Source organism: Macaca thibetana, chromosome Y (genome assembly GCF_024542745.1).
Source record: "Macaca thibetana thibetana isolate TM-01 chromosome Y, ASM2454274v1, whole genome shotgun sequence".
NCBI classification, from domain to species: Eukaryota; Metazoa; Chordata; class Mammalia; order Primates; family Cercopithecidae; genus Macaca; species Macaca thibetana.
The window spans coordinates 4,443,846-4,588,024 of record NC_065599.1 but is presented as its reverse complement, the minus strand read 5'-3'; the positions used below and the strand labels follow the sequence as shown (position 1 = coordinate 4,588,024).

The 144,179-nt window shown below is 42.1% G+C and overlaps 1 pseudogene; it reads left to right on the top strand.

Moving 5' to 3' along the window:
* Positions 1-59,614: 59,614 nt before the first annotated feature.
* Positions 59,615-132,531, top strand: LOC126947218 (polypeptide N-acetylgalactosaminyltransferase 15-like; annotated as a pseudogene).
* The last annotated feature ends 11,648 nt before the right edge of the window (positions 132,532-144,179 follow it).

The window sequence follows — 144,179 nt, the reverse complement described above, 5'->3', positions numbered from 1 at the left end:
TAATTTATAAAGAAAAAGATATTTAATGGACTCACAGTTCGACTTGACTGAGGAAGCCTCACAACCATGGCAGAAGGTAAAGGAAGAGCAAAGTCACATCTTACACGGTTGCAGGCAAGAAAGAGAACGTGTGCAGGGGAACTCCCCTTTATAAAACTATCAGATCCTGTGAGACTTACTCACTATCATGAGAACAGCTTGGAAAAGGCTCACTCCCATCACTTAACTTACCTCACACTGGGTCTCTCCCATGACACATGGGAATTATAGGAGCTACAATTCAAGATTTGGGTGGGGACACAGCCAAACAATATCACATGACAACATAAACTCACTTATTCAGCAAGATCTGTGAATGCGAGGCAATTTCAAAGAATAGGATGGGGCTAGTTATGTACCTCAATCACACTGAGTTTCTGGAACTGCAAATCAAGGACCAGATATTGGGTTACACATCTCTACCTAAGCATTGACAACTGGGAAGACAGCCTGAAAGCTACCATGCTTTCTTGTAGTAGACTGCTACTTTGGTGACCTCCAATGAACCACATCTCTTGGTAATTACAGCCTATATAGTCACCTCCCACACTGACTCTGTACTTGACCATGGGACTTGTTTAAGCTAATGAGACATTAGCCAATGATGCCAGTGGAGACTTGGTATAGAACTGTACACTGGGGACTGCTCTCCTGAGATACTTCTTCTTTGAAGCCACTGCTATGCTCTAAAAAAGCTTAACGTAAACTCCTGAGGTCCTGGAGGATGAGAGACTTTCTGAATGTCTCAGACCCAGCTAAGCTCCCAGCTGAATGTAGCTCATGAGTGGCCTCAGCTATGCTATGCGGAACAGAAGAATGAATCAGCTGATACTAGAAAGTTCACAGACTCATGAGAGTCTCAATACATTGCTACTGTTTTAAGTCACTACATTTTGGGGGTGGTTTAGAAGACCATGATAGATACTGAAACACTTCCCCTGTCTAAAATGTCCATGGTGCCAAAACCTATCTGGAAATACAGATGTCTGCCCCAGAATCCTTGGAGAAAATTTTTAGGCACTAAGAATGTATCCAAAGGACTCTAGAAATGGAATCTGGAAAGGTCTTTCTCTCCTTTTCTGGAAATTAAAATTATTTTCACAAATGCTGAAAATAAAAAGGAATCCTGGCTGGGCACACTGGCTCATGCCTGTAATCCCAGCACTTTGGGAGGCCAACGTGGGCAGATCACAAGATCAGGAGATCAAGACCATCCTGGCTAACATGGTGAAACCGCATCTCTACTAAAAATGCTAAAAAAAAAAAAAAAAAAAAAAAAAAAAAAAAATTAACCAGACATAAAAAATTAACCAGACTTGTAGTCCCAGCTACTTGGGAGGCTGAGGCAGGAGAGTGGTATGAACCTGGGAGACACAGCTTGCAGTGAGCCGAGATCACACCACTGCACTCCAGTCTGGGTGACAGAGCGAGACTCTGTCTCAAAAAAAAAAAAAAAAATCATAAATAAATAAAAATATATAAAATAATAATCAAAAAATCATGAACCATAAGAATACTTTATTATCTAGACAGATAAGGCCAGTCTTTCACACAGAACCCCACATTCTTCTATTCCTTACCTTGTCTCTTTCTCAATAAAATATATCAACATCAAGGGATAGCCATAGATTCTTCTGGTCCTCCTTAAACACCAAGAGAGAAAACTCTCTTTCAGTACTTCCTGTTCCATTGCCCAATCTTTTGTGAGGTGGTCCAATGTGTGAAGAGTTATATGTCTTTAAAGACCAAAGGGAAAATGTTTCTGGTGAATGCCTGAGGTTACTCTGAGAAGTAAAAATTACCATGTCCTAAGATCATGAAAGATCATCAGCATTTATAATCTGTTCCCTTTCAGCATATGTCACTGAGAGAACACTAAACTTTGCAAAACAAGTTTTCATTCATGCATTCAACAAATATTTTATGGAATGGCTACCTTGACTGGGTATCCAGCAGGGTATTTTATATAGAAAGTGGCCTGGTTTATAGGGGCTATCTAACATTCATTCCTACTAATCACCTCCTAACCCCACCGACCAGCTGCTCTCCTTTGAAAAGTGAACTAAGCAACTTTTTTTTTTTTTTTTTTAGAGTGAGTCTTACTTCTGTTCTTCTGTATCCGTTTTAATGAGGCTTCTCTATCTTCTTAAACCAAGACTGCTCGCTGTGATCCTAGCCAGTCTAGTTTAATGTTCTCACTGTGGATTTTCAATCACAACAGATTGATAAAGACTGTGAAAACAAGCTGCTATTTGGGGATTCCCATGCCCAATGAGATGGCTTTTCACTAGAACATTTTCTGTTATTTTAGCTTCCTGGATTTTAGAGTTTCCTTGTTCCTGACTGTTACCAAGCACTTTTCTCTGGCCTAACTGTAAACTCCAAATGTTCTTCCAATGAAGTCCTTTTTTATTAGATTACCCAGACAGAATGCTGTTGCTGGCATCCAAAACACCCAAAATAATACAAGAGACAAATGAAACAGACATGATTCCAGCTTTCAGAGCCTATCAATTTGGTTAGGTAGACAAACACAAAGAAAGTAAAACTATGTAATTACAAATTGTTGTAAAATAAATGAACAGAGTACTATGAAAGAGAATAATAGAATAATCTAATTGAGATTATGGGGCCACTGGACACTTGAACTGAGTTCTGAAGAATAAGCAGACAAAGAGTGGAGAAAAAGAGCCTTTCTGGCAGAGGGCAGAGAACAAACAAAAGCCCTAAGGGAGGGAGGAGATTTTTGCATTCCAGGAATTAGTAGAGGTTGGAGTCCTTGGGAGGAGTGGCATGATTTGAGGCAGGAGGGGTTGGTTTCTTGTTCCCTTGAACCTGGGCTCTCTAAGACTATCCAAGAAGCTCATTTGCATCCTGTTCCATCTCTTATCCTGTGGCTTATGTAACCATGTGCAGCCTTTGGCTGGCAAATGCTGAAGGCAATATGACTCCTGGGACTCCTAAAGGATCATATTGCTATCAGCCAGGGACAAAGCCAAAATATTTCTGAGATGTCATGCCCAGTGCTATTTGGCCACATCATACATTCCTATCACCTTTTATCTCACTCTGAGTGGATCTCTTTGTACATCCTTTCAATCGTTTCTGTCATCTTCCCTGAAATGCCTACTCCTTTCTGGATAAGTGTCTGGACTCGTACCATCAGTATCACTTGGAAACTTGTTTGAAATATAAAGTTTCAGGCCTCACCCCAGACCTACTGAAACAAAATCATGGGGCGTCCCTGCCATTTGTGCTTATTAAACCTGACAGATGATTTCGATGCAGACAAAAGTTTGGCAAACACCAGCTTAAATATTTCCAGAAACAACTTCTCAAGAAGCAGACAGCTGGGCTCAGTTGAAGATGTGTTTTTATATGAACCCATGTTAGGGATGGAAATCTCTGATGAGTCTTACCCAAATTCTGGGTCCACATGGCTGAAAGATAGTGACAGCTCAAAGCTAAAGAATCTCATGAAGCTCCGCAGGGTCTTTGCAGGACCATTCTCTGCTGATCTTTAAGCCACTGCTTGTGTGGACTGAATCAGATCTTTAAGGAGGAAACCTGGAAGAAGGTACTAAAGGGGAGTCGTCTAGCCCTTCTTGCTTTGCCCTTTGCATTTATGTCCATTGCCCATCAAACATGAGAACTGTCTAGAGCTAGGTTGGCTCAGGTTAACTGATCCCTTCTTGGAAACAGGGATCGGTCAGATTGGTAAATGATTTCAGGTAGCCCTGATAAGTACCATAGTGTGGGTGCATATAAATTTGCTTTACTGCCATAAGAAAATAACATAGACTGACTGACTTAAACAACAAAAATTTATATTCTCACCATTCTGGAGCCCAGAAGTCCAAAATCAAGGTGTAGAAAGGGTTAGTTTCTCCTGAAGCCCTTCTCCTTGGCTTGTGAATGGCCACTTTCTGTCTGTGTCCTCTTCACATGATCTTTTCACTGCGTGTATATACCCCTGGTGTCTTTTTTTGTGACACCTCTCCTAATCTCCTCTGCTTGTAAGGACACCAGGCACATCGAATTAGGGCCCCCATATATGACCTCATTTAACTTTAATCACCTTTTTAAAGGTCCACAAGTATAGTCATATTTTATAAGAGTTTATTTATTTATTTATTTATTTATTTATTTATTTGGAGACAGGGTCTTGCCCTGTCACCAAGGTTAGAATGCAGTTCTGTAATCACGGCTTATTGTAGCTTTGACCTGCCAGGCTCAAGAGATCCTACTGTCTCAGCCTCTTGAGTAGCTGGAACCACAGGTGTTGCACCACCACACACACCATGCTAGTTTTTTTTTTTTTTTTTTTTAATTTTTAGTAAAGATGAGGTCTCACTATGTTGCCAAGGGTGGTCTTGAAATTCTGGGCTCAAGAGATCTTCCCACCTTGGCCTCCAAAAGGGCTGGGATTACAGGCGTGAGCCACCATGTCCAGCCTCTAAGTTTATAATCTGTGTGTTATAATCTGTGTGAGATATGTATGTGTATATACATATGTGTGTGGTGTGTGTATACATATACACACATATATGTACATATATACCTCACATAGATTATAATCTTACATCCTAAAACAACTCATTCTGGCAGATTTCATACACACACACACACACACACACACACACACACACAGAGACGGAGAGAGAGAGAGAGAGAGAGAGAGAGACTGAGAGAAAGCCTCCCTCTGTTGCTCAGACTGGAGTCCAGTGGCATGATCTCAGCTCACTGCAACCTCCATCACCCAGGTTTTAGGCAATCCTCCTGCCTCAGTCTCCAGAGTACCTAGGATTACAGGCCCACACCGCCATGACCGGATCATTTTTGTATTTTTTAGTAGAGATGGGTTTTTCCCCATGTTGGCAAGCCTGGTCGTGAATTCCTGAGCTCCACTGGCCTTGGCCTCCCAAAGTACTGGAATTACAGGCACGAGCCACCGTGCCTGGCCAGATGAAATGTTATTTTATTTTACAAAAGAGACATGTGCTTTGGAAATAATAAGGGACTGCTGAGATCACCCCACTAACTGGTGACAGAGCTTGGATTCAGACTCCATCTGGCTGACCCAGAGCTGAGCTTCTAGCCCTGTACCCTCTGATCACCTCCCATCAGCACTGACACAAGAAGGGAGAGCACTGTGTGCCTGACTTCAGCTGGTAATGTGGGCACTGAGTGACTCTAATGTCTTAGTTCCATGCGTATGTCCAGGAATGACCACAAAAATACTGAAAATAGGCCACGTGTGGTGGCTCACACCTGTAATCCCAGCACTTTGGGAGGCTGAGGCAGGTGGATCATGTCAGGAGATGGAGACTGTCCTGGCTAACACAGTGAAATCCCTTTTCTAAGAAAAATGTAAAAAACATTAGCTGGGCATGGTGTCGGGCACTGTGGTCCCAGCTAATTGGGAGGCTGAGGCAGGAGAATGGCGTGAACCCAGGAGGCGGAGCTTTCAGTGAGCCTAGATTTCACCCCTGCACTCCAGTCTGGGCTACAGAGCAAGACGCACTCTCAAAAAAAAAAAAAAAAGAAAAATGCTGAAATACTGATTTGGGGGTTAAAAATAAATATTGGGGAGTAGGTGAATTTGCAAATACAGAACCTGTGAATAATTAAGGTCAGTTGTACATTTTTCCTATTCTCCATGAGAACATAGCCTCCCCTTCTTTACATCCTTGCCCTTTTCTCTCCACAATTTATGTTATCCGGGCTCTGAATTTTTCCAGAGTCACTAATTAAAAAGCCTCTCCAAAAACATCATCAAAATAGACATCTATGCAGGCTAATGGCAGGCATAAAAAGCCAGATGGACATTAGTGTGTGGACATATGGAACCACATTTGATCTTCGTGTGCCCAGCCAGCACCATTCCTTAAGACTCTGTAAAGACCTCGAAGACAAGGCAGATCACAGGAATGTCTCTGATAGGAAAAATTACATACCAATTTATGGCAAGGAATTAGGTCACATGGAAGATGAGTAAAGGTGATAGGCTCAAAATGGAGGAAATTCTGCTAGGGAAGAATAATTATTGTGGAATTTGGAGAAATAAAAACATGTGCAAATATTTTTATCTTGAAAATTTATATCATAATTCTTATACCGTTATCTCATATCCTGCTCTTTCAATCCCAATCTCTTTCACAATAGAATATTATTTTTTTTCTGATTTTATGGGGATTAAAATGTCTTCTTTCCATGTCTTTTTTGACCTAGACTCAGACCGTCAATTTTCCAATATTATTGATTATACATATTGGGCCTACTCAGTGTGGGAGGGGACCACACCTAGCATGAAAGCTAGGATGAGAGAATCACGGGGGGACATCCTGGAGGCATGACTGCCATGTTTAGTTACTCCCATGCTCAGTAACTGTCACTAGTTCCTTATTGGCTGGCTCTAAGGTACAAATTCATAACTCAAAATGATCCTCTTTTATTAGCTCCACTTCTCTAAGCCCCACTTCTCTGTCTTTTGAGGTTTGTAGGCTGCTGATGCCCACACAGTATGTCTCTGCCCACTTTGGCTATGCCACTATGCCGGAGCTCAAAACATTCTTCCTACTCATTTCATCATGCCAAGATCATCTTTCTCTGGATAGCATTCTGGACAGGTGTAGGAATATCTGGAAGCCTTCCAAGACAAAATAATCTAATGAAAAAGGAAGTCAGACTCCCAGATGTCTTCCAGTGATTATTCTCAGAGGTCTAAGAAAAGAGACAACCCAGAGACCCCCTGTAGGGGATGGGGGAAGGAGGCTTCTGTCACTCAGGTTTGTACACAGCTAAGTCCCTTATGGTTTTATATTGGAGTCCTGGAGGAGAATGAGAAGCTGGGAGGAAGAAAGTATTCCAAAAGCTTCTCTCCCACTTTTACTGTGAGCCATAAACCTAAAAACCACATAGGGTTGGCCCTCACGTGACAAAGAGTGATGAAAACAGTGAGAAAAGGTGATAGAGATTCTCAGGGCATCAGAGGCACCAGCAAGGAGAGCCCAGCCCAGTGCAGACCCCTGGAAAAACTCTCACAGACATCATGGACATCAACAATAGGAGTCAGTGCAGGATTGGGAAACATAGTGACTGCCACAGATGGCCAAGAGAACTTTTCGAAGAGCACATCTGAACCACTTACTGTGCACTCCCAGTGATTGCCTTGCAGGAGGCTGGGGGTCCTGCAAAAGCAAGCCTGGGTGAGAGTAAAACAAAAATGGGTCTTTGTTGCTTATGTGACTCCACTCTACTCCCCAGAGCAGCCCACTTTTCTCCATCATTTCTCCTGTGGAGCTGAGAGTGAGTGCAATTCCTCTCCTTGGTAGAGTTTCCAAATGCTTCAGAAAAACATGTGAATTGTGAGTTAAGTCCTTGCCCGTTTAGAAATTCATACCCCACAACCCCTACTAACAAAACCCCTTAGTGTGGATCCCTGTGTTGAAGACTAGAAGGAAGAAATGTTTGCATTGTAAAAGGAATCCTTTCTCAACGGCAGGGGTAAAAATGGGAGGAAGTGCTAACTGTACCTTTACCTCTGTAAGCAAAGGTAGAAATCAAGGTGTGTGGCATTTCTTTGTATGACTTAAAATCAGCATCTTAATTTATTATCATAACCATTGACAAGACTGGGATAACACTGAGTCCTTGGCTTCTAAGAGATTTTAATATGGTGGGAGAATTCTTAAAGCAGCATTAGCTGAGTGAGAGCCAAAGTGGGGTCAGGAAAGAGGATGGGGAAGGAAATGCTGAGGCCTCAGACAACAAAGATGTCAGAGTTCCCAAGACAGCCCATCCCTGAGGGCCAGATTCAAGTGATCTTGGGGGAAGGGTCACCGGGGCTGCATCTTAGGGGGCAGGTTTGGCAAGTGGGGTTTAATGGGAGGGAGAGGAAGCCAGGGAAGGGCATTCTGGACTTCATGGGTCAAGTTATGAAAGTTTCCTTCATATGTCTGCTGGTGTCTGTGACATGTTCAGCCAACACTTTTCTTTTGCTGTGAGGGTGCAAATACCAGGTCCAGCCAAGAGTGAAAACAACTGTGTGTCTCTCATGTGCCCCCTACCCTCTTCGTTTCCATTAGCTCATCTGTACATGGTTCAATGACAGTTATGCTTTCTGGCTACTCACCTATTCAAATCCTCAGACTATAATGGCAAATACAATAAGTCTCCACAGTGGCAACTAAATATTGATTTTTGTTCTCCAGAAATCATGACACTTTGAGTCATGATGCTGAGGATGTGAGGTTTGCTTGGGTAGATCTCCTAGTGTGGCCCAGGAATGGGTTAGAAACCTGCCCTAGAAGGAACATGTTCTTCAGATGTTACAGGGCAGTGTAGTGACCAGTAGAAACTCCAGACATGTTAAGTGGAAAATGGGACACCTGCAGTAGGTGGAGTCTTGGGAAGACAGCAAGGACCAGGCACAAGGAAATGATGTCACCTTTACCAGTTCCTGATTTTCCAGTGGCACTTCCAAGTCTAGAGGTGAAGTCACTGCCCCTGTTAACCAGCCCCAGGGTCCTTCATTATGCCTGTGTTTCCCCCTGTACATTAAAAAACAGTGCCTGCATTAACTCTCCTCATATTAAAGGAAAAAAAAAAATAGCCAGGTTTTTGGAACACTCTGGATGAGCAGTAGAAAACTGCCTTCTAATGGTAGTCAAAGAAAGAATGGTTGATCCTCAGTCTGGATTCTTTCCTCTGAGGGCAAAGATGGCTTTAGTTTTCTCTTTGTAAAATCAAAGGCTAACCACCAACCCAGCCAGTCAACTCACCGAATACTCTATTTAGTATTCAAACTCTGGCTGCAAATTCATAAATACCTAGCCCAAGGGAAAGGCAAAGGGAAAAAAATGTTTGTTCAGGTTCAGCGGTTGATAGGTAGAACATGCTGTGTGCTCTGGGAGAGCTGAAGGCCTTGTGACTGAGGACACATGATACTAAGGTTTGCTTTGTTACTCCAACCTTTTAAACATCTTGTGAATTATAAAAGAATGATTCCTATCATGTCCCACTGGCCTTGCTGGTTGTCCATGGTTCCTTCTTTCTGCCTGGGGTCTTTACCTGTTCTCCCTCCACTTAGAATGCTTTTCTCTTGTTCTTCAGTTTTATAGCACCTGCTTAGCTTTCGAGTCTCAGGCAAATGTTACTTCTTCACTGAGTCCTATTGGACTGATCAATTGGGAATGTGTTTGATTACAAGTGAGAGAGAACTCAGCTTCTCAAACTTAAACAAGTATGGTTTATTTTCATAACTTCAGAGGCTGACAGACGTATGGAGTGCAGGCTGATGCCACAGCTTGATGATGTTGCCAAGAACCAGGCTCTTCCTGTCTTTCCATCACTTTTTCCTTACAGTCCTTGGCATGCTGCCTCAAGGTTGCAAGATAGTTGCCAGGCATCCAAACGTCACCTCTACACTTCAGTCTGGAAGAAGAGGAAAGGACAAAGAAGAAAGGATAAAGAACAAAGACCATTAAAGCTAGGACTATTATATATATATATACACACACACACACACATATACACATGGACACACACACATATATATATACACACACACACACACTTTACAGCTATATATATACACATTACGGCTAGGACTATTTTGTGTGTGTGTGTGTGTGTGTGTGTGTATACTTTAAGTTCTAGGGTACATGTGCACAACGTGCAGGTTTGCTACATAGACATATATGTGCCATGTTTGTTTGCTGCACCCATCAACTCATCATTTACATTAGGTATTTCTCCTAATGCTATCCCTTGCCCCAGCCCCCCAACCCCTGACTGGCCCCATTGTGTGATATTCCCCGCCCTGTGTCCATGTGTTCTCATTGTTCAACTCCCATTTATGAGTGAGAACATGTGGAGTTTGGTTTTCTGTCTTTGTGATAGTTTGCTTAGAATGATGGTTTCCAGCTTCATCCATGTCCTGCAAAGGACATGAATTCATCCTTTTTATGACTGCATTGTATTCTGTGGTATATATGTGCCACATTTTCTTAATCCAACCTATCATGCATGAACATTTGGGTTGGTTCCAAGTATTTGCTATTGTGAATAGTACCACAATAAACATACATGTGCATGTGTCTTTATCACAGATTGATTTATAATCCTTTGGGTATATATGCTGGGTCAAATGGTATTTCTAGTTCTAGATCCTTGAGGAATCACCACATTGTCTTCCACAATGATTGAACTAATTTACACTCCCACCAACAGTGTAAAAGCATCCTCTCCAGCATCTGTTGCATCCTGTTTAATGATTGCCATTCTAACTGACATGAGATGTTATCTCATTGTGGTTTTGATTTGTATTTCTCTGATGACCAGTGATGATGAGCATTTTTGCATATGTCTGTTGGCTTCATAAATGTCTTCTTTTGAGAAATGTCTGTTCATATCCCTTGCCCACTTTTTGATGGTTTTTTTTTTTTTTTAAATGTGTTTAAGTTATTTGTAGATTCTGGATATTAGCCCTTTGTCAGATGGGTAGATTGCAAAAATTTTCTCTCATTCTGTAGGTTGCCTGATCAGTCTGATGATAGTTTCTTTTGCTGTGCAGAAGCTCTTTAGTTTAATTAGATCCCATTTGTCAATTTTGGCTTTTGTTGCCATTGTTTTTGGTGTTTCAGTCATGAAGTCTTTGCCCATGCCTATGTCCTAAATGGTATCACCTAGATTTTCTTCTAGGGTTTTTACGGTGTTAGGTCTTATATTTAAGTCTTTAATCCATCCTGAGTTTAATTTTTGTATACAGTGTAAGGAAAAGATCCAGTTTCAGTTGTTTACATATGGCTATCCAGTTTTCCCAGCACCATTTATTAAATAGGGAACACTTCTCTCTTGGTTGTTTTTGTCAAGTTTTTCAAAGATCAGATGGTTGTAGATGTGTGGTGTTATTTCTGAGACCTCTGTTCTGTTCCATTGGTCTATATATCTATTTCAATACAAATACTATGCTGTTTTGCCTACTGTAGCCCTGTAGTATAGTTTAGAGTCAGGTAGCGTGATGCCTCCAAATTTGTTCTTTTTGCTTAGATTTCTCTTGGCAATGTGGGATCTTTTTTGGTTCCATATGAACTTAAGTAGTTTTTTCCAATTCTGTGAAGAAAGTCAGTGATAGCTTGAGGAGGATAGCATTGAATCTATAAATTACTTTGGGCAGTTTGGCCATTTTCACGATATTGATTCTTCCCATCCATGAACATGGAATGTCCTTCCATTTGTTTATGTCCTGTTTTATTTAGTTGAGAAGTGGTTTTAGTTCTCTTTGAAGAGATCCCTCACATCCCCTGTAAGTTGGATTCTTAGGTATTTCATTATCTTTTTCGTATAGTGAATGAGATTCATTCATGGTTTGGCTGTTTGTTTATTATTAGTGTATAGAAATGCTTGTGGTTTTTGAACATTGATTTTTTTTTTATCCTGAGACTTTGCTGAAGTTGCTTATCAGCTTATGGAGATATTAGGCTGAGATGATGGGGTTCTTTAAATACACAATCACGTCATTTGCACACAGAGACAATTTGACTTTCTTTTTTCCTAACGGAATACATTTTATTTCTTTCTCTTGCCTGATTGTCCTAGCCAGAACTTCCAACACTATATTGAATAGGAGTGGTGGGAGAGGGCATCCTTGTCTTGCGCCAGTTTTCAAAGGGAATGCTTCCAATTTTTGCCCATTCAATATGATATTAGCTGTGGGTTTGTCATAAATAGCTGTTATTATTTTGATATACTATTGTCGAAGGTGTTTTCTGCATCTATTCAGAAAATCATGTGGTTTTTGTCATTGGTTCTGTTTATGTGATGGATTACAATTTTTGATTTGCCTATGTTGAACCAGCCTTGCATCCCAGGGATGAAACTGACTTGATCATGGTGGATAAGTTTCTTGATGTGCTGCTGGATTCAGTTTGCCAGTATTTTATTGAGGATTTTTGCATTGATATTCATCAGGGATAGTGGCCTAAGTTTATCTTATTTTGTTGTGTCTCTACCAGTTTTTTTTTTTAATCAGAATGATGCTAGCTTCATAAAATGAGTTATGGAGGATTTCCTATTTTTCTATTGATTCAAATAGTTTCACAAGGCATGGTACCAGTTCCTCCTTGTACCTCTGGTAGAATTTGGCTGTGAATCCATCTGGTCCTGGACTTTTTTTCATTGGTAGGCTATTAATTATTGCCTCAATTTCAGAGCCTGTTATTGGTCTATTCAGATATTCAGCTTCCCCTGATTTGGTCTTAGGAGGGTGTATGTGCCCAGGAACTTGTCCATTTCTTCTAGATTTTCTAGTTTATTTGTATAGAGGTGTTTATAGTCTTCTCTGATGCTAGTTTGTAATTCTGTGGCATCAGTGGTGTTATTCCCTTTATCATTTTTTTATTGCATCCATTTGATTCTTCTCTCTTTTCTTCCTTATTAGTCTGTGAGCAGTCTATTTTGTTGATCTTTCCAAAAAACAAGCTCCTGGATTCATTGATTTTTTGAAGGGCTTTTTGTGTCTCTATCTGCTTCAGTTGTGCTCTGATCTTAGTTATTTCTTGCCTTCTGCTAGCTCTTGAACTGGTTTGCTCTTACTTCTCTAGTTTTTTTAATTGTGATGTCAGGGTGTTGATTTTAGATCCTTCCTCCTTTCTCTTGTGGGCATTTAGCGCTATAAATTTCCCTCTACACACTGCTTTAAATGTGTCCCAGAGATTCTGGCATGCTGTGTCTTTGTTCTTACTGGTTTCAAAGAACATCTTTATCTCTGCCTTCATTTTGCTATTTACTCAGTAGTCATTCAGGAGTAGGTTGTTCAGTTTCCATGTAGTTATTTGGTTTTCAGTGAGTTTATTAATCCTGAGTTCTAATTTGATTCACTGTGGTCTAAGAGATAATTTGTTGTGATTTTTGTTCTTTTACATTTGCTGAGGAGTGCTTTACTACCAGTTACGTGGTCAGTTTTAGAATAAGTGTGATGTTGTGCTGAGAAGAATGCATAGTCTGTTGATTTGGGGTGGAGAGTTCTGCAGATGCCTATTAGGTCTGCTTGGTCCAGAGCTCAGTTCAGGTCCTGGAGAACTTAATATTTTATCTTGTTGATCTGTCTAATATTGACAGGGTGTGTTAAAGTCTCCCATTATTATTGTGTGGGATCCTAAGTCTCTTCGTAGGTCTCCAAGGGCTTGCTTTATGAATCTGGGTGCTCATGTATTGGGTGCATGTATATTTAGTATGGTTAGCTTTTCTTGTTGAATTGATCCCTTTACTACTATGTAGTGGCCTTCTTTGTCTCTTTTGATTTTTGTTGCTTTGAAGTCTGTTTTATCAGAGACTAAGATTGCAGCCCGTGCTATTTTGCTTTCCATTTGCTTGGTAGATTTTCGTCCATCCCTTTATTTTGAGCCTATATGCATCTTTGCACATGAGATGTGTCTCCTGAATACAGCACACAGATGAGTCTTGACTCCTTCTCCAATTTGCCAGTCTATGTCTTTTAATTGGGGCCTTTAGCCAATTTACATTTAAGGTTAAGATTGTTATGTTTGAATTTAATCCTGTCATTATAATGTTAGCTGGTTATTTTTTCCTGTTAATTGATGCAGTTTCTTCATAATATCAATGGTCTTTACCATTTGGCATGTTTTTGCAGTGGCTATACTAGTTGTTCCTTTACATGTTTAGTGCTTCCTTCAAGAGCTCTTGTAAGGCAGGCCTGGTGGTGATAAAAATCTCTCAGCATTTGCTTCTCTATAAAGAATTTTATTTCTCCTTCACATATGAAGTTAGTTTGGCTGGATATGAGATTCTGGTTTGAAAATTCTTCTCTTTAGGGATCCTGAGTATTTGCCCCACTCTCTTCTTGTTTGTTGGATTTCTGCTGAAAGATCCGCTGTTTGTCTGATGAACTTCCCTTTGTGGGTAACTCAAGCTTTCTCTTTGGCTGTCCTTAACATTTTTTCCTTCATTTCATCCTTGGTGAATCTGACAATTATATGTCTTGAGGTTGCTCTTCTTGAGGTGTTCTCTGTGTTTTCTGAATTTAAACGTTGGCCTGCCTTCTAGGTTGGGGAAGTTCTCTTGGATAATATCCTGAAGAATGTTTTCTAACTTGGTTCCATTCTCCCTATCACTTTCTGGTACAAAAATCAAACATATATTTGGTCTTTTCACATAGTGCTATTTTTTCTTGGAGGCTTTGTTCATTTCTTTTCACTCCTTTTTCTCTAATCTTGTCTTCTCACTTTATTTCATTAACTTTATCTTCAATCATCGATACCCCTTCTTCCACTTGATCGAATCAGCTACTGCAGCTTGTGCATGTGTCATGAAGTTCATGTGCCATGATTTTCAGCTCCATCAGGTCATTTAAGGCTTTCTCTACACTGTTTATTATAGTCCGTCATTCATCTAGGTTTTTAGCTTCCTTGGGATGGGTTAGAACATGTTCCTTTAACTCAGAGAAGTTTGTTGCTATTGACATTCTGAAGCCTACTTCTGTGAACTCGTCAAATTCATTCTCTATCCATTCTTGTTTCCATGCTAGTGAGGACCTGTGGTCCTTTGGAAGAGAAGAGATGCTCTGTTTTTTGGAATTTTCAGCTTTTCTGCTCTGATTTCTCCCCATCTTTGTAGTATTATCTACTTTGGTCTTTGATGTTGGTGACCTAGAGATGGGGTTTTGGTGTAGATGACCTTTATGTTGATGTTGATGTTAATACCTTTCTGTTTGTTAGTTTTCCTTCTAACAGTCAGGTTCCTCGGCTGTAGGTTGGTTGGAGTTCACTGGAGTTCCACTCCAGATTCTGTTTGCCTGGGTGTCACCAGCAGAGGCGGCAGAACAGCAAATATTGCAGAATAGCAAATATTGCTGCTTGATGCTTCCTCTGGAAGCCTTGTCCCAAAGGTGCAGCTGCCTATATGAGGTGTCTCTTCGCCCCTACTGGTAGGTGTTTTGCAGTCAGGATACATAGGGGTCAGAGACCCAGTTAAGGAGGAATTCTTTCCATTCTCAGAGCTCAAACATAATGCTGAGAGAACCACTGCTGTCTTCAGAGCTATCAGGCAGGGATGGTTAAGTCTGCAGAAGCTGTATGCTAACTTTTGTTCTACTATGCTCTGACTCCAGAGGTGGAGTTTATAGAGGTGTAGGCCTTGCTGAGCTGCAGTCGGCTCCATACATTTCAGGCTTCCAGGCCTGATTGTTTACACTGTGGGCTACTCAAGCCTCATCAATGGTATAAAACACTCCCCATGTCCAGCTGCAGCATTGCAGGTCAAACTCAGATTGCTGGTCTAGCAGTAAGCGAGGCTCTGTGGCCATGAGACCCATCGAACCAGCCATGGGAGAGTATCTCCTGGTCTGCCAGTTGCTAAGACTGTGGGGATCATGAAGTATTTTGTCAGGAGTGTACCATTTCTCCAGATACAGTGTGTCACAGCTTCCCTTGGCTAGGAAAGAGAAATCCCCTGATCCCTTGCACCTCCCATGTGAGGCAATGTCCCGCCCTGCTTCAGCTAACCATCCATGGACTGTACCCACTGTCTAACCACTCCCAATGAGATGAATCAGGTACCTCAGTTGGAAATGCAGAAATCACCAGTTATCTGCATCAATCTCACTGGGAGTGGTAGACTGGAGCTGTTCTTATTTGGTCATCTTGGAAGCCTTTCCCCCAACCAGGTGTATTTTTTTTTAAATCAGAAAAGCAAAATATTTTAGGAAAGCCTAATTAACAGATGTCCTCTTTCCTTTTATTGGCCAGAAATACATTACCTCCACAACCAATCACTAGTCAAAGGAAATGAGAATTCAAAGACTGCTTAGAACAACTTCAAATCATTCCTTGAAGTGGGTAAAGGCCTGTACTCTCCAAGATAAAATAATCCTTAGGTACCTGAAATAATCAGGGCTGTGTTAGCAATAACTGTTGTCTGTTACATCCTCCATGGCTATCCAATGAAAGGTGCCCTTTATACTCTCAGGGGGCCCTTGCTGCAATTTGCCATTTTGTGTTCATTTATGCATTTACTTGTATAATGCCTAAATATAGCACTAGACTTAAAGCTGCAGGAAGGAAGATACTATAAATACTTTGTTCCCTGTTCAACACCTAGCATAGCACTGAGCACATGGTAGGCTCTACAGGCACCTTTATTGAACCAATAAAAGAAATAGGTTACGTGTGATGGCTCACACCTGTAATGTTAGCACTTTGGGAGACCAAAGTAGGAGGCTTGTTTGAGGCTAGGGTTTAGAGACCGGCTTGGGCAACATAACGAGATTCCAACTCTAAAAAAATACAAAAACTGGCTAGGCATGTTGATATACACCTGTAATCGTAGCTACTTGGGAGGTTGAGGCAGGAGGATGACTTGTATGCAGGAGTTGAAGCTGTGGTGAGCCATGATTACACCACCACATTCCAGCTTGGGCAACAGAGTGAGACTCTATTTCAAAAAGGAAAAAAAAAAAAAGTCCTTGCTAAAGAGATCATCCAGTAAGCACAGAAATAGTTAAAACAGTTCCTGTGACAGGGACCTCTTTCTCTCCTTTGGCAGCACTTGATGTTTCTGGTTAGATAACTCTTCCTAATGTTGATCTGACTCCCTGTGATTTCCACCCTTATCATGGGCTGAATTGTGTCCCCTCAAAATTCGTATTTTGAAGTCCTAAATCCCAGCACTTTAACTTCAGCAGATGTCTACATTTGGAGATGGGGTTTTTAAAGAAGTAATTAAGGTTAAACGAGGTCACTGGGGTGGACTTCACTCCAATTTGACTGATGCCAAAGAGGAGATGAAAACAGAGACAGGTCAAGAGGGAAGACCAGATGAAGACACATACAGAAGACACTCATGGCAAACCAGAGAGAAGGCTCAGAAGCAACAAGCTCTGCTGAGACCTTCATCTAAGATTTCTAGCATCCAGAAAAGTGAGACAATAAATATCTGTTTTTGAAGTCACCCAGTATGGAATACATTGTTGTGGTAACCCTAGAAGAAAAGTACAGCCCCTCTCAAATGCAAACCATCACATACTTCAAGACACCTATCATATCAGCTCTGCAAAGTCTGTTTTTGTAAGTACTTTTTTTGTAGCAGGCACCAAGTCCCCTCCCCTGTAACTCCAAAACTTGTGTCCTTTTTGTTTATCAAAACAGCAGAATGGAAGATAGACAGGGGATTTAATTTGCTTGTGTTCAATTTCCTTCTCTGAGGCAATAGTGACACTTTGCATTCTTGATCTTTCCTTGCATTGATGATAGCAGAACAGTTCTCACTTGGGTTTTCTTCCAGAGCATTCATGTGTTAACACTCTTTCTCCAATTCTTATAAGCAAATAGTAGTCAAATGTAATTCATTCTTGCCTAAAACTGCTGATCCTTGGAATGGATTTACGTAAGTGTCTCTCAATACAACAAATTTTCCTTTGTTAGTAATTTGTGGTAGCTAAGTTGTAATAGTGATCTCACTTCAGCAAGATATTGGCTCTACCCTCATGAGTGGTATATTAGTTAGCAACCACTACAATATACTGTGGCAAACTACTTAAGTCTTATTTTAATGCCTATAGATTGACCAAAGCAGCTCTGCTTCAAGGTGAGGCTCAAGCTCATGTTTGCTCTGAATCTGTCTTTCTTGACCCAAGATCTGGGACAGTGGTGACCTGGAGCATAATCGTCTAATGATGGATGTTAGAGTTTCTCAGAGGAAGAGGCACAAATATGATGGTCCTGAAAAATGTAGGCTTGAATTGAGTATATTTTCACTTCCACTCACATATCACTGGCTAAGTGGTCACAAGAACAAGCCCAGCATGAATGCGTCTGGGGGTATCCCTCCTTCAGTGAGTAAGGATAAAAGGAGTGAATATTTGTTCAACAGTTATCTACCACAGGTAGTCAGGGGAGTCCTGGGGTAGATAGCCTGGAAAGACCCTGGAAAGTAGGCTTCCATCAAGTACTGGGGTGACCCTAGGGAAGCTGGGAATGGATAGATCTAAAGAATGAGGCAACTTTTGGCCTTGGGAGGGTACAGAGTTAGAGCCCTATTATTCAGAACTGTGATGAAGTCCAAAAAGCCAATGGTCTATCCAAGAGCAGGAGCCTGTGGTGAAGTCCAAAAGGCTAATTGTTTATCCAAGAGCAGAAACCTGAGGGAAGACAGGAATGGATTCAGGGTTGTAGTCTGGGGATTCTGCAGCATTTTGGAAGGTACATTCTAGTGTGAGGATCCATATACCTGTTGGAAAATCCCAGGTCAGGAGGCTACAAAAACTACTCTCCAGATGCTTCCCTACTTCTCTCCATATATGGGCCTCTTCACATTTACCCTCCTCTTTGGGACCAAATTTTTCTCCCTCTTGCTCAACCCTGCTTTCTTACTATATCCCTTCTTCACTCATCCATGTCTGTTCCTGCAAAGATGTCCACAAGGCCCTCCATGCTGACACTCAGGCATCCACTGGAGAAACTGATCAAGTTGCATTTTGCATGAATAAAACTGCATATATGGCTGATTTGTAACTCTGTCCTGACTTGGAAGCTGAGGATGCAGAGACCCTTAGAGTAATTAGCTTGTAGAGGGTCTCTGAGGTTCTAATATCAGTTAGAGCAAGGCTGGGACCACCACTGTGGTTTGGGGGTTTATCAATTCTACTACTGATGGCATATCATTTTAAAACTCACTGGCTTGAAACAACTACGTATTATTTCTTAGGAGTATGTGGGTCAGCTTGGGGTCAGGGACTATAGGTTGGGCTCAGCTGTGTTGTTCAGCTAGTCTCTGTTGGGCTCACTCATGCATGACCAGCTGAGGCTAGTCAGATCCAGAATGGATCTGGAAAGTGGCCCTGTTCCACACATCTCTCTTTCCCTTACTGGACTGGTGGGATAGCCCAAGTGTGCCTTTCTCAAAATAATCACAGAAATGTAAGAGAACAAACAGAGGTGCTTTCAAGGCCTCTTGAAGCCTAGACTCAGAATTGGCATACTATCTGTTGTTCACAGGTCCCCAAGACCACCTGTAAGTCCACTGATTCACTGGAAGGACTCACAGAACACAGCAAAGCTGTTATACTCATGGCTACAATTGACTATAGGAAAAGGATACAGATTAAATGAGCCATGGAAAAAACGGTTCATAGGAGACACCAGGTGCAAACTTCCAGCTGTCCTCTCCCAGTGGAGTTTCAGAGACAGGGCTTAATTCTCCCAGCAATGATGTATGGCAACATACACGAAACATTGCTACCTAGGGAAGCTCACTTCAACCTTAGTGTCCAGTGTTCTTGTTGAGGTCTGGTCACATAGGCATGCCTGACCACCCATGTGGTGGGCCTTAGTTTCCAGCTTCTCCAGAGGCCACATGAGTACCATGTGACTCATAGTCCCCACCATCAATGTTGTTTAGTGTAAACTATGTGACATGACCCACGTGCTCCAGGTAAACAATGACATTCTTATCAGGTTGCCACAGACCTGGAATGGGCAGGTTTGGAACACCCAGGTGTACTGAGTTAATCCTTTATTGCCCAGCATCCTTCTGCGTCCATCTGTTGATTAAAACACAGCTGACACAGCTGAATGCAGGCAGCTTGGGAAGGCACTACAATCATATAGCAAAGGGCATAGATTCAGAGATAGGTGATGATCTGGGGCCATTAATGCAATTCACCATGGAGGCCCCACCTGGGGTGGGGTGGGGGCTAACACATGGGCAACCACTGGTGGCTTACCCTAGTCTTATCATTGCTGGCACATAATTCATACTCACATCTCTGTGCTGTGCTATTCTCCACCTTCTCACAACCTCTTGTCTATCCAGAAAGTTCCAACTGAAATTTCAAGACATTCTTCCCTCATGAAGAGCTCCCTGACCACCCCAGCAAAGACAGGGGCCCCCTTGTGAATAGATGATGATGAAACTAATGATCATGGTTTTACATTGTCTAATGCTTTGAGATAGAGACAGTTCCTTTGTCATTCTTTCTGCTTATTTGTCTGTCCCCTTCTCCTTGCCATCCTCAAACTCAATTTCACCCAGGATAATCATTTACTCAGTTCCAAGCTTGCTTCAGAGACTCCCAGGCCCAGACATCTGTTTGTATTCCTGGCTGAGGCCTATTCTCTGCCAGGAGTGGAAAGTGCAGATCCTTTCTTCTGACTGCGGTTTCCAGTCCTCAGTTGGTGTATTCCCCACTTGATTCTTCTCCTCTTCCATGTGGAGGCTATTTCCACTGCAGCACTAAAGTAGCCTGAACCCATTACAATCAAAGCTACACCTCCCTGGCTTACAAAATGCTTTATCAGCAAAGATATTGCCTTCTCCTTGGGACCCAGAGTGTGGAGATGGGGGAACAATTCGTATGATCTGAATTACAGCAACTCCTCAGCCTGTCTCAAAGAAAAATTAAGTTACCTTTTTATTTTATCTGACCCTGAAGATGCCCACTGCCTCTTCCCAAATGTTACTCCTCCGTGAAACCTACGTTAATCCCTTAGTGGGAAGGATTTTTCCCCAGTCTCAAACATTATGTCTCCAAACACATTCTCACTAGTATTAATTCCTTTTCCATAAGCCCCCCATCTCCTCCACCATGTTGTAGGGAATCTAAGGCCAGGAAGCATATCTGTTCCCTCCATAAGACTCGAGGCTTAGGGCACAGTGGGTCCCCTGTAAATGTTTCCTCAATAACTGTTCAGTGATAGGCCTCAAACAGCTTCAGTTCCTAAAAGTCAAACTGGGAAGAGAAAAAAGAGGTCAGATGACCTCTATGTCCAACCCATCCCTGAAGGTCCAGAGATGAGAAGCAGGTGAGGTCACTTGATGGGGATGCTGAGGCTGAGAGGGGGAGTCACAATGCCAGGTGAGTGACCAGTTGGGAAATAGGAAACTCAACTTGCTGAGAGTGGTGATTTATTTTAGTCACATTTATATCTCAGACCTTAGTAAAAGGACAACCACCAAGATATACCAAGACTAAACAAAGCTGTGAGTGAGGAGCAGGCAGCAAGTTGGAAGCCAGAGGAGCAGGTAAAATCAGGCACTAAAATACCTGAAGCAAGTGATTGATTTATCTTTTTTAATTTTTCATTATTTTAGGGGCATAACACTGTATATATTTATAGGGTACATGCAATGTTTTGAAACAGACATGCAATGTGAAATGTTATCACATCAGGGTAATTGGGGGTATGCATAAAAGGATCTTGAAAGGCTGCACTTGGGAGTAGGATAGTGCATCCAGAATGAATCTGGTGGGCTACATTTTTTTCCTTCTCCCTCCAGGGTCAGGGGTGACTCTTAAGCAGCAGACCACCCACCATCACCACCAGATGGTACCTATGTCAAAGACTTCAACAGCATTTAGGAAGGATGCTCTGGCTTGCCCCATCGATACTCAGGCATCGACTCATCCATGCTGGTACCATGTTTACAGGCCCACCAGTGGCTGGGGATGTCTTAGGAAGACCAGTCTAGTGGAAGCCCCAGTTAAAGGTAAGAGAAGTTCCTGGGTGCTCTATAGAAGTGCTTCTTAAATCTGAATGTGACCACAAGCCAATTGTGGATTTTGCTAAAATGCTGAGTCTGGTTTGGTAGGACCAAAGTCTGGAGCAGGACCCGAGATTCTACCTTTCTCACAAAGTACCTGTGTGTTGCTGGCACTGCTTGTTCTAGGACTTTGAGTAGTGAAAGGCCAGACTAGCAGCAGATCTTAATGCTGGCTGCGAACAAGCACCTGGTGGAGTTTTAAAAATATCAATACCTATTGCCAATGGTGGGATGACCTGCCATTTTGTGGGTGGTTTTCACAGTGTCATCCCTGGAACCACTGCATCAGCATCATCTGCAAACTGCTGAGAAATACAAATCTCAGGCCTCACCTCACACCTTCCAAATCAAAAACTGTTGGGTAGGGACCAGCAACATGGGTCATAACCGGCCTTCTAATTGCAAGCTGCAGTTTGTGAACCTCTGCATTTTTTTGCATCCTTATCTAATGCAATGGGAGGTATACAACATCCCACAAAATCATTTATGTGAGGCTGTTACTCCGCATATTTGGTTGAATGTAGTCATGAGGAAATTGTGAGTTTCTCAGGCTTAATAGTGCTGTGTGGTTCTGTAGCAGAAGGTGCATATTGTTATGGGAGGTGTGTTGCAACATTTAGGGGTGAATTGTCTATTTTTTGCAGCCAACTTTTCAATGCAAAAATTTCACTTTGCTGATTCAAATGTATACTCAATGTGGAGGCCTTGATTCTATGATAGCTTTCTTAAACATTGGTAATAAAACTAGCTGCATCAGAACCTCTAGGGTACTGGTTTTAAATGTAAGTGCTGAATCTCATTTATACATAGAAATCAGGATCTCTGGGGTAGGGCCTCAGGTAGGCACCACAGAGGGTTTGGAGCTAATATTTGAGAGTCATTGTTTGAAACTCTTTGTCAGAGAGTATTAAGTCACCAATAAAGAATGCTCTAGGGTCCGGGAGGTAAACTGAACAAATGAAGCAGCTGGTGTAAGGCAGTTGTGGCTTACTGCCACAACTGTGGCTTACTGCAGTCTGTGGGGACGGCAGCAAATGACAGAATGTATACCCAATTTAAAGCTCCAGATTCCTGCTGACTGAGACAAGAATGTCTTGCCAGTGCTGCTCAATGTTGCTACATCTTTATCTGTTTTTTCTCAAGACACATCAGAAATCTGGAGTTTTTAATGTGAAACTCCACAATTGTAAAATGTTGGTGACTTACTTAAAAAGTATTGAAACACTATTGAAGTAAAACAAAACATCTCTGAAGATAGTATTCAATCTACTGACAACTTGTTTGCAATCTTTGGCATGGACTTAGTTAAGCAAGCAGAGTACTCTAAGGGCCATGGTCCAGGGGTTCTCTAGATCATCAGAGAAGAATTCCACAGCTTGTACTCTGATCATGTTTCCATGTCTGTGAACAATAACTTCCTCTGCAGAAATCTTCCCAAAGTTCCCCTAGTGTACATTAATGGCGTAATGTGTCCAGAGTTTCCCTTCTAAGGAGTTAGTTGGCAGAGAGAGGACTGTTTAGTAGCTGAAGCTTGGTGGCACAGCATACCAAATGTTCCTTGGCCTCCAGCCCAGAAGGCCCTGGCGCTCCAGGACATTTCCCTGGACCACAGTGTGTCTTGCTAGCTGAAACACTTATAGAACAAACAGCTGGGAAGTTGTTTGCTGTGCCCAACCTGGGGTTGGACAGCAAGAGAACGTGTGTGGACAGCCCTTTCATTCCAAAGTGTTTGTCTTCCTATACTGGGCACTTCCTACAGCTCCCAATCCAATAACCATGTCAACTGTTCACAGATCCCAGGATATCAAGGCTCTGGTCCTGTCAGTTCCACTAACCTATTGTAAGAACTTGAAACATTCATACCCTCTCTGCACTATCAGTTCCTCTCCTGTGGAAGGAGACTGTTGTCAGTAATTTTTCAGCAGCAGAACTCTTTTTTAAAAAAAACTCTACTGAAATTTTACAGCAAAAACCCAAAATAAAATAAATGCAATAAAGGCTTTCCTCAGGAAGTTTAATTCTTCCGAGGTTTACTGGTATATATCAATGTTTGCCAAAACTCTCATGCATCTATAAGGTTCTAGGAGCAGAATTTGAAAATTATGGGTATTGCTCAAGGGTTTTCTTTGTTGTTGTTGTTGTTAAATTTGGAAATTCCATGTCTAAGATGTTTTGAGCAGTTTCCTCTAGGTCTCCCATTAGTTCACACATTAACTGCAACTGCAAGGAAGTCCAGCTCTCTGAGGCATTTATTGAAGCCTCTTGGTTGCACAGAACAGTACTAGATGCTGCAAAGTGAAGTAACCATGGCCTCCAATTTCCATGACTTCCAATTTAGGGTTAAGGTTCACCTGCAGTATCAAAGAGGAAAAGAACCTTGGGCATATTCTAATCCTATATTTATAACCTATTCTAATTTTTGACCTCTTTCTGATAAATATAAAAATCCCACAGGTTCAGATCTTTTGATGTAATCCCCACCAATGCTTTGAGAGAGCTTTTGTACTTCTTTGTCATCTGTAAATTATATTAGGAAAACAACAGGTATTTTTATTATGTTCTAAACAAAAATTATATGGGTGTATTATTGACCTTGCATTTTCCAAAACATGTACATGCCACCCCAAAGAACGTGTTACACTTCTTTCACTCCCAGCTTCCCACCTCTACCCTACCCTCATCTCTTGAGAATAGCTGATTCAGTTCATTCTTTCTCATTTATATTTGTTCCTTGATTTCCTCAACTATAAAATGTGAGAACATACTATGGAGAGTGGGGGCACAGGATTGGTGAGGATACAGGTGAAATAAGGTTGGCCTTGTGTAGATGACTGTTGAAACTGGGTGGTGAGCATATAGAGATTCATTAACTCTTCCTTCAAATTTTATGTTATGAAATTTCCTATAATAAAAAGGTTAACATGAAGGTAACTACCATAATAAAAACATTAAAATGAATATAATGTTACCTATTTGTGGGTTGATATTGAGTATTTTATCCAGTCGCAAGTCAAGAAGCACTTTGAAGAGCATCTTCATTTGCTGCAGCCACATGAGACCTTGGTTTCAATACCAAGTTGCCACTTCCTGACTGTAACCATTTGCAACTATATCAGAATCTCACAATGTGACACCTGAGAAAAAAACAAGGAAATGCAGCAGGTAAAGCCCCCAACTGGAGGACACTCCCAGCTCTGGGGACTTATTCCTTCACTCATCTCCTGCCAGCAGCAGAAGGAGCCAGTCTGGGCCATGGAAAGACCCTGAGCACAGAGCGGTAACACACTGCCCCTGGAATGGCTGGTCTTTCCCTAGGTTGGTGCTGGTTTCAGGCCCAGGCCTGCCTGATGATTCCTGGGGTGTAGGTAAAAATGACCATGAGTATGTGACTCCTGAGTGTGTGGTAATGAGCTCAAACACCAAAAACTGGGAAATGGTTATACTTCTCTATCCAGGTTGAAACAGCTCACCTGTATCCTGAGTGGTGACAAAAGGGCTTTGGGAACACTGGATGCCTCAGAGGATGGGCAGTGTAGCCTCCAAGAAAAAAAAAAATCAGAGGCTGGTACTAACTAAAGAATATGTGAGGCCAGGTGTGGTGGCTCACACCTGTAATCCCAGCACTTTGGGAGGCTGACGTGGGTGGATCACCTGATGTCAGGAGTTTAAGACCAGCCTGGCCAACATGGTGAAACCTCGTCTCTAATAAAAACGCAAAATAAATTAGCTGGTGATGGTGGCGAGCACCTGTAATCCCAGCTACTCAGAAGGCTGAGGCAGAATTGCTTGAACCCGGGAGGCAGAGTTTGCCGGGAGCCAAGATCGCACCATTGCACTCCAGCCTGGACAACTGAGTGAATCTGTCAAAAAAAAAAAAAAAAAAAAAGGAAGAGGAGGAAGAAAAAAGAAGGAGGAGGAGGAGGAGGAGGAGGAGGAGGAGAACGAGAAGGAGGAGGAGGAGGGGAAGAAGAGAACCTGTGAGGCTCAAACAGGGGAGGGGGAGGGGGTGAGAAGAGGGCACCAAAAGGACGGACATCTAAACTATGCATCTGTGACAAAATGGCTTCCAAATAATTAAACATAGAAAAATCTCTCTTAGGGAAGATAATCCTATTGGATCTACTTGCAAGATTTTTCCAGCCAGCTGCTGACTCTTGCAGTTTCGATTAAAAGCTGTTTAGCAGATGCAAATTCTGAGTCAAAAAATTAGACTCTTTGGCAACCATATGTGATTTTACTTTCCCAGGGGATCCTGGCCACATATGGCCCTGGAAGAGGTGAGAGTTCTTTCTTGGCACACAGCAGAGAGTTTCTCTTCCAGCTTAACACACAGATGATAGGCATTTTAACATAATTATCAAGGGTGTTGAGCAAGAGGTGTTTTCAGTTAATTCAGAAATATGGGGACCCTGAAAATCATAATATATCAGGGAACTCAAACAGCATCTAATACAACTGCTTCTTCTTGCAGAATGGGACACCAAGCCTTAGAAGAAGTTATGCAATTTATCTAAAGTTGCCCAGCAAGGGAGAAGCAGAGTTAGGATTTGGTTTGTGTTTATTTATCACAGAAGCACTTCTCTATTAACTTGGAGGACTGCATTCAATGCCTGTCCCTTTCCTTATAATCATGAGGCTCCTGAAGAGATATTTTACCAATGACTTGACAAATTCACCTGGAGATGGCCTTGAAAGGGTCATTCATCCACATGTCTACCCGCTCTTTATTGCAGGACAAAACCAAGACGCTCTGAAATAGAACTTTCTCACTCTTCTATTCAAACCTTTCTACTACAGTTGAAGTCGCAGTTCCCCTTGGGTGCTGTCAAAGAGAAACAGAACAGACACTAAATTAAAGGTCAGGGAGACAGGTTTTATTCAGTAAAATTACAGTAGAGGAAGGAACTTAGTATTACCTGAGCTCAGCTCTATCAAAACAAAAGGTGGGAAACTTTATAAATATTGAGGTGTGTTAAAGAAATAGTGCTGAGGGATATTAAGGGTGATGTTCATGTGATTGAATACCTACGTTTGCTAAGTAATGCTGATTGAAGGCAGACTCCTAGTCTCCCACAAAGACTGGGAAACAAGAAGACAATAGATTTATCTTTCTCTTATTTTTATTTTTAATTTTATTAGAGACAGGGTCTTCCTCTGTTCCCTGGGCTGGAGTGCAGTGACCTCACTGTAACCTTGAACTCCTGAGCTCAAGTGATCTTCCTGCCTCAGCCTCCTGAGTGGCTAGGACTACAGTCACATGCCACCATGGCTGGTTAATTTTTTAATTCTTTTTATAGAGACAGATGTCACTATGTTGCCCAGACAGATCTCGAACACCTGGCTTCAAGGGATCCTCCATTCTTGGCCTCCCAAAACACTGGGATTATAGGTGTGAGACACTGCCCCTGGTCATCTATCTTTATTGATGGTTACATTCTACAGTGATGGCTCCGAGGTCTTTGCAAAAGACATGGGTTGTAAGAGATACACCACAAAAGGACAGAAGCAGGATTTAAAACTGCAAGTTTTTCAAAGTAAATGTTTTAAGAAAAAAAGGTCCAGAGTCTATAGTCAGCTGTTGGAACAAATAGTAAAGTCTTTTGGCAGCATCAAGCTTTCTCAGGCAGGAACTTAAGAATGCTGGGGTTCTCATCCAAGGGACGTGGCCTATAACTGTTGGAAACTATGTCAGTGTTAGTTTGTGCTGAGAATCTGCAGTTATCATAGTCAAGATTGAGTCCTAGCAGAAAGGAAGGCTAAGCAGAGCCAGATTCAAGTTTGTTCAAGGATAGAGTCATTATCAGTGCTGATGACACTTCCACTGCTCTGTTAAGAAGTTGATTAAAATATTTTTCCAAATTTCTCACTAAAGTTTAAGCCTATTTCTGTCCATTCCTTACTGTGACTGGAAGTTGGTTCATGTTCTATTTGTTACGACTCTTTGTCTATTTACACTCAGCTTTCTCAAACTGGATTTTAAGTTGTTTGAAGGCAGGGCCCACCCATGTGTTACATCTTTTGAAAATCTTCCATTGTACTAGCAAGTAGCTGACTTGATAATCATTAATTGACCAAAATTGAAGATTATATTCCACTTTCAATCATTCTACCCAACATTCTACAGCAAGCAGGTAGCCTATTTCTGTAACAATCTCTGTGACTGTTTTCCCCTGAACCCTCTTTAATATGAGGGCCAAAATAAGGTTTACTCACACATTTCTGTATATTACATAAGTACACTGTCTTCACAAAGATCCCCAGTAATTCAATTCATCGAAGTTTTACTTAACAACATCTATAGGTCCCAGGTGCTGAGGCAAAACCAATCAATAGGTCAAATATTCTACTCTCAAATAGACTAGATGGAGAGACTGACAAGTAAATAAATGATTCCAGTATTTAGTCAGAAGCTCTGTGACAGAATTGTGGGCACACAAGAAGGACTCCAATTTAGTTTGGGTAGCAAATGGTTAAAGAAAGTCTTCCAGAAAAGACAATATCAGCCTGGGATGGGTTCCCTGGAAGCAGAGCCTAAGAATGGAACTCTTGTATAAGTAATTTATCAGGGGAGAACTCTTAGAAGAAACCTGTACATAAATGAGGGAAGCCAGAAAGAGATGGGGGCAAAGACAGGCAAAGATGTGGCTTCTGTTAAAGTCTAGATGCAGTCTGACTCAAGGGAAGACATGGAGTGCGGGCTGCACCACAGAGCTGTCCCACCTTGAGTCAAAAAGGCCAGACTTGACTATTCCTCATCAGTCACTCACTGGCTGCAGGTTGCTCCTGGGGGAGAGTACCTAATCTCCTCATTCTGGGAGAGGAGACTCATGTTGACAAAGGGTGAGTATCTGGAGAAGGATGTCACTTGGAGCTGTTAGAAGCCAACACTCACAGATAGCTGGAAGGATAAGTTTGCCTGCCTAGACAGTTAACTATATGGGATATCTGGGAGCGAGTATGGTAGGGCATTCCAGGGCAGAGTTACAGAGGGAAGAGAGAACATGATACATTTTGAAAGATCAAGTGGCTTGAGGTAGATGGGGTAGATTGAATACAGTTTTTTTTTAAAGGCTATGTGTGTATGGCAGCAGTGAGTATCAGTGGGGAAAGACCCCGTGCACCATCTTAAGTAAGTGATGTCTACCCTTTCCCCACCTTGCAGGAGATAGAACTATAGTCATTGGAGGAACTGAAGTGAGGATGGATGACAGCTCCATCCAGGACACAAAAAGATGACCAGCTGAGGTTAAGTGACATGGAGTGACTCCACCTCACAAGGTTGTATTAATTTCTCCTCTAGTAGTAGGAGATATTTATCAAATCTTCTCAGACCCATTTCTTTAAAGAGGAACTTGATTTGTTCACCTGCAGTCAAATGCTCCAGGAAGCCAACAGTCATCTGCTACTCTTGATTATTTCCACATCCTTTGACTCTCACCAGAGGTCATTAGCTAGTTCTGGCCAGGAATCCATCTTCTTCTAGCCAGACTGGTTGTGTAGGATCTCGAGCTCTGCCTGGTATTTACAAATGGATAAATTGGTATTTTGTTCTGTTTTTCTCTTTTCTTGAGAAGTTGCTTTCTTTTGAAAAGATGGAGGCTGTTGTAACCTCTCCCACCTCCAACCTCTGTGTAACCTCGGTCTTCCACATGTTCTCAAAAATAATAGCTAAGTGTTTTGCAACAGCACTTATAAACTCTTTAAGTCTCCCACTTTGCTGGTTTGAATCTACACATCTTCAAACAATTTTTCTTCTATAGAGTGCAATTTGACACATACTTTTCCACCTATTGAAGGTGATACTTGTCTTCGTCTGTGATTGTGGTTGTTTTATAAATGTAAGTTAATAAAGTTGCATGAAGTAAGAATCTACTCTGAAACTAACACTTAAAGGTGCCAAAATATTATAAAAGGCTTTTGTTGCAATAGTGTGTTAGTGTAGATTCAAATGTGATTAGATGTGACCAAACTAATATTGATACATGGTTCAAAGGTATAAACTAGGTTGACAAATACAAAATTAAAATCAGCTTCTAAACTCCACAGATGTCGTGATGACAGTGTATCCTTCAACCAGAATAGTTTTTCATATCCTCAAGAACATTTTGGCTTTCCTTTTTGCCTCCTTGGTATTCCCATGTACTTTTTAGGCTATTGTATGCGTTCATTCACTTATTCTTTTATTCCATAATTATATTTTGCAACTCCTCTTGTGTAACAAACATGATCAGGTGCTGGACATAAAACAGTGGACAAGGCATTCAGAGTCCCAGCTTTCATGGATCTTACAATTCAGAAGGAGAAACAGACATTGAGCATATCATTTTCATAATAATTACATAATCACAGTTGGACCAGTTTTAAGAAATAAAAATGCAGTAGTTCTCTGATGATCTATTACTGCATAACAAACCATACCCAAATTTAATCTTACAACAATGACAATAGATTGCACAGTATTGAGCATTCAACAGGGACAGCTTATTTCTGCTCTACTTGGCATTAGCTAGCATGGCTCCAAAGCAGGGTAATGGCATCATTTGAAGGAAAACACACTCACCTGTCTGGCAGTTAATGACGGCTGTCAACTGGGACCTCAGCTGGAACTGTGTGGTCTCTCCATGTGGCCTGGGCTTCCCCACAATATGGTGGTTGAATTCCCAGGTTGTGTATCCTGAGAAGGATCATGACATAAATCGTATACTTTTATGACCTAGACTCAAAGTCACACCGTTCCTGCTGCCCCATTCTAGTCAATATTGCAAATACAATGTAATGCACCATTTCAAAGGAAGGGAAAATAGACACCACCTGTTGATAAGAGAATGACAAAATTTTGGAATAGCATATAGGGTCAAAAGTATGGCTATGGTGATTTTTTGAAAATACAATTCCTCTCGAGTGTCTGTGAGAAAGCTAAGAAGCTATCAGGAGGAATCAAGAAGGGGTTTTTAAGATGGACCTGGAGAGTGAGTAAGAGGAAGACAGATAAAAAGGGAAGGGGTCATGCAAAGGAGAGAAATGTTCTAGACAGTGAATCCTGGCTCAGAATGAGCTTGGCTATAGGAAGAACTGAAAGGAAGTCAGTGTGGTTGCAACATTCATAATAAAACAAATGAGAAAAGGTTCATAATAAAACAGTTGCAGCAATTTGAAAGTGATTTGTAGGGACCCTCCAGGTACCATCAGGTAATGTCATGCATAACCAACATACACCTAGTCTCTTGGCTACCTCTGCTTGCATAACAAACTATTTCAAACTTACTGGCATACAAGAGCAACATCATTTATTATTATTTTATTTCACAGATCTTGAGGTTGTCTGGGCTCAGCCAGACAGCTTTCACTTGGGTCCTCTCACATTGCTGTAGTCAGCTGGTGGCTGGGGCTGGGGTGACCACAAAGCCTTCCTCACTCACATGTTTGGTAGCTGGACTGTGAACACTCAAATAGCTGGAGCTAGACCAGCTGTTGCTGTGAATGCATCTCTTACTCCCACTCTGTCACTCTCTGGTCTTTCCATGTGGTACCTCCAGCACAGCAGCTCCAGAGCAGTCAACGTTCTTAGAGAGTGACTGATGACTCCCAGTACAATTGTCCCAGGAAAACTCAGGAGAAGTTGCATGACCTTTTCTGAACTAGACTTGGAAATCAAGCAGTGGATCACTTCCGTCACATACTATTCACTCAGGTGTTCACAAAAGCCTTGTCAAGGGGAAAGGACATAGTTTTTTTTTTTTTTTTTTTTTTTTTTTTTTTTTTTTTTTGCTTTTGAGATGAAGTTTTGTTCTTTTTGCCCACGTTGGAGTGCAATAGCACTATCTCTGCTAATGGCAACCTCTGCCTCCCAGGTTCAAGTGATTCTCCTGCCTCAGCTTATTCAGTAGCTGGGATTACAGGTGCTTGCCACCATGCCCAGCTAATTTTTTGTTTTAGTAGAGGTGAGGTTTCATCATGTTGACCAGGCTGGTAACAAACTCCTGGCATGAGGTGATCCATTTGTTTTGGCCTCCCAAAGTGCTGGGATTACAGGCATGAGCCACCATGACTACCTGGGACATAGACGTTTTGATGATAGGAGCGTCAAAGAATTTGCAGACATGTTTTAAAACTACCACACTTAGGGTGACCATATAACTCACTGTCCAAAGCAAGATACTTTTGAGAGTTAAGGTGGGCATTTTTCAGGCATGAGCTAGGACTGTCCAAGACATTGTGGTCACCCCGCTTTCATGTCCACACAACAGACAGCATAAGCTCTCTTACATTCTTTTGTCTTTCTGACATTCATTATGTCATTTTAAAATATATCCTTTACTCATTGAAACTGGTTTTAAATTTCATTTTCTGTTTCTTGATTATTGCTTTTACATGATTGCTGTTATGATGTCACCTTTTCATAATGAATCTTAACTTGAGAGATACAAATCTTGCCCTACAATATCTTTCATGCAAGCTGGGACAGCTGCTGGCACTGTGGATATAAGTACTTGGGATGCCTTCTCACTTAGAGGAGAGAACCCCAAGCAATGGGAGAATTTGCTTCAAGAAATGCTTTTCAAATTCTTGCTTTTTGGTGAAGTGGTATAAATACACACACACACACACACACACACACATATGCAGTGATGACTTATCAGTTGAAATCAAATCCTTCATCCCACAAAAAAAGTGTTTTTATAAGAAGTGGGAGTTTTTTTCTTTCCCAAAAGGTAGACTGCAAAATATTTGGTGCTTCTCTTTTCTGAATAAAGTATTCAATTTCAGTGGAAATTGACAGTTTCAGCCTGGAGCCAATGACATTTTATTTTCAGAGCTGTGCTAGGTACCCCCATTATCCAAGGTATTGATTTTGCCAACAACCCTAAGGGGAGTTCAGCCATCAGACCATTTCACACCAACACAATCCTCCTCTTCCTCACTTCTGTTTGACCAGCTATTAACCTTCTGTAGACCTTGGAGCAGAATGAATGCTAAGAGAGAGCATTTTGAGACACTATCCAGTTGTAAAAAAGCGTGGCAAATTTATTGTTTTTCAAGAGCCCCACACAGTCAATCCATATCTCCTGACCCAGGTGCTCCACTCAGATGTCTATTATTTTCACACTCTCCTCCAGAAAACATTCTTTCTGTTGCGTCTTTCCTAAGACTCTATAACACTGAGAGAAAGCAATGTGATTCATTTCTGATCCATGAAAGCAAACATCCCATTCCATTCCATTTGTATTCTTAGAAGCATTCACAAGTGTCTCCTTGCTAGAAAACAAAAACACAAAACTTGTACTCATTTCTGTTCCAGACTGAAATATGTAGGAAACGTTTATAGGTCTTGGACTATAGTCTGGCTTTTGTGAATGAAGAAGATTTTTAAGAGAGATACAACAAGAGAGTTAAAACTAGGAAAACAGTTTTAAAAATGTGGGTTGAAAACAGTAGCATCCAACAGCCACTCAGATCAAGAGTGGAACTGGACTTAGTGTGACCAACTGCTATGGACTGAACTAAACTACATATCTTGAAGCCCTAACCCCTGATGTAATGGTATTATGATACAGGGCCTTTGTAAGATGATGAGGTTTAGATGAGGTCATAAGAATGAGGCCCTCATGATGAAATTAGTGCCCTTGTAAGAAGAGGCACTATATACCAGATCTCTCTCTCTCTCTCCCCACATACTGCACTGTCCAGCACGTAGGGACACAACAAAAAGGCATCTGTTTACAAGCCAGAAGGAGAAACCTCACAAGAACTCAATTATGATGGCACCTTGATCTTGGACCTCCAGTGTCAAAAGCCGTGAGAAAATAAGTATCTGCTGTTTATGCCACACAGTTTATGGTATTATGTTGTGGCATCCTGAGCTGGCTGAGACATCAATGGTCCCAGTTTTCCTGGAACTGAGTGGGGATCCTGGGATGTGAAACTTCCAGTTTTGTAATCTACAAAGTGCTTGGGGCACTGGGGCAAGTTGGATCGTAAAGTCTATCCCTGCTGCCTTGCCTCAAAGAGCCAAGGTCTACCCTGGAACAGGAAGAGGGTAAAGATGCCTCAGCCAGGTCTGGAGGTGAAAGCACAAAGCCAGAGGGTCTGCTAGGAATTTAGACTTCTAGGTTCAGAGTTGCTAAGGAGGATGTGGGACAAAAGGCTCACAGTGATTAAGGCGGACATTATTGTTAACAGTACAAAAATATTAAGGCAAAACCCCAATCTACAATAAAGTAACCATTTAACTTTGTAAAACAAACAAATTCCACCTGCACTTCTGAAGTCTCTTTCAGGTCCTTCCCAGTGAGATTCCTTGGGAGTTATGGGTGGTCTGGGCTTCTAGTTAAATCCTGGGCTTCATTCCTGTTCCTCTCACAGGCTCTATACTTCTCTCTCCATCCATCTCAGTGATAGGTCATTAATTGTTCAAGCTTCCTTTTTATCCTCCCTGACCCTCCGGAACCCCACATGGCTTCACACCAAAAGAACAAGTTCCTTGTGCTGCCTTGCACTGAAACACTTGGCAGGTAGTGGGGGTGGGAAATGGGGGATGGGCAGTTAATAGCCTCATGGAGTCTCCTCTCCAGGTCTGTCTTCAAGAAAGAAAAAAAATATACAGGAGTTGGGATAAAGGCAAAAAGATGCATGACTTTCACTGTCAAACCTGCGTACGTGTCATTCGACTTTCTAGTAGAATTATTATTTATTCTTGAGTCATGGTTTTACAGCTCTCAAGGGTTAGCTTCGAGATCTTATTCTACATTTTTTTCTTTTACTAACCACGTGTACATCTGTTTTTGTTATATACTTTGTTCTCCCATTAATGAGTTAAAATAAAACTTTGACATGGACTCATTATGTATTTGTATAAGAATCATACTTTTTAAAAAAATATTTTGGAAATTTGATGTTTTGGAGTTCCTCCAACTTCACATGCATTTTTCTTTAGCTTTGAACCCACAATGATGCAGTTCTAAGTCACAAGTCCTCTTCATCCTTGTGCCCCATAAACAGAAAGAACCTAGCCCTCCATCAGGGCTGTGCAGAGTGTTGAGTGCTGAAAGGCACCTTTGGGTAAACATTCCTTTAAAAGAGGAGTTACAGGCCAGGTGCAGTGGCTCACACCTGTAATCCCAGCACTTTGGGATGCTGAGGAGGGTGGATCATTTGAGGCCAGGAGTTTGAGACCAGCCTGGCCAACATGGTGAAACCCTGTCTCTACTAAAAATATAAAAATTAGCTGGGCATAATAGTGAAGGCCTGTAATCTCAGCTACTCAGGAAATGGAGGCAGGAGAATCACTTGAGCCTGGGAGGTGGAGATTGTAGTGAGCAGAGATTGCACCATTGCACTCCAGCCTAGGCGAAACAGTGTGAATCCCTCTCAAAAAAAAAACAAACAAAAAAGGAATTACTCATTGGCAGAGTTATACATAATAGCAAAATTTGAACAATAAAATGTACAGAAATAGAAAAGAGAAAATTATGGTACATCAGCAGTTAATATTACACAGCGATAAGCATAATTTCATGAAGACTATTGCAGCAACATGGCAAATATTCAAGCTAACCTGTCATGAAAAAAGCAGTATGTAAAATAAGAACTGGAAGGAAAACAAACATGAAAATATCTGTTATGAAACTTTATTGGTTTTTATCCAAGTTATATTTAACATGGTTTTGTACTTTCAAAGAACAAAAAAGTAAAAGAGAAAGTTTAAAACAGAGGAAACAGAAAATTCATGTGATATGGATATTCCATGAATAGTTATGACTGACATGGTCATGAAATTCTAGTTGAAAATTTTGTCAGTAACTGTCCTGAAATCTCCCAAAACTCCCCCATTCTATCACTCCTAACCTCTGAAAACTTAGGAGCTCTGAGACCACTAACAACTCTGTCATCCTATATCACCACCATAAGGAAAGATCAAGTCCTGTGACAATGGATGGAGCTTGACAGGATAGGACTTGAGGGGTAGGCTTTCACCCTTCCAGTGTGAGGACATGCAAAACCCTAACTCTCAGACCCATGGACAGGGATATGAGCAGCTCCGTCACCGAACCCTGGGAGGGCTCTCACAGCTTTCAAGTTCTAGCTACGCATCCCTGCCTTCATAGCCCTGCCCCTGGTACCAAACATTCTACCTGCTTTACCCAAATTCACCCGTGGGCCAGGCAAACTGAATATTCAGCCACCAGACCCCAAACTGGGACCTCATGGCCCTTACCCTTTGTCCACCCTGCTTTCCCTCTACTCAGGGCATCCAAGCCTGACCATAGAGTCCCCTTCCTGACCATGGCCTAGTTGTCCTTTTAAGCACAGACCTTTCCCTTCCTGCCCTCTTGGAGAAAACCACAAAGACAAATCAGGAGTCAGCTTTGTTCCCAGGGGAATGTTTTCATCCTGCTCCCACTTCTTGAAGCTCTTTGGCCCCAAGTACAGGTAATGAAGCATTTATGAGGTTTTCCAGAAGTATACAGGCACCAGGACCAAGTACCTACCAGCTCCAGCCTCAGTTGGAGTTGCTTTTGTTTCTCTGACAGCTGGTGTTCATTAACTGGCTCATCTAAGTGTGTGTATTTACAAACAGATTTACTGATATTCCTTAAAAAACTGTTTCCTTCTGAGTACCAGACTGAGACTCTGTTCAGTGAGTCAGAGTCATATGTTGCTTTATACATTGGTATATTCTTTGTTATGTTCTAAGCACAGATCCTAAGCATAAGCTTCTGATGGGCAGGGAAGTGGGTGACATTTCTTTATAGACCAGCAGCTAACATAGTGCCCTGTATAGAATAAGTACCTGTTGGCAAAGTGGAAATGACCCATATGTTCATCAATAGAAGAATGGATAGAAAAATTGTGGTTTGTTTGTACAATGGGATACTCAGTAATAAAAAAGAATGGACCACTGATATGCAAGAACATGAATGAATCTCAAAAAGATTTCATTGAACAAAAGAAGCCAGACATAAAAGGGTGCATATTACGTAATTTTGTTTGTATGAAGCCCTAGAACCGCCAATAGTCATCTATATGATAGAGGTATATTATAGGCTGAAAGTTGGTGTGTCCCTCCCCAAATTCCTATGTTGAAGCCCTAACCCCTGTGTAGAAGTTTATTTGGAAATGGGGCCTCCAAGGAAGGAATTAAGGTTAAATGAGGCCCTGATATGATTAGCATGCTTATAAAAAGAGACACCTGGCTGAGTGCAGTGGCGAACACCTGTAATCCCATCACTTTGGCAGGCTGAGGTGGGCAGATCACAAGGTCAAGAGATTGAGACCATCGTGGCCAATATGGTGAAACCCTGTCTCTACTAATAATACAAAAATTAGCTGAGTGTGGCAGTGTGCATCTGTAATCCCAGGTACTTGGCATGCTTAGGCAGGAGAGTTGCTTGAACACGTGAGGTGGAGATTACAGCTGGCTGAGATCGTGCCACTATACTCCAGCCTGGGAAAGAGAGCAGGACTCCATTTCCAAAGAAAAAGAAAAAAAAAATACACAAAGACACCTGAGAGCTGACTCTTTCTCTTTCTACTAACATGTACTAAGGAGAGTAATGAGAAGACAAAGGGCGAAGGTAGCCATCTACCTGCCAGAAGAGAGGCCTCACCAGAAACTGGATGGGCCAGAACCTTGATCTTGGACTTCTAGCATTCAGAACCATGAAAACTAAATTTCTGTTGGTAAAAACCACCTAGTCTATGGTATTTTATTATGGCAACATGAGGAGACTACGATCAGAATCAGAATAGTGGTGTCTTAGTTCAGGCTCCTATAGTAAAAATACCACAGACTGAGTGGCTTTAAAAATGAACATTTATTTCTCACAGTTCTGGAGGCTGAGAAGATAAGATAAGTTCAAGATAAAGGCACTAGCAGACCCAGTACCTGAGTGGGGGGGTTCTCTCCTTCTGGTTTGCAGATGGCAATTTTCCTGTTTAATCCTCACACAACAGAGAGAGATGGAGAGAGAGAGAGAATGTAAGCATGAGCCCATGTGGTCTGGTTTTGTTTCTCTTCCTTGAAGGGCACTAATTCCATCCTGGGACATTCCATCTTCATGACCTCATCTAAATTTAATCACCTCACAAAGGCCACTTTTCCAAATACCATCACACTGGGGATGAGGTTTCAAAATACAAATTGTGGAGGCATACAAATAGTCCATAGCAAGTGGTTACACTAAGGGAAATGTTAATGATTGGAAAGGGAAATTTCTAGGAGGAAAGAAATATTCTGCAACTTGATAGGATGGTGGTCACATGGATATTTACACACACACACACACACACACACACACACATGTGTGTGTCTGGTTTGCCACCCGCAAACTCAGTGTATATGTTGAGCTGTACACCTAAGATGTGTGCCTTTTACTATATATGAATTACACCTCAGTAAAGAACTGAAAAACTTTTGTTGGCAAGAATTTTTTCTCCATTGTGACTCATACCTCCCTAACTGATCAATTTGGGATAAAGATTTAGGAAGCACCCACTGTGTACAGATTCTAGCAGTAATCACAGGTATAGAAAGTGGGGAGAAAACAGCAGCAGCCTTGGTCCCTAGTTCTCAAGGAGCTCCACAGATGACAATATCTCAACTTTCTTAAGTCATAGCTGCTGAGTCAGATGCTAACAGCTCATTAAGAGATTTCTTGATACTTGAGAAGCCCCATTAACCCTGTCATGCTTCCACTGAGGCAGCTATTGCCTGGTTCTTTTGAGAACCAGTCAGACCCTGGGTGGGTTCAGTTGCTGGAAAACACCACCAGGAAAAACAAAAAGGACATGGAAAAGCCAGTGTGGAAAGTATTAATGACATTTTAAATTATGCAGTTCTGACCTTGAGTACTCTCTACATCCAAGCAGAAGAAGGTGAAAAACAATTTATTCCCACATTTCAGCAGTTGACTCTTCTGCATTGTGCAGTGTTCATGGACTTGTTAAAACCTTGGGACAAAAATGAAAAATTTTCTTCAAAAAATTGGCTCCCAATTCCTTCTTTCCAAGACTTAGGCAATGCCAATGTGATGTGGTCAGACACCACCTCGGAAGCATTGTAAATTTGGGATAAGATCTACAAGTTTCTTCCCAGGGAGAAACGTGTCATTTCCTTTGGCGATACCAGCCTCTTTGCAATTAAAACAAAAAACAAACAAACTCAGAAATTTGCTTTTTAAAAATTACTATATTCTGGAAAAGGCAAACATGCAGCATGTATGCCATTATCTATTCTCTTGGGTCCTTAGCAGACATTGTTAATTGATCACAGCATTGTTAATCACTGAGCCCAGTTTCAGAATCAGTGATGTGTTGATCTGACTGTTACTAGCTTTTGAGAGTCAGTCGTTAAATTTTATTACTAGCCAATTGTTAAACATGCCCATTATTAAAAATTAAATTATATGAACTTATAATGAATTACACTGAAAGCAAAGGTAATGGATACTCACAATTCATCATTTCCTAATTATTTTATCACATTTTACTATTACCTATGGTCCTGAGGTTATTTACATCTATAGAATCTGGAAATACTATATAGTGATGCCCTACTCTACATCTCTTCCCAAGTCTATTTAGTGATATGGTCCTGGCAGCTTGAAATAGGCTGCAATGACACACTGTTTTACATCACAGAAATTGGTAAATGCTACAAGTCAAAGTATCACTTTACCTGTACTGAGAACCAGTTGTTAAACATTTACCAGCACACTACTGTGTCAGATGACAAGAGACCCTGAAGAAAGGAAAGCATGCCAACCCAAACCATGCTGCCTGAGATGGGGGAAGGAGTATTGATCATTATGCCTTTCCAAACATGACTGGGCATGGAAAAGTGTGCTGCTGAGCACTAAATCCAGCAATGCCTGAAGCCAAACTGCTGTACATTTTACCACTGTGAGACTTATCTACAGGTACTGTTTCTAACATTCACAAAGACACCAAAAGGACTAGAATCTTGGCACTGGAGGGGACAGGTAATTGTCTTCTCTGGAGTCTTCTGGAAGGGTGCCTGGAGAAGGAGTCAGCCAATAACAACCAGCCAAGGTCAGTCACAATCAGAAGCAAACATGGGGCATTGAAGATGGAGGGTCTGGACAGAGGGGTGCAGCAGAGTGGCCACCAGACCTGAGCTGGAGGGGGGCAGGCAGTGGGTGAGACTCCAGAGGTGATCTGGAGGTTCTCCCCAGGGAACTTGGCCTGGCTGCTTGGAGTGGCAGAGGCTAAAAGATAGACAGACAGCAGGACCAGGGTCCAAAGACCATGCTCCCAGAAATGGTAATGGAGATCCTTTTCTCTCAATTTCAGGCAGTGAAACACATGAAGGGGAAAGTCCCCACTATCTGGGCCAAACTGGGGAATTGTAGGCAGAAACTTGCGGCCTGAAGCTCTCCCTCCAGGATCAGAAACTCCAAGTTTTTCCCTTCTCAGTTTCTTCTTCTCTCTCTCTCTCATTTTTAAACTTAAAATCCACCACTACTGTAAACTATTCAAGCCTAATCTTCACCATGTTCCTCTATGAATTTTGCCTAAAATGCATATTTGGTGGCTACACCTTTTGGAAATGTGATCAAGAGGTTTGGGAGCTAGGAACACACATTGGCCAGGCTTGTGAGCCCCTGAGATACAATCTCTTCATTTTAATGTTGGTTTTTCTTCAATGGCACCCCTGGTAAGGGCAGCAGAAGCCAATTTATTGAGATTGAATGGAGGTGGACTGGTAGCTTTGGGGCTGTGGTAGCAGGCAGCACAGGCTGCACAATTTGCAGGGCTCAGTGTCAAATGAAAATGTGGGCCCATTATTCAAAAATTACTAAGGACTTCAAGGCAGTGACTGCAGAGCATTAAACCAAGCAGGGACCCTTCTGAGCTCAGATTCTGTATGTGACTGTACAGGTCACACACCCATGAGACTGGTCCTGGTAGCCAGTCACCAGCTGTCTGTAGGGATCTTGCATTATTGGACTATTTATAAATCAAGGGCTGCCCACCTGATTTTCATGGACCAAGGCTGCAGGGAAAGGCAGGGAGTCTTACTGGCCCTGTCCTGACTTGGAAGGAGAGTCACAGTTCTGGGGGACCTGATATAGCAGATCTTCAGGGGTTAGGGAAACTTCACTTTCTCCCAGGGCCCAGAGGCTCCAGAGCTTTGGCTGGATCCCTGTTTGGATCTGGAATGGATACAGAAATGGCTCAGTGAGGTAGGAACAGAAGTGAAGGAAGACGACTCCAAATTTGGTAACTCAGCTACATGGGAGACCACAAGCTGACCAGGTCAACCTCCACAGAGATCACAATCCCACGCTGCCTCCGAAACTGCCCTGAGTGTCTCAGGCATGACTCTTTCTCATTAGTCAAGTCACCCCTTTTCGCTCTGATCTTGTCCTGAAAAAACAAACAAACAAACAAAACAACAATTAAACAAAAGTAATAGCATGACCAACTCATCACAGTTTACCTGGGAGTTTCCTGGTTTTAGCGTCAAAACCCCTATGATCTGGCAAGCCTGGCAAGCCTGGCAAACAAGGATGGCCGGTCACTCTAGAAACCAGTCACTGCAAATGTCCACAGGAGGCCTCCTTCTGAAAAGGCTGGAGTCATTCCTGTGGCCAGGCATCTCCCAAGGTTAATTGGCCAAGATCCAACAATTGGATGCAGAGGTGTAGCTCCATCAGCATCTCTAGGTACATTTTTCTCGGCACATCCGTCACCATCATGTATAGCAAAGGCATCTTACTAACTGTGACTGTAGCTAGTGATTGGTAACAGCTGCTTTGGGTTTTTCCCACCTGAAAAACCCATCCGTGCCCTGGGCAGTGGTTCTCATTTCTGGCTGCGCATTAGAATCCCATAGGAGGCCAGGCTTTGTTGTTCAAAACTCCTATATTATTCTGACAAACACTCAGAGGTAAAGATCCACTACCCTAGGGTTTAGAAAAGTGGACATTTACTGCCTTTTTACCCAAAACAGCATTGTCAGTTCATTCAGGCCCTGCCCAGGGTCTCCTTCATCTCCTTCAGCCCACCTCAGTGTAAGTGCAGTGTGGGCTTGAATGCAGGCATAAATCCTAGGTTAAGCAAGTTTGCTTTTCTTTCTTTTTCCTTTTTTTTTTTTTTTTTTTTTTTTTTTTTTAAGAGACAGGATCTCATTATGTTGCCCAGAGTCGTCTGGAATTCCCGGACCCAACTGAGTCTGCTATCTTGGCCTCTCAAGTAGTTGAAATTATAGACATGCACCATGGCAGCTGGCTAAAGTAAGGTTTTTAAACCCTAAAAGAATATCAGCCCTGTTCTATTTTCTTGATTATCAAACATTTGGCACTGTTTTTGAAGATTAAATTAGATATTTTCTCTCCAGATTCTTGACATTTAAAGACTAAATGTCTAAATGTCTTTAGTTTAAAGACGAAAACTCTGAAGGTTCCTGGTTTCAGAGACAATAGCCATAAGTCTCTACTGACTGTCCAGTTGGAATGTTCTTGCTCTGCGGATACTGTTAGTCTGATGACTAACCCATGTTCCTTCCTTTGCACTGGCTGCTAGGAAGCTCAGGGTCAATTTGTAGCTCACTTCCTGGAATTGTACGGACTTTACAACGTATACGTACTTTGCTAACTTTACTTCTGTTTTATCTTACTTCTGAGCCTACTTTTCCTTCAACCTCGTGTACTTAGCTCTTTATTTAGTCTCATTGATTTGAATGTATACACCAGCTGCCACAAATCCTTTTTGAAGTGAAGGGAATAATAAATAAACAAATAAAATGCAAATGGTATCACTATTATTAGGAAGAGGCAGAGCTTCTGGTTTTTGATGCAAAGCTACCTCTTCAGGATGCAATGCTTTTCTCCTTGACTCATGCAGAAAAAGCACTAATGCCCACCTAGGAAGCGACTTTCAGCCTTGTCTCTGACACTGTCTTCTGGCCTCTTTACACAGTTGTGGTAGACTTTTGCCTTCAACAGCTATTATCCTCCCCGATCAAGGCTGCACTTTTCTCTTCTGGTTTACAAACTTAACTCCATACTCTAGGAGAATGATTTCACTGCTGGGGTGGAGTGCTGCTACAGTTGTTCCAATTAATTTATTTGATTTATTTGCAGGGTTATGAGAACGGCTTTTAAAATCAATATGCACATATAATTTAAAGCTTAAATCAATATTCTGAACCAGGAGCATGGGCATTTTTAACTGGAATGCAAGATAGTCTTAAATGCCTGAAATTATGGCTCTTTGTGATTGTAACTTGGTTCTCCATGGGTTTTATTTGCAGATGCCAGGAACTTGGTTATTCCAAGATCTCTCTTGTGAAGAAAGCAAGGAAGCTGTGTAGGTTTTTGAGATGTCTTCACTTTCTTCCAGCTGCATGACTATTCAGAAATTCTGTACAAATGGCTAAGGGAAACTCTACATAGTATAAGCAACATTTACAATTCAATCCATGGACTGAATGCCCACTTTCCATCACAGAATTCTAGTGCTAAAAATTATCTAGGGGAATATCTAATGCAGCCTTTTCCTTTTATAAATAAATAAGCTTAAGGGACTTGTCCAGGATCCTCACAAGGAATGAGTGGCAGAGTTTGGACTGGGACCCAATCCCTCTCACAACTCTGACCAACCCAGAATCAGGTGCATAAACTTCAATTCTAGCCTCCTAAGACAAACTTACCAGGAGTTTCCTCCAGTCCCACTCTATTTCCAATCTACTTCATATATTCAAGGTACCCTCATGATCCCTTCTATGCTCCAAATGATTTGAATATACAGCTTTCATCTTTCTAAAACTATAATTGAATATGAGGCCTAACTGAAGACTCCTGTGGGCATCAAGAGCTCTGTATAGGGTAACCCAGCCCTTCCTCCTCTCTCAAGTCAGGGAACACCTATATTCTGGTCAGCCAGACATCTCACTTATTAGCAAACCACTGTTGTCAGGAGTTGTCCCTAGCCTTGCACATTATCTCTTTCAGCGACCATCTCACATTTCCAAGGAGATTACACATGGTTTTCAAAAGTATCCTTTAGAGACAGTCCTACCCTTGCAAAGTGGGACACAGTACAAAGAACATTCAGGGAGTAAAACCCAGCCCAGGGAGTTTGGGGACTGTTGTCCTCCTTGTATTCCTGAGACTGGAATTTTCTACAACATCTCATCCCTCCCCTTCAAAGTACTCCACGAGTTTAGGGAGAGGTGTTTGGTAAGTTGACAGCATCTTGATCATACCAGAGACTTAAATGTCAGACTAAAGGTATTTTATAGTCTTTCTCAGAAGAGTAAGATTTGAGTGCTCATCAATTCATCTCCTTCCTAACTACTTGGATTTTACACTATAAATGTTCACAGATTAGCTGTTTCTAATACCTTCCCATCTCAAATGGTAGATAAAAGTGGCAGCACTCAGGCCCCATCAAGCTGCCAAGAAGTCATGAGCTATAGACATGTGACGCATTGTTTGGGTGTTCAAGATTATAGTAATGCTGGCTTGAGTTTGTTTGACACATCCACCCTGCTGTCTCTGGCTCTGATCCAGCCTACAGAAGGGAAGCAGATTTTTTAAATGATGGTAAACAATGAGGTTACAGCCCAGAAGAGCCAAGCCCACCTGGCCCCCGCTAAGAAAACACATTCTTAATGGTTACAGGAGCCCTATGGTGTTCTCTGACTTAAGAAATCATGACTGGTAGGACCAACCAGCCTGAGACTAACAAATTAGGAGACCCATTAAGACCCAGTTGCATGGAAGTGAAGAATTCTCATGAGTCCCTGGATCAGTACCCTAGGCTCTAATCTCTAACCCCTAATGCAGTACCTAGCACATAGCAGGTGACCAGTAACCCCAGTTGTCTGCCTCCCTGGGCTGTAATTCCAGAACCCAACACAGCACCTGCAACGTAACTGGTAGTCAATAAATGTTGGGTGAATTATTCATTCATATATTTGTAACTGGATGGATAGATGCATGGAAGGATAAATGGATGATTTGATGAATGTTGTTAAACCTGTACTTAATCAAGTCAAAAAACTGGACTCGGCTCCTTGAAAAGCAATTCCTTCATGGGTTGAAATCTTACTCTTATTGGCATAAAATTCTCCCACTGATTGAACCAAAAATCTACCATATAGTATCTTGCCATGGGCAGTTCTAGTTTTCTCCTCTCTTTCTGCTCTTTCTGGAGAGAGCTTTCAAAGACAAGACAGACCCTTTCTGCATTCTTATTCTCTTCATTATCATTGGAAACTAGTAAGAAACACCAAATTATTTTCAGTTGCAGAATCACAGTGGTAAACGTTAAGAAATCAAGAAGCCTTTATTTCCTCTAAGTCTCCACCTGCTCTGGTTTTCCCATTCATAGGTGGAATGATTTTTTTGAAGAATCATAGGTCTGGGATCCTTGTTCCCTGTGATATAGAGCAGGCATCTCTATATCAGGATGGAAGCCACAGAACACCGAACCCCCTGGACACTTCAGTAACTTGGTAGTTTGTCAACTAACTAGGCCAAACTACATTTTCAAGGATTCTCTTTCTTATATGATTTTAGTTCGAGTGGGTGCATTTTCCACAGTTTAGATATTTGAAGGGATCCCTTAAATTCTACAGGATGAACTCACATAAGGCTTTTATTTTAAGGCAACATGGAATGAAAGAGAATGCAGGGAAGTAGTGTAGGTCTGTGAGGCATTCTGCAGCATAAGGTTTGTGCAAAAGGACCCTATCTTTGTGCACACAGACCATCCTGAATCTCTGGATTGAACTGCCAAGATCTGCGCTAGGAATCTTGGCTTCAGGAGAACCCACTGCAAAGAGCTCTGTGGCTCTGTAAATAGGCAAGTCAGGCTGCTCAAACTAGTAAGGCAAACTAGTTATCAATAAAGAAGATAAAACCAGAGATGTCCTGGCGAGTGTTGGAACTTAAATTAGTACATCCCATGTACCACTGCCCTTGTCTTGGTCAGAAGCAAAAAATCCAACATTGAAGTATCCCCAGAAATAAAAATAGAGCTTTGCCAGTGATATGGTTTGGCTCTGTGACTCCACCCAAATCTCATGTTGAATTGTAATTGCCAGTGTTGGAGTTAGGGCCAGGTGGGATGTAACTGGATCATGGGGTGGTTTCTAATGGTTTACCACCACCCCCACTAGTGCTGTCTTATGGTACAGATCTCATGAGATCTAGTTGTTTGAAAGTCTCTCTCTCTTTCTCTCTCTCTCTCCTCCTCTCTTTCTCTCCCTGCCTCCCTCCCTTCCCCTCCCGTCCCTTCCCCTCTTCTTCTCCTCCTCTCCTCTCCTCTTCTGTCTCTGTCTCTGTCCCTCTCTCTCCCTCTCGTGTTTTGCCTTCTGCCATGAATATAAGTATCCTGAGGCCTCCCCAGAAACAGAAACCTGTGCAACCCACAGAACTATGAGATGATTAAACCTCTTTTCTTTTATAAATTAACCAGCATCAGGTTTGTCTTTACAGCAGTGTGAGAATGAACCAATACAGCCAGTATCTCTATGGAGAGACACAAGATTTGAAAGGCAGAGGGAAGCAAGAGTTGTTCTGCAGCTCACACATATTTCTGATCTGCTGACTCGCCTTATTGGCAGGAAGCCGTTGCTGGGTCTGCAACTGCTGTATCTTCTTCTGGATCCTCCTTCAGTTTCCAGTCTCTGGGTCAGGCATCTATGTTTAGCTCCATGACAGAAGGCCCCAGGTTCTCCAAGCACCCAAACCACCTAAATCAGAGGCAACATGAAAAGGTTTTAATTCATCTTTGTGGAACTTCACCTTGTACCTATGGGTTCTAGCTTGTTCTTGATCTCCCCACTCTGTGTCTGTCTTTCCTTCCCAATTGCATGCCCTGTGGACTTAAAGCTATAACATCACATGTGAAGACAATAACCTTCCAGAAGCTACTTAATCATTTCCTATAGTGATGTAACACCATAGCTCTGTAACGAATCTTTAATATGTATGTATGTATATGTGTGTGTGTATGTATGTATGTATGTATGTATGTATGTATGTATGTATCTATCTATCTATCTATCTATCTATCTATCTATCTATCTAATCTATCTATCTATCATCATCTATCTATATAATCATCTCCCAGTAGCTCTGCTTCTCTAGTTGAATCCTGACCCCTGGCTGATACAGGTACTCTGCCACCTTCTGGGAGCCTAGCCATTGGCATTGTCTTCCTTCTTTGTTGCAGAAGATGCCAGATGGTGTCCAATTCCCTAGGCTCTGCCTCTACAAACACTGCCATTTGAATTGTAAGTACCTACTGACAATCTCTATTCTATGTGCAGGTGGACGGCTGAGCAGGCAGCCCTGTTCTTTACTATGGAATGGGTTGCATAGACTAGCAGATGCCAGATAGACAGCCCAATAAATTCAGCTAATGTCTCACATGAGAGAAAATGCCAAAACAGTGACAGGAAACAACTGAAGAAGTCCACCAGCCATGAAAAATAGTGATTCTTACATATCTAATAAACCTTCAGATAAGAGAGGAAGGTAAGATTACTAGATAGAGACGGGGCTACCTTTCCATATGGATGTCAGGGCCAAATTTCAAGGCATCCTTTGGCACTCAGAGAATGCTTCAGTGTCGACTTTCTCTGGCAGCCAGTCCTACTCTGGTTGTTCCCCAAAAGGCCATAGGTGCACCTTCTCGGTTTCCTGGCTTTCTTTCCCTTAACTGGAATAACTCTGAGGCATATGTGGTACCCTGACTTTCAGAGTTCCCCAATGCTATTAAGTTCTAGATACCCACAGTGGTAGTTGACTTGATAAAATGTCCTTTAAAGGCTGCCTTATCCTCCCTATCTCTCCTCCATTCTCTTTTACCAGTATTTTTTTTTTTTTGCCACCAGAATAAACTACTTATATATTTTATTATATAGTAATAAGAATTCATGGTAGATATGTTCTGTAAAGTTGCATGAACACTGAATTAGCAAACACTGAACAATTGCTCCTAGGGAAATACAGGGTTAGATTCCTGTGAGCCTCTTGGACAACAGTTTTGTCAGCTAATCAATAGATAACCTTATTTTAGGCATGTCTATGTTTAAAGACACCTAAATTAAAATATATTATTAATTCATTTGCATTGAACTCATGGCCAACAGCACTATGACTTATGCCTAAATTAAGCTCACCTAACACATATATTATCTGTATAATGCACATTGCAGCTTTCTTTTGCTCAGGAGCATTAGAGAGCTTTCAGCACTACATGTGGGGACCATTTCAAACATCAAAATCATCAATAAAATGCTCAAAAATTGGAAAGATATGGTGCTATACAAAGCATGAAAAGGACATTTGTTTACCATATGAAAGGTGAAATGTGAATGCAGAGTATCACTTTGTTTGGCCTTAGCCAAGAACAAGCACATTGGGTAACTCAAACTTTTTGCTGCTCTGTGCATATCCATAATCAACAGTGGAAGTGCCAAGAATATTGATTTTAGAACTTACAAATTAATATTAGTGAGTAGGCAAATGTAAATATGAAACCTGTGAACAATGAGGATCAACTGTACTGCAGAGACTGCTTCTAGGGGACCTCCAATGAGGACATCATTAGAAGTGCTTTCTCTTCAAATACTTCAGTATTTGTAACTCAGAAATATATAAAACTGGGAAGAAATATAACACAGTAGTTTTCAGGGTTTACCCTATAGGTAGCAGAGATAATGGATCTCTGAGAGAGAGAAAACAAATGAAGCGAGTCCTGTGATTTACCCATTGTATTGCTGGAGGCTGTTACAAGACTATAGTGCAGGAAGAAGGAAATCAGGTAGAACTAAGTGATCCCCTTAGCTGAAGAGACAGAGCTGAAAGTCTGGGGAGGCCAAGGAAGTTACAGTTTGCAGGACAGAGTTCTGAAGAGTAGACAGCTACACTCAGGGAGACCTCCAGTGATTTGCAGAGTCTTCATATGAGTTCTGATCAGAGCAAGCATGTGAAGTAACAACTCAATGTGTGTTCTGGGGAATGACCCATGTGAAAGGAGCAGAGGGAATCATCCTAAGAGCTCACAGATAATAAGGAATAGTTAGTGTTTCCACCAGTCAAAGTAGAGAACCCTGTACTTCATAGGGCATCAGATGGAGTACTCAGAATTGTCTTACTTCAGTGTTGGTGAAAAAATTGACCCTCAACTGAAGACTGCTAAAAAAACAAACTATTTTACAGTAAGTTAACTATATTCTAGAATGAAACTCAACAATATTTATAGGAAAACAAAAATGTCCAACAATTACCAAGGTGAAATTTATGAGGTCTGACATCAAATTAAAAATTTAAGGCATGCTAGAAGTGGAAAAGATGACCCATAATGAGGAGAACAATTACTAGAAGCAGACCAAGAAATGATGCAGATGATGCAATTGGTAAACAAGGACATTTTGACTATTATTATATTCTCCACATGTTGGAAAAAGTAGAGACATTAAGCATGTTAAATAGAGACATGGAAAATATATAAGAAATTCAAATAGAACATCTAGAGATAAAGTTAGAATGTCTGAGATGAAAAATACACTGGATGACATTAATAGCAAATTAGATACTACAGAAGAAGAGATTAGTTAAATTGAAGACATACAATAAAAACTTGAAGATGAATTCAAAGAAGAAAAAAGTAAGATAAGTCAGGACTTTAGAGTGTGGTTTCTCATGGCACATCATTTGGGTATGTCACTGGAAATTTACTGATAATTTCTAGAATTTGTGGACTGTGGGAGAAGACAGAAGAGAAAGCTCCACAAAGGGCTAAGTTTTCTAGATACAGTGTGAAGCAGAAGAATAAGGCTCCTGCCCACTCTCTGGCTCCAGATGTCTCCAAACACACTCTAACTTTCCTCTTTCAGGCCTTAGAGAGTTGGTGGGTAACTGCTTCTCCCTGTTATATTTTAATAATATATATTTAATTGACAAATAAGAATTGTATGTATACAATGTGATAATTTGATGTACATACACATTGTCTAAAAATTACCACAATCAAATTAATTAAAATGTCCATCACCATTCATAATTATTTGTATGGTGTATGTGTCTGTGTGTGTGTGACACTTAAAACTTGATCTTTACTACAATTTCAAGTAAACAATACAGTATTACTAACTATAGACATCATGCCATACATTCAATCCCCAGAACATGTTCATCTTAAAACTGAAAGTTAGAATCCTTGATCAACATCTCCCCATTTCGCCCCACCTGATGCCCCTGGCAACGATTATTCTACCCTCTGCTTCTATGAGTTTGATTTTTTAAGATGAGACCACACACTTTTGAAGGATCTTATTCTGAGGAAATAGGAAAGGATGGCTATGAAGTTTCCTGTCTCCTCAGTTCTTTGCCTAATTTTTGTCCTCCTATAAATATAGTTTCTTTCTGTTTTAAGACTTGCTACTCTTAAAACAGAATAACAAAATAAAAAAGAAATAAATGTTTTAAATGTTACACTAAATTTTTATAGCTCTCGTGTCTTTGAAAAACAATTAGAGAAGGGGTCTTGCTATGTTGCCCAAGCTGCTCTCAAACTTGTGTCCTCAAGAAATTCTTCTGCCTCAGTCTCCCAAAGTGGTGGGTTTATGGGCACAAGCCACCAGACCTGTCTTATAGCTTCTCTTTCTATTGGATGATAAAATATTAAATCAAGTATTGGTTTGCCTTTCTCAGCAGCTTTTGTGAGCTTTTGTCTTAGTCTGATTTTAGTGCTATCACTGAATGCCACATGCTGGATAATTTATAAAGAACAGAAATTTATTTGCTCACAGATCTGGAGGCTAGAAAGTCCAGTATCAAGGGGCTGGCATGGCAAGGACCCACTTTATGCATCAATAAATGGCATCAGGCATCACACAGCAAAGGGCAAAGGGAGACAAAGAGCAAGAATGGATGTACCTACTCCCACAATAGGGAACCCACTGCAATGATAAAAGGTCTGGTTCACTGATGAGGGTGGAGACCACATGATCTCAACACCTCTTATCTCATCATTTCTTACCTTGAGGTTATATCTTCCAATTCTGTCACAATTCTGTCACAAATTTAATTCTGGCAATTAAATTTCAATATGAATTTTGTAGGAGACAAACATTCAGACTATCTGAGCCCCTTATCAGATAATACTGGATACATTCTGAATAAATGCTGGGGCCATGCACAAAAGAATATTAAAAGCTCAATAACACACCACTAACTTTGTTTTAACTTTAAACTATCTCAAAAATACTGAAAACTATATGGTAGACACTCAAATATACACCCAAGATATTCCAAGTTTTTAAAAAGTTGGTAATTTGTCATACTTGCATCAGAACTTTTAATTAATATTTTGAAGTTACAGATACAACAAAAGCCTCCTTTCCCCCTTTCTAGTCTTTCTCACCATTCTCAGAATTAATCATCCCCTGAAGATGTTTTTCTTTTAAATAATTTTACATAATATCATATGTGTTTAATATGGAGTATCATTTTAATTATAACATTTACATAAATAATATTACACAGTCCTTTCAGAACTTAATTTTTCCACTCAATATTATGTTTTAGAAATATATTTCTATTGATTCATGTAAATTTAGTTCATTCATTCTATCTGCTTCATTTTATGATGTTACATAACATTTAGTAATTTCCTGTGTTTTTGCTATTACAGTAGGGTTTCACAGTGCTTTTCCAAAGGAATATTCATAGGTACTTAAATCCTAATTTATTGATAACATAACTCATAATCTATCCCAAGCTCCATGTTAATTTTTTTTTTCAGGTATAGTACCAAAAGTTCGGTGGCATCTTCAATCCCTTCCATCCTCCTTGTAGCCAGTGTAATTATTGGCAAATTCTATTTCAAATGTGTGCTACAAATGCACGTGAGCTCTCACAAACATCATAAACACACATGCACACATGCACACACACACACACACACACACACACACAAGCTACACATTTTCTAATCTGAGTATAGAGGATGATGCACTCACCCTGCCTTCGACACCAGGAGTAGACTTTTATTCTCAGAATTAGAGGGATAATGGAGTTCAGAGATGCATGTTTCTCCTAAACATTTCAGACTTCCAAAGACACCTGGACCTCAAACGAGGGGATATGATTTTTGAGGTACTTATATATTTTGTTATCATAATTTCTTCTGCACCCTAGCATTTTCCTCATTCTGATAACTGGCATTAACTGGTTTTCATTTCTTTCAGGAAAGAATGGCATTGCAAAATGCTGATAGCAAGGGAATTGAATGCTTGGCTTTTGAGGTTCAGAACACTAGATCAGGTGTATGGAGCGCCACATCTCCTGAGATTATTTGTACGAATTGGAGCAATGTTGGCCTATACACCTCTAGTTGAGAAGAGCCTTGCTTTATTATTGAATTATCTTCATGACTTTCTGAAGTACCTGGCAGAGAATCCTGCAACTTTGTTTAGTGCCAGAGATTATGAAGTGGTTCCTCCTGAGAACCATTGGAAAGCTGTGTGAGAGATGCTCCCACTCACTTATGTTTGGATCTCCAGAAACACATTTTTGTTCTTAGTCTATCTCTTGTACAAACGATGTGCTTTGAAGATGTTAGTGTGTAACAATTGATGTTTGTTTTCTGTTTTATAAACAAAGAAAATAAAAGGAGTAATAGCTCCTTTAAAAAAAAAAAAAAGAATAAGAAGAATTGGTATGAATACCTGAAGAGCAACAACAGAGACTCTCTGTTCTGTACAAGAGCCAGAGTTTTCCTGAGCAGAATCTGTTGACAGTGAGACTATGACATCAACAGTGTCTCATGCCATGCAGTGAGGGCTCACGTGACCTATCTTAGGTTGGTTACAATAAGAATGTTTGTTTGTAGTTCAACAGAACAAGATAATCATTGGTGGCTGAAAAGATGGAAGGAATAAGGGGAGAATTCCTCCTGGAGTATCTGCTACATGAAACTGAAAGGCATACCGCCTAATTTTTTGGTAGTCATTCTTCTATTACATTTGCCACTGGGAGCTGGCAGGAGATCTCTGAAATGTTGTTTCTAGGCTCAGGAAGATGTTGATTTGGGTCATGGCCATTGTCCATATGTAATTTGCTCCAGAAGGCACTGTTTAGGGGTTATCTTCCCTCCCCATCCCCCAACAGGCTGGATCCACATGGGGTGAGTGTAGGTCATTACCTCCCATCCAGTGTGACACTCACTTGGCATTAGTGAGCAGTCTACTGAGCAAAAGAGGTAGTTTCCTGAAAACTTGTCCTTAGAAGAAAAAGTAGGATTCGGTGATTAGAATCAATCATGGAATACTGCTACAGTTACTGGTATTAACTGAACTCTTAGAACAGGTTGACTTTATAACATCAGGCATAGCTTTGATTTACCCTTTAGCATATTGTTCTAGGCATAATACAGAATATACTGAAGAACAGGTGTCTTCAGTTAGGACTTTAAATCTAAGAGAGTACTAATTACATAATGACATACTTCACTGTACAGAGTACAGATCAGAAAACTGGTCATAGTCTGGTTTACATTAAAAAAAAGAAATAATCTTGCTGAATACCATAGGAAGTTATTCATTTCACCAATTAATTTACAAGTACAAATAAAAAAGAAGAAATAAATTATTTAGGTTGGTTGGTACATGTGTCTTAGTTTGGGTTCCCCTGAAAGCAATCTCTGAGATAAGAGCTTGGAGTTAGATAGTTTATTTAGAAGAGAACCCAAGAAATGTAAACATGGAGGTGGGGACAGTAAGACAAAGAGTGAGTAAAGGATGCAAGGATGAGCAGGTTACCACTGTGGACAACCGGGTCCTTGGTCCTGCCAGGAACTCTAGAAATCCTAGAACTCTAGGAATTCTGGAGAATTATGTAAAATCTATCTCAGTAAAGTCCCACTAAGCCTATTTTCACTATTACCCACTGAAATATTTATCCACCAGTTTCCTTTGGTTATGGATTCAAATTGTCCCTGAAGTTAAATCCCTAGCACTTTTGGCCTGCTCTGCATGCTGAGGAAGCCCTCAGACAGAGAGATGAAGACCCTGGAGGTGGGAAGCTGTCTATACACAGAGTTACTGTCCATCTGCAGCTTCACATAAACTCAAAGCTGAGGTAGAGGGAATAGAGAAAAATGCATCTGCCATGGCTGCTTCAATCTCTTTAATTAGAAAATTTCTAAATATGTGTATATATCTTTTAGACCCCTTATGGCAGGAGAGGAATTGTTGAAGGGAAAGAAAAGAGACTTTAGATTCTCTTGGGTCCTTGGAAAGTATCCTAAACTCCTCCCCTAAGCCAAGTCCTAGGACAGAAATGATACAGGGAAGTAAATGACAGAAAGCTGCAATAGTGTCCCCATCCTTTACAGCACAGGTAAGTGAGAAGATCCCAGAATCTCCTTCAAACAGCATGGTGAGGAAGCAGAAGAAGCGTCTTGGTTGTTTAGGCTGGCAGGTGTGAGGCAGCCTCATAGAGTTCCTCATTTCTCAGAGAAGAGGGATGTGGGCATGTCACAGAAAGCCTGTGACCCACAAAGGCCTTGAGTATGGAAAGCAGGTGTGGGTAGCAAAACCTCTCCAGAGAAGTGTTTGGAGACCAGATGGGACGCAGCCCTTTAGAGGACTTTGATGTAGATGACAAGGATAAGGACGGATGCTTGGGCCACATGAGACCCCTACAAACTAGACTTTGCCCCGGGGAGAAAGTGAATGGAGAAACCTGGAACCTCCTGAGATTGGTTTTACTACCAAGGAGAAGGGATTCATGAATTTACTCATAGTAAAAAAAAAAAAAAAACCTTCATTAGGCCTTGCACATCTGAGTCTATGTCCTCCATACACATGGAACAAAACTCCTTTGTTTCCCTCTCATACCCAAGCAGAACATATCCTGGGACCAAGGACAACTTGAGTATGGACCCCTTTCTTGCCATGTAAGGGAGATATATTCTTTAAACTAGTGCTCTAAGACTTTAGCATACACTAGGAGCATTCAGAGGGCTTGTTAAAACACAGAAGCCTAGGCCCACCCCTAAATACTGGCTCAATAAGTCTGAGAAAGGCCTAAGACGGACCTTTGTTTTTGGTTAGCTTTTGACATGGTTTGGCTGGGTCCCCACCCAAATCTCATCTTGATTTGTAACTCCCACAATTCCCATGTGTTCTTGGAGGTCCCAGAGTGATTGAATTATGGGGGTGGGTCTTTCCTGCACTGTTCTCATGATAGTGAATGAGTCACATGAGATCTCATGGTTTTAAAAATGGGAGTCTCCCCACACAAGCTCTTTCTTTTGCCTGCCACCACCCATGTAAGATGTGACTTGCTTCTCCTTACCTTCCACCATGATTGTGAGGCCTTTCCAGCTATGTGGAACTATAAGTACATTTCTTCCCAGCCTCAAGTGTGTCTCTATTACCAGTATGAAAATATACTAATACAGCTTTGCATTCAGGGATCACCCTGCTTGTCATGGCTGTGTACACAGAAGGCACTTCAGACACTGTGAACACCAGGCAATGCTCCATATTAGTCCTGTGTAAAAGTCATTTCCTGCCCATTCTTGCTCATGTGCCATTTAGAACACAGTAATATCCTACTCTGCAGCACTGTTCCTTTCCAATAAAATCTACAGTCAGCTCATGAAAGAGGAAAGAGAGAGTGAGGAGTGAGGATATGGGCTGAGCCACTTAGGGCAGTCTGAGGGAAGAGGGGAGTTGGGGTTAGTCATTTGGATAAGTAGTTGCATGCCATCCACTTCCCTTCTTCCCTTTCTAAGGTCCCGGAGTGTTACCTTGTTGTTAATAATTTATTTATTGCATAATGTATAGTGTATATCATATCACTAATCTCTGAGAGTTATTTATTGGACAATCATGTATTGCTGGGCCAGGCACTGTGCTGAGTGTGAGAGAGACAAAGATGGAGCAACCACTAGATGGGGTGACCAAAAAGCAAACAGCCATCACTGTGTGTTATAGCTGTCTCAGTCCATTTGTGTTGCTATACAGGAATACTTGAAGCTGGGTAATTTATAAAGAAGAGTTGGCTCACATTTCTGTAGACTATACAAGAAGCAGGTACCAATATCTGTTTCTGATGAGGACCTCAAGCTGCTTCCATTCACGATGGAAGGCAAAGGGGAGCTTGCATGGTCAGGGGTTACATGGCAAGAAAGGAAGTAGGCATGAAATAGGGGTGATGCCTTTTTTATGGGCTGTTTCCATCACAGTAATGCCAAGCTCAAGCCCCTGGACAGAGGAGGTCAGTGTGATGCCTAACCTCAGTAGAATTTAAGGAAAGAGATGAAATGGTAGAGAATGGAAATGACAGGGTGAGAGCAAGAGTTGAGAGAAGGGAGGGCAGGGTGGGAGGCTGGGGAAAGCAAGAGGAACTGTATCCGTTTCCTGTGGCTGCCATAACAAAGTCCCACAAGTGGGTAGCTTAAATAACAGAAATGTGTTAACTCACAGTTCTAGTGACTAGAAGCCCATCATCAAGGTGTTGGCTGGGCTGGTTCTTTCTTAGAACTGTGAAGCACAGTCTGTTTCAGGTCCCTCCTAGCTACCAGTGGTTTCCTGGCCATCTTTGGTGTTCCTTGGTTTTTAGGTGCACCATCCAGCCTCTGTTGTCTTCTTCACTGATGATCTCTGTGTATGCCTGCATCTGCCCAATTGCCCCCTTTTTATAAGAACAAAGTCATAGTAGATTAGGGCCCACCCTAATGACCTCCTTTTAACTTGATAATCTGCAAAGATCCTATTTCCTGTCAAGGCCCCTTTCAAAAGTTCCCAAGGTGAGGTAGGGCTTCATTATAAATTTGGAGAACATGATTCAACCCATGATAGGAGGAAGGGTGAGAAAGAGAGGAGGAGGGAGCAAGGTCTGGACCTCATGTGCCAGGTGATGGTGGGCGATGGGAGGAACTGGCAGCAAAACTGGCAAGGATAGCAACAAAGGCCTGGGGAATAGAACAATGTTCTTTGTGTGCTCTGGAAAAATAGCAGTGAACAATCATACAAAAGCCCTGCCCTTTCAGAGCTTATATTTTATGTGAGTAGGTGGAGAAACAAACAACAACACCTTAGTGTTTTAATTTGCCAGGTGTTGAGAAGAGCCACAGAGATTCTCAAAGAAAGTCCGATGTTGATGAGGGCTTTTCAATGTAGAATGGGGGGTCCAGGAAGCCTTCACTAAATAGGTGACATTGAAATAAACACAAAAATAAAGAAATGAGTTATATGGATGAATTCCAGGAAGACTTCACTAAATATGTGATAATGGAATAAACACAAAAATGAAGAAATGAGCCATACGGAGGAATTTCTGGGGAAAGAGTGCTCAAGAAGTGGGTTGGCCAGGGTGACAGCCTTGGGGTGGATTGTTCTTGGCAAGTTCAAGGTCAGTGTTGCTAGAGATGAGTGGAAGATGATAACTGAACACTCAGTTTTCTGAAGGCCTCCTAGATTTGAAATCTTCTAATCTTTCATTTTCCTTAACTTCAAAATGTCCCCAGAAATTCTGAACTACATCTCTCAGGTGTCTGCCTTTTGAATTTGGAAATGACACAGCCTCCCCATCTGACAATGCAGGCTGATTTGAGATTTGGAAGACACTGTTCAATCCAGAAATTGCTAAGTACTGTCCACTGGTGCATTATGATGGGTTCCCAGGAGAACAACCACCCATAACCCACTATTTCTCCTCTGCTTTTATGAAAACACAAGTGTATACATGCTTAGTGTGCACGTGTGTGTGCACAGACACATCACACATACTGGAAGAACAACTGAGTCAAAAGGTAAACCATTTTTCCTTGAAATTTTTAAGCTGACATTCTAAGACCAAAACAGAGACAAAAAACAATGAACAAGTTCACTACAGGAGTTCCCCAGTGGAGGTTTCCCCTACTCCACCCTTGAATGCAGACAGCACATCTACTTTACAGTTACCAGAAGTAACACAGCTCATGGTGATGGCCAGCTATCCTTCAACCCGCTCAAGCCAGAAACTTGAAAACTCTGAGCATGGTGGATTCTTTTCTCCCTCCTACCTACCTCACTCCCTCAGTGATCTCGGTTCACGTAGCTTCAAATGCCATCTGAGTGCTGCTGGAAGTTCAGCTTTGTGTCTGCAGGCCAGACCTCTCCTTGACTATTGGTCATCCTACATCCTGCTGCCTTCACTTCATCCCCTCTTATCTATCTAAAGGACATCTCAAAGGTCACATGTTCCAAAATGAGCCACTGATATTCATTTCCTTCCATCTCCTATTCTTCTCTATCTTAGTTAATGGCAACTCTGTTGTTCCAACTACTCACACCAAAACTTTGAACTCATTCTTGACTCTTCTCTTCCTCTCACAGTAGTCATTAATACATCAGCAAATTCTATAAAAATATATATCCAGAAGCTGAGCCCGGCCACCACTGATGCCACTTTTGTGCAAGCCAAGAACCTCTTGGTTGGTCCCTCTGCTCCTGCTCTTTACACCTCACTGACTAATCTCAACCCAATAGCCAGAATGATTCAGTTAAAACCCAAGTGAGATTGTATCTCTCCTCTAAGGGCTCCCCACTCACTGAGAGGAAAAGCCATAGTTTCTTCAATGCAATTGGGTGTGTCCTTCATGGTCCTCCTGCACCTCACTTTGCCTCTCTTATTCCGCTTCCCATCAGGCTGCACCCTGCTCACTTTGCTTGGACTGCATTGGCCTTTTGCTTTTCCTGACATGCTGGCACACTCTTGCCTTAGAACCTTCACATTTGTCATTTTCTCTGGCATGAACACTCAACCTCAGATACCTGTGCAGCCCTCTTATTTACACAAATGCTAACTCTTCCATGAAACCTTTCTCCACCACTCAATGTCTATCTGAGTGCTGCTGGGAGTTCAGCTTTGTATCTGCAGGCCAAACCTCTGCTTGACTCCCAGCAGCACTCAGTGTCCATTTCCAAGCCCAGCCTATGCTCCCTAGCCCCAACCCTGCTCTGCTTTATTGCCTTCGTCCTCATCACCATCTGACCTAGTGGATAATTTTAACTGTATCTCTCAAGCTCCATGAGACACACATTTTGTGTTATTCATTGCTCTACTTCCAGCTCCCAGAAAAGTTTTGTCACACAGCTTGTGTTCATTAATTATGTGCTGGTTAAATGAAGGAAGCTTTATGATGGAAGGAGCATGCCACTCCTCTTCCAATGTCCCCCTTGGTGGCCAGGGCAGGATAGGCATTCACCTGCTCTTGTGGGAGCAGGAGGGACTTGTAAGATCATCTCCCTTAGCTCCCTCATTTTCAGAAGGACAGCAACAGTGCTCCCCAGGAAGGGAAGGAGAGTTCAATCTAATTTGGCTGATCACCCAGGGGAGGCTGAGGATGTGAACAGACAACTGCAGCTCCTTGCATCTCTGCCACACACACAGACTTTCTGAATCAGGGGGGATTATTTTTTCTTGGTATATTCCTGTTTAGATTTGGCTCGGGCAGTGACAATGCGGAGTTGTGCAAAGCCTGGGAACAGTGAAGGCATTAGGACCAGGAGGGAGACGCATACTTGGCTAAGGTTGTGTCTGACAGAGGGCTACTGGCTGAGTGGAGCTTTGTGTGAAAGGAAACCAGGCACTATCTGCCAGCTTTACATCTGTTGATCTGACCTCACTGGAAGCATCCAAACAGGGACGGATGTCAGCCCTGCTTGACTGAGAATCCACCAGCTCATTCCAGACACCCCATAGCAACCTATTTATGCAAAGGGAGAAATAAACACCTGAGCAAAATGGAATCATTATTTTTTTCTGAAGAAAGTCAGGTAAAGGGAGCAAAGCAATTCAATTTGAATTCTCTGTGAATGGGTTTTCAGAAGGCAATTAAATAAATCTACTGATATGACTTGGGGTGAAACTTGGGTCCTGCTGTTTTCTGATTGTAAGTGGAAGCAGGTCTTACACATGCTGTTGGTAAATGTCAGCAGCAGGTTAAGTGACTGTCAAAAAATATTCCAGGTAGAATGAGCAACCCAGATTCTGCTGTAAGTTTGAAGGCATCTGGTATGGGAGAAAGTGGACTTGAACATGAACTGTTGCATTTGCCAAGTACCAGCAACGAGCTCCAAAGGAAGTAATAGAGGCACCAACCATGCAGACTCCAATTCCTTCTGCTGCTCCTGATGCTGGGATGTGTCCTGATGATGGTGGCAATGCTGCATCCTCCCCTGCACACCTTGTGCCAGATTGTCACAGCCCAAGCTGGCAAGCACAGCCCTGAATCCAGGTGCTACTTGGACTTGGAGGAACCCCAGGATTGGGCACTGGAGGCTGAGGATGAGGGTGAAGAGTACAGCTGCCCTTTTATCTCACTGTGGGAAGATCATCTGCTGGTGGCCATGAACTTACCCAGGGCCAGAAGGAACCAGAGTTAGGGCAGGAGAGGTGGCAGCTATCGGCTTATCAAGCAGCCTATCAGGAGGCAGGATGACAAGTCCCAAAGAGGGACTGGGGGGCTGAGGAGGAGAATGGGGAGGTGTCTGAATAAGAGGAGCTGACCCCATTCAGCCTGGACCCACATGGCCTCTGCAAGGCACTCAGTGCCTGCATCCCCATCCAAAGGGCCCTTCCTGAGGTGCCGCACCCACTGCAAGTAAGGTCCTTGTTTTCCCTTTCCTGTTTGCAGGGCATGATCAGTTGGTAGCAAACTCAGAGATGCAAGTTTTTCATACCCTGCCTCTCCTGTCCTTAGGGCAAGTGCTTTTCAAGATGCGGTACCTGGCTCAGCAGTGTCAGTAACCCCTGGGCGCTGGTGGGTTCTCAGTTATGCAGATTCTCAGACCCTATCCTAGATCTGCTGAACAAGAAACCCTGGGTGGGGTCCAATGATCTGTATGAACAAACCCTTCAGGTGAGAACCATTGTCTTAGAGAGCAGAAACTGAGGATTCATGTTTGTTCACTCTCTTCTCTGTCCTGGGTTCTAGTTCTTCTGTCTTTAGGTCAAATGGCTTTATTTTTATATAAACAAGGGAGGTTAGAGCGGACATTCTTCAGTTGTAAATCTCTGACTCCACCAAATTTTGATTTTAGGGTTATTGTTAGTGTTTACTTTTAGTTTGGGTCAAAATAACAATTGCAGTTTACATTTATGGGGCTCTTCCCATGTATCTGGCTTTACTTACAAGCTTTTAATGTATTAACTCATAAAGTCTTGGAAAGTCCTCACAGTTCTGCAAGATGGGTGCTAGTAGTATCATCATGCTATTTTTGTAGGTATGAAAACAAGAGCAAGAGGCTTTCGCAGTCATGCTGCTAGTAGGTAACAAAGTCAGGATTTGAATGCAAGCATGTCAGCTCCAGTCCACCTGAGTCACCACTCCATGCCATCCTCCTTGGGCCACTATACTAAGGAACCAGGTCCAGTGCCTTAGAGCTGGAGTAATGTGCTAACTACAACTTACACTGCCAGGGCAGCCCCAGCCCCAGCAGGTAACCTGAGAAGTGTAGGTGATGTGTAGAGCTGTGCCAAGGGAGATGCTGGCGCATCCTTCACACCCCTTGTTCCCTTACTGTCACCATGGTAGGCCACTGAGGATGGAGCCTTGGTTACCAGTATCCACGTGGCAAGGCAGCTGCTTAGTGTCAGTTTGGTGATTTAGGTCCCTTTTCCTATAAGCTATTGCTCCTCCCAGAGCCTGAAGAGTTTCCTGGAAAGCAAAGATAGCCCCTAACCCTTGAGGTGAGAGCATTTGTGGAGGGCAGCAGTTGGAAGCAGGGCCACATAATCCTTGGATCCCTGATCTAGTTTCCCTCAGCCTGGCTGCTCTGCCATTCACACTCAAGGGTGTGCAACTGCAGGGTCAGCAGCCAGGAGTGAACACCTCCTTAAATCATCTGCCCTGAGGGCCACACTCACCTCACCCTACTTCCATGTCAACCCTGCTACACAGATTTCAAGCTTTACGTTTAAAAGCTCCTTTCAGGAAATTCCCACCTCATTCTAATTTTAAACCCTCCTTGCACCCTGGAGTTTTAACTCATGGCACTTACTACAACTAAAGCCAAATGAGCATTCATGTATATATCAGTTGAATGCCTGCTGTTCCTGCCATGTTGTGAGCCCCTTAGAAGGTCAGGAATGAGTTTCTATTGTACATCCCTAAGCCCAAAATTCAGTAAAGAAGTGCTTGATGAATGAACAAATATATAGTTTTTAAATTTTTGACACAATTTTTCATTGGACTTGGAGCAAGTATGAGCATCCTCCTTTTGCCAATAAGAAATATTGCCTGAAAAAAAGAGGGTCTGTGGCTACAGAAGTACTATATGTGTGACTGTGTGTCCGCATAGTGCAAATCTGTGGTGTATATGCATATTTATGGGTCATTGTATATGTGTGTTTGTGCATGTATGTGTTGCATAAATTCTCTGTGTTGTGTGTGCATTGCGTTATGTGTATTAAATGGATGTCATGCATGTATGTTATATGTAGTACTATATTATGTGGTGCCTGTATGCTTATGCATGTTACTTTGTGTATATGGTATGATATACACAAGCATGAGTTGTGCAGTGGGTTGTCTTGTGTGCGTGTTTGTTAATATGCATGTATTATGTGCATGGTTCATTTATGTATTGTGTATTGGGGTGATACCATATGCATTGTTCATCTGCATGTGTGTTGCAATTAACTATTTGTTTTTCATATGTTTATGTGGTGAATGTGTACATAGGTATTGTGTTGTCACTGTGCTTCTTGTGTATGATGTGATTCTGCGTGTATAATGTGACTGTCTGGATTGCATGTGGTGCATTGTGTTATAAATGCATTGTGCAAATGGTATGTAGAAGTGTTTTGTGTTTATTATGCATGTGATGTAAAGTGAATGGTTTATTATGCATATACACATATATGCTGTATTTGGCACAAGTGTGGGTAAATTTTGTGGTGTGTGCTGTGCACATATGTGTGTGTGCTTTGTGTAGTGTTCATGAGTGTAACACATGTATGTATTGTGTGTCTTCTGCATGTGGTGTGATGTGCACATGTGTTGTGCCTGTGTGTGTAGTATAGTGTTTTACATTTTTTGTGGCAGATGTATGCATAGGTATTATTCGCATGTTGTGTGTATGTTATAAATGTGTGGTGTGAGTGATACATGTGTATGTGTGGAAGCATGTTGCGTGTGTTATGCATACAGTGTGATGTTCATGAGTATGTGATGTTAACTGTGAGGTGTGTGGTGCAAATCTGGGAACATTTTGTGCTTTGTGTCTTTGATGTGCATGTGTGTGTTTCTGTGTGTGTGCAACACTTCAGTAGTTGATTCTTCCAGCCAGAGTAACCAACTAGTCTTGATTTGCTTGAGACTTCCCTGATTTTAGCACTGAAAGTCCCAGGTAGTCATGGGGAAACTCCTAAAACCCCTGCGAAGCGAGACAATTGAATTCTCCAACCCCCAGCTTGCCAGGGTTCTCATGGGATGACTGCCAGCTCTGTGTGACAGTCCTCTGCGCCCTCTGCTGGCCCCAGTTTGGGCATGTGGCCTGCCCAGCCGAGGCTTTGGCTGCAGACTCCGCTCTCCAGTCTGTGGTTCAAGCTTGGGTGCTTTCCCTTCCCTGGATTCCTTGTCTGCATACACAAGAGAGTCCCTGAAAAAAAGGCAAAGATCTCCACCCTGCCTCAAGGGTGACAAGCCTATTCTGCTCCTACCCCTTTAAATCTGGGCCACAATACAACACATAAAAGAAACAGCTATATGTTAAGTGCTTGCTGTATGCTGGCCCTGCACCAATGCTTTCCCACCAGGGCCAGGAGAACACTAGGACATCAGGAGCCTGTGCCTTGAGTTGTAGCGTGCCCTGTGCTATCACCAGCCACACAGTCTCTTTAAATTCAATCCTTGACTCCTAACCCAGACAAGCCCCTCTGGTCCAGTTCCTACATCCAAATGCCCAAACTGGTACTGCCTGTTGTCCTTTCCCCACCTTCCCTGGCCACATGCTTTTTTCTGAGTACTTCATTTCTGGAGGTCAGTTTGAATAGGTGGCCTTTGAGGAAAATTACCAGTAATGCAAGAGCAATACACACACACACACATGCTCACACCTATTAGTGGAAAAGAGGTCAAAATGAGAGGTGAAGTCAGATGGACTTCCTGGGTCAACTGGGCACTTGGATAAATTTTCTGTCTTACATGAGGATTGTAAAAATGCATCAATCAGTACTCTGTAGTTAGGATTGTAAAATGCACCAATCAGTGCTCTGTGGCAGCTAGAGGTTTGCAAAATGGACCAATTGGCAGTCTGAAAAATGGACCAGTCAGTGCTCTGTAAAATGAACCAATCAGCAGTCTGTAAACTAGACCAGTCAGCAGGACATGGAAAGGGACAAATAAAGGAATAAAAGCTGACCACCCCAATCAGCAGTGGCAACATGCTTGGGTCTCCTTCTGTGCTGTGGCAGCTTTATTCTTTTGCTCTTCATAATAAATCTTGTTGCTGCACACTCTTTGGGTCCATGCCACCTTTAAGAGCAGTAACACTCACTGCAAAGGTCCATGGCTTCATTCTTGAAGTCAGCGAGGCCACAAACCCACCAGAAGGAACAAACTCTGGACATCTTGAGGACTTGTCTGGGATTTCGCCACATGATGAGTACCATTGGACCCTTTTCACTTGCTATTCTGTCCTATCTTTCCTTAGAATGTGGGGGCTAAACACTAGGCGCCTGTCGGCCAGTTAAAAGTGACTAGCATGGACGCTGCACTAAAGACACGGGTGTCAGGCTTTCGCTAAACAACCCCTGATTCTTCAAAGTTGGGAGTGCTGGTTTGCCTGAAACCAGCTTCTGCTTTTTCTGTACTTCTGGGCTGAGCCAAGGGTTGACAGAGAGGAAAGTCATTCAGCTCCAGGGTCCCAATAAAACGGTGGTTGACCCTGTAGCCATGAGCAGAACTCTCAAAGTCACATTGCCCAAGCAAGACTCGCCCATCTATCCTACATATCCTGACCCTTGCCTCCTGGGTCCTAGTGTCTGTTACAAAAACTTCTTGCCACCTCTCTTCTTCTTCTAGTCCTGCTTCTAAAAACCACTTCCTGACCCTGGTGCTCTTCTAGTTTCTCCTATAATAATGATTTCTAGTATAAAATTCATGACCCTGTTCTCTTCCTTAGGCACACAATCTCACCTGTAAGAAAGGCATAATTTTTGCCCAAAGCCCCATCTGGAGCAGGGGAGTGGGGGATTATCTGGAATTTTAGGATTCCTCCTCAGATTAGGAGGTCTAACAAAGGTTATTCCTGAAGTTAGGATTTGGGGAGCCTCAGAAATTATATCCTTCCTATTCATATGATGAGAAGTGAGGACAAAAGGTGTCAGTCTTCCAACCCTGGAGATCCTTTCCCTCCCTCAGGGTATCGCCCTCCACTCCATTTTTGGGGCATATCATCTTTATAGGACAGGGATAATTTCCCAATACTAACAGGACAAAATGCTTAGGACTCTAACAGAATTACAAGAAAGCATCAGTAAGGGCCACTAAATCTGACTTACCTTGGTCCTCTTTGTGGTCTAGGAGGAAACTAGTGTTTCTGTTGATGTGTTGGTGAGTGCAACTAATCCGATCTGCAGGGTCCAGGGACTGTTGTGGGTTCTTAGGAAAGAGGGGAATCTGCTGCTGTGTTGCTGAGTGCAACTATTCCAATCAGCAGGGTCCAGGGGCCATTTTGGGTTATTGGGCAAGGGGGGAATCAAACAAACCAAAATCACAGGTGGTTTTTGCTTTCACGTGGGAAACACCTAGGCATCAACAGGCTTACCCTTGAAATGCATTCTAAGCCATTGGGACCAATTTGACCCACAAACTCTGAAAAAGAGGAAGCTCATTTTTTTCTGCACTATGGCCTGGCACCAATATTTTCTCTTTGATGAGGAAAAATGGCCACCTGAGGGAAGTACAAATTACAACATTATTTGCAGCTTGATCTTTTCTGTAAGAGGGAAGGCAAATGGAGTGAAATACAATGAAATCCTCCTTTTCATTGAAGGAGGATCCACAACTATGCAAAGCTTGCAATTTACATTCTACAGAATGATCTCTCAGCTTACTTCCACATCCTATCCTTCCTATAGCTCCGTTTCCTATTAAAAATAAGCCTCCTCTAATCTCCTCCACCCAGAAGGAAACAAGCAAAGAAATCTCCAAGGGACCACAAAAGTCCCTGGTCTATCAATAATGCCCCCTTCTAGCTGTAGGGGGAAGGGAGTTTGGCCCAACCAGGGTACATGTCCCCTTCTCCCTCTCTGATTTAAAGCAGATCAAGGTAGACCTGGGGAAGTTTTCAGATGATCCTGATAGGTATATAGATGTCCTACAAAGTCTAGGACAAACCTTCAACCTCACTTGGAGAGATGTTATGCTATTGTTAGAATAAACCCTGGCCTTTAATGAAAAGAATGTGGCTTTAGCTGCAGTCTGAGAGTCTGGAGATACCTGGTATCTTAGTTAAGTAAATGATAGGATGACAGTAGAAAAAAAGATAAATCTCCTTACTAGTCAGCAAGCCATCCCCAGTATGGATCCCCACTGGAACCTAGACTCAGATCATGGGGACTAGAGTCATAAACCTCTGCTGACCTGTGTTCTAGAAGGACTAAGGAGAATTAGGAAGTCCATGAATTATTCAATGATGTTCACTATAACTCAGGGAAAGGAAGAAAATCTTTCCACTTTCCTTGAGTGGCCACAGGAGGTCTTAAGAAAATATACTCTGCTGTCACCTATCTCCCTCAAGGGTCAATTGATCCTAAGTTTATTACCGAGTCAGCTGCAGATGTCAGGAGAAAACAGCAATAGAGAGCCCTGGGCCCTAAACAAAATTTGGAGGCATTATGAGACCTGGCAACCTTGATGTTCTATAATAGGGACCAAGAGGAACAGGCCAAAAAGAAAAAGCAAGATCAGAGAAAGGTCGCAGCCTTAGTCATGGCCCTCAGACAAAGCAACCTTGGTGGTTCAGAGAGGACAGAAAATAGAATAGACCAATCAGCTGGTAGGGCTTGTTATCAGTGTGGTTTGCAAGGACACTTTAAAAAAAGATTGTCTAATGAGAAACAAAACACCCCCTTGCCCATGTCCACTATGCTGAGGCAATCACTGGAAGGCACACTGACCCAGAGGACAGTTTCTCTGGGCCAGAAGGCCTCAATCAGATGATCCAACAACAGGACTGAGGGTGCCCGAGGCTAGTGCCAGCTCATGTCATCACCTTCACTGAGCCCCGGGTACTTTTAACAATTGAAGCTCAGGAAATTTACTTCCTTCTGGACCCTGGCATGTCTTTCTCAGTGTTAATCTCCTCTCTTGGACAGCTGTCCTCAAGGTCCATTACCATCCAAGGAATCCTGGGGCAGCCTGTAACCACATATTTCTCCCACCTCCTCAGTTGTAACTGGGAGACTTTGTTCTTTTCACATGGCTTTCTTGTTATGTCCGAAGTCCCACCCTCTTATTAGGGATGGACGTGTTAGCCAAAGCTGGAGCTATTATCTACAGGAATATGGGGAACAAGTTACCCGTTTGTTATCCTTTACTTGATGAGGGAATCATCCCTGAAGTCTGGCCATTGGAAGGACAATTTGGAATTGCAAAAAATGCCCACCCAGTCCAAATCAGGCTAAAAGAGGCTGCCACTTTTCTTATCAAAGGCAATATCCTTTAAGGCCTGAAGGTTATAAAGGATTACAAGACATTGTTAGACATTTAAAAGCTCAAGGCTTAGTAAGAAAGTCACCCAGCCATTGGCTGTGTGAGATGACTCATGCCTGTAATCCCAGCAGTTTCCAAGGCTGAGGTGGGTGGATCTCAAGGTCAGGGGATTGGTACCATCCTGACTAACATGGTGAAACCCCGTCTCTACTAAAAATACAACAAATTAGCCAGGTGTGGTAGCGGGTGCCTGTAGTCCAAGCTACTCAGGAGGCTGAGGCAGGAGAATGGCCAGAACCCAGGAGGCAGAGCCTGCAGTGAGCCAAGATCACGCCACTGCACTCCAGACTGGGTGATAGAGTGAGACTCTGTCTTAAAAAAAAAAAAAAAAAAAAAAAATATGCAGCAGTCCCTGCAACACTCCAATTCTAGGAGTACAAAAACTGAGCAGTCAGTGGAGACTAGTGCAACATCTTGGATTCATCAATGAGGGAATAATTATTCTACACCCAGCTGTACCCAACACCTATACCCTAATCTCTCAAATACCAGAGGAAGCAGAATGTTTCGCTGTTCTGGGCCTCAAGCATGCCTTCTTCTGCATTCCCCTGCACTCTGACTCCCTGTTTCTCTTTGCCTTTGAGGGTCCCACAGACCACACATCCCAATTTACATGGACGATCTTGCCCCAAGGGTTTAGTGATATACCTCATCTGTTAGGTCAGGCACTGGCCCAAGATCTAGGCCACTTCTCAAGTCCAAGCACTCTGGTCTGTCAGTATGTGGATGATTTACCTTTGGCTACCAGTTCAGAAGCCTCATGCCAGCATGCTACTCTGGATCTCTTGAAGTTTCTACATAATCAAGGGTACAGGGTGTGTAAATCAAAGGCCCAGCTCTGCCTACAACAAGTCAAATATATTGACCTAATCTTAACCAGAGGAACCATGTCCCCAGCAAGGAATGAATACAGCCTATACTGGCTTATCCTTGCTCTAAGACAAGGAAACCCAGAGAGCAAAGACTCATCTAGTAGAATGGGAACCACAGACAGAAACAACCTTCAAGACCTTAAAGTAGGCACCACTACAAACTCCAGTCTTAAGCCTTCCCACAGGACAAAACTTCTCTTTATAGGTCACAGAGAGAGAGCAAATAGCTCTTGGAGTCCTTACTCAGACTTGTGGGACAACCCCACAACCAGTGGGATACCTAAGTAAATAAACGGATGTAGTAGCAAAAGACTGACCTCACTATTTATGGTTAGTTGCAGCAGTGGCCATTTTAATATCAGAGGTTATCAAAATAATACAAGGAAAGGACCTCACTGCCTGGACTACTTATGATGTAAATGGTATATCAGGTGCCAAAAGAAGTTTATGACTATCAGACAACCACCTGCTTCGATACCAGATGATACTTCTGGAGGGACTGGTACTTCAAATATGCACATATGCAGCCCTCAACCCTGCCACTTTTCTCCTAGAGAATGGAGAATCAATCTAGCATGACTGCCAACAAATTATAGTACAGACTTATGCTGCCTGAGATGATCTGTTAGAAGTCTCCTTAGCTAATCCTGACCTTAACCTATATACTGGTGGAAGTTCATTGGTGGAGAATGGGATATGAAGGGCAGGTTATGCCTTAGTTAGTGATGTAACCGTACTTGAAAATAAGCTACTTCCTCAGGGTCCAGCGCCTTGTTAGCAGAACTATTGGCACTTACCTGAGCCTTAACTGGGAAAGGCAAGAAGATAGATTGTATACAGGTAGCAAGTATGTTTATCTAATCCTAAATGTCCATACTGCAATTATGGAAAGAAAGTGAGTTCCTAACCTCTGGGGAAACCCCCATTAAAAACCACAAGGAAATCATGGAGTTATTGCCTGCAGTGCAAAAACCCATGGTAGTCTTACACTGTTAAAGCCATCAACAAGGGGAAAGAGAGGAGAAAACAGTAGCATAAGTGACTGGCAGAGGCAGGGAAAGACTAGCAAAGAGAGAGAGGAAAGACAGAAAGTCAAAGAGAAAAGGAGTCAAAAACAGAAAGACAGAGAGAGAGGAAGAGACAGAGAGACAAATAGAGAGTCAAATAAAGAAAGAGAAAGAGAAACAAGTAGTAAAGAGAGAAACAGTATACCCTATTCCTTTAAAAGTCAGGGTAAATTTAAAACCTATAATTGATAGTTGAAGGTCTTCTCCCTGACCCTATAACACTCCAATACTACGTCGTTGTCAGTGTAAATAAAGCACTGTCACCACTGAAAACTCTTAGCCTTCCTATCAAAAATCCTTAACACAGCAGGAATCTTAACAGGGGATCTGGGTCAGAAAGGTCTGACCAGACTTAGGAGGAACTGCCTTCAGGACAAGATGATAGGGGGTTCCTCCTGGGCAATTAAGGGAAAAAGACACAATTGGTATTCAGTAAGTGATAAGGAAAGTCTTGTAGAAGCAGAGTGAGGAAAATTGCCTAATAATTGATCTGCCCAAATGTGCTGGCTGTTTGCATTCAGTCAAGCCTTAGAGTGCTTGCAAAATCAGGAAGGAGCCATCTGTACCAGTTCTAAGTTAATATGGACTGAACGAGGTCTTATTAATAGCAAAGAATAATTAAAATCCCAAACTTACAAGCTTTTCAACAAAAGTAAACTTTGCTAAAAGTTAACAGTGTAATATTTATTATTCTAACTTCTACTTTTGTGGAACTCAGACCCTGTCAGTGCCCCTCAAAGCTCCCATAAGCACAGGGCCATACAACTAATACTCCTTATAGAGTTAGGAACAACCACTGCTACAGGAACCAGAATAGGAGGTTTGTCTACTTCATAATCCTACTACCACTCACTCTCAAAGGATTTCTCAGACAGTGTGTGAGAAATAACAAAATCTATCCTTACTCTACAATCCCAAATAGACTCTTTGGCAGCAGTGACTCTACAAAACCACCAAGGCCTAGACCCCCTCACTGCTGAGAAAGGAGGACTTTGCACCTTCTTAGGAGAGGATTGTTTTTACACTAATCGTTCAGGATAGTCCGAGATGCCCTCCAGCATTTAAGGAAAAGGATTCTGAAATCAGACAATGCCTTTCAAACTCTAATACCAACCTCTGGAGTTGGATAACATGGCTTCTCGTCTTTCTAGGTCCCATGACAGCCATCTCACTATTACTCACCTTTGGGCCCTGTATTTTTAACCTTGTTGTCAAATTTGTTTCCTCTAGGATCAAGGCCATCAAGCTGGATGGTCTTACAAATGGAACCTCAAATGAGCTCAACTAACAACTTCTACTGAGGACCCCTTGTCAGACCCACTGGACCACAGGCCTAGAGAGTTCCCCTCTGGAGGACACTACAACTTCAGTGCCCTATCTTTGCTCCTATCCAGCAGGAAGTAGCTACAGCAGCAATAACCCAATTCCCAACAGCAGTTGGGTGTCCTGTTTAGAGGAGGGATTGAGATGTGAAGTCAGCTGGGCTTCCTGGGTCGAGTGGGGACTTGGATAGCTTTTCTGTCTTACAAGAGGATTGCAAAATGCACCAATCAGCACTCTGTAGTTAGGACTGTAAAACACACCAATCAGCAATCTGTGGCTAGCTAGAGGTTTGTAAAACGGACCAATCAGCACTTTGTAAAATGGACCAATCGGCACTCTGTAAAATGGACCAATCGGCACTCTGCAAAATGGGCCAATCAGCAGGATGTGGGCAGGGACAAATAAAGGAATTAAATCAGTACACCCCAGCAAGCAGTGACAACCCACTCGGGTCCGCTTTCAGGCTGTGGAAGCTTTGTTCTTTTGCTCTTCCGCAATGTCTTGCTGCTGCTCACTCCTTGGGTCTATGTCACCTTTAAGAGCTGTAAAACTCACCTTGAAGGTCTGTGTCTTCATTCTTGAAGTCAGTGAGACCACAAACTCACCAGAAGGAAACAATTCTGAACACAAAAAGACAGTCTCTGAAAATAGAGGCAAAATTATAGTGAACGTTTATTGAACACTTCCTGTGTGCTAGACATGCTGCCAAGAAGTTTTCATTTTCAACTCTTCCTAGAGAACCTATAAGGTAGGTTTCATTTCATGGTTGAGGAAACTGAGGCACAGAAAGATGGAAGGACTTGTGCTGGGTTATCTGACCACATGAGTCGATGCCAAAATCACACTCTTAACCACCATGCTACACTTTGCAAGTCTGCCACTCTCCAGGTCAGAGATTGGCCAAGTCACATGGACTAGAAGTGTTTCAAGTTTTTCCATCTTAAAATGGAGAGCACTCACACGGATTCACGGGGAGACATTTGGGGAAAAACTTATCGCAGCATCCTTGGTGGTGTTGAGGAGCTGGAAGCCACCTGGGTTTCTTGTCACAGGGAAGGAGGAGCTGCGTGCACTCTATGCGGTACTCAGCCTGAGTTACAAGCAACAGACATTCAACAATGAAGGGAGACCTTAAAGATTCTCTGCTAAGTGAAAAAGTAAGGCACAGAAAGAGGCCTACAGCAGTGTATCATTAGGGGAAATGTAAATCCATGCACACTAACCTATCCATTCTTTACAGGAAAAGATCAAACCCATTGGAATGGCTGTGCTGTGGGAAAGGGAGGGTCCTTAGGGCAGAGGCAGGGGATAAAAGTGAATGAATACGCTGGCAAAACAGAGAATAGCCCATGACAAAACCACAAACCGGAATGGGATTAACCCAGTCCTTCAAATTTGCTTTCAAAAAAGGGGCAGGAGGAATGGGAGGAACAAGCCCTGTCTATTTAGCCTCCTGTAACATGGATGACTTTCAAAGTTCTTCCAAGCCCCAGCTCTCCTTTGATTATCTGGGCATCCAGTGCAGGGACTATGGAGTTTTAGGATTGAAGAGGCTGCTGTGTGAGCCAGTGCCTTGTGGTCTACATCTTGGGACAATCTTGAGTGTGCATTAGAACATCTAGAGGACTTGTTAAAAAATACAGATTCCTGACCTCCATTCCTGTAGTTTTTGATTCAGTGGGTGTGAGGTGGGGCTCACCATTTGCATTTCTGCAAGCTCCAGGTACTGATGCTGCTGCTGCCGATCCAGAGACACTTTGAGAACCTCTGCTGTAAGGCATACTCTTTATGCCAAACAGACTTGCCAGAGCAGTGCTCTTTAAACTTTAAAATGCATGCGAATCATCTAGGCATCCTGTTAAAATATAGTCAAATTCAACAGGTCAGGAATGCAGCCTCAGATGCTCCATTTCTATCAAAGGCACTCCAAGGTGGCACCAGCACTGCTGGCCCGCAGAGCACATTTTTCAATGGCAAGGAGCTACATCACGACTTGCCAAAAGTATATGCACATGCAACCCCTACATGTTGCTTGTCAAAGACATAGATGTTCAGAGCCCCTCACTGTCAATGCTCCAGAGTTGTGAGTTAGAGCCCAGTAACCTGAATTTTTTAAAGCTGATACTATATAGTCTGGGGAACTACTGAGAGAAAGCAAGTGGAGAGCTGGTAGAGTTTGAAAAGTTTCTACATAGGAAGTAATACTGGAGTCAGAAAATAGAGAAGAGAGCAGAGAGATACAGGCTCCCTCATGGCCCCAGGGGTTTGTACTTAAACATAAATATCAGCTCAGCCGTAGCTGGCTGGGTGCTACCTGCTTTTAACTTGCCTTCATGGTTCAGCCTGTGTTTCCCTGGTTTATGTTCCCATAGCTGTGATTAAATAGTTGTGGACCTTGGGTTGAATCCTGGTATCACCTGTTACTGTGTGACCTTGTACAAGTCCCTCACCTCTCTGAGCCTCAGTTCCTCAGCGGTAAAATGGGATAAAAATAACACCCTTGCATAATGTTGCACAGAAAATGAGATAGAACATGTGATGATATCCCCCCATATCAAGTCCAAACAAAAGTTGCCATTATCATATTCTTGAATAAATGGCCTAGGAAAAAGTTGGAGAGATGGAGAAACATGAAGCTGTGGTTATCACAGTGCTGTCCTTCCTCTGACTGGAAAGTTATTTTCTGGCCCTGGAGGCTGCTGAATCATCACAAATGTGCAGGTACATTGGAATTATCTGGAAAGTCTTAAAAACTGTTCAACTCGTGCTCCACTTCCAAGGATTTCTATTTACTTGGTCTGGCGTGAGGCCTAGACATCAAGAACTTAAAACTCCTCAGGTGGTTCTATCATGCAGCTGGGCTGAGAACCAGGGCTGAAAGGCTCCAGGTGGTCAATGGCTCTTCACAGCCAGTGGGGAGAGCCGGGAGGGGTATCTTCTCCTCTGTTCCCTCCTTCCTGCTTCAGAGGTCATATTGGGCATAGGGTTAGAAGGAAGGGCAGGGGCAGGAAAATTATCTTGACAGCAGCTTTGTTGTCAAGTAGAAGATAGTGTTGTAGTCCACACAGGGTCTACTCTGTTCCCTGCAAAGCCTCTGTCTTGCCAGGCAGTGATTCACCCCAAAATGACTCCCCACACTCCTTGCTGGCTCTGATAGCCTGCCCTGCAAAAGAGGAATGGGACAGCTGAGAGGGCATCAGTAAACCCGAGAGGGTAGACATGCCCTTCCTGATGAGGGACAAAAACAAGAACAGGCTGGCCTTGAGACCTGGGGCTGGAATTCAGCTCAATTCCCACCACAAAAGTGGGAAGACAACCCAGTATGGGCTGTTTGAATAGTGCTTATGGGGCCTGGCTATCCAAGTCATGAAGGGACACCACAAACACCAAGCTTCCAGCCCTCAAGTCCTCAGTGGCTGCAGCAGAGGCAGTACCTCCTCTGGACCTACACTCTGGATCCATTACCCCCACAATGGGGTTGCAGTGTAGACAGGGCTGAGTATATATTACCCTTTTTTTGGTTAAATGCACTCAGCATAGCAAGTGTGGTAGGGTCTTGCTCTGCACTTCAGAAAAAAATCCAACTGGCCATGGGAATTAGATTAGACGTGGTTAATCTGCACCTTGTCTTTTATAATTACTGGCATTGGGGGAGTTGATACTATTTACTGCAGTGTCACTCACAGTGTGGTCCTCAGACCTGCAGCAGTGAGAAATTCAGAGCCCTCTCCTGCCCCATGTAAACCTACTAGATGAAATCTCTATTTTAGCAGGATCCTTAGGTGATTTCCATTCATGTTAAAGTTTGAGAGCCATTATGAGGCCAGTGGTTCATGTCCCCCGCTTACATTAGAACCAATGAATTGTAATGCCAAGCCTCCAAATCAGACCAAGTAAATATAATTTTACAGGAACTAACTCTCTAAGTGGCTCTAATGTGTAGCTGAGGACTACTGCTTAGGCCACTTTAAGTGACTGAAAACAGAAATGCTGAAGTCACTTAAGGTGATGGATTTACTGTAAATTTACATAGACAGTAAGTAAGGAACAGTTTGTAGGAGGTGGATAGCAGGGAGACTGACGGTCCATAATCCCTTTTGGAGACTTTGCCTTCCTGACATCCTTCAGCAGCTGGGGCCCTAGTACCTGGCCAAATATTCTGTACATCTCTCAGCTCATCTCCTGTAGCCTTGTCACTAGACCTCTACTGCCCTCTATTCTAGCTGTGGTCCAGGAACGAACAGCATCAGCATTACCTGGGAGCTCATCAGAAACACACAATATCACACACACACGTGGAACAATGGCTCCAGGATGCTTCATAGGCCTCCAATCAGTGTTCAGACCGGTGACTCTCAGTCTGCACCTGTCTCTGGTTCAGATGTAGGGGCCAGGATCAGAATAATCCAAGCATACCCGGAACCCCTCAGAAGTGAGCTGTGGGATTCTGGAGAACCTGCACAAAGAGAAAGGGTTGATATGTGCCTTGTGACCTGTGTCCACAGATGGAGAATGACAGACTGGCAGCATCAGCCTCCACTGCAGACTCCAGCTCTTTCCTCCCATCTCATCCACAAGCTTCTTTATCCATTCCTCCAAGGGCTCAGCTCCCGGCTGTGTCCCAATCCTAGCAGCCTCAGATCTGGCCTAGAAGTTGGCATGGTATTCCCAAAATAAGTGCCATCAATCACAGGCTGGGATTTTATTGTAATGTAGAAACTTGGCTCCATGGGTTTACTCTCCTGTTAATCTTGACAGCCAGCTTATTCACTTCCTGAGAACAAGATCAGCATCTTCTTTCCTTCGGTCAACAAATATTTATTTAACGACTGTCAGAATTAAGAAGGTAAGCAAGATCCAGCCCCAACCCCCAGAAACTTGGAGTGCAGTGGGGGATGCAGACAAGTAAGCAGGCTGGTACATTAGTGGGATCAGGGCTGAGATAGGGAAGCCTACCTGAATGGGGATCCTCCACTGATTTGGTAGGAACTGGGAGTCATATCCCCAAAACAACTTTAGGAAACCTAGCAGAAACTTTCTACTCTGGCCAGGCAAATCTGAGAGTGTCACAACAGGCGTGACTCCCTGTAAGCACATTTCTAAGGCAGCCAAGACAGGGGGGTCAAGTAAGTTGCCTTTCGAAGACCCTGAGGAATCAGCGTAGATAGTGTAGAATGTGTGGAGGAACTGATGGATCACACATTTCTCAAATAATCTTCCAACATTGTTCCTTTACAACTTTGAATCCAGAATATTCTGCTAGCACTGTAGTGCAAGATGGCAACAGGTAGGTAGACAGGTGGGTGGGTAGATAGATAGATAGATAGATAGATAGATAGATAGATAGATAGATAAACAGTGTACTATCAACTATTTGCTGTGTGAACTTAAACAAGTCACTTAAGCTCTCTAGGCTCTAGTTACCTCAGCTTAAAAATGGGCAAGGGGTGTCCATGACCTAGTGCTACATAATGCACCTTATCAAAATTTGGTAGATTTTTAAAAATAGATAATTTTAAAACTTTGGTGCTTCAAAGGGTGTCATCAAGAAAGTGAAAAAGACAATCCAAGAGTAGAATAAAATGCCTGCAAGTCCTATATTCAATAAGAGATTTGTATCCAACAATCAAAAAGGACAACTAACAATTAAACAACAGAACACTCCATTTTAAAATGGGCAAAATATTTGAACAGTCATTTCTTCAAAGACATAAAAATGGTCAATAGCAAATGAAAAGATGCACAAATGCTCAAATTATTAGTTAATAGGGAAATACAAATCAAACTACAATGATATGCCATTTTACCTCCATTAGGATAACTGAAATAAAAAAGACAGTGCCAGTGCTGACAAAGATGTAGAGAAATTGGAACACTCATACATTGCTGATGGAACTGTAAAACGGTGCAACTACTTTGGAAAACAGTTTGGCAGTTCACCAAAATTTTAAACATGGAGCTATCATATGATCAGTAATACCAGTACTAGGTATATACTCAAGACAATTAAAAACACCTTCACACAAAAACTTACACATGAATATTTGTAGTGATATTAGCCATAAGTCAAAATAGGACTTTGTCAAAATAGGACTAAGTCAAATGTCCATCAACTGATGAATGGACAAACAAAATGTGGTATATTCAAATAATGAAATATTGGGCAGTGAAAAGAAAGGAAGTACTGATACAGGCTACAACATGATAAACCTTGAAAACATTATACTAAGTGAAAGAAATCAGTCACAAAAGGCCACATGTTATGTCATTTCATTCATATGAAGTGTACAAAGTATGTAAGTCTATAAAGACAGAAAGTAGGTTAGTGGTTGCCAGGGGCTGTGGTGGTTATGGTAGCAGTGGGGAGTGATTGCCAAAGGGTAATAAGTTTTTAGGGGTGGGTGCTGAAAATGTTCTCAAATTAGATAGTAGTGATGGCTGCACACCTTTTTACTTGAATCCACAGAATTGTACACTTTATAAGGGTGGATATTATGGTATGTGAATTATATCTCAATAAAAATATTAAAACATTAGTGATTTAAAACAACAGCCATTTGTACATTCATGGTTCCATAATTTGGACAAGACTAAGCCAGACAGTTCTTCCACTGATCTCCCCTGGGGTCACCCCTGTGGCTGCTGTCAGAGGGTGGCTGATTACACTTATTAATCTAAGATGGCCTCACTCTCAGACCTGGCAGCTGATGCTGGTCCTCAACTGGAGCACTTTAGTTTTAGTTTTTCTGCAGCCTCTAATCTTCTATTAGGCTACACTGGTTTCATTACTTGGTGCCTCATGACAGCAAGTGGAAGACCTTGAGGCTTACTCTTGGGAGTTCTTGAACATCAATTCTAGTACAATCTATTGGTCTAAGAAAGGAACAAGGCCAGCCAGACTCAGGGACTAAGGAAATAGATTCCATTTCTTGATGCAAAGAGTGGCAGACTATTTTATAAAGAAACATGGTGAACGGATATATTGTGACCATCTGTGCACACATTGAAATGGCTATTTGAAAGGGCATTTGGAAGGATCAAATGTAATAATTCATGTAAAGTCTTTAATGCAGTACCTGGTACATAGGAATCCTCATGAAATGGTGGCTATGATAAATATTAATAAGATCCCCACATCACAGGTGCCACCCTATTCCTCCATTCTCCCTCAGTGAAAATAAATCATAGACTCTAAGGGGAAGAATCTTTAGGTATCATACAGTGAACCCCTCAGTGTCAGATGTGGGAACTCGGTTTCATAGGAGAGAAGTGACAGATTTCAACAAGACCCCTTATCTCCCTTCTCTCAAGAGGGATTCAGAGTTCTGAACATGATGGAAGGTCTTCGTCCAAGGCATATGACACATTTCCTACCACATCAAGCCTTATGCTCTTCACCCTAGACCTGGCCTCCAGCTGTACACACTTGCAAGGGGGCGTCTCAGAGGAAAAGAATGGCAGAAGGCAAAGTGTTGCCTGTGGGTGAAGGAAGAGGAGTCTTGTCCAGTTAGTGAAGAGAGAAGTTACAGGAACTCAGCTGGCACAAAATAGCACTATAGATTATGTCCCATCACAGACATGTTTGTTTTGCCACAGAGTTTTATTTTATTTTATTTTTTTATTTTATTTATTTTTTATTATTATTATACTTTAAGTTCTAGGGTACATGTGCATAACATGCAGGTTTGTTACAATGTTGGACTGGTGGCCAACATTTAAATATTAAGAGATTTCACAGAAACAGTTCAGGTTTTGTGAAAATCAGGAATTTCTGAATTTTCTGAAAATCAGGAGTATCTGGCAAAACTGTATTAAATCTCCTCCCAGTAACATCAGCTGTCCATTTTAGGTGGGTTATGTAGTCTCTGGCTCACTGCAGCACCCACAGGGCCAGAGTCACATCTCCCTGGCTGGCATTTGAGTTTATGTGGTTTTCAACCCTAAACAAACAGATTGGAGCACTAGAAAGTGGTGGTGTAGATGAAGTTCAGGACCTTTCAAATATCCTTTTTGGCTGGGCCTTAGCCAGCTCCATAGGTTTCCAGTGGCTTCTCTGAATCATTGCTCAAACCCACTTCCTAGTTCTGGTCTACCCACCCCTCATTCCTTACAACCTGAAACTCTGTAAAGATGAGTGGGAGCAGGTAAGGAAGAGTGGGTAGATTGCAAAGCAGATGACAGGTCCTTGGCACAATTTCCCTCTCTGTCCTCACTTTCACCTCCTTCCTTGTGTCCTTTCTCTCCGAGGTCCTCATGGTGACATGATAAGCCCATGTCACCCAAATGGGTGAGCCGGGCCATACTGTCTGGATGATTTCTTATTGTCTTGTCAGCATCTCCCAAAACTTACACACTCACGTTAGCTAAGGAGTTGGATGCGTGGTATTACAAGGTTTATTCTGAAGGGAAATCATCCTGCATTTTAATAACAACAACAGCAACAAAATGGAAGCCACCAAAGCCACTGGATGAGCAGGGAGTTTGGAGACCTTTGCTTCTGGTGACCACCTGAATCACAGGAAACATTTTGCTATTAGGCCAGGGTTCTAGGGAGATTACATCCAGCAGGGTATCTAGATGAATTCCAATCACCTACCTGACCTCCTTTGCCTGTGATTCATGAGGTGAACAGAACCGCCATGTTGCATAACTTCAAGAGACATCAGTGCATGGTGTTCTCTGAGCATGGCACCCACTGGTGTTGGGCAATGCACCAGCCCCAGTGGTTGAGTTGAGGACTCAGTGAGAAAATGCATGGGAATATCCTACAAATGTCAGTGATTACTATTCCCAGAATACCAGTCCAGTTCCTCTGCTGTGTTGAAAGACATCCTCAGAGACATGTTCAGACAATACCAGAAGTCAGTCAGTACATTCTTACCTGTGAAAGAGTAGCAGCTTCCAGTCATTGAAAACCTGCTGTGGAAAGGCACACAAATGTTACATTGCCCTCTAAAATAAACCTACTTGTTATCCTCATTTTATAGATGAAGAAATTAAAGCTATAGAGATATCCAGGCACATGAGAGGTGTGCAAGAATCAGTAATATCTACCATTTTGGGGGCTTTTACTATGAACAAGACGTAAAGACTAAGTACTTCAAATGTATTAGTTCATCTGATTCTTTGAACAACCCCATTTTACAGATGAGCAACATAAGTTTAAGTAAATTGTATGTTCAAGATGGATTAATGGAGTCAAAATGATTGTGAGAAATGAGAATTAATGACTGAAGCATAATTGGGATTATTGATCTGGAGACTGGTGAAAGCAAGGATGGTTCTCAGACAGTTTATGGTACTCGCCCAGGTCACATAGGGACAGACCACGATTTGAACGCAATGCCAGAACTTGGCCTCTATCTACTTGACATAACATCAGCTGAGCAACACATTTTGAGCATGTTTATCAGGGTGAATAGAGTTGCAGTTTGGCTGCTCTCAGAGACACTATTTGCTTACCACACCTTCCTACTTGGTTCTGTGCTCCTACCTGGAACTACGGGTGTAGAGAGGACGCATCCCATTTGCCCATCCCAGCATGACTGTGCTGCCAATAGGATGATAAAGCCCATTCTGGGATGATAACCATGGACTGCCATAAGCCTCTATGTGTTGTTGATGTCCCTCTCTTCCACTGGTGTCTGTGAGCTACACAGTCTGCACCATCCTCAGGCTCCTCTTTCAGCCCACTGGAAACAAAGCAATCAATTCCTGGCTCTTCTTAAAAGTATCTAACAGGCCCTGAGACCCAAGACTTTGTCAAGTTTTAGGTTATAATATTTAGTTTTGCACTCCAACCCATGTTTTGGGTGCTGGGCTTTCTGACAAACCTTAGGCTGGGTCCACTGAGACCCCATGCTCTTCCTCCCCTGAAACACGATGTTATTTCCATGGTGATTTTTATCTCTAGTCTCCAGGCAGTTCTGCAGTTGCCTGGAGAGCTGTTGGTTTATGTCTTGAAGGCTTTGTGAACTTCTCCTGAGACAGGGGAATGATTCTTTCTGAGCTGATGCCAGGAGACACACATCCACAGCTTGGGAAGGAGGAATCCTCGTAGTCTTGTGATGGCTTTCATGAACTCATTTGGCCTTTAAAACCTCTTAGAAATCTGTTAATTTTATCCCACTCACACTCCTTGCCCATCCTTCAGTTCACCATCTTCTCTCTCACTATGGAGAAGTTATATCTGTTCATAAAACCCAGAAATTGCCAGTGCAAGGGTAGTCTATGAAATTCTCTTTGAAATGCTTGCTTTCCTGATTTTTCTGCCTCCTATTTCCTCCTCCTGCAGGAAGGATCCCCAAAGAATCAAGAGCATTGACTTTTAAGGCCAGAAGAGCCTGAGAGGTACCTCCTGTAGTAATGGCACATCTATTAATAATGGCAGCAAATACATGGTGCTTGCTGTGTGCCATCACTGTTCTTAGGGCTTTATAAAGATCATTAGTCTCCACATTAACTCTACAAAGTGGGCCCTACTGCTACCATTCTGAGGAAATGAAGGTACCCAGACACTAAGCAACTTTCCTAAGGTCATCTATACAGCTAGGAAGTGGTGGAGCTTCAATGTTCACAACCTGAGACACAAGGCAACACTGCCACTCTGAAGATAATGTCCTGTGAGGTTAACGGGAGGAACTTGAGTGTCTTGGTAACCATTTATCTAGCAGAGATGGATGTTCTCACATCTCCTTACTTTGAGTAATATGCAAGGAGTGTGATCTTAAAGAGCTAGAGGTCAAATACAAATTTATTTCACTGATGGAGGTCCTGCTCCATGTCAGGCACTGTGCTAAGCCCTTTATGAAACTTATTTCTCCCAAAAGCTCTGAAGTGGACACAGGGAGTATTCTCATTTTGCAGATGGAAACCCAAACTTAAAAGTAGTTCAGGAGATGTCTCATGTTATATTGTAGAATAGTTGTTTAAAGATAGCTATAATTTACAAAGATGATCATAAATATAATATTCATACTAATTACATTGTGTCTTTAATGAAGATAGCTATAAAATAGTGACTATCTATTGGGTTCCTATTATTCTTTGATTCTCTCAATGGGCCTAAAGGGTAAATATGGTTACCCCTACCTTCCAAATGAGGAAACTGATGTCTATAAATATTGAGTGTATTACCCAAAGAAACTTAGGAAGCAACAGAGTGAACATTCAAATCTAAATATGTCTGATTCTGAAGTTTAAGTTCTTTCGACCATCTTACTACAAGGATACAGAAACACAGGCACACACACATGCACATGTGTTTGTTTATACCACACCCTTGTGTTGTTTCCAATTTTCATAGTCTATGAATTGAGACAGAGAAAGGAGTCAGGAATGGCTGGCAAGTATAGCTGTGCTCTGATCTTGGAGCAGACATGACTGACTTTGGTAAACTATTAAAGTGTTCCCACTGGAATTCCAAACCCAGGTATCCATGTCCCCAAACTCGTTTCCTATCTCAGTTGGCAAATAGCCAGCCTTCTAGGAATAAGCCCAAGTAATACTTTAGGTTTTTTTTTATTTTTTTCTTTCATACCTACTGAATTTACTGAGGCAAAATTTCTTTTCACAATCACCAGTCCCTGTCTGAAACCCCTGGGTTTACCCAGATGCATGACCGCAAAGGAAGTGGAGAGCATACAAGAAAATTTTGCACCTGGTTGTAAGCAGTCTAGAGCAAGTCTCAGGGCAGAGCAGAAATTCTCAGCCCCACCAGGAGAGCAGGGGAGAGAATGAAGAGGGCAAAATACTTCAGCAAAGGCTATGAATGTAATAGGGACGCAGTCATCTCCCTAAAACTTACAGGGAAGCTGATTCCATTTTGGACATGTTATTTGAACAGCCCTGAATGGAAACCAAAGAAGTTCATATAATATAGTTCATTATTTTATTTGTTTTATGGATCATTCACAGAATACTGCCATGCATATAGGGACTTCTTTCTAAAGTCCATAGGAATTTCTCTTTCAAATATATGTTAGATGAGTGTTAAATTTTCTCATTAAAATTAATTTTATATGTGAGTTGACAGTATTGAACATATTCCTCCCTGCGGAGGAAAATAAAGCAAAACAGTATAGACCAATGGCTGAGAACAGATGTCAACAATACAAGAAGAAAACAAATTATGCTTTGCCCTTCTTCCGGTTCCTATGTGGTTATAATTTATTGTAATGACAATTTACCTCACCCAAGGAAACATGAAACAGTATAGATTTTTCAGTTATTTTTATAACTTAGAATTAATGATGTAAATTCATCAGGTTCAATGAAAACTAATAAATAACAGGTATTTGATTAAAAACAAAAACAAAAACAAAAAAACAGTATTGAACCATGTCAGATTCCTAGTTTTGCTAATTGTGTGGGTCATGTATGATATTTTTATTATGTAGAGCTGGGTAAAGGAAACATAGAAACTCCCTGTACTATTTTGGCAATTTCTTGTCAGACTTAAACTGTTTCAAAAGAAAAAGTGGTGAAGTAGTAACCGGAAGAAAAAGAATTACTAGAAAACAGTGTTGCTTTCCCCAAAAAAATCCTTGCATGTAACTTTTCTAATGGTGATAATTCTGTTGCAGAATAAGCATTTTGCTTTGGCTACCAGGAATATCAGAATCAAATTTAAATTCTTTCTAGAAATACCTACACCCTTATAACCTATATATGTATGTTCTTTCTCCAAACACTGAGTTTCTACATTTACTTACACTCCTCAGTTCCTGACTTTTCCTCCTTATTTTTATTTTACCATCATTTTATGTATTTGTATTATGTATATTTCTTGTGATTTGCCTCAAATCATTTATGGAAATAAACAGCTTTAAGCTATTTATAAACCAACAAAACAATTAGATTATTTATGAGATGTTTATATGTTTTTAAAAATTATTTAAGAATTCTGTTTTATCATTACCTAGTCTCAATTCTCCCCCTCTACACAGGATTTTGCCTGGAGAATCACACACAGTTTTCCTGTGCATTGAGAGTTTTCTGCCTTCCTTAGGACTAGTACCAAGTGAGTAAGGAGCATGAGTAGACACCTCTTAGAAAGTGTTTCCCTCAGACAGGTTCAGCCTCAGCCTTGTTGTCACACTGCCTGCAGTTTCACCTCACAGATGCCTTTAGGTGTCTGAAGTTTGGGGTCCTTGAGATGGCCCCTATTCAAATGTACCTCTGAGGAGGAACATGGTTTGAGCAACAGCTGGAACCCAGAAAGAAGCGCGTCCGAAATACATGTTAAGAAAATGCATTTTGTAAACAAGTGTGAGCTACACACTGCTGCATAAATGAGGTGTTATAATTCATTCCACCATGGACCCACTTACTCTCAACAGACTCAAAGCAAACATCAAGTATCCTATTTACAGACAGCCCCTCCACAGAGGAAACTGCAAACACACCCACTATCCAGCCTTAAGCCAGCAAAGTGGAAAGGACATGAGAGTTTTGAAGGTAGAATATCCAGCTCTGACACTTACCAGGAATGTAAACTTTGATGTCTTGCCTGTCATCAGAGCCTCAGCTTCCTCATTGGTAAAATGGGAGTAATATAGCCCAATCCAGAGACTAATTATCAGATGAATGTCCGGTTGTATATTGAAGTGTCTGGCAGATTGTTGGCACTCACAAACATTCCATCCTTTTTTTTTCTTCATAAAAATAACAAGAGCTTAAATGTCTTCTTTTAGAAGTGTCTGTTCATGTTGTTTGTTCACCTTTTAATGGGGTGGTTTTTCTTGTAAATTACCTTAAGTTCCCTGTAGGTTCTGGATATTAGACCTTTGTCAGATGGATAGATTGCAAAAGTTTTCTCCCATTCTGTAGGTTGTCTGTTCACTCTGATGATGGTTTATTTTGCTGTGCAGAAGTGCATGTGTATGTTTGTTGCAGCACTATCCACAAGAGCAAAGTCATGGAATCAACCCAAATGCCCATCAATGATAGACTAGATAAAGAAAATGTGGTACATATGCACCATGGAATACTATGCATTCATGAAAAGGAATGAGGACATGTCCTTCCCAGGGACATGAATGGGGCTGGATAACATTATCCTCATCAAACAAACACAAGAAAATAAATCCAAACACCTCCATGTTCTCACTTACAAGTGGGAGCTGAACAATGAGAACACATGAATGCAAGGAAGGGAATAACACACAATGGGGTCTGTTGTAGGGGTTGAGGGCAGAGAGAGCATCAGGATAAAGAGCTAATGCATGGGGAGCTGAATACTTAGGTGACGGGCTGATAGGTGCAGCAAACCACTATGGCACACCTTTACCTATCTAACAAACTTGCACATCCTGTGCATGTATTCTACAATTTAAAATAAAACAAAATTTTTTAAAATAGTAAGAGCTAACATTGAAAAATTGTGTGCCAGGTGCTATATTAGGTTGTGGAAACATAAAAATAAAGAAAATAGTATCTCTGCCCTGAATGGATGACAGTTAGAGATTACTGGACACTTAACTATGTGCATCATCCTATTTAAGTCTCATCACAGCCCTGTGAGGTAGATAATACTGTCATTCATTCCCATTTTACATATAAGGACAGTCATCTGTTGAGAACAATGGCAACACTTCTCAATTGCAATGAGAGGGACTTTGGATTAAATGATAAAGGAACTCTTGAGATTTGAGAACTGAGAGACAGTAGGCAGCACCACAGGTTATATGGGAATCATAAGAGATCCCAAAGGAAAGCCATGTAATGGGAGCGGCCCCAGCTAGGGCATGGGAAGTGAGTTAGAGGATGTGGAGTGTTTCTTGCTGCCTTCTCTTCCCCATCCCCATGGCTCTCTAGTTCTCTTCCATGCAAGTGTCTGCAGCAGCACCCTGAGGACAGCCTGCCTATGGTCAGCATCATCATCTTTTTCCATGATGAGTACTGGTCCACCCTCCTGAGGACTGTACACAGCATCCTCGACACAGTGCCCAGGGCCTTCCTGAAGGAGATCAACCTCATAGAGCTGTGACGAGACTTAAATAGGATGATGCACATAGTTAAGTGTCCAGTAATCTCTAACTTCATTCAGGGCAGGGACACTATTTTCTTTATTTTTATGTTTCTACAACCTAACATAGAACCTGGCACACCTCAGCCAACAAGGTAGCCAGGGCTTTCCTCCAGGCTCACCTGGGTGAGTCTGACCCACTGAGGGGTGGAGTTCTCAAGCAAAAGATTGAAGTTTGGAACTGTTTTAGGCAAGATTCCCCAAGTGCAGACCGCCAGATAAGGATTCTTGGGCAAGTAACTTATGAATAAAGAGGAACTGGAGGAAACCCGTAAGGTAATGGGGGTCGCAAGACAGAGAAGGAGAAAGAGTCCTGCAGTGGAAACAGCCCTGGGGAGGGTCTTGATGAGTACTGCCTCAGTCTAATCCTGTGGGGATCTCTCGCCCAGGCACCACCCAGTTCAACAATCCTCTCACCAAGAAACTGAAGAATCACAATAGTTGGCCCTGTTGTGAGTGCTCACTGCCTCCTAGACCCCAGGGCAGCACTTTACACATACATGCATATATGTGTTGGTCCTTAACTCATCATGGCCTAGTCTGACCCACTCACTTTCCAGAAGATGATACTGTGGCCCAAAGAAGAGATCAGCCTGGAATGGAGTCAGCCAAAAGCAGCAGTGTCAGACCCAGAGCCCGGACTTGCAGAACCTGCCTGTATGCTTCTTCTCATGGGAACCTCACTACTAGGGGCAGCCCTAAAAAAAGGTGGAGACAGAGAAGCTCACACCTGACTCCTAGCTCAGTGGCTCTCAAACTTGAGTGTGTACCAGAATCACCTGGTGGTATTTTTAAAATACTGACTGCAGGGCACATCCCCAGAGTTTCTGGAGATAGAGTGGGGCTGAAAAATTTGCATTTCTAACAAGCTCTCGGGTGATGCTGATGCTGCGTTGGGGTCTGATACCTACATTTCTGGAGCAACTAAATGACCTAGGGAATCCCCTCTTGGTCTTGTGGGAAGAACAGAATGCTCCAAGGGAAGTCAAATATTTGCACTTTTCTAAGGGGAATGATGGAGAAGAGCTAGGGTGGCCAGGTGCCTCTGTTAGTTCTTTCTAAGATCCTCACTTCAGGGATGGGTCCAGGCTGGCCATAGCAGTAAGTCAGATTAGCCAGAGGCTCTGGGAACACCTGGGGTTCCTGAGTGCAGTTGGCTGCATATTAGGAGAGACTAACAACAGGTGCAGAAGAGGGCTGGTTTGACTGTTAAAGTACCTAGAGACTCTCCAAACCCTCAACTGGGGCAGGGTCTGTGCAAGAGGACACCTGTAGCCCCGCCTCCACCATCTGATGAGCTGTGTTATATCTGTGCCACTAGAGAGTGTGGAAAGTGGAGAAGCTGGTCCCCAGAGAACTGGGCTGCCTCAGACCTGGCAGCCCCACCAGAGGAGATCTGGACCCCCTGCCAAGCAATTAAACTGTTCCCTCCTGGGCAACTCCGCCTCTTCCCCTCACCACTGGGCTGGCTTTGCATTCAGTGGTCCCATGTTTGCTGTTGACACTGGGGCACAGGGTCTTTTCCACAACCAGAACTGCACTGGTTTAATTTCTGCCCGTCCCTCTCCTCTGTGTGCTTGCCAAGACCCAGATCCCAGACAAGCACCACCATGCACACGGTTTTTATTAAATCCTCTTGGCCAGCCAGAGAGGTACGGCTTATCAACCCTACTCTACCTATGAGGAAAACTGAGACATAAAAAGGTGCTGTGGGTTGCCCAGAGTGACCCTGATGTGTTCCCATGGTGATGGTCATGACAGCATAGTGTAGTGTGATAGAATCAGCTAGATGGGCTTCAAGGTATTCAGCGTGGTAATGTCCACGCTGAATCATTAAATCAGAAAATGCTTGTAATACCCAGACCATATGACCCTTTATAAGTGAATTCATTATTACTGCTGTTTTCCTAGAGCAAGGTGTTGAGGATCATACCAGCTGTTTCTGAGCACTGTACTACTGAGACATGGGTGCTTTTACCTGCTTCAAAACCCTCTGAGAATGCCAAACCACTATTGCACTCTGAAAATTCTTCTTTAATCTATTCTGAAGCTCTCTTGTTAGAAGTCTGTCTGAAATAATACTAACATAGGTTAGAGGTATAGCTAAGGAGACCAGTAGTCAGCCCCAGGAGGGCTTCATAAATTAATGTTTGGTGGGAGTATCAGTGAAGAACTATATTTGGCTGCATAGAACAGAAACCTGCTGCAGTGACTTAACCAATGAATAGATATTATTTTCCCTTATAGTATAGAAAGCTCATAGGATGGCAATGCAGGATTGTTGTGAGAGCGCCACAGTGGCATTTGGGCATCCACTTTCATCTGCTTTGCACTTTACCATGCTTAGAGAGTAGTTTTAGTCACATAATCACAACAGCGCTACTCTACCTCTGGACATCACAAACACATTTCAGGTAGGAAAAAGGGGAAGAAGGGATAGGGAGAGGCTAGCCCAGTTTGTCCTCTTAGGAAAAATAATAGTAAGATAATATATTTTCCCAGAATCCTTTCATCCAGTTTATTTCTACCAGAGCTGCTGCCAGCAGTGAGAAGAAGTCTTGAGAGAGAAGTGTTTTTAGCTCCCTGAGCAACATCAAACTTGTGTCAGTACAGAGGAAGGGGAGGATGAATGGTGAGGAAGATGTTACAGTTAGCAATGTTAAATCCAAAGAAGTCACTGAGGGGCTGGTTTTCAGACATGCAAGTTCAGAAATTTTAATAGCTTGACTAACAGAGGTTCCTCTCTAGGGAGTGGATGAGGGCTGACAATCTTACCATAAAAGTAATTATAAAGTAACAAATCAGCACAGCACTTTACCGCGGAGAATTACAACAACCCAGTGTCTGGAAATCCTTTCCTTTACTGCTCAGGATGTTGTTCTCCCTGCAGAAAATCAGTGGTGCTTAGAAGACAGATTCCCAGGGAAGGAGTGTATGAAGTTTGCTGGGGTCTCTCAGGTGGGGTTGCCTTAACCTTCTCCAGCTTCCGCAGAGATCCAGCTCCCAAAGCAGCCAGGCTATTTGTATCCACAGTGAAGGATGCCTCTGCACTGGGGAACTGTGCTGGGGTGGGTGGGGGGTCAGGGTGGGGATTTCAATGCACATGTACTGAGTGCCTACTGTGGGACAGGCTCTGGACTAAGGGTTGGAGCAGAAGAGATGCATTAGGTACAACCAACCGTCCTTAGGGAGATCTTAGTCCAGTGGGCTGGGGACTCCCCATTTCCAAGACTTCATGGAGACCACTGCTTCTCTATGAACACATTGTTCTTTCCATCTTCACTAGCTTGTTCCTCTTGGCATGTGAGTGAGTGCACAGACATACACACAGACACACACAGGCACACGCACAATCAAGTTACTCTTAAACACAAAACCTAATAAGCTTCTCTCATTCTTTCCATCACCTTTTTCTTAGGCCACTTTTTCTTCCTTCCCCTATAGAGTCAACCTTCTTAAAACACTGTCTGGACTCTTGGTCTCAGTTTTTCATCTCCTATTTTCTCTTCTGGACCCTCTGCATTGCAGATTCTCCTATCAACTGCAATGAGACCTCTTTGACCAGTACCCCCGATCTCCTACCAGCTGTCAAATTTAATGGACCCATTTGCCTTTGATTGCCTTGACCACTCACTGTCTTAGGTTGAGTTTCCTGAAAGCAGGGCCTGAGATGCAGACTCATATACATGTTATTTTTTTGAGGGTGTCCTTTCAGGGAAAACCTGTAGGGGAATGGGTGATGCAGAAGAGACAGAAGGAAGAACTGAACAAAGATGTGGTTTCAGGTGACAATCAGCCATAGATTGATCCCATGGGGAACTCTGGAGCACAGACTGCCCTGCAGTGTCTGTCTTGCTTTTTACCCTGCAATGGTCAGTCATTGACCATGAGCACCTGGGACTGGGGCCAGCATCCTGCATGACTCTGGCACCTGCAGCAGAGGCAGTTTTGATATCCCAAGGCAAGTCTCCAGGGAAAGGGTCAGATTTCAGTTAGCACCCACAGCAGCTGGGAATATGCAAACCAAACCAAATTAGTTAAGGGGAGCTCAGGGAATTTGAGTAGAACACTACATTAGTCTTTTTACACTATAAGTCTGTTTTTACAGTATAAAGAACTGGCTAAGCCTAGGTAATTTATAAAGAAAAGAGGTTTAATTGATTCACAGTTCCACATGGCTGGGGAGGCCTCAATAAACTTACAATCATGGAGGAAAGGGAAGCATGTTTTTATGGCAGCAAGTGAGCGAGAGAGAGAGAGAGAGAAGGAAGAACTGTAAAACACTTATATAATCATCAGATCATGTGAGAACTCACTATCACGAGAACAGCATGGGGGAAACTGTCCCTGTGATCCAATCACTTCCCACCAGGTCCCTCCCTCGACATGTGGAGATTATGGGTGTTACAATTCAAGATGAGATCTGGGTGAAGACATAGAGCCAAACCATATCAGACAACAGTAGTATCTGCTACATTCTTGCTGCTTTATTTGGAGAATATTAGCAAGTTCTCCCCTTTCCTGGTTTTCTGACACCATCCCTCTAGTTTTTACTGGAGAGAATCATGGCCCATCCTAAACTAAGGAAACATCTTACATCTTAGCAACAACCACAATGTAATGATGTTTTTAGTTCTTAAGACCCTTATGCCCACCAGAGCTTCCAAAAGAGTTGCTGACAGTTATCTTAGTCATAATCTCATTGGTTGTGACATTTGCCATTCCATTGACTACCACCCTGTTGATTCCAGGACAACTCAAGTCTGCTCTCTGTGAATATGTGAGCAGGCTGGAGGGGGTGAAGCTACTCAGGAGCAACAAGAGGCTGGGCACCATCAGGGCCATGGGGGATACGCTGGTCTTCATGGATGCCCACTGGGAGTGCCACTCAGGCTGGCTGGAGCCCCTTCTCAGCAGAATAGCTGGTGATAGGTAACTTATCCCCCAGGCCTGCAAAACAAGACATGGGACTGGGAGAAATAGTCTACAACGTCAGCCACTCACAGAACAACCTCCTCATTAATTCCTGAGTCTCCATTAGAGAATGATCTATTCCTTTTGGATTTTCAGATGTTCAAGCCTTTTAAGAATAGGGAGCTAAAGTGGGAAAGGAGGTTAGAGGTCTTCCAGTCCATCTCCCTTGTTTTACAGATAAAGAAACTGAGGACTAGAGAACAGCTTCTATAAGGTTGCAAATACTTAAAATTGTATTAAATTGCATGATAAGGGTAACACCTTACCATGGCTATCATTGCCTTTGATGAACATTTGGCAGTTTTAGTTGAGTTTGTAACATAACCTGGGAGAAAAAGTCTCTGAACTACACTAGACCATTGCTTACTCACTTGTAAAAAGAAAACATTAGGTTCTGTGATCACTCAACAGCATTCTTTGTTTCCCCAGTTTATATAAGGGGTCCCTAGTATTCTACCTAAGGCCTGTCCTTGGAAATGTGAAGCTGGAGAGGACTGCATTACATTACTCTGCAGACAAACATCTTAACATTTTTCTTGATCATTTCTCTGATCTCCTTCCCCTATCTGAGTGTCAATCTCTTTCTTACTTCCTTGTTAAAGACAAACACTTCTTAAACATGTCTAGTCCACCATTACCCTCAATCTGAATATCCCACCCAAGAAAACTGAAACCTGGTGGCTGGCCCACCTTGAACCACCTCAGGCATACCCTTTGGAGCTCATATAGGTGTGTAGCTGAGTAGATCTACAAACAATAATTGTTTGATGGTGCCCAGGTAGATAGGACTGATCTAGAACCAAGCCTTATGATTTCTTCACTCCTACCCATGGTAAATGTTTACTATCTCACTTGAAGTCAGAGATTATCCAATATAAGAAAAAATTCCTGGACCACGTTGGAATGGATTCTGGAGACATAAGGGTTACCATTATGCCAAATGCAGATGGTTTCAAATGACAGAAAGTAAATTGTTAACAGTTCAGCATTGCATTTTAACAAAGAAGAACAATCAGAACTCTAGCGAGATTAAGACAGATTAATATTGCCCAGTTTCATGAGACAGTTTGCCTCTTGACTAACATCTCATAAGAAAAGAAGAATACCACTTTGGGAAGCTGAGGCAGGTGGATCACAAGGTCAGGAGATTAAGACGATCCTGGCTAATATGGTGAAACACTATTTCTCTTAAAAATACAAAAAATTAGTCAGGCATTGTGGTGGCTGCTTGCACTCCCAGCTACTTGTAAGTCTGAGGCAGGAGAAGGTGTGAACCCAGGAGACGGAGCTTGCAGTGAGCCGAGATCATACCACTGCACTCCAGTTGGGGCAAGAGAATGAGACTCCATCTCAAAACAAAAAACAAAAAACAAAAAAAAACCTACATAAATTCAGCATTAGGACAAGAACTAGGAAATGAAAATGCACAAGCTGGTCAGGTGCTGTGGCTCACACCTATAATCCCAGCACTTTGGGAGACAGAGGCAGGTGGATCACCTGAGGTCAGGAGTTTGAGATCAGCCTGATCAACATGGTGAAACCCCATCTCTACTAAAAATACAAAAATTAGCTGGGCATAGTTGTGCACACTTATGATCTCAGCTACTCAGGAGGCTGAGGTAGGAGAATTGTTTGAAACTGGGAGGCAGAAGTTGCAGTGAGCCAAGGTAGAACTACTGCACTCCACCCCCTCCCCACGATAAAAGAAAAAGAAAGAAAAAAGAAAATGCATAAGCCCTCCAAAGCTGCCATTTTAAAATTCTATTCCATGCAAAGTATCATCTTGAAATCATGGTGATGTGTATCATTGGAGTCACACTCTAAAGTTGATCTTGTCCATTCCCCATCCAATTCCCATCCTGGTATCAAAAGCAGGTGGCTCTCAGAGGGACCATGAACATCATCTTGTCCTACCTGTTGAGAACCCTGAGTTCCAGGAAGGTAAACAAGACCCCTCATGGTCACATAGCCACTTGACAGCTAGGCTGTTTTCTATGCTTCTTTTATGCAGACATTTAGAAATGCAGTAATTAATATTATTAAAACTTGTATATGTATAACCCTCACAGACTTCTTTCATATGCCTTCTTTAATGAGCCTCATGAGATGCCTCAGGCAGCTATTTTAGCTTCGGTTTTAGAAGGGGAGAAACTGAGGCTCAGAGAGGTGACATGATGTGTAAGGGCACAGAATTCATAGCTGAGTCGGGTTTTCTTTTTAAGAGTTGGAGAAGCTGGTCTGGGAGAAACATTAGACATCCCTAACCCCACCCTTGGTTGTGAGACATGTGTTACCTGCTGCTGTGAGTCCCTCGTATCTGCTTCTCACATCAGGGCTCCATTTTGCAGATCCAGGTGAAGGGGGAGAAGACATGGCAGTACTTCAACATCCTCAGCTATAAAGAAAATGGGGCTCCTTGGAAAGCCATTTGTGATTAAGAGACATTCTAGTTTCCTGTGTCTTTCCCTTCCCTTTTCCCCTCCTGTATGTCTCTGTCTGCCTGCCTCTCTACGTCTCTCATGTTCTTTGTCTCTTTCTGTCTCTTGGTCTCTCTCTCTCTCTCTCTCTCTCTCTCTCTCTCTCGTCTCGTTCTCTCTCTCTGTCTCTCTCTCTCTCTCTTTCTCTGTCTCTGTCTCTCTGTCTGTCAGACACACACACACACACACACACACACACACACACACACACACACACACACACTCTGGGCCTCTGACCCTGACCCTGTTATTGGCTTGTCTTCGTCATTGGGTTTGATCTCTTCTGTGTGATATGAACAGATTTTCATCATTTCCACATTTCATTCATAGCTTCTTTGCCACTCTGTTTTCTCTGGGCCCCAGTGTCCAGCTTGTAGGCTTTGGCAGGTGAGGATCTGAAAGAAAAGCCACCTCTATGGTATCTGGGTACCACTCTCTCCCACTCCACATTGGTGATGCTCTGTGAGCTGTGGCTGGGTTAAGCAGCCCTATTCAGCGTGTGCTTTACTCCCCCAGAGACTTCACCCGCAAGCCTCATGCAAAGCCAAGCTACAGGAACTATTTGGTGTAGCTCTTCATGTGGTGAGGAAAGGGGGCCCAGTTGTCTCTCTCTGAGGCTCGTGTTAGGAGATATTCTGTCATCAGATGAGGACAGAGTCCAAAAGACAGGAAAGCATCTTTAAGAACTCTTATAAAAAAGGTGGGGTGGGAGTGGTTAGTAAACAGTGCAATAAGCTACAAATCAGCTAATTCACAGTCATAGCCTCCTCCACACCCTGGTCAAGGAATTCAGAGGCTTCTGACCTGTCTTTGTTCCCTGTCCCTGCCTAGTAGTTTCCCACTAGCCATGTGGCAACTTTATTTGAATTGGTTGAAATCCCTTTCTCATGACCATTCCTCATGACTCCCATTCCTCAGAAAATTGATCATAACACTTACTTTATTAGAATAAGACATCTTAATGCCAACTGCCAGCAAATTGTCAAAATAAAAATGCAAATTTACGTGATGATATTGTAAGTGTTCTCTAGGATTGCACAGTGCACAACTGCTGTAACTGTTCATAGCAACCCTACACAGAGTCTCCCTATGGGCAAGTGATTTCAGCACAGAACTGGGAGGTGCTGATCAATGGGTAGTTTCTACACAAAGTGACAACAATGGGAATCAAGACTAATTGTTGTATCCAGCCCCCAGCTGCCTTGTGCTGACTGCCAGCTCTCACACCCAAGCCAAGTAGTGGAAGCCATACCCCTGGAAGGATGAAGGTTTCGAGGGGGAAAAGGAAAGTCTGTAAAGGAGCTGAAAGATGATATCATCTCAAGAAGCTGACTAAGTTATCCCTTACTTGAAGTTGGAGCTGGTCCCTATCTGCCAGACATCCAGTTCTTCAGGATCAACCAGAGCTGCTGTGTGGAGAAGCAATGTGGGGCAGATAGAAGAACACATCTGACTGCCCTTTGAGCGGTTAAATGATGCAAAGCAGTGTAAGAACACCCAGTGTTTGTGCATGTGCGTCTGTATATGTGTGTGTATGTGTGTGTGTAAGCATGGGAGAGTCTGTGGTGGAGAGAGAGAAGGGGGAGCAAGTGTGTGCACACCTACATCAAGGAGCAGCAGGGGGTCAGGATGCCTCCTGGCCCCTCAGAGGGAGAGGCTTTCTTTGGCTCAGGTGCCCCAAGGAAACTCTCCAGCTACTATCGTACTTCACACCCCTCAGCATGACATGTCCTTACATCTGCCCCTGGAAAAGCCGGTGACAGTCCTGCGGTCACATCTGAGCAGCAAGAGCTTTGGAAAGGGAGAATTCAGAGCCTTCTGCTTCTGGTGTAAGAGACTTTCCACAAACGCCAAGAAAATGCATGAATTTTCAAAATGTCTCATGCATCATGGACCTCGAGGAACATCCAGACTCAGGAAAATTAACAAGGAATTAGATAAATGAATGTTTATTCTTTATTATGGTAACAGGTTATGGTAAGGTTGAAACACAGTTAGTCCTTGAATATCTGCACAGTAATGTAGTCATAGATCTCAAATATTTCAGTGAACCAGTGTTTGTTGGCAGCTTGACACCTGTTTGCCTTTTGAAACATAAGCAGTTCATCTTCTGGAACTTAGAAAGGCTTAACATAGGATCAACCTTGTACCTGCCTGAGGGTTAAAACTCAATTTACAGGTGAGAGAATGATGAAGTAACCATACACTTCCAGCTCCTTCCAAGTAAATGAGGTGGCCTCACTATTTTGCTTTACATGAATTCCAAGAACATCGGACACATCTGTAGATACAAAAACACAAAGCCAAATAGAAGACTGTGGGTTTTTTGTTTTAATTAATCACACTTTTTGTGTCACTAGACTAAAGTTACTAATTTAGCCCTGTGTAGGCAGCCACTATGGTTCATAGGAATAAAGACCAAAATAGAAAACACCTCTCACTTCACTCGTTGACATTTTATTGTTTATCTTTATCCAAAATGTACTCAGAGGGGCTCACAATTAATCACTATTGTATACAGTTAAAACAGATGAAAGAGCAGATTTCAGAAAGGGAAAGAGGGTATTGAGAATCAGAGATAATACAGTTATTAGAAGTGAGTTTTACATGTGACTCTGAGCTTCCAGAAAGATATACAAAAAAGATAAATATAATAAATTTTAGAATTCTAATTTTCTAATAAAAAGTAATGTACTCCTTTGTTAAGCAGTACACAGCACAGGCTGAGTACACGGGCTCACACCTGTAATCCCAGGACTTTGGGAGGCCGAGGCTCATGGATCACTTTGAGCTCAGGACCAGCCTCGGCAACAAGGCAAGATCCCATTTCTCAAAACACACTGACACACAAACACACAGACACACAGACACACAGACACACAGACACACACACACACACACACACACACACACACACAAACACAAGCTGGGCATGGTAGCTCATGTCCATAGTCTGAACTGCTCAGAGGGCTGAGGCTGAAGAATCACTTGGGCCTGGGAAACGGAGGTTGCAGTGAGTCCAGACTATGCCACTGCACTCCAGACTGGGCGACAAAGTGAGACCATTAAAAAAAAAAAAAAGAAAAGAAAAGAAATACACAGCACAGAGGTCTAACATGAATTGACTGTGGGAATGCTTGAATGCAAGTCCCTTTCTTGTCCTCTTATGATTGCTGAAGATGACACAAATTTCACACGTTTCTTCAGAATTCAGCCTGGCTTTTGATTCCAAAATTCCATAAAATGCTTTGCCAGTAACCAAATTTGTCCATCTGCTTGATTCATTACACAGTAAATGGAGACTCTGGAGGGGGCTCTGGGTGCCCTCATTTCCTCCCAGGTCTAGATTCTCAGTTTTCCTGTCACTGTGTAATACATAACCTTGTTTTTTACTAAGTTTGTTTTTAGATTTTCCCTTTCTCCCTTAATCATCTAGCCTTGTTCCCACACGAATAAGCTCTCTCTTAGCTGAGAAAGCCAGAGGAACTCCATTTGGCTTTGTCATTTATAAGGCACCAAGGACCCATTACCCACCGAATTCTTCGAGGAGTTAAGTTGTGTAAGCAAACTCTCAACATATCGAAGAGTCCAATAAACTGATAAGGTCCTGAAGCAACAATAGACGAAGTTCCCAGGATGTTGCTCAAGAGATATCACCATAAAGCCTTGAGTTTGTGTCCGGCACAGCCCACAAATATAACATCTTATGAAAGATTTAGAGGCCCTGCACCTGGAACTCTTTGTTTCTCTGTAAACATTTGTCTTTTGATTTTTTTTATTTTTTCACATGTTTTTACTTCTGTAGAATTGCTGCAACTGAACTCCCTCCTCTTCCTAAACCAAAGTATAAAGGAATATCAAGCCCCTTCCTCGGGGGCCAAGAGCATTTCAAGCATTAGCTGTCTCTCAGTCACTGGCTAACAAAGGACTCTTAAATTCATCTCAAAGTGTGGTGTTTCTCTAACTCGCTTGGGTATAACAAATGCAGGATACCCCCAAAATAAGGGAGACCCAAAGGGATTATGCTCCCCTTGCCTTTCAGCAGAAACAATGTGAAAGGGGCAGAAAAAGCATATTAAGGTCCTTGCTCTAAATATAGACCCCACAACTCCTTACACCTACGTTGGTTACCTAAAGCCACAGATTAAAGTAGATAATGAAGTAGTGGGACCACCCTGACTCTCTCCAAGACAACAGAACAGAAATGGAATTTGATGGTAGAATAAACAGTGTGGCTGTTATCTCTCCTCTGAGGAATCTCACTTCTCTTAGAGTAATGATTTCAAGTCAACCTTAAGATCAGGCCTCATTCAATCCATGGCATAGATTTGAGACATAATTATCGTGACAGACCAGGGGGAGAAAATTGGCTTGATTGAGATATTGGCTAGGTGGATAGCAGCTCCTGGTACACCTGAGTGATTACCTACTTAGCTCAGTTAAAAAGTATATGACCCATGTCACTTTCCCACATCACTCTGGAGTCATATCTCCAGGCTGTGCAAAAAAAAAAAGATAGGAGAGCTGCAAAACAATCACGAACAGTAGCAGGAAATGAGCAAGAAAACCAAGATTCGAGACTTCACTTTTCTTATAGATACCACATGTTCATACACGCATGCATTGAAAGTAGGGATACTTCTAGGGCTTGGAAATTTTTATTTCTTAAGCCAATCAAGTTGTATGATATAAGGTGGAAGAACAACTAGACCCAAGAGTAGGGATCCATAAACTCTCAGGCATCGTGAGCAATATTTTTTTTCTCGGACAGGTAAGATTTCACTGAGGAGTGGCCCAACGTTTTCCCCTGAGTCTAAAAAGACTCCAAAAGAAATTAAGAGCCACAGTCCTAGAGCATTGCAGATAAAGGCTTTTGTGGGAAGTAGTTCAACCTCCCATTCTACAAATGAGGAAACTGAGGCCCAGAGAAGTATTACAGGCATCTCAAGATTATATAGTTCATTAGTAGCAGAGCTGATAGAGACCCTCTCTGTATCTCTCACTGCTGTCAAGAAAGGTTTTTGAAGAAAGAAAAGTACTGTCATGCGCTTTAAATGAACGGACTCCAATTCCATATGGAAAAACATTTTCTAGAACAGTGCTATACGATATAAATATAACACGAGCCACACATGGAATTTACAAATTTCTAATAGTCACATTACAGAATAAAAACAGATGAAGTTAATTTTAGTAATGTATTTTAGTAAACCTTATATATCTAAAATATTGCCATTTAAAACATGTAATCAATGTAAAAAATAATGAAATTTTTGCATCCTTTTTTCCATACTAAATATTCTCAATCTAGGGTGTATTTTACACTTAATCCACATCTGATTTGGATAAACCTCATTTTAGGTATGAATGTCTGGTGACCACCATATTGGGTAGCCCATGTACAGACTATGTTTCCAGCCTCAGCAAGTGAATGCTGTCTGCCTTGTTTGATTCCACAATTCTTTCCATGAGCTGGGTGGTGTCTCTGGTGATAAATGTGATTGACTGGAGGACTTTCTAGTATTACCCCTCAAAGGGTAATACTGCAGCATGAGGTGTTGGAAAGGAAGCTGGATTTCTACTGGGAGCCTTTGACAGAGCATCTGAGGAAGGCCCTCCAGTCCCCAGTAAGCCCCATCACTTGAGGCCACATTTCACACCTGCCTTGCCTTTGCCACTTCAGAACGGACTCTGCAGCCTACCTGCCTAGGGTCTAATCCTGCCTCCACAGTTTCCTAGTAAATTACTTAATCTATTCCACAGAATTCTTATCAGTAAATTGAGAGCAATCATACTATTTACCTTATAGGGTTTTTGTGAATATTGAATGAGCTAGTATGTGAAAAGCACTTAGAGAGTGTCAGGCACTCAGATGTAGGTGTTGCTACCACAATTATACTGTTGTATTCATAAAGTTCTACCAGGCTCTTCCAGATAGCAGTAATTAATGTCCCAGTGTGGCAACCTGACATGGAATCTTGGCACAGTTCTCTAATCAGGTACGGTGTGAGTTCCTCACGTATTGCCTTACCAAATAGGAAGAATTCAACCAGGTAAATGCTAAGAATCATAAGTCTATAATATATCCTATTGTATGGGTCACTTCTCAAATGTTTGGTTTATGGACAACTCTTCTATTTAAGTAGATATGCTAGATATCTTATGCATAACAAACCACCTCAAATTTGGTGTAAAACAACAGCCATTTTGTGTTGTTGTTGTTGTCATTTGAGATGGAGTCTCACTCTATAGCCCAGCCTGGAGTGAAGAGGCACAATCTCGGCTTACTGCAATTTCTGCCTCCTGAGTTCAGGCAATTCTCTGCCTCAGCCTCCTGAGTAGCTAGGATAACAGGTGCCTGCCACCATACCCTGCTAATTTTTGTATTTTTATTTCTTTTAGTAGATACAGGGTTTCACCATCTTGAACAGGCTGGCCTTGAACTTCTGAACTTGTGATCCATCCACCTCAGCCTCCTAAAGTGCTGGAACTACAGGCATGAGCCACCACGCCCAACCTATTTTATTAAGCTCATGAATTCTGTGGGTCATGAATTCTGAAATGATGCAGTGGGGTTGGTTGTGTGCCTCCAGGGTTTCCGGGGTACATAACGAGTTTAAAAGTTTCCCAACACTATAAAGCGAAATGAGATGTGAATCCAGAATTTAAACCGAGACAGCCAGGTCCTTCAGACCACTGGCTTCACTGCTATGCTATATTTTAAATACAAGGTTACAGTTCATTATTCACAACTGCAAAATCCAAAAAGCTCTAAAAAACAAGCATTTGTTTAGTAATTCATTAGGCAGGAGGCCAGGTGCAGTGACTCACACCTGTTATCCTAGTACTTTGGGAGGCTGAGGTGGGTGGATCACTTGAGGCCAGGAGTTCGACACCAACCTGGCCATCATGGCGAAACCCCATTTCTATTAAAAATACAACAACATAAAAGAGTGGCTTGGTATGGTGGCATACTCCTGTAGTCCCAGCTACCTAGGAGGCTGAGGTATCAGAATCACTGGAACCCAGGAGGAGGTGGTTGCAATGAGCTGAGATGACACCACTACACTCTAGCCTGAGTGACAGAGCAAGATTCTGTCTCAAAAACAAAAGCCAAAAACAAAATCATTAGGCAGAAAAGCTGCCCTGAACTGATATGAGTGTTTGCATTGGCCTTATTTATCTCACTTACTGCTTACTGTGAAAATATGTGTATATTTCACCAAAGAAAATTAGCATGTTTGACTAAAAGTGCTGGCACAGACCCCACTAGAACTGATGTCTAGTATATGATGTGTGTCCCTTTTTAAAGCCCCAAAAATTCTGCATTAAATAACACACTCGCCCAACAGGTGTCAGAAAAGGAATGCTGAACTTGTAACATCAAAATCCAATGAGCATTTAAAATGTGCATTGCACAGAGCTACATATTTTACATGACTTACCTTTTTCATCTCCTAAACTCAATTATGAAACACTATGTTATCCCCAATTAGAGGTGAGGAAACTGAGCTCAAAGTCACATAGCCGACCTAAAATCTTACAAATTAAGAATGGCAGGGTTGGAAATTATACTGAATAATCATTATAATATCAGTTTTTAGGATTCTGGTATGACATAGAATTTTTACAAACTAAAGGCCAGTAGTTTTGTTAATGCATTACAGTTTCTTTGGTGATTAAGAAAAATTTGAACTCTTAATCACTTACACTTTGAAAAATACCCAGAATTTGGCTGCATTAATATTTGATCCTCCTAAATGCAGACCCTTTTTCAAAAACCTTCTGACTGCATCTGTCTCTGTCTAAAATCCCTCTGAGGAATATTACAATCTTAATTCCCTTGTTAATGGTTTCTAGCTTCCTCTGTTTATAAATCATATATTTTTCCCCCAGGGCAGTGGGGACTTATCTCATCCAGGGTCCCTGGTGGATTCATCATAGAATTGGGAAGATGGTTGATGGTCATTAGGAAAACAGAAGAGGGTGAGAAAGAGAAAGGAGGAAAGAGCCTGGCCATGTCACTGTGCCAGGTGTGGTGCTACCTATCTTAGGGTACCTCATTTTAACTAAGGTCTTCTTCCCAAACATGTTTCCAGACAGACTGAAGCCAGAGGGCAGGGAAACCTCAGGTGTGGTCTTTGGGCCCTCTCTGGAAGCAGTATCTGTGGACAGAGTATTAAAAGGCCAAGCAAGAATAGCTGTCTTTTCATCAAATACTGGGATTTCTGACATCATGGCTCTGCTCCAGTCTTGCAATTAAAAATATTCATTCTACCTGAGACCAAAGACTGTTATCTCAGCCACTGGAGCTCCCACCTGGGAAGCCCAAGCCCTTAGCCTTGCCTGTTCTCTTCTGGGTTCTGAACTGCAGTGTGCTGCCCATCTTCTGTGTCCAGGAGCCCTGGGTGCCCAGGGAGCTGGTGGCCATAGACAGACATTACTTCTAAAAGACTGGAGTGTATGACCCTGTCATGTTGCTGTGGTGAAAACCTTGAACTGTCTTTCAGGGTATCTTCTGGACGAAGGGAGGACGAAGGTGGGCTCTCTGGAGTGGTGTGTATGGTCAAATCTCAGAGGCAGGCATTAGAAATGTCACTGGAAAAGAATAAGGTTATGGGAAAATTATAAAGTTATTCCTGTGTTGTGCATCAAACACCCCGTTTCTCACAGTTTCCCATGTCTTTTGAAATGTAGCTTGATTTCACTCTCAGTGTCCTCATGAAATTGACCCTCAAAACATGCTTCCAGGAACAGGCATACTCTCAATTATTTTAAGCTCTGTGCAGAGATTCCAGAGGCTCTCATATATTCTCTATTTATAGCACTCTTAGCATGTTAGTAATTTTTTCACAGCACCCATATAACAAAACAAATACCCAAAGTTCTGTGTATTGAGTACTTTGGTCCAAACAATGTAATACTTGTCAAAAAAACTTAGCACCTGTTGAGCACCACACAACTTCTCAAACCTTGGAATCACCCTCATTTCCTGTTCCATACTTGTTTCTGGCATGATACTTGCTTTTTCATCACAGTACCCTCTGAAAATCCAACACCAAAAAGTATTCATCATCAAAAGTGCAGAGATGTAATGCTGAAAGTGTGAATAACCTCATGCTTATATTCACATAAAGTCTATCAGATATCACCATGTTTCTCTCAAAAATTTAACACTGGAGGGGGCAGAGCAAGATGGCCTAATAGGAACAGCTCCAGTCTCCAACTCCCAGCGCGAGCGACACAGAAGACCGGTGATTTCTACATTTTCAACTGAGGTACTGGGTTCATCTCACTAGGGAGTGCCAGAAAATCGGTGCTGGTCAGCTGCTGCAGCCGGACCAGCGAGAGCTGAAGCAGGGCGAGACATGGCCTCAACTGGGAAGCGCAAGGGGGAAGGGAATCTCTTTTCCTAGCCAGGGGAACTGAGACACACAACACCTGGAAAATTGGGTAACTCCCACCCCAATACTGTGCTTTAAGCAAACAGGCACACTAGGAGATTATATCCCACACCTGGCTGGGAGGGTCCCACGCGCACGGAGCCTCCCTCATTGCTAGCACAGCCGTCTGTCATCAAACCTCAAGGCAGCAGCAATGCTAGGGGAGGGGTGCCCAACATTGCTGAGGATTAAATAGGTAAACAAAGCCTCTGGGAAGCTCGAACTGGGTGGAGCTCACAGCAGCTCAAGGAAACCTGCCTGTCTCAGTAGACTCCACCTCTGGGAACGGGGCACAGCTAAACAACAACAACAATAACAAAAAGCAGCAGAAACCTCTGTAGACACAAACGACTCTGTCTGACAGCTTTGAAGAGAGCAGTGGATCTCCCAACTCGGAGGTTGAGATCTGAGAATGGATAGACTGCCTGCTCAAGTGGGTCCCTGACCCCTGAGTAGACTAACTGGGAGACATCCCCCACTAGGGGCAGTCTGACACCCCACACCTCACACGGTGGAGTACACCCCTGAGAGGAAGCTTCCAAAGTAAGAATCAGACAGGTACACTCGCTGTTCAGCAATATTCTATCTTCTGCAGCCTCTGCTGCTGATACCCAGGCAAACAGGGTCTGGAGTGGACCTCAAACAATCTCCAACAGACCTACAGCTGAGGGTCCTGACTGTAAGAAGGAAAACTATCAAACAGGAAGGACACCTACACCAAAACCCCATCAGTTCGTCACCATCATCAAACACCAGAGCAGATAAAACCACAAAGATGGGGAAAAAGCAGGGCAGAAAAGCTGGAAATTCAAAAAATAACAGCGCATCTCCCCATGCAAAGGAGCACAGCTCATCACCAGCAATGGATCAAAGCTGGACAGAGAATGACTTTGACGAGATGAGAGAAGAAGGCTTCAGTCCGTCAAACTTCTCAGAGCTAAAGGGGAAATTACCTACCCACTGCAAAGAAACTAAAAATCTTGAAAAAAGAGTGGAAGAATTGATAGCTAGAGTAATTAATGCAGAGAAGGTAATAAACGAATGGACAGAGATGAAAACCATGACACAAGAAATATGTGACAAATGCACAAGCTTCAGTAACGGACTTGATCAACTGGAAGAAAGAGTATCAGCGATTGAGGATCAAATGAATGAAATGAAGTGAGAAGAGAAACCTAAAGAAAAAAGAAGAAAAAGAAATGAACAAAGCAAGAAGTATGGGATTATGTAAAAAGACGAAATCTACGTCTGATTGGGGTGCCTGAAAGTGAGGGGGAAATGCAACCAAGTTGGAAAACACTCTTCAGGATATCATCCAGGAGAACTTCCCCAACCTAGTAGGGCAGGCCAACATTCAAATCCAGGAAATACAGAGAACACCACAAAGATACTCCTCGAGAAGAGCAACACCAGGACACAAAATTGCCAGATTCACCAAAGTTGAAATGAACGAAAAAATCTTAAGGGCAACCAGAGAACAAGGACGGGTTACCAACAAAGGGAAGCCCATCAGACTAACAGCAGATCTCTCGGCAGAAACTCTACAAGCCAGAAGAAATGGGGGCCAATATTTAACATTCTTAAAGAAAAGAATTTTAAACCCAGAATTTCATATCCAGCCAAACTAAGTTTCATAAGTGAAGGAGAAATAAAATCCTTTACAGATAAGCAAATGCTTAGAGATTTTGTCACCACCAGGCCTGCCTTACAAGAGACCCTGAAGGAAGCACTAAGCATGGAAAGGAACAACCAGTACCAGCCATTGCAAAAACATGCCAAAATGTAAAGACCATCGAGGCTAGGAAGAAACTGCATCAACTAATGAGCAAAATAACCAGTTAATATCATAATGGCAGGATCAAGTTCACACATAACAATATTAACCTTACATGTAAATGGACTAAATGCTCCAATTAAAAGACACAGACTGGCAAACTGGATAAAGAGTCAAGACCCATCAGTTTGCTGTATTCAGGAGACCCATCTCACATGCAGAGACATATATAGGCTCAAAATAAAGGGATGGAGGAAGATTTACCAAGCAAATGGAGAACAAAAAAAAAAAAGCATGGGTTGCAATACTAGTCTCTGATAAAACAGACTTTAAACCATCAAAGATCAAAAGAGACAAAGAAGGCCATTACATAATGGTAAAGGGATCAATTCAACAGGAAGAGCTAACTATCCTAAATATATATGCACCCAATACAGGAGCACCCAGATTCATCAAGCAAGTCCTTAGAGACTTACAAAGAGACTTAGACTCCCATACGATAATAATGGGAGACTTCAACACTCCACTGTCAACATTAGACAGATCAACGAGACAGAAAGTTAACAAGGATATCCAGGAATTGAACTCATCTCTGCAGCAAGCAGACCTAATAGACATCTATAGAACTCTCCACCCCAAATCAACTGAATATACCTTCTTCTCAGCACCACATCGCACTTATTCCAAAATTGACCACATAATTGGAAGTAAAGCACTCCTCAGCAAATGTACAAGAACAGAAATTATAACAAACAGTCTCTCAGACCACAGTGCCATCAAACTTGAACTCAGGACTAAGAAACTCAATCAAAACCACTCAACTATATGGAAACTGAACAACCTGCTCCTGAATGACTACTGGGTACATAACGGAATGAAGGCAGAAATAAAGATGCTCTTTGAAACCAATGAGAACAAAGATACAACATACCAGAATCTCTGGGACACATTTAAAGCAGTGTGTAGACAGAAATTTATAGCACTAAATGCCCTCAAGAGAAAGCTGGAAAGATCGAAAATTGACCTTCTCACATCACATTTAAAAGAACTAGAGAAGAAAGAGCAAACACATTCAAAGCTAGCAGAAGTCAAGAAATAACTAAGATCAGAGCAAAACTGAAGGACATAGAGACACAAAAAACCCTCCAAAAAATCAATGAATCCAGGAGTTGGTTTTTTGAAAAGATCAACAAAATTGACAGACTGCTAGCAAGACTAATAAAGAAGAAAAGAGAGAAGAATCAAATAGATGCAATAAAAAATGATAAAGGGGATATCACCACCAACCCCACAGAAATACAAACTACCATCAGAGAATGCTATAAACACCTCTACACAAATAAACCGGAAAATCTAGAAGAAATGGATAATTTCCTGGACACATACACTCTTCCAAGACTAAACCAGGAAGCAGTTGAATCCCTGAATAGACCAATAGCAGGCTCTGATATTGAGGCAATAATTAATAGCCTACCAACCAAAAAAAGTCCAGGACCAGATGGATTCACAGCTGAATTCTACCAGAAGTACAAGGAGGAGCTGGTACCATTCCTTCTGAAACTATTCCAATCAATAGAAGAAGAGGGAATCCTCCCTAACTCATGTTATGAGGCCAACATCATCCTGATACCAAAGCCTGGCAGAGACACAACAAAAAAAAGAGAATTTTAGACCAATATCCCTGATGAACATCGATGCAAAAATCCTCAATAAAATACTGGCAAAACGGATGCAGCAGCACATCAAAAAGCTTATCCACCATGATCAAGGTGGCTTCATCCCTGGGATGCAAGGCTGGTTCAACATTCACAAATCAATAAACGTAATCCAGCATATAAACAGAACCAAAGACAAGAACCACATGATTATCTCAATAGATGCAGAAAAGGCTTTTGACAAAATTCAACAGCCCTTCTTGCTAAAAACGCTCAATAAATTCGGTATTGATGGAACATATTTCAAAATGATAAGAGCTATTTATGACAAACCCACAGCGAATATCATACTGAATGGGCAAAAACTGGAAAAATTCCCTTTGAAAACTGGCACAAGACAGGGATGCCCTCTCTCACCACTCCTGTTCAACATAGTGTTGGAACTTCTGGCTAGGGCAATCAGGCAAGAGAAAGAAATCAAGGGTATTCAGTTAGGAAAAGAAGAAGTCAAATTGTCCCTCTTTGCAGATGACATGATTGTATATTTAGAAAACTCCATTGTCTCAGCCCCAAATCTCCTTAAGCTGATAAGAAACTTCAGCGAAGTCTCAGGATACAAAATTAATGTGCAAAAATCACAAGCATTCTTATACACCAGTAACAGACAAACAGGGAGCCAAATCATGAGTGAACTTCCATTCACAATGGCTTCAAAGAGAATAAAATACCTAGGAATCCAACTTTCAATCGATGTAAAGGACCTCTTTAAGGAGAACTACAAACCACTGCTCAGTAAAATAAAAGAGGACACAAACAAATGGAAGAACATACCATGCTCATGGATAGGAAGAATCAATATCATGAAAATGGCCATACTGCCCAAGGTTATTTATAGATTCAATGCCATCCCCATCAAGCTACCAATGAGTTTCTTCACAGAATTGGAAAAAACTGCTTTAAAGTTCATATGGAACCAAAAAGAGCCCACATTGCCACGACAATCCTAAGTCAAAAGAACAAAGCTGGAGGCATCACTCTACCTGACTTCAAACTATACTATAAGGCTACAGTAACCAAAACAGCATGGTACTGGTACCAAAACAGAGATATAGACCAATGGAACAGAACAGAGTCCTCAGAAATAATACCACACATCTACAGCCAACTGATCTTTGACAAACCTGAGAGAAACAAGAAATGGGGAAAGGATTCCCTATTTAATAAATGGTGCTGCGAAAATTGGCTAGCCATAAGTAGAGAGCTGAAACTGGATCCTTTCCTTACTCCTTATACAAAAATTAATTCAAGATGGATTAGAGACTTAAATGTTAGACCTAATATCATAAAATTCCTAGAAGAAAACCTGGGTAGTACCATTCAGGACATAGGCATGGGCAAAGACTTCATGTCTAAAACACCAAAAGCAACGGCAGCAAAAGCCAAAATTGACAAATGGGATCTCATTAAACTAAAGAGCTTCTGCACAGCAAAAGAAACTCCCATCAGAGTGAACAGGCAACCTACAGAATGGGAAAAAATTTTTGCAATCGACTCATCTGACAAAGGGCTAATATCCAGAACCTACAAAGAACTCAAATTTACAAGAAAAAAACAAACAACCCCATCAAAAAGTGGGCAAAGGATATGAACAGATATTTCTCAAAAGAAGACATCCATACAGCCAACAGACACATGAAAAAATGCTCATCATCATTGGCCATCAGAGAAATGCAAATCAAAACCACAATGAGATACCATCTCACACCAGTTAGAATGGCGATCATTAAAAAGTCAGGAAACAACAGGTGTTGGAGAGGATGTGGAGAAATAGGAACACTTTTACACTGTTAGTGGGATTGTAAACTAGTTCAACCATTATGGAAAACAGTATGGCGATTCCTCTAGGATCTAGAACTAGATGTACCATATGACCCAGCCATCCCATTACTGGGTATATACCCAAAGGATTATACATTATGCTGCTATAAAGACACATGCACACGTATGTTTATTGCAGCACTATTCACAATAGCAAAGACTTGGAATCAACCTAATGTCCATCAGTGACAGACTGGATTAAGAAAATGTGGCACATATACACCATGGAATACTATGCAGCCTTAAAAAAGGATGAGTTTGTGTCCTTTGTAGGGACATGGATGCAGGTGGAAACCATCATTCTTAGCAAACTATCAGAAGAACAGAAAACCAAACACCACATGTTCTCACTCATAGGTGGGAACTGAACAATGAGATCACTTGGACTTGGGAAGGGGAACATCACACACCGGGGCCTATCATGGGGAGGGCGGAGGAGGGAGGGATTGCATTGGGAGTTATACCTGATGTAAATGATGAGTTGATGGGTGCTGACGAGTTGATGGGACAGCACAGCAACATGGCACAAGTATACATATGTAACAAACCTGCACGTTATGCACATGTACCCTGGAACTTAAAGTATAATAATAATAATAAATTCATTAAAAAATAAAAAAGTAAAAATAAAAATTAATATAATAAAATGGCTTTTCTTTAAAAAAAAGAAATGCATATCATAAAAAAATAAAAAAATAATAAAAAAAAACAAAACAAAACACTGGATCTCATGAATTTGCTGTGGCACCATAGAGCACCTTGGTGTACAGTTTGGGAACTCCAGTTTCGATGTTTCCGTTCATAAGCTGCTAATCCTAGGACTGCTTCTACTTTAACCTTTATCCCTAAATTTGGAACGAAAGGCTTCCTGCCAAATGAATTCCAGCCATTGGGGAGTGGGACAGCAGAGGGAACTTTCTTGAAATAGTAAAGACTATGTCTTAGAAAAGTGTGTTTCCGTCTCTACCACAGACAGGTTCTGGTGTCTTTGTAGCACATTTCACAAGCTTTTAGATATATTTGGACCACTGGGGACATCGTTTTCCTTAAGGAGGTGTCCTCTGGGGAGTAGGGGTGCTCATTTACATGCTATATCTTTCTAAGTACTGGATCTTCATGTGTTTGAAGGGTAGCACATTAAGGTAGTTGCATGGGGATGGCCCCTTTGTCCCCATTTTGCGACAACTGCCCCATTCCCTCCACCCCATCACTCCCATGTCCAGAAATTCCAAATCTGGAAACTCTACCCCAACCTGAGGACCATAATCATCTTCACCATTGTTTGCTTACAATTTCCTGTGCATTCTACCAGCCCCTCATAGACAGGGCTCCTTATTTCCCACCGTTCTTAAAGGTGGAATGCCAAGGTGTTTATCTTCTCCTTTCACAGCATGCCTGACTCTGTGGTGGCTCCACTAAAATCCTTCCCTGCTCTCAAGTAGTGCACACCTATGGAAATCAGGATGCCCACTCCCCGCTTGACCAGGAGGCCACCCTGAGGGACAAGATTTGCATTGCTGAGACCTGGCTGGTATCATTCAAAGAAACATTCTACAGGTATAGTCCAGGGGCCTGCTCCTTGAGAAAGGTAAGGAGAGAGCCAGGTGTGAGCTTCTGTGTTCAGCACAGGGCCACCAGCAGGAAGTGGGCCAGGGACGGCTCCTTTCTCTTGCCTGGAGGGGAAAACAGAAGATCCTGGCCTGAACTTCCCTCCAGCTGCCCTGTCTTAAGTGGCTCCTCCACCTGGTGAGGCTGTCCTTTGTCTCTCCAACTTCTACATGGGACATTACAGCTGGCCTTGGCCTGAAGCTCCCTAATCTTTATGGGATGACATCTATGGGATGTGATCCTTCACCTGGAGCCAGGGGAGGGGTTGGCACAGAGAAGCAATGAGACAGGTCTCAAGGCCAGGCCTTCTTTCAGCCTTGAGCAATGGGCTCAAGGCTATGAAATGATCCAACACATAAAATAAATATTAAATATAAAAATAGAGTCCAAAAAAGCCACAGAAAAATAAATATTTTACACATTTAACTAAACATCTACAAACAGTACATTATCAATTGGTCCCCTGCTGCTCAGTCCAATTCTTCCAGAATAACCCATAAATTCTGTCTAATGTGGGAAGGGGGTTCACATTAATGCTTGCTGTGCTGAAAGTGGAAGCCCCAAAGACAAGATTTCCAGGATCCACAACAGTCCTGGAGCAGCTCCCACAAGCCCCTCAGCAGTCCACGCTGCTGGAGTGTGTGTCTGACATGAGTTTGCATGTTACAGATGAAGTCTACACCCCTTAACTGGAAAGACATGCTTGAGCGCAGGGCCAGCTTGGTAGGGAAGCCCCGTAGTGAAGCCTCAGTGCCTCCCCTTCTGCCCTGGTCCTCAGGGCTCTGCCTCCTCCCCATTCTAGAGACAATCCCTTCCATAAATGAAAATAGCCTCCCGGGCCCGGGGTGTGTCGGGGTTCCTTGGACAACAAGGTTCTTTGTTTCTTTAGCTGGGGAAAGTGTTAATAATACAGAGTCCCAGGGCTCAACAGTAATTCCCAAGGTCTAAGCAGGCTACAGTCTCCTCTTGGACCCCATTGGTGAGTCACACTATTACACAGAGTGGCACTGGTTCCTTTCCTGGTACAGGAGAAATGCTACTAACCACATCCTCCTTTGTTCCTCCAGGAAGGCATTGGGATTGAAAGGAAAACTCTGACAAGGACCCAGCTCAGCTATTAACTAGCATATTTGCTGCTCTTTAGGCTCCTTGTCTATCTCCATCTGTGGAAAGTGGAAGCATGTGTCTAATTCTAGATACTGATCTAGAAGCTGTATAGTCTGATGATTTTAAGTCCATCTACTCCACGAACAAGATGGTCTCGGTTTAAGTATTGGTTACTTAAACACTCAGTGTTTCTGCTTCCTTGTTTGTTAAGCCTTCTTTCTGTTGTCAGGATGAGTACAAATGTTAATAAATCCAAAGCACTTAGAAGATTGCCTGGAACTGAGTAAGCATTTTTTTTTTTACTATTAATACCATCATTATTGTCATGGCTACTAATGGTCAACAAAGGTCAACCAAGCACCTGCTCTGTGACAGCTCCTAGGTGGGTCCTGCAGGGGATACAGAACCATACCCATAGCTTGTCAGGTTCCTGGTTGGGCAGGTGTTCCTTTGGAAGAGATAATGTTCACAAAGGTGGAGTGATTCATCCTAGATAGGCTCGTGACAGACTCCTTTTCAGGGGAGGTCACATCTGAAGAATGGCTGCATGTGTTCAACTCAGACATCCAGAGGAGGAGCTGAGGAAGACTCTGGAGCCCTTGGAGGTCAGGCTAAAGAGTTTAGACTTTATTCAATGGACAATGGGGAGAAAGTGGCTTTCCACAGAGTTCTGTAGATGTCCACAGAGCTTCTCTGGTTTTTAATCTTTTGGGTTTCTTTTGGCCAAAGCATCTATTTTTCTCTCTTGGAATGTCAATTTACTATTAGCTCTTTGTTTTCAGAGGACATTTTCTTAACATTGGCACAAATTGCATTTATAAATAACTCTGAAAGAAGTGTTAAATATTGCATAATTTTTGATGTGCCAGACTAACTTGCCATCAGACAGGTTCACTAGGACGTGGCATGTTGTCCAGCCTAATGCAATAGCATGCAAATTATTTTCAGAACTCCAACCTTCTTCTCATATTTGTTGGTGCAATTAGAAGTGCCTGTGAATATATACTTTGTTCTAGACAATTACAGAAATTGGATACTGGCATGTTTCTTTAGAGCATGACTAGTCTACTTTTGGGAAAATTGAGTTTCCTTGTCCAGTTGGTGATTGCAGGATTTTTTTTAGCTGCTTGTTTGTATTCACCCAAGTCCTTCATTCCATAAAATAGAAAACCAAGGCCCCATGAAAGAGAGTTGCTAAAGAAAAGTGGGGAGAGAACCAGGAGTAGAACTAGAAGTATAACTAATCCAACATTTTAGTATTTCTTGTCTCTTAGCTCTCTAACATTGAAAGAGTAATCCTCAAATGTAGACACCATCCTTTTCCAGAAATAATTGGAGGTCCATAAAGCAGGTACCCTCTGTAGTTCGGTCTGGAATTGGTGGAATGCAGAAATGTATTTGCTACATGGAAGGTGCTTGGCTGGGTGCAGTGGCACATGCCTGTAATCCCAGCACTTTGTTAGGCCAAGGCAGGTGGAACACGAGGTCAAGAGATGGAGACCATCCTGGCTAATATAGTGAAACCCTGTCTCTAATAAAAAATGCAAAAATTAGCTGAGTATGGTGGAACAAACCTGTAGCCCCACCTACTCAGAAGGAAGAGGCATGAGAATAACTTGAACCCAGAAAGCAGAGTTTGCAGTGAGCCAACATCATGCCACTGCACTCCAGCCTGGTGACAGAATGAGACTCCGCCTAAAGAAAAAAAAAAAAAAGAAGAAGAAGACTGTGCTCAATAAATGTTCCACAGACTTACAAGTTCAAAAAGGGCAAAAACAGTTTTTATTGTGCTGATCTTTAAATTTCCAAGGCCTAGTTCAATGCCATGCACATAGTAGGTCCTCAATAAACATTCATTGGTGGAATGGATGGATGGCAAAAAGATTCAGAAACCTGAGATCAACCTTTAGCTCTTGTTATTAGCAGTGAATCTAAATGTGTCTGCAGTAACCTCAATTCTTGCCTTCAAGAAGAAAGAACTCAACAGAGGGGCATAAGGCAGAGTGAGAGACCAGAGCAAGTTTTAGAGCAGGAATAAGAATTTATTAAAAAGTTTACCAGGAGCTCAAGATGAGCCTGGAAAACATAGTGAAATCCTATATCTACAAAAAATTACAAAAATTAGTTGGGCATGGTGGTGTGCACCTGTACTGCCAGCTACTCGGGAGGCTGACGTGGAAGGATGACTTCAGGTAGGCAGGTGAAGTTTGCAGTGAGCTGGTATCTCTCCACTGCACTCCAGTCTGGGAGCCAGAGCAAGACTCTATCTCAGAAAAATAAATAAATAAATAAATACATAATAAAAAATAAATAAAAAATTACAGCAGGAATGAGAGGAAGTAATGTACATTTGGAATAGGGCCAAGTTGGCAACTTAAGAGATCAAGTGCGCGGTTTGACCTTTGACTTGGGGTCTTATACACTGTCATGCTTCTGGGGTCTTGCATCCCTTCTTCCCTGATTCTTCCCCTGGAGTGGGCAGTCTACATGTGCAGCAGCCTGTTAGCACCTGGGAGGGGAGCATGAGCAGTATATTTACTGAAATTATACGCATGCTCACTTGAGGCGATACCAGTGGAGCATTCCCAGAGGAAAGTCATAAACCAGTTAAACTGAAGAAGGAAAACATGAAAGTTACAATATGTAAAGCCAGAAAATTAACCTTCCCCTCAGGGCTTAGTGTAGTGTAGCACCCCTGTAGTCTAAGTTAGAGAAAAATACTAACTGCCTGTTTTTCCTTCTGTGCTCAGCAAGCCTTATCTGTTCTCATTAGTTTTCACATTTCTTGAGGCTCAGAGAGTTCTCGCTTACCTCCCCAGCACAGCTGCAATGTCATAAGATTGATAAGTATATGTTACAAAAACATATACTCCCAAGGATGTAGGACATGTTGTATAACAAAAGTAAAAGAATGATTAATTGCCTTTGTTCTTGCTTGTGCTAGTACACTTCCTGCAGCACGTAACTCCCACCACAAACTGCTTAAAAGATGATTGATCCCTTTGTTCAGGCTCAGACTTTTTGGACCCTAGTAGGACTGAGCTGGTGGTCACCTTAACAATAAACAGCTTTCCTGAACTCTGTTCTATCTCTTCTGTCTCTGAGTATCTTGAAACTTTTCTGGGGGCTCATCCTGGATTGGAGACAGCAGATATTTATCTCCTTTGCCTGTGGCATAGAGCAACAGGACACAGGAGACTTGGAACCCTTGGCACCACTGGATAAGATTTAGCACAGAAGAAGAACCGCCCATGTCTTGGAGCCTTCCCGTGACAGCACAAACCGAACTGACTGGGGAGTTGCAGGAGAGTCACAGGAATAGGGCATAGGCAGACTACTGAACTGCAGTAAGGTCATGTCCTAGGTAAGCCCGTCTCATAAAGATGGAAGGGGAGCCTGATCACCTCCCAGGATGTGACAATTAATCCAACTCCAGAGAGTAAACAACTGGGGGGGCCCAATGACTTGGACGAAACTCATGCCCTAACCTACACAAGATGTGAAAGAGGCTCGCAAGTTGGTCAGGATAGGGAACTGAAAATGGTGAGAGGAGATCACCGCTTTAATAAAAGAATGAGAGAGAACAGAGGAGGTGCAAGCAAACAAAGTGGAGAGAAGAGCTCATCGCTTTAACTAAAGGGCAGTAACTGGGAAACGGGAAAAGGGAGAAAATGGGCCAATAGAGCGGCAAGTGCAGAAAAGTAGAAATTGCTGGCAGAGGGACAATAGTGGCTTGCCACCCCAACTAGTGTGTGTGAACCTACCCATACTGCTAGTATGGGTAGTGTATGGGTGTGTGTGAACTACCCAGGATACTAGTGAGGTTTTTTTCCTCTGATGAGGAGTCCTGGGGCAGGAGATGTGTGTGAAAGTGTGTGAAAGAGATGGTCTTGGGAGAGGCTAATGCATGGAGTGATGTGGGGAGACACAAGTCTCCTAGCGCAGACTGTCCTCTGAAGCAAGTGTGGGATGACAGGATTTGTTTCATAGCTTCACAGCAGTAGCTGACTATGACCTGGCCAAGCAGCTTCCGAACCTCCTGTAATAGGACCCAGTCTGGTGAATCTGAGAGTGAAAGTGCACCGAAAGGGAGGAAAAGGCAGGAAAAACGTTGAAGCCAACTCCATTAGAATGTATGTTAAAGAACTTTATGAAAGAGTTTGATGGTGATTATGGAATGAAGTTAACACCACAGAGGTTGAGAACCTTTTGTGAAATTGACTGGACCTCTTTAAATGTTAGGTGGCCAGCTGAAAGGACAATAGATAAGTAGATAATTGGCCATATGTTTAAGGTAGTAACCAGAACTGGAGTGTTAACAATCTAGGCACCCTGATTAGTTTCCATACATAGACTTCTGGCTGAGTGTGATTCAGAACCACCAAAAATGGCCACAGCCTGCTCTGAACATTATTGTAAGATTTTAGTGGTTCATGAAAACCAGGGCACCATAGAAAGAACCCACATAGCACAGGCCCAGGAAAAAGAGCAGTAAGGAAAACAGAAAAAAAACCTGTCCTAGAGGTGCTATCAGAGGAGCTAGAGACTCCACATACTTATGTTTCCTTTATTTATTTATTTATTTATTTATATTTTTACTTTTTATTTTATTTTTTTATTATTATACTTTAAGTTCTAGGGTACATGTGCATAACGTGCAAGTTTGTTACATATGTATACCTGTGCCATGTTGGTGTGCTGCACCCATCAACTCGTCAGCACCCATCAATTCATCGTTTATGTCAGGTATAACTCCTAATGCAATCCCTCCCCTCTCCCCCTCCCCATTATAGGCCCCGGTGTGTGATGTTCCCCTTCTCAAGTCCAAGTGATCTCATTGTTCAGTTCCCACCTATGAGTGAGAACATGCGGCGTTTGGTTCTCTGTTCTTGCAATAGTTTACTGAGAATGATGTTTTCAAGCTGCATCCATGTCCCTACAAAGGACACAAACTCATCCGTTTTTATGGCTGCATAGTATTCCATGGTGTATATGTGCCACATTTTCTTAATCCAGTCTGTCACTGATGGACATTTGGGTTGATTCCACGTCTTTGCTATTGTGAATAGTGCCACAATAAACATACGTGTGCATGTGTCTTTATACCAGCATGATTTATAATCCTTTGGGTATATACTCAGGAATGGGATGGCTGTGTCATATGGTACTTCTAGTTCTAGATCCTTGAGGAATCGCCATACTGTTTTCCATAATGGTTGAACTAGTTTACAATCCCACCAACAGTGTAAAAGTGTTCCTATTTCTCCACATCCTCTCCAACACCTGTTGTTTCCTGACTTTTTAATGATCGCCATTCTAACTGGTGTGAGATGGTATCTCATTGTGGTTTTGATTTGCATTTCTCTGATGGCCAATGATGATGAGCATTTTTTCATGTGTCTGTTGGCTGTATGGATGTCTTCTTTTGAGAACTGTATGTTCATATCCTTTGCCCACTTTTTGATGGGGTTGTTTGTTTTTTTCTTGTAAATTTGTTTGAGTTCTTTGTAGGTTCTGGATATTAGCCCTTTGTCAGATGAGTAGATTGCAAAAATTTTCTCCCATTCTGTAGGTTGCCTGTTCACTCTGATGGGAGTTTCTTTTGCAGTGCAGAAGCTCTTTAGTTTAATTAGATCCCATTTGTCAATTTTGGCTTTTTTTGCTGTTGCTTTTGGTGTTTTAGACATGAAGTCTTTGCCCATGCCTATGTCCTGAGTGGTATTACCTAGGTTTTCTTCTAGGGTTTTTATGTTATTAGGTCTAACATTTAAGTCTCTAATCCATCTTGAATTAATTTTTGTATAAGGAGTGAGGAAAGGATCCAGTTTCAGCTTTCTACTTATGGCTAGCCAATTTTCCCAGCACCATTTATTAAATAGGGAATCCTTTCCCCATTTCTTGTTTTTCTGAGGTTTGTCAAAGATCAGATGGCTGTAGATGTGTGGTATTATTTCTGAGGACTCTGTTCTGTTCCATTGGTCTATATCTGTATTTTGGTACCACTACCATGCTGTTTTGGTTACTGTAGCCTTGTAGTATAGTTTGAAGTCAGGTAGCGTGATGCCTCCAGCTTTGTTCTTTTGACTTAGGATTGTCGTGGCAATGTGGGCTCTTTTTTGGTTCCATATGAACTTTAAAGCAGTTCTTTCCAATTCTGTGAAGAAACTCATTGGTAGCTTGAAGGGGATGGCATTGAATCTATAAATAACCTTGGGCAGTATGGCCATTTTCACGATATTGATTCTTCCTATCCATGAGCATGGTATGTTCTTCCATTTGTTTGTGTCCTCTTTTATTTCACTGAGCAGTGGTTTGTAGTTCTCCTTGAAGAGGTCCTTTACATCCCTAGTAAGTTGGATTCCTGGGTATTTTATTCTCTTTGAAGCCATTGTGAATGGATGTTCATTCATGATTTGGCTCCCTGTTTGTCTGTTACTGGTGTATAAGAATGCTTGTGATTTTTGCACATTAATTTTGTATCCTGAGACTTCGCTGAAGTTTCTTATCAGCTTAAGGAGATTTGGGGCTGAGACAATGGAGTTTTCTAAATATACAATCATGTCATCTGCAAACAGGGATAATTTGACTTCTTCTTTTCCTAACTGAATACCCTTGATTTCTTTCTCTTGCCTGATTGCCCTGGCCAGAACTTCCAACACTATGTTGAACAGGAGTGGTGAGAGAGGGCATCCATGTCTTGTGCCAGTTTTCAAAGGGAATTTTTCCAGTTTTTGCCCATTCAGTATGATATTGGCTGTGGGTTTGTCATAAATAGCTCTTATCATTTTGAAATACCTTCCATCAATACCGAATTTATTGAGTGTTTTTAGCATGAAGGGCTGTTGAATTTGGCAAAAGCCTTTTCTGCATGTATTGAAATAATCATGTGGTTCTTGTCTTTGGTTCTGTTTATATGCTGGATTACTTTTATTGATTTGCGTATGTTGAACCAGCCTTGCATCCCAGGGATGAAGCCCATTTGATCATGGTGGATAAGCTTTTTGATGTGCTGCTGCATCCGGTTTGCCAGTATTTTATTGAGGATTTTTGCAACAATGTTCATCTGGCATATTGGTCTAAAATTCTCTTTTTTTGTTGTGTCTCTGCCAGACTTTGGTATCAGGATGATATTGGCCTCATAAAATGAGTTAGGGAGGATTCCCTCTTTTTCTATTGATTGGAATAGTTTCAGAAGGAATGGTACCAGTTCCTCCTTGTACCTCTGGTAGAATTCAGCTGTGAATCCATCTGGTCCTGGACTTTTTTTGGTTGGTAGGCTATTAATTATTGCCTCAGTTTCAGAGCCTGCTCTTGGTTTATTCAGGAATTCAACTGCTTCCTGGTTTAGTCTTGGGAGAGTGTAAGTGTCCAGGAAATTATCCATTTCTCCTAGATTTTCTAGTTTATTTGCATAGAGGTGTTTATAGTATTCTCTGATGATAGTTTGTATTTCTGTGGGGTCAGTGGTGATATCCCCTTTATCATTTTTTATTGCGTCTATTTGATTCTTCTCTCTTTTCTTCTTTATTAGTCTTGCTAGCGGTCTGTCAATTTTGTTGATCTTTTCGAAAAACAAACTCCTGGATTCTTTGATTTTTTGGAGTGTTTTTTGTGTCTCTATCTCCTTCAGTTCTGCTCTGATCTTAGTTATTTCTCTTCTTCTGCTAGCTTTTGTATGTGTTTCTTCTTCCTTTTCTCATTCTTTAAATTGTGATGTTAGAGTGTCAAGTTTAGGTCTTTCCAGCTTTCTCTTGTGGGCATTTAGTGCTATAAATTTCCCTCTACACACTGCTTTAAATGTGTCCCAGAGATTCTGGTGTGTTGTATCTTTGTTCTCTTTGGTTTCAAAGAGCATCTTTATTTCTGCCTTCATTTTGTGATGTACCCAGTAGTCACTCAGAGCAGTCCCTCAGAGTAGTTTGGCTGTTTGGATTGAGTTACTTAGTCCTGAGTTCTGGTTTGATTGCACTGTCATCTGAGAGACTGTTTGTTATAATTTCTGTTCTTGTACATTTGCTGAGGAGTGCTTTACTTCCAATTATGTGGACAATTTTGGAATAAGTGCAATGTGGTGCTGAGAAGAAGCTATATTCAGTTGATTTGGGTGGAGAGTTCTGTAGATGTCTATTAGGTCTGCTTGCTGCAGAGATGAGTTCAATTCCAGGATATCCTTGTTAACTTTCTGTCTCGTTGATCTGTTTAATGTTGACAGTGGGCTGTTAAAGTCTCCCATTATTATTGTATGGGACTCTAAGTCTCTTTGTAAGTCTCTAAGGACTTGCTTTATGAATCTGGGTGCTCTGTATTAGGTGCATATATATTTAGGATAGTCAGCTCTTCCTGTTTAATTGATCCTTTACCATTATGTAATAGTCTTCTTTGTCTCTTTTGATCTTTGGGGGTTCAAAGTCTGTTTTATCAGAGACTAGTATTGCAACCCATGCTTTTTTTTGTTCTCCATTTGCTTGGTAGATCTTCCTCCATCCCTTTATTTCGAGTCTATGTATGTCTCTGCATGTGAGATGGGTCTCCTGAATACAGCAAACTGATGGGTCTTGACTGTTTATCCAGTTTGCCAGTCTGTGTCTTTTAATTGGAGCATTTAGTCCATTTACATTTAAGGTTAATATTGTTATGTGTGAACTTGATCCTGCCATTATGATATTAACTGGTTATTTTGCTCGTTAGTTGATGCAGTTTCTTCCTAGCCTCGATGGTCTTTACATTTTGGCATGTTTTTGCAATGGCTGGTACCTGTTGTTCCTTGCCATGTTTAGTGCTTCCTTCAGGGTTTCTTGTAAGGCAGGCCTGGTGGTGACAAAATCTCTAAGCATTTGCTTATCTGTAAAGGATTTTATTTCTCCTTCACTAATGAAACTTAGTTTGGCTGGATATGAAATTCTGGGTTTAAAATTCTTTTCTTTAAGAATGTTGAATATTGGCCCCCACTCTCTTCTGGCTTGGAGAGTTTCTGCTGAGAGATCTGCTGTTAGTCTGATGGGCTTCCCTTTGTGGGTAACCCGACCTTTCTCTCTGGCTGCCCTTAAGATTTTTTTCCTTCATTCAACTTTGGTGAATCTGGCAATTATGTGTCTTGGAGTTGCTCTTCTCGAGGAGTATCTTTGTGGTGTTCTCTGTATTTCCTGGATTTGAATGTTGGCCTGCCCTACTAGGTTGGGGAAGTTCTCCTGGATGATATCCTGAAGAGTATTTTCCAACTTGGTTGCATTTCCCCCTCACTTTCAGGCTCCCCAATCAGATGTAGATTTGGTCTTTTTACATAATCTCATACTTCTTGCAGGCTTTGTTCATTTCTTTTTCTTCTTTTTTCTTTAGGTTTCTCTTCTTGCTTCATTTCATTCATTTGATCCTCAATCGCTCATACTTTTTCTTCCAGTTGATCGAGTCGGCTACTGAAGCTTGTGCATTTGTCACGTATTTCTCATGTCATGGTTTTCATCTCTGTCCGTTCGTTTATGGCCTTCTCTGCATTAATTATTCTGGTTATCAATTCTTCCACTCTTTTTTCAAGATTTTTAGTTTCTTTGTGCTAGGTACATAATTCGTCCTTTAGCTCTTAGAAGTTTGATAGACTGAAGACTTCTTCTCTCATCTCGTCAAAGTCATTCTCTGTCTAGCTTTGATCCGTTGCTGGCGATGAGCTGTATTCCTTTGCAGTGGGAGATGTGCTCTTATTTTTTGAATTTCCAGCTTTTCTGCCCTGCTTTTTTGTAACTGGCAAGGCTTAGGCAGGAAGCCGTTTCAGCAGCTGCCTCTGGAGCATCAGACTCAGAGGAGAGTACCCCCTAAACTTCACCACGTACGGAAAAGCCAGTGCCACTGCCCAATAAATCAAAGGAGGAACTCCATGATGATGCTGGCCATCTCCGGTCAGGATGCAGTCAAGTCATGTAGATGTTCCTCAGTGAAACTAGGGGACAGATCTATTTAGATGCACAAAATGAGATTCAAGGAGGAGAACAGCTTTATGTTTATTAGCCCTTCTCTACTACAGACATTTTCAACTGGAGATAGCTTATTCCTTCCTATATGGAGAAGCCCCAGGCTCTCACTGATTTAATGCAGTCCATGTTTCTAACCCACAACTCAACTTGGGCAGACTGCAAACAACTTCCATCACTGTTCAGTACAGAAGAATGCTGCAGATAAATACAAAGGGCTCATCAGTGGTTAGAAAGCAACATCCCAGTAGGCATGACAGATGTCAAACAGTAAGCACAACAGGCTTTACCAATGGAAACTGACCTAGGCTGGGACCCAAAGCAGGCACAAGGGCTGCTGAACTTGCTGAGATACCGAGAGGCTCTGATTTAGGGCATTAGGCTGGAGAGAAAAAGGCAACAAACATTGGAAAGGTTTCAGAGGTCCTTCAGAAAGCAGATGAAATCCCAGTAAGTTCTATGAGAGGCTTTGTGAGGTTTACCAGCTCTTTTGACCCACACCTTTTGACCCAGAAGCAGCAGGGAACCAGTGCATGGTTAAAGTGGCATTTGTGGGCCAGGCACAAGGTGATATCAGAAGAAAGCTTCAGAAGTTGAAAAGTTCAAGGCTATGAATATCACCCAGCTCACTCAAGTGGCTACCAAGGTGTTTATTAATCTAGAGGAAGAAGTCAAGAAAGAGGCAAAGTGCAAGCTAAGGAAAAAGCTGATTTGTTGGTTACTGCCCTGGTAGAAAAAGAGAGTGGATTTGTGAGAGGATGTATTCATGGAAGAGGACAAGCTAGGCCAGGACAAGAGGACCAGTCTAGGCTTGAGAAGGATCAATGTGAAAGATGCAAATAGAAATTGCATTGAAAGAATAAATGTCCAGAAGGAGAACAGGAAAGAGGCAGCAGCCAAGGACCTGAGACATGGCAAAGGCCAGCAGCTGCTAGCCATCGCATTTTGAAAACAGAAGCTGACCTGGTCAGCCAGGCCAGAATTGAAAATTGTGAAGTCTGAGACAGACAAGGATCCATCTCTCTGGGCCCCTGGGAGCCCTTAGTCTCTATGAAAATAGAGACTTTATAATAGATACTGATGCTGAGCACTCGGTGGTGACATGACCAGTAAGGCCACTATCTAAAAACATTGATACTATAGTCAGGGTTACTGGAGTGTCCAAATAAAAACAAAACAAAGCAAAACAAACAACAACAACAACAACAAACAGGCCTTACTGTCAGTCCAGGAGGTGTGTGTTATTGGAAGTCAAGGGGTCCAGCATAAATTTCTGTATGTGCCAAAGTGCCCAGTGCCCATTAGGGAAGAACATGCTTCAGAAACTCCAAGCTCGAATCTCTTTCAGGCCAGAAGGAAATATGACTCTAGACCTGAAGTGAACGAAAGCCATGGTATTAACCCTTACCTTGCAAAAAACTGAGGAGTGAAGGCTATACGTGAAAGGATGTTTTCTTTTTCTCAAGGTAGCTCCAGTAAGCCAACCAATTTTTGCATTCCAATGAGGTGAAACACAATATACTTGGAGTCGACTCCCACAAGGGTTCAAAAACTACCTTTAAAGAGGCATTAGCATCTGATCTCAAGGCTTTTGCCCCACCAAATGACAACTGTCTCCTGTTACAGTATATAAATGGTCTTTGTTTGCAGCCCCTACTAAGCAAGATTGTTATGAAGGCACTGAGGACTTCCTGTGTCTACTATGTAAAGCAAGTTATAAGGTGTCCCAGAAAAAGCCCAAGGTTTGAACAAGAAAGAGGAAGTTACATAGAAGAAGGCTGATGGAAGTTCTCAGATGAAAAGCTAGCCATCCAAGAAGCAACAGCTGCCCCGCCACCCACCTACCCCCATCTAAAACAGTTTCATCATGGAACGCACATAAGAAAAAATGTTTTAGAAACTCTTGTAAGGCAGCAATTTTATGTAATGTGCCTTACTATTATCATGCTACCTATTTGCAAACAGTGTGTGACTTGCGCTCAGAACAATCTGAGGAAAGGGCGAGTTCAGTCCCAAGAATTAAAGAGACAAGAGTGGTACCTTGTGAGAATTTGCTTGTTGACTTTACTGGACTGTTTACAGCAGGGTGCTATTGGTACATGCTAGTGTTTGCACTTTCTCAGGATAAGTCAAATAATTCCCCACTAGGACAGAAAAAGCCTAAGAAGTAACCACAGTATTGTGAAAAGACATTATTCTTAGATTTGGATTGCCTCTAACTTTAGGCTCGGACAACGGATCTGCTTTTGTGATAGAAGTATAGTAACTAACTCCGATGTTAAAAATTAGACAGCCTAGAGCCCACAAAGTTCTGGAACGGTTGAAAGATTAAACTGGACACTGAAACAACTGTTAAAGAAGTTTTGCTGGCCAGGCATGGTGGCTCATACCTGTAATCTCAGCACTTTGGGAGGCTGAGGCAGGTGGATCACAAGGTCAGGAGATCAAGATCATCCTTGCTAACATGGTGAAACCCCACCTGTACTAAAAATAAAAAAAAAATTAGCTGGGTGTGGCAGCATGTGCCTGTAGTCCCAGCTACTTGGGAGGCTGAGGCAGGAGGATGGTGTGAACTCAGGAGACAGACCTTGCAGTGAATTGAGATCATGCCACCGCACACCAGCCTGAGTAAGAGTGAGACTCTGTCTCAAAAAACAAAACCAAAAACAAACAACAACAACCACCGAAAAACAAAAGTAAGAAAAAAAAAAAAAATCAAAAAAACAAAAAACCAACCAAACAAAAAGTTTTGCCAAGAGACTCATGTATTGCCCAAGGTCCTTCTCCAGGTGAGGTGTATCCCTAGTAAATCAACTGGGTATTCACCCTATGACATAGTATACAGCCGACCACCCCCACTTCTATCTCATGTACAAAGAGATGAAAATAAATTGGAGAACTGACCCCAAGAAGACAAATGCAGGCATTAGGTAAGGGAATGCAAGAAGTATGAAAGTGAGTAAGAAAACAAATACCTGTTAGCCTTACAGATGCAATACTTATTATCCCTTTCAACCTGAGTACCGTGCATAGGCTAAACACTGGAATCCTACCACCTTCGGGCCCTTATGAGATGCTCCCCATATTGTGATCATGTCTACCCCTACCGCTGTTAAAGTTGCAGGTATTATACCTTGGATCCATCACAGCCAACTGAAACCTGCAAGTTCAGTCCAAGACCAGTGGATGAGTCAGCAAGATCTACATCATCCAACTTGACTGATCTTGTGGAGGAACCAAGGCACAGCAGGAAAAGACGACTGCCCTGCTCTGACCACACTAGAGGCTGGTTTGTCAACACATGGCTGAAGGTTGAGGAAACATCAAGCCCTGCTCTAGTCATACAACCGGAAGCTGACCAGTCTATGCACAGCCAAAGTCTGAGGAAGTCAGTGCTAGATAAGTAAATATAGATTGAATCTGCATATTTAGGTATACTATTGCTTATTCTGATTGTTTTGCTGTCATGCCATCTTTGCAATTGCTATCAAACTTGTTGCCCAGGAGGATGCCCATGCGTAATGTAAACTTAATCACACTAGTGACAATAATGCTAACACGTACAGAAGGAAACCAAGATAACTGTCATCATTGTATGATAGAAGCTTGGTCTGGTAAAAGTATAATGAAAACCCTGTTATTTCAAACAATATGAATGTACAAGAACTCCCCTGGGGACATGTATTTGTAATCAAGTCAGTTACTCTGTCTGTGACCCAAGTGTCTGGCTATTAAAAACTCCTATAATTGGAAGATACTACGTAGTGTGATGGGAAAGACTTTCAAACTCAAGTAGGAGATAAGACTTGTTTAAATCAGCAATATTTTAAAGAGTCTAAGAATAAGACAGTAGAGAAGTTTCATGGACAATTCCTCTGTATCAGATTTTAACTCTCTCTCTCTGTTTCCTGCGCTGAATCAGTCGTGGCATCAACTAGATGCTCCAAATGTTTGGAAAGCACCGGCAGGACTATACTGGAGCTGTGGGACAAAAGCCTATCAACTATTTCCTGAGAAGTGGATTGAAGCCTGTGTGTTAAGGATAATAAGATTGTCCTTCTTGCTCCTATTGAAACACGAGAAAGATTTAAGTTACCTGGTGTATAATGAAAAAAGACCAGAAGAAACATCTTTACTCAGATAAGTACTGTGGAAAAGATAAACACAAACACAAAAAAAGACATTAAGAGAGGTAGTTGAAAGGATTGGCCTCCTGAAAGAATTATCAAATATTATGGACCAGCTACATAAGTCCAAGATGGATCATGGAGGTGCCACACTCCTATTTACATGTTAAAATGACTCATAAGATTGCAAGCTGTACTGGAAATCATAGTCAGCTAGATAGCCCAAGCCTTGGATCTGTTAGTCATACATGCCACTCAAATGAGAGATACCATATACCAAAATAGACTAGCATTAGCCTACCTCCTAGCCTCAGAAGGAGGAGTTTAGGGCAAGCTTAATATGATCAACTTCTGCTTACAAATCAATGACAATGGAAGAGCTGTTATGGAAATTACTGCCAGAAGGAGGAAGTTAGTCTATGTCCCAGTCCAGATTTAGTCTGGGTAGAGCCCAAACTCGCTTTTTAGAGTATGGTTCTCAAGGTTTGGAGGCTTTAAAACCTTAATAATTGGTTTTATAGCTATAATCAGAGAGTGTCTAATACTGCCTTGTCTTTTACCTCTCCTCATCAGAAGTATTGAAGCAGTAGTGGACCAAACAACTACCACCAAAATGTTGGCACTACAAAAATACCAACTAGTCCCCCAGGAAGAATATGTGCCTACACAGGAAGAGATAAACAATTGTGGTGCTCTTTATTAATCCACATTTATGGTGAGCACTAAAGGCGGGGATAAAGAAGGAATTCATGACTTTTATAAGACGTAAAGCCAGAAAATTAACTTTCCCCTCATGGCTTAGTGTAGTGTAGCACCCATGTAGTCTAAGTTAGAGAAGAATACTAACTGCCTACTTTTCTTTCTGTGCTCAGCAAGCCTTATCTGTTCTCACTTGTTTCACATTCCTTGCAGGTCAGAGAGTTCTTGCTTACCTTCCCAGCACAGCTGCAATATCATAAGATTGATAAGTATATGCTACAAAAACATGTATTCCCAAGGATGTAAGACATGTAGTGTAACAAATGTAAAAGAATGATTAACTGCCTTTGTTCTCATTTCTGCGAGTACACTTCCTGCAGCATGTAACTCCCACCACAAACTGCTTGGTGACTGATCCCTTTTTTGGGGGCTCAGACTTTCTGGACCCTAGTCCGACGGAGCTGGTAATCGCCTTAATAATGAAGGGCTCTGCTGAACTCTGTTTGGTCTCTCCCATCTCTGATTGTCCCGCAAAAAAACGGCACCATTTTGCCTCTTAGTGTGCATGCATTAGTCCACTTGCCCAACTCCTGAGACTGTATCGGGAACCAGATCACCAGTTTCAGGTTTTTCTATCTGTTGGGAGACTGCCTTTCCCTGCTGCCAGCTGCAATCAACTATTATTTTAGAGAGACAGTTAACAACTGCCTGACCAACACCTTATAGTGGTCTGACATCCCTGGAGGTTGCGGGGGTTGAGGAATGTCCTCTCCTACCCTCCTGATGTCTGATTAGCTACTTAATATAACACTCTGACCTCTTAGGAGCTACTGTTCCTGGGAAAGTGATTTAACCTCAAGAACTCAATAACTGTTGTAAGTATACTATAAAATGAAATGTGAATAAATGACAGGCTTTCTTTCATAAAGTCTACCAGTTAGGTACCTTTTTCTTCTTATATTCGTTTGGGTATCAATTCTTTGATTCACAGGTATCCATCTTTGTTCATTTGGTGACTTTTGCAAGGAGTATGGCACCCTTACTGGTCAGCGAGAAGATCTTTAGCAGAGGGCTTCATTTCTCTTTTAAACATTTCTGTTAATTCATGCTTTGGAAATGTCCTATCACTTACTTTGACTTCAAGATTTCAGTGACATTCCTACCTCCCTGAAGGTGTTTGATAGCATCCATTTACTTTAAGTAACCAAAAGTTAATTTTGCCCTAAAGATTTCTATTTCTCCATCCACCGCACCACCCCAAAATCCCACAAGGATTTTGAGATGCAGAAATCCTGGGCACCAAAAGACAAGGCCAGACTTTTGCTGCTTGGGGAGTTGACATTTTCTTGTTTTCTCTTCTCACACACAAAATTGTACAGAAGGGAAAGTTCACTGTCAGCTTGCCCCTCATTCAAGGTCAAACAAAGATTGGCTAGATTTATCAGTTTATCTCTTTCTGAAGGACAGTAAAGGTGATAGACCTCACATGAAGGAACGTTTCTTTTTTTGGTAGCAAAGTCCAACTCTGGGAAAAGTCTAGGTCTCAAATAAGCACAAGAATGCCAAGGAGCCATTAAGAAACTTATACTATTTTACTTAAAGGAGAAAGTAATAGATCCCCTTGGTTTCATGGTGGGTAAATATGCTGAGTAAACAAGAAATTCCTGATTTAGATAAGGTTTCCTTAAATTTTGTGTGAAAAAGACTCACCAGAAGCAATGGTTAAAATGCAGATTCCAGGACCTCCAACCCAAACAACTCTATGGTAGTCTCTAGGGCAGGGCCCAGGAATCTACATTTTTCATAAGCTCCATGGGCATTCCTCAGGCAGATGTTTAGGGAATCACACGTTGAGAAGTGTCTAGAGAGAATTTTAGTACAACAGACTTACCACATTTCCAGATTTCCAGATGAGGTCTGAAAGAGAGAAAGCAGAACCAAATCAAATATACTTCACACAGCCTTGTGGACCCATGTCTTACTGTCAGGTTAGAGGTCATCAAGTGGAAACTCTGACATGGCCAGCTTACTTCCTCTCTCCATGTCAGGAAAGAGATGTCCTTTTTTTTTAATGGCTGTGGTCATTTCAGTCCATCCTTGTCACCTCTCTTTTCCCTGAAAGTATCCAAGATTTGATACTAAACTTGTGGGTTTGGTTCTTTGTATCATTAGTATAGCCAAAAACATTAATGTATGCTAGTAGTATTAAGGACTTGGCCTTGATCTCTGTCCTAAGACAATTATATCATAAAGGTGAATCTCAAAAAGAGAGGACAGTGTAGCCCAAAATAATGATTAATTAATGGTACCTAGAGGTGAAGAATAAACTTCCCTGCTCCAACTCTGAGCCCATGATTTTGCAGCCAACTTTGTATCAATTGCCTATGTGTCAGGTCCTCCCTCCATAAGGCCCATCGTGCTTTCCTTACACTAACCTAGGTGCAAAGTCCTATCATTTTGCCAGCTTCTGCAGAAAAATCATTAAAGCACAGAAATCATAGTCTCTCTCTCTCTTTTTTTTTTTAATTTTTATTTTTTTATTATAATTTTGAGGAGTTTTGCTCTGTTGCCCAGGCTGGAGTGCAGTGGCACAATCTTGGCTCAATGCAGCCTCTGCCTCCTGTGTTCAAGTGATTTTCCTGTCTCAACCTCCCAAGTAGCTGGGATTACATGCATGCACCACCACACCTGGCTAATCTTTTGTATTTCTAATAGAGATGGGGTCTCACCATGTTGGCCAGGCTGGTCTTGTACTCCTGACCTCAAGTCTTCCCCCAAATGGTACGATCAGGTGAGCCTCCCAAAGTGCTGGAGGAATGAGTCACCAATCCCAGCCTATCATAGTCTTTATAGACTGGAGATTTGAGGGGTTGTGGGAAGTGGCTAATATCACTTTCAGTTTTGCTGGTTCCACAGCTCTCTGTAGGGAAGACCTATGCTATCCTGTCCCTTCCAAACTTTCTTCTGACACATAACCCCTTCTACTGCAGCCTTGGAGAACTGTGGTCTTCGCCCCTTCCTTCTGTCCTGATCTTTCAGCTTCTTGCTAGACACTCCATCCCTAACCATGTGGATTCTGGGCAAGACGGACTTTTATCATCCTGCTTGGGTCTTTCTCCTCCCCATGCTGAGAAGTCAGACTGCATGGAACGCTTGCAGCTGCAAAGGAGACTGGGTTGTTGGACATTCCATTGGTTTCTGGCTAATGACTACCCTGAGCTGTACCCATCTGAACCCAAGCCCAGGTTATCTGGAAATGCAAGGCATGACCTAGGGAAGATGTAGAGGGAGAGAGAAGTTTCCCAAGACAAGAAATAGATGTTCAGCTGTTCCACATCCCTGGGCAACCACTTACAATTTAGCAGGGTCTCAGAGGCTTTGGGTTCATCCTCTGCCTCCATGCCAGTCTGAGGAAGGTGGCTGAGTTTTGCCCCATTACCCACCCCCAGAGCACCTCCTTTGAGAGGCCTGTCCCTTAGGATCAGCAGCTTCAGCTTGACTATACTCATTTTTGTGGCCTGAACAATGTGCCTTGAGCTGTACTCCAGAGAATACAGAAAAAGAATGGTGCCTGGCCAAGTGTGTCTTTACAGTGGAATTTGGAATTCACTTCTGTGTGGTTGTCTACTTTCAACTCTATAACACTAGACTTGGGTTCTGTGCAGCAGACTGCCAGACAGAAGGAGGACATCCTGGGCTATCCCATGATGTTGGCTCCTTGCAGTGACAGCCAGCAGCAACAGGGGAGTAGTCAGACTTCTCAGGATGGGTAATAGCCCAAGAAGATTGTCAAGTGGGTGACATTTTTCTGGGACAACCTGTACCTCCCTTTAAGATATCTTCTTTCTGTGATCCCATGTCCCTTGACTGCAATGGTCCCCCACTGTAATGACCCATCATAGCTCCGCTCACCTCACCTCCATCTGCAAGCACAGACATGGGCCATTGTCAGAAAATAAAAGTATCTTAGTTAAAGGGAAATAGAGGGGCTGTTTCACCAAACTTTTCATTTCACAGATGAGAAAACTGAGGCTTATGTTCACTAGCCCAGAGATTGCAAACTCAGAAGCCTTTTTGAGGAGTTTTGCTCTGTTTTCCAGGCTGGAGTGCTGTGGTACAATATTGGCTCACTGCAGCCTCTGCCTCCTGGGTTCAAGTGATTCTCATGTCTTAGCCTCCCAAGTAGCTGGGATTACATGCATGTGCCACTACACCTGGCTAATCTCTTGTATTTTTAATAGAGATAGGGTCCCTCCTTGTTGGCCAGGCTGGTCTTGTACTCCTGATCTCAAGTCAAGGTGGCCAGGCGCGGTGGTTTAAGCCTGCAATCCCAGCACTTTGGGAGGCCGAGGTGGTGGATCATGCGATCAGGAGATCTAGACCATCCTTGCTAACATAGTGAAGCCCCATCTCCACTTAAAAAAAAAAAAAATTAGCCAGGCATCGTGGTGGGTGCCTGAAGTCCCAGCTACTCAGGAGGCTGAGGCAGGAGAATGGTATGAACCCGGGAGGAGGAACTTGCAGTGAGCTGAGACTGCGCCACTGTATTCCAGCCTGCGTGACACAGCAAGACTCCATCTCAAAAAAAAAAAAAAAAAAAAAAAGAAGCATCCAGGGTTCAGGCAGTGTTCAATGGTCTGAGGACTGAAGAAGAAGGTAATCAAATCAGGATAAAGATCTAGATGCAACAGTGGAACAGGGTCACTCCACCCTCCAGCACCATTTGGTCACTAGGATATATATATATGGAGACACATATACCTATGTAGCACACAGACACACATACCTATGTAGCAAACCTGCATGTTCTGCACATGTATTCCAGAACTTAAAGTAAAATAAATAAGTAGATAATAATAACAATAGTCTCTCCAATCTCAAACCTTCCTTCCAGTTGCAACTCCTTCTGACGTGAAATCTGCTCTTTGGATATGGCAGTGTGTCCTAAGCACTGTTTAACATTATGAGGATGTTTGCTGCAGTAGTAGTTCTTTCTAGGGGTATGGGATGTTACTTTATTTATTTAATCACTGATTAAATAATACCATATAATCTACATAATACCAATACACTAAGTTATTACCACATATAAACAGCTTGCCTCACTGTCTGGCTTAAAAAAGGAATCATCAGAATCACCATGATGACTTTACACCTAGGGTGATAGTTTGTAAGCTCAGTCCAAAGAGACCAGATTCATGTTTGAAAATTAAAGTTCTCTAACAAGTCCCAAACTGTTCAGCTAGTTCATAGTCAATAGACATTCCAGAACCTATGACAAATGCTAAAATGATATAGTCCTTCCCCTCTCCATCTCCCTCCTCTCTCTCAGGATGAGAACAGGACAAACTCTGCTGCAGCTAAAGCTTATCAAAGGCCTTTACGTTTTCAACAAAGTATGAACAGAGGGTAAGACATCATTTGCTTCATTCAGAGACCCTCAAGAAGGCACTGCAAACTACTCTCCTTTAGGCACAGTTTTAACAGGTCTACATCTAAGGTTCCTTTTTCAGGACACCAAGGATAGGTATTTTTCCACTGTCCTGAATAGAGTGACCATATTTTCCATGGCACTTGAACACGTTTCTGTTTTAACTGGAGTCTAATATAGAAGAGATAAGTACAATTTTTAGCCTCCATGTGACCCATAGTTAACCTGGACCACACAAAGACTACTCACCAGTCATCAGGGAGTCAAACACTCATTTCTGTGGACCAAATCAATGACGTTTCTTTGCACCTACGAAAGGGAATTGGGTTCCCACGTGCACTTAGGAAAAAATTAATGGGCACCAGATATCGGGAAAACCCCCATCAATAATTCAAAGTAGGTTCTTTTCTATTTCCCTAAGTGTAGGCCAGTCTGAGAAATAAAGGGAAACAGTACAAAAGAGAGAACTTTTAATCCTGGGTGTCCGGAGGAGACAGCAGGTGTCAGCAGGTTTCGTGATGCCCCCTGAGCCATAAAACCAGCAAGTTTTTATTAACAATTTTCAAAGGGGAGAGAGTTTATGAATAGGGTGTGGATCACAGAGATCACATGCTTTAAGGGCAATAGAAGATCACAAGGCAGAAGCTCAGGGCAAGATCACAAGGTCAGGGCAAAACTAGAATCACTAGTGAACTTCCATGTCCTGCTATGCACGTATTGTCATTGATAAACATCTTACCAGGGTTCAAGAGCAGAGAACAGGTCTCACTAGAATTCGCCAGGTTGGAATTTCCTAATACTAGCAAGCCTAGGGGTGCTGCAGGAGACTAGGGTGTGTTTCACATCCTTATCTACATCTGTATAAGGCAGACACTTCTAGGGTGGTTATTTTAGAGGTCCCATCCTGGGAATGCATTATTTTCCCAGGGGTGTCAATTATTAATATTTCTTACTGGGGAAAGATTTCAGCAATATTTCTCTTACCCATTTTTAGTAATAACAGAAATATGGCTCTGTCCTGCCCGGCCCACAGGCAGCCAAACTTTAAGGTTATCTCCCTTGTTCCCTGAAAATCGCTGTTATCCTGTTCTTAAGGTGCCCAGATTTCATATTCTTCAATCACACATGCTCTACAAACAATTTGTGCAGTTAAGGCAATTATCACAGGGTTCTGAGTCAATATACATCCTCAGTTTATGAAGATGATGGGATTAAGAGATTAAAGACAGCCATAGGAAATCACAAGAGTATTGATTGGAGAAGTGATAAATGATCATGAAATCTTCACAATTTATGTTCTTCTGCCATGGCTTCAGCTGGTCCCTCCGTTCACAGTCCCTGACTTCCTGCAACACACCACATGTAAATAGCCTGCCTGATTGTCTGGCTTAAAAAAGAATCATCAGAATCCCCATGATGACTTTAACCCTAGGGTGATAGTTTACAAGATCAGTCCAAAGAGACCAGATTCATATTTGAAAATTAAAGTTCTCTAACAAGTCCCAAACTGTTCAGCTAGTTCACAATCAGTGGACATTCCAGAACCTAGGACAAATACTAAAATGATATAGTCCTTCCCCTCTCCGTCTCCCTTCTCTCTTTCAGGATGAGAACAGGGCCAACTCTGCTGCAGATAAGCTTATCAAAGGCTTTTACCTTTTCAGCAAAATGTGACCAGAGGTTAGGACATCATTTGCTTCATTCAGAGACCCTCAAGAAGGCACTGCCAATTACTCTCCTTTAGGCACAGGTCATGGTTAGCATTGTTTAATGCAGTATTTTAATAAGATCCTGGAAAACCTGAGCTGCTATCTTTAAAGTCAAAACTTGCCCAGATGCAGCAATGCTGAAGCTGTTCATAGGGTATGAAAGGTGAGCACCTAATTAGATTATCCAAAATTCTCCAAAACTCCCCCAAATTCTCCAACCTAAGCCATATGGCTATAGTGGAAGCTGCCTTGTTCCCACAATAAGATCACACCCCATTCTTCCAGCTGAACACCTGACCCATATTGGGCCAATCAGCATAGTCCTCAGTAATTTTGTTATTGAGACTGATAAATCAGTCTATCAGTGACTTCAGAGATAATGTGAGGCTGGGCATGGTGGTTAATGCCTTTAATCCCAGCACTTTGGGAGACCAAGACAGGAGGATCACTTGAGGCCAGGAGTTTGAGATCAGCCTGGGCAACAGAGGAAGACCCCATGTGTACAAAAAACAAAATCAAAACAAAAATTAACAAGTCTCATAGCCTGGCCTCAAAATAAGTAAACAGATACGAAAATTAAAAAGAGGAATGTGAGAATGTTGAACTCTCAGCTGCCTTGTTTTCTGTTTCTAATCCTAACCCTAACCCTAAAGCAGAGAAATCCTGTCTGGAAAGACAATTAGAGACAATTGTGGGGATGGAAACAGATATACAAATAGGTGCAGAGGCAAAGCTGGGACAGAGCACCCTGATAGTATTTGATCTGCTGGCTACAGTTTGTTCTGCCCAGGCCTTGCTAGATCCCTGTCCCCAGAGTATGTGAGACAATCTGAAAAGTTTTTGTTTAATTCAGTGCCCCTCAAATTTTCCTGTGCTCACAAATCATGTGGGAACTGTGTTAAAGTTCAGATTCTGGTTTGGTACGTCTGTGTGGGGCCTGAGCATGGCTATATTTCAATAAAACTTTATTTAGAAAAATAGGTGGCTGCCTAGATTTGGCCAGCACCCATAGTTTGTCACCCTCTGAACACAGTGTTTGACCCAGCTGTAGGAGATAAATCACAGATTCTTTAAAAATGAACAGAGAAATATTACCAAAGAAATAGTGGATGAACTTGGAAAATATTAAAATAAAGTGTTTTTCTGTTATAAATAACAGAGCAGCAAAAAATAACAAAAAAGATGGAATCAGTGTATAGCATGTGTTCCCATTATGAGTAGATGCCAGTCCTTTTTAGAAAAAAGTAGAAATAAGCAAATTATTTTTAAAAATCAAGTAATAAAACACTGACAGTGTAGCCCATGGTCTTCTTTCTTTAGGGGACATAAAATACCAGGGGCCTTCACAGTTAACAGAGGTTGAGCAAATAAGCTTCCCTAATGAGACCACAGCTGCAATAACATCATGAACACGGAAGGGAGGGGTCCTCAGAAGCACAGAGTAACTCTCAGCATCTTAGCCACACCAAAGGGATTAACGTATGCCAAGAGAAACAGTTTAAACACTATAGTTTTTATCTTACTGTGGTGAAGACAGTCTCAAAAGGCAAAGCACATGCTCTCGCTAGCATACAAATCTCTTGTGTTTGGGTTGTAAGGACACTTAGACACAAACTCCAGTAGAGGACAAAAGCAATAACCTCTGGTTATTTATATAAACTCTGATCCCTGGCATTCAATTTAGCCAGACTTCAAATCACAAATAGTAGAAGTCAAGCCAAAGAAAGGGACTTCCCAAAGCAAGCCTTGAGGTCAGGATGTTTAACATACAAGCCCAGCGTGCCTCCTAACTGTTACAATCTATGCCTGGGACTGTTGGACCATTCATGCCTCTTCATGTGTCAGTGTTGGCATATCCAAGGCTGGTTCTAGATAAAAGAAATGGTCTGAGGCACCTCCCCCTCCTCACACTCATGGACAGTTCCAAGCTCTCTAGTCCTATGTCTACTTTGCATTCTGTTGTTCTACTGGCCATGCTGCTGATCCCAGCTATTATCGTTCAGTAAGCCTTCACCATGCACAAGAGACAGGCAGCTGCAAGGATCTGAGTACCCAGGTGGAAGCCACCGTTGAAGCCTACTGACTTTTATCCTGGAGATAAAGTCCTGTTCCCTCACCATTCCACCTGTGGGTCACATGTAAAGGAGTATAAGTGTTTAAGAATCTCCAGTCAACTCTTTGAGAATATCCTTGACCACTCTGGTGGCCCTGGCACAAAGCTCTAGGTAGTGCTTAGGTTTGTCTGATGGTGGAGCCACCACTGTCTCCTTAGTGTTCTTTCTCATCCTATGCCCCTGATTATAATATCACCTTACAGACTGGTTTGGCCCATGCCTCACCCCCAGCTTATTAGGTATTCAGGACCCTCCACTTAACCTATCTGCCACCTCCTCACCCAATCTCTCTATCCAGATGACTCCAGCTTTGTAGATGGGATCCAGATGGATACATGATATGTGTTGCTTTAACATGGCTCTTTTCCCTACACTGCTATTCAATATGGCTTAGTAGAATTGTCTTCCAGACTAAGTTATAGGCTTCTTTTAGCAAACAGCCGTGGTCTACACTCCCTTATTTTCCTCTTAGCACTTACCATGAAGTTGGATGCTTTACTTTGTGCATTCCACTATGGAGGAGAAAAAAGCGGGAGTTAGGGTGTAGAAAAAAGGATATTTCAAGAATTGGGAGAAAAATCAACTAGATAAAAATGTAGACATCATTAGGCAGTAATAACTCTGTGACCAAACATACGTACTCACTGCCAGAAATCATAGTAATGTCAACAACCATAAGTGCTAAGGCCCTACTAATTTACTAGCACGTACTATTACTGTGATAATAGTAATAACAACATAGCTATTGTAATGTTGTTACAATATTAGCATTAATATTAACACTATCATAATGTTACAATATTCACATTAATATTAATATTAATTATATTAGTATTAATGTTAAATGTAATGAATTAAAAATATTAATATTAATTATATTAGTATTAATGTTAAATGTAATGAATTAAAAATATTAATATTAATTATATTAGTATTAATGTTAAATGTAATGAATTTAAAATATTAATATTAATGTTAATATTGTAACATTGCAATAGTTATTGTAACCACATTATTTCTTCTTATAATCACAATAGGCCAATGATGTAGGTGCTACCATTATCTCCATTTTATATTATCCCATTTTATATTTGAAGGGTGAGATTTCCACAGGCAGAGTAATTTTCCTAAAACTTCGAAAACAATGAACCCACATCATATATCCAGGTTCATTTGGTTCCAAGACTTTCACATTTAACTTCCACATTTGATTGCCTACCAGTACTTGTGAGTAAAGAAAATAAAACAGTAACTGTCCAAATGGGAATGGGTAAAAATAAGGGCCACCTTGTTTTAGATCCTGCCAAAATTAGGTGGATTGGTTTGGATGAGTTCAGGTACAAGTAGCAGAGTAAGCAACTCCCAGGGGCTTAAGAAATAAAGTCATCTGATATGCCTAGTTGAGGACAGCCACTTCCATGGCTGGTAGAAAGGCTTAGAATCCCATCATCCAGGCTCTTTTTAATCTTCCACTCACCATTCCTGTTGGCTTTTGATCCTAGTTTCTATCTCTTTACAGAACCAAGATATTCACCACAACACCAAACATTACATCCTGGCTCCGTAATCACAAACAGGATGAAGAGACCAGCAGAAGCAAATTCTCCTTGTTAATAACATATTGCTCTTTCCTGAGAAAGCAAGATCCTTCTCAGAAGCCCCCCAGCAGACCTCCTCATCTGTGTCATCGGCTGGAGTCCTAGAAGCAAGGGTGGCTGGGACAATGGCTAGGGAATTATGTCAGCAAAGGTGGGAAAGCCTGGGCACAGTGCCACCCTCACAAAGCCTCACAGAACCATCCTCACAGAGCCTCACGAAGGTTCTTTGAGCCAGGAAGTGGCAGGGTGGTGAATGGATGGCCAGTGACAGTGCCTGCATTTTGAGATGCCTCCTCTCTCAGGCAGGATGGGGCTTAGCTTCTTTTTTTATTGTTATGGGAAGAAAATCGCAGGACACTGAGACAGAGTGGTATAAAATCCTGTGCTTGCAATCCCTGGGTATTATCCATTCAGCTCCTGCCCTCTGCCCAAGTAGGAACCTTCAATGCTCTAAAACCAGGTCTGAGTACTCAGTTTGGGATATAAAGAGAGTGCCTGCCATCTGGAACTCAGCCATTGCTATCATAATTCATCAAACACTCTGGGAAGCAATGGTGTTTTGGTTTCTTTCATTGCACAGCTTCCAACAAAATTTGTGGCCCAGTTGTGAAAACCCGTAGAACTCTTTTACTTTGTTCTTGTCTCTGAGAGTGTGGTTTCTACTTGCTTTCTAACATAAAAGGAAAGCAAGCATGGCGTGCAAAAGTGAAGGGGGTGGGCTTCCCATGGGATATATGATGATTTTCTTCCTCTGTTGTGAATACGTGATATAGGAAGTTGCGTGAGAATCTTGCTTAAAACAAGCAAGTGTGACAACCTTTTAACCGCATCTGCTTCCCGTTAGTGGGAAAAGTCATTACGTAGTAGTGTCAAGGTGCCTCTGGATTTTCTCAAGGTTTTAATATAAGGCAGATGCTTAAGACAAAATTCTCCACCGTTTTGGTTCTAATCCTCCCCTTTTTAGTCCATTCAGAAACTACAGAAGTTAAGAGCTTCTGGCCAATACTTATGAGGGCTGGGCTTGGTAAAGTGAAAACTTTTCTGTGCTGTGGTGAATTTCACTGGCTGTGCTTTAGGTAGTTTGCAAAGCCCAAAGTTTAAGTTTCTGGATGATATGTTTGCGATTAACAAATCAGATTATAATACCCATTCCGACTAAATTCTAGTCCTTAGGATTACTTTGCAGATTTAAAAACAAAAAATATTTATTAAATATCTATTATTTACCAAGGTCACACTTGTAGGGCCTTGTCCCATGTGTTTTCTGAAACATTGGCTTGGATGACTTGATGAGTCACTCATGAATCAGAAAATTGCAAAATACAATCTTTACTGAATTGTATGTCAGCATAGACTCAGATATAGTTGAATATGTACTCTCTTGTTTCTGGGAAGGGAGAGATATTTCAAAAACAATTCCAGGAAGACAATCAAATGCTCCTTTGATGCATTTGCCAAGTGGAACACAAAATAGACCTATATTGGTAAATAACAAGCTTTTTCAAACATTGCCATGGGGATATACACAGCATATAGTGATCCTTAAAATATGTACTTGTGAAGAAATAATCCACCTATGTTCTGGTAATTTCCAAGTGTTTATCCAGCCTTGACTCCACCTGTGAACCTCAGATTCACACATTCAAGAACCTTCAATCTATACTAGAGCCCAAGATACCAACCTAAAGTACATTCCTTCTGTAATCTCTTCTTCAACTCCCCATCACCTTCAGAGTAATAGCATGCTTCCCCAGCAAAGCCTGACTACAAGTTCTTCCCTGATCCTGCCTCCACCTTCTCCACTCACTTGCCACTATTTGCCCCATCTCTGAACACCAGAGTTTCTGTAGGTTCCAACACAACAGTCTTTTCCTTGTCTCTGCTCTTACCATGCCATTCCCTCTGCACAGAATGCCCTTCCCTCCTTTTACCAGCTTCTTCTTACCTCCCATACATGACTCAGTTTATGCATCATGTCTCTGGAGGGTCTTCCTCAAACCCCCAGCCTAAGTTAATTACCCGTCTTCTGGAACACGACATATGTAGCTCTGTCTTAACGTGGATAACATTGTGTTAAATTATCAAAAGATGTTTTCTCCACTAGACTTGAAACAAATTTTGATTATCTTTTTGCCCGGAGTCCCTAGCATAGTACCTGACTCTTGAAAGGCATGCAATGTATCCTTGTTGAGCTTCAACTAAAGTGATTGCAACATCTTTCTTTTGTGTCTACAAACATGCAGAATGAAAGTTGAAAAGAAAAATGACAGAGCTAAAACTTAGACAGTTAAGAGGTCTTATATGAGGTCAAATTTAAGAGGACTTTGTCCTGTACACATTTTGGATGACTTTAGATGTTCCACATGTGGCTGTAACAATTCCAGACCTCACATCCTCCTGCTACACAGTTCCAGTTATCTTTTGCTGCATAACAAACTACCCCTGAACTTAGTGGCTTAAAACAGCAACTATGATGACTCATGATCTTATGGGTTAGGAGTCTAGGCATGGTTCAACTAGGCAAGTCCTCTGCTTCATGGTGTCACTTCGTGGTGTCAGCTCATGGCTATTCTTTTCTGGAGCGTACAAAAAAGCTTCTCACTTGGCAGGTGCAGCTGGCGGGCAGGACTCAGCTGGGCCCTCCCCAGTCCATATAATCTCAAGACTTATCTCTGTCGTCTTTGCAGCAGCTATCTTACACAGTGGTTGAAAATCTCCAGAAACCAACAGGGAATCTGCCAGTCTTCTTAAAGGGCAGATCTGGGACTGACACAGCATCTCCTTCCACATAGTTCGTTGCTCAAAGCAATCACAGGCCAGCACAGACTAAAAGGGGAGGGGAGGCAGACCCCACCTATCAAAGGGATGAGCAGCAAAAATCTGGAGATATCCTTAAGCTGCCATGCCCACAAGCGCAGTGGCTGAGACTGAGTCTATGTCCTAGAATCCCCAGCAAAGCTCTACTGTTTACTCTGACTGAACTGATTTGCAGTATGTGCCTGCCCCTGAACTAATCTCTGTGGTCAGGAACTTCCCCTGAACTAATCTCTGGTCAGGAGCTTGGGAAATCTTGATTAGAGCTGGAGATTGAAACACTTCTGGGCAATATTATGATTAAGAAACTCTTTAGGGGCCATGTGTGGTGGCTCACAACTATAATCACAGCAGTTTGGGAGGCTGAGGCAGGCAGATCTCCTGAGCTCAGGAATTCAATACCAGCCTGAGCAACATGGCAAAAATCAGTATCTACAAAAAATAAAAGTAAAATAAAATAGCTAGGCATTGTAGCACATACTTGTAGTCCAAGCTACTCAGGAGACTGAGGCAGGAAGATCACTTGAGGCTGAGAGGTCATGGCTGCAGTAAGCCGTGATTGTGCCACTGCACTCCAGCTTGGGTGACAGGGAGACTTTATATCAAAAGAAAAGAAAATTATGTAAGAATGAGGTGGTGGTAGGGATTGCTGGGGAACTGTCTTAGTTTAGAGCAATGGAAGTGCAGGGCCTGAACAACGCCTTGGATGCAGGTGATTTATTTGAGACATGATCCCAAGAAGCAGGAGTGAGAGAGAGGGAAGAGTAAAATAGGTAGGGAAGAAAAGTCAATGTAAAAGGTGAAAGAAAAATAAATCTAAGGATGCTGTGAGCAATGGGGTTTGATTCTTTGTACTCTGAGATGCCCACAGAACATGTTCCAGAACCATTCACCTAAAGAATAGCAGACTGAGACATTTTCCCACCAAGTCTCATCCTTTATTGGTTGAAAGGGGTCATTCACTCCAGGCAACACACTTTGCAGGCTGTACTTGCAAGAGCAAAGCAGGCTCCCAAGGCTTTAGAGAAGTCCCCAAGGCAGAAATGTGGAGAGGGTGGGGCTTGACCTGGATGTTGTATAAGATGAATCTGGGGCCCTGTGGAAGTTCCACCAGAACTGAGGCTGATATCTAAGGAGGCCCAAGGATGTGACACTGGGAACCAAAACATCTGCATTAAGAGCTAACCAACACAGGTTCCCTTAGGTCAGAGCCCAGCTCTTCTTGCCAAGCAGCTCCCACAGATCACTTCCACAGCTGATGTGGTGTGTGTACCACCCCTTCACAAGTACCTCCTTACTGTGCAGAGGATTGGCACTGGACAGCTTCCCTTAGTGCTACGTCCACCTGCCAGCACCAGCAGAAACATATCTCTGGGTAATCCAAGTTAGGTTTATTGGCCACTCACATAGGGAACCATGGCTATCTCAGTAGGAAGGTATCCAGAAGAGCTTCTCATGAGGTCAGGGCTTGAATTAGGTGATTTGTGGAATGGATGGGAAACATGGTCTTGCTTGGGCTTGGGGGCTGTCACAAAGTGGGGTAATTTTATAAATGGAGGTCATAATAATTTTTATCCAGGAGCTTGTGGGAAGAATAGAATGTTTAAGGAAGTCAACATAGTTGGCTGAGTCCTTTCTAGCAGGAACATTTTGATGGCATGTGGCAAAAACTGAAATTGAACCAGTTTGGTCCTATAGAAGCAGGGGAGATTGCTAGAAAAATACTGAAACGTTACATGACATTGAAGGAAGCATTCCCTAATCCATAGGAAGGGCAGTGATGCAGCTGGACTTTAGGGGGAAAGCCACACCCCTGGTTTCTTCCACATGGAGAGAACTGTGGCCCCAAACAGGTCAGGAGGCCCATATGAAAGAAGACACACGCATATGCAAATATCACAATGAGCAAAGGTTTCTGTAAGCTCCAGGGAGGAAGAAACTTTTTCAGTACTTTTTCAGTGATTAACTGGGGTGTCTAAAACAGTATCTGCAATATGGTATGTGTGTAATAGACATTTGTTGGATTAATGAACAGTAGAGGGAGAAGGAGGGAAAGAGAGGAGATGATGGGATTGGAAGAAGGTTTGGTTGGGTTGGGATTGAGGATAAAGCTATCTAGACTCCAGCTTCAGATGGACCCTGCCTTTTCCAGGGATCATGGCTGGGGACATCATCCCACCTTCCTCAGATCAGAAGCTTGTTGTGGCTTCCGATTTCCTGTGGACCAAACTTGACCTCCTTAGTGTTACGTGCAATTCCCTCCCAAGTTGGCCTCTATTACCTGCTCTTCACACACCCTCCACTCAGGGCACACGGGATCACAGCCCAGGGCCATCCTGAGGGAACTGTCCTAAGGGTCACTGTGCCCTCCTCTGGGGCAAATACACATATTTTGAAAGGGATTTTAAATTGTTTTTATGAAGGAAACATATTATCTTGTTCATGTAAAACTCTATAGCAGAACCCAGTAGGGATAATAGATTCTGCACATGTAATATCCTTCTAACTCTGGAAAGAAAAGAATAATATTACACAGATAAAAAGAAAAGCATTTACAACAATAAATAATTGAAACGACAGTATTACAGGAATATCATACTTTAAATAAAAATTAGGTTAGAAAATTGAAATTTTACTTGATGAGTTGTGAGGCCTATGGCTTGTAATTTTTCTGAGAAAAAGAGGCATGAAATGAGTATCTTCACAGTGTTTTTTGTTATTGTTGCTGCCACATATCTGCCATTGTTTTTCCTCTTCAGAATGTGGCTTTTCATACATAAATACATTTGCATAGGGTAAATTTTGGATAAATTTGAACCAGAGAGTGGAATATACATCGTATATTGTAGTAAAGACTGTAGTGTGCGTGTGGTGTGTGTGTGTGTGAGAAAGTGTGTAAGACAGAATTTCCCCCACTCTACCTCCACCCATATTTTAAGCCTTTTGTGGAACTGTGATTTCTTTTTTATGTGCCCTTTGGTTTAAATCCTTAGCAAACGATAATTTATAAACTGGTTTCCCAGTCAAATATGTAATCATGGCAATTTGCTAGGTAAGAAGCAGGGAATGGCAGGCATCCTCAAATGAAGTTAAAGAAATACTGATTATTTACACCTGCAGAAGCTGTTGCTTTTGTAAGGTATGTGATTAGCAGCCGGAGTGTACTGGCAAATGTGATTCTCTGTCTAAACATGGGATGCAGCCCAGAGAGCTCCAGTTTACAGCTCTTCCACTGTGTACATTAGCCCAGCCTGGGCTCTCCTGGACACTTGGTAAGGCTGACTGCATGCCTGAATGCAGTGTGTGGCCAACTGAGACTACTCTTCTTGTTCCATATACAAAGCCGCTGTGATCATTAAAAAAATTTAAAAAAAAAAAACTCCTTTTAACTTAAGTGATTACGAGCTTTCTGCTTTTCTAGCCCAGTAATTCTTGGTTTTGGCTACACATTAGAATCGCCAGGGGCACTTTGCAAAAAGTCTTGATGCCTAAGCTACAGATAAATCGGTTAAGTCAGACTCTCTGGGGGATCAAATTTTTAAACTGCCCCTAGCAATTACAAATGTGCTGTCAAGGTTGAAAACAAGCAGTTCCCAAACTTCAGCTGTATCAGAATCAGCTAGCAGGCTTGTTAAAACACAGATTGCTGGGCCCTACATCCTAGATTCAATAAGAGGGAGGCAAGGGAATCTAAAACTTTGCACTTTTCATATTTATTACAAAATACTGTCAAGGTTTGGATATGTTTTGTCTATACCAAACTCATATTGAGGCTTGGTCCCCAGTGTAATGGTGTTGAGAGATGGTGAGACTTTTAAGAGGTATTTGTGTAACAAGGGATCTGCCCTTGAAGAAATTAATGACATCTGGTGGGAATGAGTTCTTCTCCTCAAACCGGATTAGTTACCAAGAGAGGGGGTTGCTGTAGAATCAGGCTGACTTTCCTGTATGGTATCTTTGCACTTGCCCACTTCCCATTCTTCTTCTCCATCATGTTATGGCACAGCACAAGACCCTCACCAGTGCCATAACATGAACTCCCTAGGCTCCAGAATCATGACCTAAATTAACCTTTATTCTCGATAAATTAAAAATAAATTTTTATTTATTTATTTACTTTATTTTTGTGGGACTTAAACAACATGAATTTATTTTTCAGTTTTGGAGGCTAGGAAGTCCAAGATTAAGGTGCTAGTCATTTTTAAAATTATTATTATTATACTTTAAGTTCTGGGGTACATGTGCAGAACATGCAGTTTTGTTACATAGGTATACACCTGCCATGGTTGTTTGCTGCACCCATCAACCCGTCACCTACATTAGGTATTTCTCCTAGTGCTATCCCTTCCCTCAGCCCCCTATCCAGATAGGCCCTAGTGTGTGATGTTCCCCTCCCTGTGTCCATGTGTTCTCACTGTTCAACTCCCACTTATGAGTGAGAACATGTGGTGTTCAGTTTTCTGTTCTTGTGTTAGATGAAACTTTTATCCTTGATAAATTATCCATTCTCAGGTATCGTTACAGCAGCAGAACAGGGACTAAGAGAAAGCTCAAAACAATGTTAAATTCCTCTTGGAGTTAGAATAGTTAACTATTTTTTTGCAAATAACAGGCATTGGCTGTCATATTTATACATGTTTTATAAGTATTAGCTCATGTAATCATTTTCACAAGGCTGTTTCCTTCTTATCCTTCAGGTCTTAGAAAAAGTGCTAGAGCTCAGATTCCCTTAAAAAATCACCAGACCCAGTTACTCTCTCTCACTTCACCTGGTTTGTTTCCTTGGGGGCTCTAACTCACCTGCAATCTTGCTCTGTCTCTTTTAGTTCCACATAACTTCCCAAATGGCTGAAACCCCATCTTCTTCACCTATTGCCTAGCATGTGGCAGGTACTTCTTTGCCTAGTATGTAGCACATGACCATTATTTTTCTAACTGCAGAATGAATGGGTTCACACAGCAACCCTGGGAAAGACGTACCATGGTCTACCTTTCACAAACCAGAACATAATTATTAAGTAAATTTTCTGAGATCACAGTGGAGAAACTAAGATTTGAATTGTCTTCTGAGCAGAGCTGGGCACTCAAACCACTCTAATAATTGATCATCAACTTTAAATATCAGTCTTCTTTCCTGGCAATAAACGGAGTTACTCA